The sequence below is a fragment of the Lampris incognitus genome, chromosome 1 (genome assembly GCF_029633865.1).
Source record: "Lampris incognitus isolate fLamInc1 chromosome 1, fLamInc1.hap2, whole genome shotgun sequence".
NCBI lineage: Eukaryota > Metazoa > Chordata > Actinopteri > Lampriformes > Lampridae > Lampris > Lampris incognitus.
In genome coordinates this window covers 111,376,590-111,498,485 of record NC_079211.1, presented here as the reverse complement: position 1 = coordinate 111,498,485, position 121,896 = coordinate 111,376,590, and the positions used below count along the sequence as shown (strand labels likewise).

Here is a 121,896-nt window from a genome sequence, read left to right as displayed (position 1 = left end):
TAGCCTTCATTTCTAAGAACAAGAATAGACTGTCGAGTTTCAGATGAAAGTTCTCTTTTTCTGGCCATTTTGAGCGTTTAATTGACCCCACAAATGTGATGCTCCAGAAACTCAATCTGCTCAAAGAAGTGCCCATCCAACCAATCCAACTTGTGGGAGCTGCTTCTGGAAGCGTGGGGTGCAATTTCTCCAGATTACCTCAACAAATTAACAGCTAGAATGCCAAAGGTCTGCAATGCTGTAATTGCTGCAAATGGAGGATTCTTTGACGAAAGCAAAGTTTGATGTAAAAAAAATCTTATTTCAAATACAAATCATTATTTCTAACCTTGTCAATGTCTTGACTCTATTTTCTATTCATTTCACAACATATGGTGGTGAATAAGTGTGACTTTTCATGGAAAACACGAAATTGTTTGGGTGATCCCAAACTTTTGAACGGTAGTGTACATCTTTAACCTTGTTTAATCCGATCGACCCCGTCCTTAGTGACCTCTTCCAGGCACCAGTGAGATAAGAGTCTAAAACACTAGGAGGGGTAAAAGGTGGAGCTTTCCGTGGTTCGCTATGGTGGATCTATGACCCCCTTCAGCAGCGTCTCATCATCACCTGCCCGTGTCCCCAGGGAGCTGTCAAGCAGCTGACCTTTACGATGGGGGATCCATACGCCGCCAGAGACCACTGTACCCTCTTTCTACCCACCTGTGACCAGCTGGCCCCCCAAGACTTCCAGAGAGCAAACTCCTATCAGGTAAAAAGACCAAAACTAAGGGTTGTTTTTGGAATTATCTTTGTTTTATTTGACAATGGATTTCTTGAATTGGTAACAGTTTATTCCTGTTTATTAGCCCTATGTGTTTTTAACCACTTATTAACATGATGACATGATATTTCAACACATTGCACTTGTGCATTGTGTTGCTGCACCCTTTTAAGTGGTAATATGTACTTGGAAGATATTATCAAAACATTTTTAAAAAAGCTGTTCTCTACTCACAGTACAATAATGTAGGTTACTGTACAGGTTCATGTGTGCTGGACCAAACCATTTAACACATGTATTTTAATGGTTACTATTATTAGAGTGTCTGGGGTTTGAATCGTTCAGTTTGTACCGTGAACAGTAGTGCTTCTTTTGTGTCTGGATTTAGTGGTTTGACTTGTCCTCGGGTACCACGGCGGATGACTTGCCAAGCAGTGCAAAGGGTTCCACAGATGAGCTTGACGCACATATGGTGAGTCGGCAAAGAGAAGAACAAAGCGTAGAGGTGAGAAGTGAAAAATAAAGTGAGTAGATTAATAACTGAAACTTTGTGGGGAGTAGCATATTTCAGCAGACTGATTTCACTTGTCATGCCCTGACTCTGAAAAATGCCTTTACAGGAAGATAGCCTATAGCTCATTCACGCTTACATTTTCAGTCCCTGTGGAGAATTTTTTTATCTTTAAGGATAGGTATCTTGAAGTATAAAGAGTACTGCTTGAAAAAAAATGAGCAACTTCATCTGTAAAAAGGTAAATAGTTTGTCATATGATCAATGCGGAATGGTGTTGCAGCGGTTAGCGCGGTCGCCTCACAGCAAGAAGGTCCTGGGTTCGAGCCCCAGGTTGGTCCAACCTTGAGGGTCATGCCGGGTCGTCCTCTGTGTGGAGTTTGCATGTTCTCGCCGTGTCTGCGTGGGTTTCCTCCGGGTGCTCCAGTTTCCTCCCACAGTCCAAAGACATGTAGGTCAGGTGAATCGGCTGTACTAAATTGTCCTTAGGTGTGAATGTGTGTGTGTGTGTGTGTGTGTGTGTGTGTGTGTGTGTGTGTGTGTGGGCCCTGTGATGGCCTGGTGACCTGTCCAGGGTGTCTCCCCGCCTGCCGCCCAATGACTGCTGGGATAGGCTCCAGCATCCCCGTGACCCTGAGAGCAGGATAAGTGGTTTGGATAATGGATGATCAATGCTGAAATGAATGGATTGCTAAGTTTCTTTCATGAAAACATAAATCATATCTCTCTGCTAAGCTGTGAATGACATGTGTACTATATAAATTAGCCTCCAGGACCATCATAGTAGACAATTATTAACTATATAGAGCCAAGGAACTACATTTGTCCACTCTTTGAACTCCTTAAAAACGGTTTTCCCCTAAGACTTTGTATTTTATGTATTTCATGTATTTTGCTGATTGTCCCAAGTGATAACTGCCTTATTTATGGGGGGAGCAAAGTCTTAACTGTTGTCTTGCATCATATGAATATGAATGGGCTCACTTATTTAAATTAATATAATGTCCAAAACTACCAAAGGACCCTTTACTAAGATTACCTTAAGAACGACCGGGATTTCCCTCCCACGTAAAATGACCATGGGTGGTCAAACTGGCGGCTGGTTTTAAACTCTATATTCTGTCAAGATAAATACCCAGTTGAGATATTAATGCATTACATATGTTAGTGTGTTTGTTATGAAACTAACTGACACCAAAATTAACATTTTAACAACTTTAATACTATTTTTCAAACAATTTAAAATGGCCGCTGTCCAACGCCTGTAAATACTGCAACGCCTCGGTGGTAGTCATGGTGCGTCTGTAATGGCATCTGTAACCAGAGATGTTGTACATAATTAGAAATCAAGTTTAGACTATTTCGCTGCACTTGAGGACGCTAGTGTGTTTCTCGGACAGAGCAATGAACTTTACGAAGGAAATGACACAACCAACACACATCATAAATAGTGACATGACGCACACGATCACGCACAAATTACGTGCAGTCATTTTGACTGCTCATGGTCGTTTTAGTTAGATCTTATCATAACTTTTTTGTGCAATTGTTCTAAAATTCATTTTAATGCAAATATTTGCAATTTTAGGAGCATTCAGGGAGCAACAGGTCTGTATCTTTTTCTTTCTTTTTTTTTTTTTTTACAAAGTTATTAAACTTTGAAAATCCAAAACGGTCATAATGACCGTCTTGGTCGTTCTAGTGTTTAATCCTGTGTACCAACCTGCTTTAAGGAACAGCAAGTCGTGGTTCTGACCCGGTGGATACCTGCAGCATGAAAGCTTTTTGATGCATAGTCACCATCTGGTGGTCTGGATTAGTGGATCACTGAGTAAAGAATGAATGTGTTTGGGGGGGGGGGGTCAGGTCATCAGTTGTTATCTATTAAGTGTTGAGACTCGCCCAAATGCCCCTGGGCTGCAGCCCACCTTCTGAGGGTTCAGACAAAGTGTGACAGATGTCTTCGTCAGGATCCAGCGGTCCGCTGTGACCGACAGAGACGCTGTCTTTACAGCCCTGCTCCAACACATATGCTCCACCCCTGAGCATCCGTACCAGTGGATAGGCAGTGTTTCTATGAAGGTTTTGATAAAGTGTCAAGAAAACGTAGGATTTTAAAAGTCAAAATCTTTGAGAACTGCTTGAAATGTCTTGAAAGCTGGAACCAAAAACCATTTCATTCCCCATCCATTAATGACATTACATATATGTAACTCACGTTCGACTCTCTTTCACTTTTCTCTTTAAAGATATTTGTTGTCCAGAATAGGTTTTGGTTATAAAATGATATAATTTATTTGACAACCATGTGCCAAGCCACTGTCAACCTACATCATGTTAAACCCTGACTAAATCCAGTCCAGAGCTTAAGGTCTGGGGGAAAGAATGATATTTACATGGAAAATGTGTCTGAAGTTAAAAAAAAGGAATTCAACCGGTGGCCCAAAAATTGATTTCAACACATGAGCATTACGCTGCAGTGGTGGTGAAATGCTGGCCATCATGATGCAGTATCACATGTAACAGACATGTGACCCCTATGAGGACATGGGTTGTGGGTTGTGGCAGGGCAGTAGGTATATGTTTGGTCAGGGTGGAGCTATAGCTGCAAGTCAAGGCAAATCTACATCAGCCATCAGCCCTCCAGATGTGACCTTTTACAACAGCGAGCTATTTCTCGTACCGATCAACTGTGAGTGTGTTTTATTAGCAAGTGTCTTGATTGTCTTGTTTGGCTGTGTTGATGCTGTGATTAGCCTTTTTGCATTCATCTCTACGTCTTGCACCGCTGTGAGCTATTTTGCTATGTCCTAGAAATGACAGGCCTAGAGGGCAGATGACCGACAGTTAAAAATCAAGACAAACTCATGCAAACCGCTGCATGTGGCTGAAGTAAAGTCTCTGAGCTGCTTATCGGTGCTTGGCAGAGTAAATACAGAGCGAAAAGTAATCTTAAATGAAGACTTTTTCTCTGTGTTTGTACATATCCTGATATCAGGCTTCCCAACTGCTGCCTGGCCTTACCTATAATCTCCCACCACAGCCCATTTCGACTTTAAAATCATGCTTTCTGACCAGGGATTCAACGTAAACACCTATAGCTGACTATTAGGAGGGACGCTGACACCATGTCAGATGTTTACCAGCCCACCGAGGCTGATGTGATAAACCTATGTCCTTTCTACTCCGGCAGTACAACATGATGTTTAGGCCCCTTGCTGCAACAGAAGCCACATGTCTTAAATATATGTTGTATACTGTAACCTTGGTGTAGGTCATTTGAATAGATAGTTATCCTACAGATGGTTGACTATTTTTGATAGAGACTGGGAGTTGTTTATTAGTAAAGGGCTTAGCTTCTCTAGCACAACATATATCCTAGTGATGAAAACCTTGAGTTTTTTTCCTACTAAAGAAACACTCTTAATGTGCTGGATTCTCTTCAGTTGATTTTTTCTTTTTGCCATGGTTTCTGCTTACCACCCCTGATGTCATGGTGACCACAGTTTAATGAAGCTGAAGTCCGCCGCTACTCCTCGTGCTTTGATGTAGTCTGCTGTAGGTCTCTTCTGTGATCACTCCCTTTAAATTATAAAACCCACGGTGAGGTCACGGGCACGTCATTCCTGTGGTTTTATTCTCAGAAGGATCATGTTTTATGAAGTGATACAGCTCCTTGTAAAGCAGTTAAAGCTGCATTAAGTGACATTTCCGGTATTACTGGTGAATCAAATGACTCCTTGTGATGTGAAAGGATTGCTTGTAATGCCGACCACATTGAGAATCAACACTGTGTGGTGCTACGGGTGAATTAATTCATTGATTTTCTCAGAGTTGACCTTTGACCCTCTTAATGCCAGGCAAGTGTGCCAACCACTAAACTGACTGCATTCAGCAATCATACACTGAATTAGAAATGCATGGCTGTTAATGTATAATGGTTGGTTTTCTTTGTTGTGGGAAGGTCAAAGTTAGAACATTGTTTGAGAATTTTTTTCTCTGACAGCAGCGGTATATTCCATCTATGTAAGAGTTAAGCATCCATCTGCCTCAGGGCCAGGTTGGCAGGGTGGGGTGTGGCAGAACTTTTTGGAGCAGTTGCTTTCATTGGAGCAGAGCCCTGGGTGTGTCCCTGTGCTTACTCTATGGTCAATGGAGAAGGAAAGAGGAAAAAAAATCTCTGCAGCCAAGGAGAGGACTAAGTAACTACAGTATATGGTGCTCAGGGCTCTTGTGGACAATCGGCAAGTGTAGACATCCTTTCGACATGTGGATTGTGTTAACCTGGGTGCTGGGCTATCTTTGGCTGCAGGACCCCCTCCATATGGGTCTGACTGTGGATGGCCAACGGACAGATCTTCACAGGGTATGCGCTGCTAAGGAGTAGTTCTTCTGAGGTTATTGTTACTCTGTGTTGATACGTAGGATGGTATCTAAGGGAGAATTACCAATTTGGAATTGTGACGAGATATTTAAAGGGGCAGTTCACCCCAAAATAAAAATACATGTTTTTCCTCTTACCTGTAGTGCTGTGTATCCATCCAGATCGTTTTGCTGTGAGTCGCTGAGTTTTGGAGATATCGGCCGTGGAGATGTCTACCTTCTCCCGATCACAGTGGAACTCAAGATCATCCACAGAACTTGTGAGCAGTTTCATGTAGGTGTAGTTGGGTCTGAGAAAATGGTTCCTACATGAAACTGCTCACAACGAGGTCTGTGGATTATCTTGAGTAACCAAGTCGTGATTTCTGGAAAGAGATGTCGCTGTTGAGTTTTTCAAATGTATTTTTTTGCCGCTTCGAGCAACACAAGCTGAGTGCCATCCGGTTCCATTGTATTCGAGAGAACATCTCGACATCGAATATCTCCAAAACTCGGCAACTCAGTAAAACGATCTAGATGGATAACTAGTACTACAGGTAAGAGGAAAAAACATGTATTTCTGATTTTGGGGTGAACTGTCCCTTTAAGGTGGTAGCTTTAACATATTATAGAGCAGTAAGATAAAATTAGTAAATTGGAGGATGATGAATGTACCGTATGGGTCCCTTTATTCACCGAGACCCCTTTAAACAGATCCATATGAGCTGCTCTCTGCCAGAACATATGGGTACTTGGAGGGCTTTTGTCTTTCGTCAGATGTGCTCCCATGATTTTGCTCAGTTTAGAAATACCTTGTCCAGTGCAAACAATGTTGGAGCAGTTGTTCATCTCTCAGTTGCTGCTGGTGGCTTTTGACTCCCGGTTGACCTTGTTTTATGCTGTTGCATATTCTCATGCAACCCCTTCCCTGTGCACGCCCACACTTGCATTTTCAGATGCATTGCACAACAGGAATAATTTCCTCACCTGATTTATTGCAGCCCGTACCCATGTCGCTCAGCTTTGATTTGTGCAGCTCGTCTGTGTTTACGGCCAGACCAGCCAGATGGACGCAGAGGATGTCCGCCAGGGGCCCAACTTATCAGAGAGCTTGGAGTTCAATCATTCTGACGCCTCCGGTGGACGTTTGAGTCCCAGCGTTTCTGTTCGCTACAGCTTTACCTCCAGAAAACGTTTCCTGAATAGAGGCTAAAATGGCCTCTGTTCATATATCATTAAATACCTCATGAAGTATAATCTACTTATAAAGTTTGCATCAGTTGATCAGTCATCTATTGTATAGTTGTCATACCCACACCACAGTTGTAAGTTTGTAAGACTAGAAATGCCAGCTATGTCTCACATAGGATGTTGTGTCTGTTGATTGATTTGTGATTATTTTTTTTCTCCAAGTTTGTGGAATATAAAGTCCTGGCATGTCTTCCTCGCCCTGAGTGAGCTGAATGTAAAAGGTGTGCGTCGGCCCCACTGTAGAAATCAAAGAGGCAGGTAGTCGATGCTTTACGTGATCCCAGATGTTCACCTCTGCAACACGCAGCCCTACAGACAGATTTACACTTTCTTTAATAGGATTCTGCAAACACGGGGCAGTCGTCTGGTTTTGACATCACTGCAACAGACAGGCCAACAGAGGGTTGACACCTGACTGGCTCCGATATATGGCAGCGGGATGGTTGTACCATCGATCGAAATCAAACACCCAATTAAAGTCATCACTAACACCTTGGTTTATTTAGCAGGGTTGGGATAAGGCACACGCTGTTATGGCTCCCTGTGGTCGTGTTATACGGCTTGTGAAGTCTAAACCCGTGCCGGAGGCAGTCGTGGTGCACAGTTAGAGCAGATTAGCCACACAAATAAGCTCAGGTGCAGAGCGATCGAATGTCCTCTTATTGCCGTGAGAATTGCGGCGTCAATGGTTGCTTGTCCGCAATTATGGAGTATTGTGTGCTGCTGAAAAGAGACAATGTGCGGCCGTTGTGTGTCCGTGCTCCGCCTCGTGTCTGCAGTGCTCACCTGTGCTCCGTTATCTCTCTCGTATTGCGTCAAGTGGTCTCTGAAGTTTATCGGCTCCAGATAGATAGTGTTGACCTACTTTTATTTGCTGCTGCTGCCAAAACCTTGAATTACAGCCGTGTGTGTGTGTGTGTGTGTGTGTGGGGCTCTCTGCCATGGGCATGATGCTGCCCATTTTCTAATGTGTGAACAAAACGCCGTTGCAGCCAGCATTATGTGTCTGTCTTTTTTCTCTCGACACGTTTTCAGGATCCAGTGCCTGAAAGCAGCCGTGGAGACTCCGGCCGCAAAGCTGCTCTCGCACACGTGAGCGGCGTCACACTTGTCGATGAGCCTCCTTTCCTGAGGCTCACCAGCCATGAAGAGAAGCGACACCACGAAATGAGCCCTTCTCCAGCTTTCCAAAGCTCTGATGAAAACATCACTGCTCAAAGAAGCCCCTCGGAGGCAGCCCACGTACTGAACGCAGCATCACGTGACACAGTTGACCCGGGCCGTCCTTCCTCCCATCCCCCAGTACAGTTATCTTACAAAAAAACAACATCTGACGAGGTTATTTTTCTGATGGAGCGGGATATGATGCGTTCGATGGAAGCCGTCTCAAGGGAACTTAGTGTGAAGTCGACCAGCGGTTCCCACCTCTTCACACCAGAAGACAGCCAGGATGTCTGGGACAGCCGTCCTCAGCACAGAGCCGGACTGTCTGCTGCAGGAGACGTGGTCCGGGGCTCTGACAGCAGGATGTACCGGCTCCTTCAAGGCCTTCCAGGGCCAGCCGGGCGGTGGGGGAAAAGAGTAAGCATGGCATCCTAAAATCACTTGTTCTGTCTGAGAACTCCCCAGAACAGATGCCCTTTTCACTGGTGGTAAACTACCAAGACATCAGCTGCGGCATAAAGCTGTCTCTTATTTTAATATAGACTCCTGCATAGCTTATGTAATCCCCAAAACTACTCCTCTTTAATTGAGCTATATTTTGATCTTAAGTGGAGGTTACGGTCGTGCTGCACAAACACTGTGGTCGCTGCAGCCCACATGGCTTTGAGCTGCGGTGACTTCACATCCATGCCTGCAAATTACAGGCTGCAAATGGTGCTTTCAAAATGGGTGGTATTAATACGGCCCTGAGAAGACCACGATGACAGTTTCTTCATCAGATTATCAAGGCTGGTCAGGCAGCACCTCTTTTAGGTTATAACAAAAGGCCTTTTATGTATATGTGTGTGTGTGTGTGTGTGTGTGTGTGTGTGTGTGTGTGTGTGTGTGTGTGTGTGTGTCTGTATGTATGTGTATGTATGTATATATATATATATATATATATATATATATATATATATATAATGATGCATAAACACTTGGTAGTAATTGCTCAATGGCTTATTGTCGTCACAGGGCTGTGCCGGGAGAGAGGGCTACGTTGGGTTTAAAGGCGACAAGGTAAGATTTGTCTTTGTCACATGACTTGTACAATGTATGATCATTGCTTGATTTGAATTCCTTTAGAAAAACGTGACTTGAATTCTTTTTAAAAAAGAATTGTGAGGTACATCCCCAGTATAAAATGTGATCATTTTGTCCTCTCAGGACCTGTAATTGCAATAATGTTAAACTGGTATCATTTTGTAATAGTAGGTGTGCTTCTTTCAAATAGTCTCATTACACGAATGAAGTCCATTAGTTGTGAAATCTGTGTTTGCCCTCAGGGCTCTCAAGGCCAGGAGGGCCGAGAAGGGAGGCGAGGGGGGCCGGGTCCCCCGGGGCCCGCAGGACTGCCCTCCCTCTACCTCTGGAGGAACACCGAGGAAGACTGGACCGCTTTTGAGGTAAGACTTGATTTAAATGCCCAACACGCTTAAATCAACTCTGAAAACTCTGCCCAAAGTTGTTCCAAAACCTCCTCGGGTTTGAAATATGTGCCACTTTGTCAAAGACGAGCCTTGAGTTCTAGTTCGCCGAGTCACAGCGTTACTGAATATCCCTTTGTATTCGCTGGTTTCCTTGAGCTCGTGGTGGACCGGTTCAGGCGTGGCCACTAGCCGCGACCCTGGACCAGCTTCCAGTCGAAGTGTCCTCAGCAGACGTACCGTCACACTGTCTGTTTCCTACCACGCGCTTCACCCTGCCGCAGCACCACATCTCTCAGCTGGCAGCGAGGATGCTACACATGAAAACAGCTGTACCACTAATGTAGCATTATCCCTGATTTATGAGCGACTCAGACAGTGATTACATTCAAACTGTCTTTCACTTCTGACTGTGTAGCGTTCAAGAGTTTATCCCAAATTCACAAACATAATATTTATGAACGATGTGGCCTGGCTGGCAGAGGGGCATTTAGATAGACCGTATCCCATGATGCAGGCTGCAGGTTGGGTCCCTGCTCCTGTCTCTCAGCAGTCTGCTGTCCTGTCAGCGGCTCCGTCAGCCTGAACGTCTGTCTGTGTGCTTATTCAGTAGAGGTCAGCCTGATGCCCAAAACACACACTGGCAGTTTTGTTTCTGCAGAAGAAGCCCCCCAGTTGCAAGCTGAGAAATGAGAAATTGCAAAGAATTAAAAGTTAGCTGCCTTTTTACGGGATAATGTGTTGCTGAAGTCTTTGGCTTAAGAGTTGAGAGTGCCTTTACAAGTTTATAGAGACACCAAAATGGTGTCTGTGAGTTTCAGAGTAAAACACTACGATGTGGGATGTGTGTGTGTGTTTGGATTTAGAGCACTGTGTAGCTTTTTGGAAAAGATTTTGATTAGAATTTGAAACATTGTTCATAATGCTACAACTTAAATATTTGTATCGGTTTTACCAGTTATTTAACAGAGGAAGCAGTTTAATTCGTCTATTTTTCAAGTAGTAAAATGAAACTCCATCCATCCATTATCCAAGCTGCTTATCCCAATTGGGGTCGCAGGATGCTGGAGCCTATCTCAGCAGGCAACTGGGCGGTAGGCAGGGAGACACCCTGGACAGGCTGCCAGTCCATCACAGTAAAATGAAGCTGTGACACTAAATAATTACAGAATTTGAAGGTGCACAGCTTCTACCGTAAATGCCTGTATGTCAAGCTGACGTCTTCCGTGTTTACATTTTACATTTGGAATTGTGTTTATCTTTGGTGTACACATGCTGTGTTGGGCTGTGTTGCACCAGACGTAGATTGAAGAAGTCGCACAAAAGTTACTATGTTAGATTATCCAAATGCTTGCCTGTGTTAATGCCCTGCAGGATTTTGCAGACTCGGTCTCTCTTTCATTCCATGCGGAAGACCCGGGGCTTCTCTCTCCGTCCAGACTGAGGAGTCCTCCCCCCGGGTGTGTTCAGGCGGATGCAGCTGAAAAGAGAGGCAGGCCGGCCTCGCACCTCACTGTCGTCTCATGTACGTTAACGAGAGATGATGCGTCTGCTAAGGCATTGGAACTAGACACCCATAGACTCCCGCCTGGATCCAGCCTCATGGACAGATCTGAACCCCTCCAGTGGCCAGCTAGGCCCTGTGAATAGGCCCCAGTGTTGCCTTGCGCTCAGCGTTAACTGAGACCTCCTGTCATCCCTTGCTCAGTGTCTAGTTTCTCCGACTCCACAGAGACACAGCTGGTTTTGGGAGGAGGTCTGCTGCTGCTCCTCTCGCGCCTGCCATTCACCTCCACCAGGGTGCAAGAGCCTCCCCTTAAACCATGGAGCAGAAGCAGGCAAGTCCCCAGGCCAACTTGAACACTGCCTGCAACAGCAGAGTTGGGTGGTCTGATGAAAGAGCGGTCCTCCTGTGTGTCTGTGTGGGTATGTGTGGGTGTGTGTGTGTCTGTGTGGGTATGCTTTGGTTGACTGGTGCTCAGTCACAGCGTGACCTATGACACGTCTCCTATCTGCCATCAAGGCCCTGTGCATGGGGTGCTCAACACTGTCCCAGGCTCATTTCTGCAGCCCTGCTACCAAACGTTAAAGCTGCGACAGGAAATGTTGCACCGTTATGTATTGGTCTCAGCAGAACTGTGTTGCCTCTGCAAGAGCAACATAATCACATGAGACCATCAGCGAGATTAGACATCGCTGCATAATGAGTCCAAATGCTTGTCTCCAAAATGTCAAGAAAAGATTTACAGCGGACAGACAGGATACATAGCCACAATTATGAATACATTACATAACCGCTGTACAGCTTGCCAGCACCATTTTTTCCAAAAATCCACTACATCTCAAATGCACAAGCTACCAGAGGCTGAATTTTTATGACAATAAAGTTTTTCTTATGTGAAATATTACTGCTTTTGACCACAGGCTAGTGAAATGTCAACAAAAGTACAAAACTCCTTGTTTCGTGCTTTAAAGGTACAATCCACAACTGACGCACATAGCCACTGTCCACTTCTGCTGCTGCTGTGGTAAGACTCCATACACGTTCACTTGTGAATTAGACAACCAGCCCATGTCGCGTCACTTTAACCTCCTTTTGAGGCTTTCCTTTGTCTCCGTTTCACGAACAGATTCACAGTGTTGACCCAATAGCATCCTGGGTTCGAACCCCAGGGTGGTCCAACCTTGGGGGTCGTCCCGGGTCATCCTCTGTGTGGAGTTTGCATGTTCTCCCCGTGTTCTCCCGCAGTCCAAAGACATGTAGGTCAGATGAATCGGCCATACTAAATTGCCCCTAGGTATGAATGTGGGTGGGTGTGTGTGTGTGTGTGTGTGTGTGTGTGTGTGATGGCCTGGCGGCCCGTAAAGGGTGTCTCCTCGCCTGCCACCCAATGACTGCTGGGATAGGCTCCAGCATCCCCGCGACCCTGAGAGCAGCATAAGCGGTTCGGATAATGGATGGATGGATGGCAAGATATGTCGTGTTTCTCGTTGTCAGTGGAGCGCTCGTGTTTTCACAGTGCTCCACATAACCATGGTCGTAACAGCCCTTATGGATTGTACCTTTAAGTACACAGGACACAGCAGACCAGTCTCCCTCAGCCAATCCAATGCTAGCTCTCCCAGTCAGACACCTTCGACACACCTCCCTGGACTCCACACGATGACACTAAAAAGACAGTTAAGGCTAGGCGAGGCTGCCGCCAGATCGCCCCTAGTGCCATCGGAACTGCCAGCCTGCATGGGCTAGCAGTTAGCTTAGCCTGCCCCCGTTTCCGCATCCTGTCAGACTGCCCTCGGTGTTACCTCTTCGGACACAGCTCCAGGCAGGGTCGCGGTCCCCGGGCCCACAGGACGCAGCAGACCAACCTCTCCCAGCCGATCCAGCGCCAGCTCTCCCAGCCATCAAACGAAGACAAACTTAGACGCAGACGTGGACAAAGACACTGCATGGACGGTACTGGCTGAGGCCGCTGCAAATGTGAATTTGCGCTGCCACCTTCCCACACCGGAAGTGGAAGTTATCCCTCATTCCTTAAATCACATGTACACCTAAGCCTGTATGATGTACCTGGGAGCTGGGGAAGCTCAACTGGTGGATGATACAGCACATGGTCCTGTATCGAACACAGGACTGAATCATATTCTATACATTTTGCCTTTCTTTTAATTTAGGATCAGTGCAAATGTCACTTGTTTCGTATTTGACCCATCCATGATAATGGTTGTGGCTTATTTTCCAGAAATCAACCTTCTATCATGTGCTGCGGGCAGGCTGGCCGGTGAGTAACACAACAGACGTTACTTGTAGATTGGTTCAGACATGCGGCTAAATGCATCAGTGACCAGCTTTCATTTTCAGACACAGCCGGGCCCTGCAGGACCAGCAGGGGAAATGGGAAAGCCTGGCCCTCCGGTGAGTCCATCTACTGCACACATGGTTTGGTTTGGTTTGGTTCAGCGTAGTTGATTTTCCGGCTCATATTTGACTGTCTCTTTTTTAATACTTTTTTTAGATTGAATTGTTATGTATTTGTAATGCTGTTGCTGAAGGGTGAGCCAGTAATAATAATGATGATAATGTCAAGATAAATGTATAGATAAGACAGATTTGCTCTCATCCAGGGCATTCCCGGTGAGCCTGGGAGCAGAGGACTGCCGGGACACAGAGGAGCTCTGGTAAATGAACAGACTAATTTGGTTCTTCTCTGCAAATTTTCAGTTTTAGTTGGGTAATCTCACAGACCCCACAACCTATGTAAACATGTATTTGTTTTGCAAGGGACACCCTGGACCGAGGGGCGTCCCTGGGAAGGCAGGAAATTGGGGCAAACACGGCCAGCATGGTATGGATGGGCATCATGGGCTCCCAGGCCCACCCGGGCCCCAGGTAAGGATAAACAGCACTTTAAAGTATCAGTCATGTGCAGGGCATTTTTACTGAATCTGTCAGTCACCACTCACTGGCTGTGTTCCTCTCCAGGGTCCTAAAGGTTTTAAGGGAGACTTGGCTCCGCTTGGGGAGAAAGGTGATCAGGTCAGAGCTTTTCCCTAAACTTTCTGTTGTGTTTCAATAATGTATCATACTTTTTACAATGTGGTTTGCTTGTCTCTGTCCACAATGAGGTCAGAGTGTAAGGTCTTGCTCTAGGGCACTCCAGCAGGGCAGATACTTGCTTACAAAGGGTCTTAAACAGGGCTTCCAATTTTTATGGTACCCCTTCATGTTGTGTTTATCTTTTTTCAAAAATAATATGTTTATATTCGTTACAGCATATACTAAGGACAAAACAAACACTATTTACAGTAACATTAGAGGATTTCACATTAATTCAGTCATGATTAAGTGTAACTGAAGAATAAAGTCAGTCCTCACGCTCTCGTACCGTCCTGCTGGCCACCGCACTCTGTACCTTTACAGACTAACAGCAGTGCTACAGCCGAAGAGGCAAGGATGGACCTGGAGTTCTGTGTCCCAACGTCAGCCTGGGAAAATCAGGGACACAGGAGTAACCCACAAACACTCTTCCCCTCAGCAACTGCTGCCCTGGCCTTTCAGCAAGGCACTTAACCTCTGTCTGTTTGGAGTGGAGCTGTTCAGTGGCCAACATCTGTAGACTACACTGGACAGATGTGAAGTAGAGCATTGTTTGTGACATGTGATGTCAAATTAAATGTGAAAACAAAATCAACTTGTTCCCTCTCTGTCTGTCTGTCTGTCTGTCTGTCTGTCTGTGTCTGTCTGTCTTTCTATCTCTCTCTCTGTGTCTCTCGGTGTGTGCTAAACTGCAGGGTTTAAGTGGTGAGCCTGGGCCATGCGGAGACAGAGGGAGGACTGGGAAGAAGGTCAGTACTTAACAGAGACATGTCCCTTTCTGAGTGAAACAGTGCTGCTCTGTCCCTCGGTGGGAGCCGCACAAGCTTGACTATGTTGCCCTCTAGTGGCCAATTGCTCTTAAAACCTATCTGATCTTGTTCCTTCCGTCCACTCTGGACCAGCTTAATTCCTAATTTCCTACAGCGTTTCACCATGATCCTCTTCCTTAACATTTGAGCCAGCATACAAAGTAAGAATCAATGAATCCAAATGGATTAGGGTGATTGGTAAATATTCTCAGACAGTCTCTTCATATTTGGATCATACATATATCCAAAATTCAGACAAAACCTCAGAATGACCAATATGGATTCCAGAAGGAAGTCCGTGTTTGGCTATAACAGAATTGCAAAGGCAAATGAACTGAATAATATTTATATGCAATTTGAAACTGGTACTTTTAAGGAATGCTGTGACGTTCTAGATGAAGTAACTTGTAATGTTTGTGGTGACAGAATGTTAATGGATTCTTGTTACCAAGGTTTTTAAAAATATACTCACTAACAAAGCAATGGAGCCGGATGGCATGTCTGCTTTTCTGTAAAGAACATTTGCCGAGGAGCTCACACCAGTCTGGCATCGACTCTTTAAGCTCTCTGCAGATACACACACTGTGCCAGAGCTCTGGAAAAAATCCATTATAATTCCAGCTCCCAAAATGTCTTATCCTCAGGAAAATAATGATTACAGGCCAGCGGCTTTAACTTCCTATGGTATGAAATCATTGGAGAGGCTCATAACAGAGGAACTAGGGCGGTGGATCCATCCCCTAGTTCGGTACCAATTTGCCTATATAAGAAACTGCAGCACAAATGACGCCATCTCCACAATGCTGCACCTTGTCTTGAAGCACTTAGAAAGTCCTGCTGCATATACCAGACTGCTTTTTATTGATATTAGTTCTGATTCTCACATGATTCATCCACACACCCTGCTTAAAATTCGGTCCAGTTGAAGGTTAATCCTTTTAGATTTAGTGGTATTACTCTTTTAATGAAATAGGACACAAGTGGAATTTAATTCAGCACTGATATAGTAATAAGCACCACAGGGGCCCCTCAAGGATACGTTAGTTCCCCATTCTAGTTTACTCTGTGTACAAATGATTGTATCCACTCCCAATCTAATCAGTTTGTAGTGACGTCCTCAGATGACACTGTTATCCTCAGTAAGTCCAACACTAGCAGCTATGAAACTGGAGTGGACAGCTTTGTGAACTGGTGTGATGAGCATCACTTGCACATTAATGCACGTAAAACTGAAAAAATTATGCTAGATCTCAGATCAGTTGGAGAACAGAGCTCTGTTGCCATACATGGCCATGACATCAGACAGGTCACTTCTTACAGATATTTAGGTGTCCACATTGATAGTGAGCTTCACTGGCACACACATATGGCAAGGGTCTGTGCGATAATCCATCAGCGCCGCCACTTCCTTCAGAGACTCGGATTTTCTGTGTCTGCAGGAATAGTATAGTTGTTTTTTTTTTACAGAGCTACTTTAGAGTCCATCTTACGTTATGGTATTACCAGCTGGTTTGGAAACCTAGAGTCAAGTCTGAAGCTCAAGTATTTAGTCTGGTTAGAACGGCAGAGAAGATTATGGGAACGCCCACACAGTCCACTATTCGGCAGGCCAATAGGGTTTTATCTGACCCTTCCCATGTGTGGAACTCTTGAGTATGGGCTAATGAACTCTGGAAGGAGGTCCAGGGTCACAACAGTTATAAACATTCATTTGTCCCTCCGTCAGTTAAACTTGTTAATGGGCAACTCCTGGAGGACAGACAGAAAGGCAGGGAGGCTGTCAGATAACTGCAGGTTCCACCAGTTACTCATGCGCTTGTATTCATGTAAAGTGAGATTTGTTGTTGTTTGTAATTTATGTACTAAGACCCGTAAGATGTTCGAAACTTTGTAGGTTTTAACAGTGTGAATGGTGACTGGTTTGCTCAGTTGTTTCATCTCAGGCTAATGTTTGCACATTTGTCCCTATTTAATGTATTTTTATTGTAATGTCCGGTTAATGCAGCAGTTCCCTTAATCCGAGACAATTTTCTTCCATTGGAGACAATAAAGTAACCGTGACCTTAAAGGTAGAACGAGTAGGATTTGTCGATTGCGATTTGTCAACACAGCGTTCAACGTTGGCCCCGCCCCCTGGCCTAACGTCACCAGAAGGACACGCCCCCTGACCACAATTACCAGAACACATCCCGGTGTACAGGCCAACTCCACATCGCTCTTCATCCCCATCCTCTCCTTCAGTGCTCTCCAGCGAGTGAAAGCAAACCCCAGATCCACTCTCGTTTTGGAATGAGCTTTGTCCGCTTGGCGTTTCACCTTGATATATTTGCGTCTTTTCGGTGCTGTGTCCATATTGCCATAGCTTCCTCTTGGATGTGTGCTTACGATCTCGATCTGGCGCCTGCTCGCTACGTTTTTAGAGTCCCACTGCCCAAAGGTTAACGCCCAGAAACGCCCCGTACACAAAATACAACGCAGACAGGACAGGACAGGGTCTCTGCAGATACAGACAACACCACACACGTCTAGTGGGTCATAAGTGATGATTGAGAGGGATTATTTTTGCATGAGTCTATACATTGATTTTTAGAAAATCCTACTCATTGTACCTTTAACCTTGACCCTCAGTGGGAGCCGCTTGACTAGGTTGCCCTTTAGTGACCGATTGCTCTTAAAACCTATCTCCATCCATTATCCAAACCGCTTATCCTGCTCTCAGGGTTGCGGGGATGCTGGAGCATATCCCAGGAGTCGTTGGGCGGCAAGCGAGGAGACACCCTGGACAGGCCGCCAGTCCATCACAGGGCTGACACACACACACACATTCACGTCTAGGGACAATTTTAGTACGGCCGATTCACCTGGCCTACATGTCTTTGGACTGTGGGAGGACCCATGCAGACATGAGGAGAACATGCAAACTCCACACAGAGAATGACCCAAGACAACCCCCAAGGTTGGACTACTGGCTCGAACCCAGGACCTTATTGATGTGAGGCGACTGCGCTAACCACTGCGCCACCGTGCTGCCCATCATTAAAACCTATCTGATCTTGTTAATTCCTTCAGTCCTCTCTCTGGACCAGTTGAAGGCCTCATTTCCTACAGCATTTCAGCATGGTCGTCTTCCTTGACGTGAGCTTGATTTGACCCAGCATACAAAGCACGAATGAATGAATTCAAATGGATTACGGTGACTGGTAAATATTCATCCATCTATTATCCAAACCGCTTATCCTGCTCTCAGGGTCACAGGGATGCTGGAGCCTATCCCAGCAGTCATTGGGCCTTGGCGATTCTCATCATGAGTGGAGACAAGAAACGTTCTATCAGCATCAGTTGTTAAAAGATCATCCAGAAAGACCCCCCCACACACACACACACACACACACACACACTTCTCACCCCAGGGTGTTTCCAAAATATGTTTTTGAATGTTTACTTATTGAGCTTCATTGCACATTCTTTGTTGTGTCCTTCAGGGTTTTAAAGGAGAAGAAGGAGACGCTGGACCTGCTGGCCTCCCTGTAAGAATGACATCTCATCATCACCACTTTCATATCACCACTTGTTCTAGTTGCACTGACCTGTGTTATGAAATTTTCAATGTACAGACTATGGGAAATATAATTTACAAGATATCATACAGAACTGTGAAGAAAGGATACATTCGCTACTTCACAGAATTCACAGTATTGAGTCCAGTCAGTTTGTTGGTAGGAATTCAGGAAATGAAGTGGGTGACATATTTACCAGCAGTGCTGACAAAACTCTCATGGTCCATTTGGGATTTCACTGCTGAATGATGTGCAGGTTATTCAGCTATCCATCCATCCACTGTCTATATCTGATAAATCCACTTCATGGTCTCAGGAGGGTGGCTGTTCATTTTGGGAAAAAAACTGTTTCATAATGGGGATTTTCTTCAGCATTTCAGAAATACAGCTGACTAAATCTGTCTAAAGTTATCCAATGTAGCGAATTTGGGGGGCAGCCGGGAACCGCCGTAGCCGTGACATGAGCCCGATTGCCCGCACCACGGGCGACTGCGCTAACCAGTCGACTAAAGGGTCTGACCCGTTAGCCAAGGGCTTGCGAGTCTATTCATCCGTGGTCATTACACTTCCCCCCCCTCCTTTGGGAAGCGCATCCCCATGCTTCAGCATATCAACTCCCTCACGCCTCTGGGCGCACACACTTCCGATGGCCCCACGGTCTCACCATCCCACTTCTGGCACCAATGTAGCGAATTCAGGGACCGCCGCAGCCGGGAACCGCCACAGCTGGGACGCGAACCCGAGTCTCCCGCACCACGGGTGACTATGTTAACCAATCGACTAAAAGGTCCAACACTTTAGTCAACTGGTTAATGTAGCATCGTATTTTTGAAAGAAAAACTCTCCTAGTCCATTTCAATCTGCATTACCAACAAGGCAGTTAGACACGTGAAGGTGATGAGCCCAGGCATACAAATGTATACACACACACACACACACACACACACACACACACACACACACACACACACACACACACACACACACACACACACACACACACTGCAGTTGTGGACCACATTCTGTGATGAGTCTGCGTGTTATAGTGCTCAGTTTTACCAAATATTTGATTTTATGTATCATACTTCATTTAATTGAATCATACGTCATTGTATTCTCTAAGGGTCCGTCTGGCAAAAAGGGCTTCCAGGGGCTTCCTGGACCACCAGGGCCACAGGTGAGATATTTCTGAAGCCATGGCTGTATTTCACTCTACATGTTTGACGTATGCTGTGTAACTATCTGTACGGATGTGTTTGTTCGTCAGGGAGCCCCTGGTTATGATGGACTGCAGGGTCCTCCAGGAATGATGGTGAGTGTGTGGTACCCTCCCCGGCACTTCTTTTACACTGTTCACATCACTGTACCCAGGGCTCGAAATTAACTTTTTTCCTCAGTGTCCCACAACTGTCCCGAATTCTACTTTGTATTGTCCCGGATATAACCAACAGTGTCCCAAATTTTAATTCTTGTCGTCGCCCCCTTAATTACGCAGAATACATATAATTTGATCCTTTTTTGTCACTTAATCATCACACCATTGACTCTGGTCCACCATATAAGTTTAAAATACTTATTCTTTTATTACACATATGAATATTAGTTTCGGGAGTTTCGGGAGTCGGCAGTATTGGGGCTTGCATCAGGGGGCTGTTTATTCAACCACCTCAGCATTTCTTTCTTCTTTTTTTTTTATAAATTTATTTCTGATTTTCCTCTTTTTCTCCCAATTTAGTGGCCAATCGATCCCTATTTTAATTCAAACACCCACCCTCGTACTGTATGCGTTCGCCAACTGCAACTCTCCGGCCGGCAGTCTCGAAGGATTCGCGACTCCAGGCCGAACCACTGCTTTTTCCGACACACAGAGACACAGTCATGTGGCGAACACAAGCTGACTCCGCCTCCCTCCCGAAGACAGTGTTGCCAATTATCACTGCTTCATCGAGTCCTATGGATCTGACGAGACCGAGGCGCCAACCCCGATCCCCAGTGGGCAACTGCATCGACACAAAGCCGATGCTTAGACCGCTACACCACCGCGGACCTCTTCTTCTTTTAACTGTCGTTGATGATGGTCTATCGCTCTGGCTCTATGAATGTTGCATTGGCGCGAGTCAAGCAGCAGCCACTGGCAGAGTGGATGACGTAGAATGCATTCCATGATTTGCACGAACAGGTGATTGACTGCCCTATCGTGAGGTGCCGCAAGAACGTAAGCCTTCTGTAGTTTCGCCGTTCACACGTTTTTATTAAATTATTCAAACGACAAAGTAACGTCTAGATACTAATAATTAATGACTTTGCAAATAACACCTATTTCAAAGTTTACTTTGACATTTTTTTTCACTGTCCCGGAATTGTCCCAGCAAAATATATTTGTGTCCCAGTAGGATTTTTTATGGTCCCCGGGACATCGGGACATCATTAATTTCGAGCCCTGACTGTATCTACGACTGACATGTCAGCGAGAGAGACCCGTCTATGTGACTGTCACTCATGATGAGCAGAGAAAACAAGCAGCAACAAGTGATGTCTGTGAGAAGCGTCTCATGTGAAAAAGGGCAAAACAAGTAAAAGACATGTGTGAATTTCACTTTCAATCCATAGGGTGCCCCAGGTGGAACTGGCATGATTGGACCACAGGGCATCAATGGCTCTGAGGTGAGTTCATATGTAATATTTCAGTGTTAAATGGGACTTCACATTTTTGTTTTTTGAGAAAACATGGTATGAAATAGAAATGTCTATAAATATTTTGTTTGTACATAATTTCCTTTCACAGAAAGTTGAACCACTTTATCTGGACACAACGTTTATTGAGAGGAACGTTTCATCAGAGGTCACTTAGAGGAGTGATGAAACGTTCTTCTCAATACACATTGTGTCCAGATGAACTGATTCGTCCATCCATCCATTATCCAAGCCGCTTATCTGAATTTGGGTCATGGGATGCTGGAGCCTATCCCAGCAGTCATTGGGTAGCAGACGGGGAGACACCCTGGACAGGTTGCCAGGCCATCACTTTCTGTGATTTTTTTTACCTGGATTATTGAGCATGCATAGAGACACTAGTTCCTTTCAAATCCTCAAAATGTGGCAACACCTGTGTTTTGCAAGTGAGTTTTAATACATGCACAGTCCTAATACAGTGACTTGTGGCTACTGATGTGATTAATATGGTCATGTGTTACATCGTTGCTGCTATAAGTGCTTTTGTTTTAAAACGGACACTTCCTTTGCAGAGGTTTCAACAGTTAGTAATGATGTCAGCTAGGCTTTGTGAAGGAGTTCCAGACCGGGGATGACGTGGGTAATGTAGGCTAAAGAAGGCCAAGCCTTCCCTAACCGCTGCTGTGCACCCTACATGGCCACATGTCCAGCTTTTGGACGGACAGTCCAGGTTTTCAGCTCTCTGTCTGGCGTAATGTTTGGACGGACGCCTGTTTGTCCTTTTGATGGTCCTGAATAAAAATAGAGCGTGCTTTGTTACACTGCGTCTTCTTGGCTACTGTGGAAGAAGTCTGCGTTTTGATTGGCTAATGGTGTGTGCAGGCCATTTATGCCGTATGGTGTGTTTTGATTGACTAATGGTGTGTGCTGGCCATTTAAGCCATATGATGCATGCGGGCACTCTGAAAATGCGTATTTACGATCGCGGCTATTTTCAACATCAATATTATTTTGCAGGTGTACATGTCAAATCAGTGATCTTGTATTTCATTTGTTTAATGTGAAAAACGCTCGCATTGTGTAAACGCTGTCAGTCAAAATGCTAAAACGAAAAACTGTACGTATACAACCCTGAGTGGTGTAAAGAACGTACGTTCATTATGAAATGTGCCGATGAAGTTCATGCATTTAGCAAGCTTTGCCGAGCCAACGTTGATGTGAGCAGCGAAGGAAAGGGAGCTGTGGAACAGCATGCCTCAGGTCGTTAAAACTACAGTGATATTTGGTGAAATATTAGCCTTCCCCACCCTCAGCCTCACCGGCGCCTATTGCTACGGGTCATATTGTTCTCCCAAGTGATAGAGAACCATCCCAAAGCCGGACTGCAGCTACATCAGACATTTCTGGAGGGGCAGTGTAATGCACGCTGCAGGGATTTTCACAAACCAAGTCACTTTCCTTAAAGAAAGTTCAGGCAGACCTAAAGCAACCACACCATCTGAAGACCGGTCTATCAAGCCAACATGTTTACGAGAACCCACAGGCAAAATGGGCAACTTGCAAAATGCGGCCTAAATTGATGAGTAGCAGTTTCCAAAACAATTCAACTTCATAAGAAGTCAAAATGGTTTGCTTGGACCAAAAGATATTGTCAAATACTTGATGAAAGGCTTGTTTACCGTTGAATCAAAATTGGAAGTTTCTGGTTGTAATCGTAGGGTTGACATGAACAGTTACAGGCCATAAAAGCTACAGTCAGACTTGGTGGTGGCACCACTCAGGTTTGGGCTGCTTCTCCTATTCTGGAGTCTCGGGTACGAAGAGACTTGTGAGTCTTTTGAATCCAGAGAGTTTTACCAGTCCACTCTACAAAGGTTAATGTCCCTTCTGGCTAAAGGTGCAAGGAAGAGGATCCATCTACCAGCAGGACAATGATAGAAAACACGTTGAAGCTTTGCAAGGACTATTTGAAGTCCAAGAGCAAGGGATGCTGACTTGTATGGCTTTCCCTCCACATTCACCAGCCTGTAAAGGGAAACGGTCAAATTTTAAACATTACCTCTCTCCAGGTTGTAGAGATAACAGTCCATTAGCAGCTATAATCAGAATAAGAAACACTTTATTTGTCATTTAATTTCATGCACTTGTGCACATGAAATGAATGAAACATCGTTTCCCCCAGCCCACAGCGGTGCAACACAAAGACAAAGACGCGTCAACTACAAGAACTACAACAACACACATATATCTAAACTAAAAAAAACTCACGGTCTAGGTCAGGGGTGTCAAACTCCAGGCCTTGAGGGCCGCAGTGTCTGCAGGTATTTATTGCAACTGTGCACTACACCACCTGATTTCACTAATTGGCTCACCTCCTGGATCAAGGAGGGAAAGGAACTAGTTTAATCAGGTGGTGTAGTGCATGGTTGCAACAAATACCTGCAGACACTGTGGCCCTTGAGGCTTGGAGTTTGACACCCCTGGTAGGTGAATGAACACCAGCAAGGATGACTGTCGGAACTGCCGGTCTGCATGGGCTAGCAGTTAGCTTAGCCTGCCCCGCTTCCTCATCCTGTCAGACCACCCTTGGTGTTTCCTCTTCAGGCGCAGCTCCGGTCAGGGCCATGCCCACAGGATGCAGCAGACCAAGCTCCCTCAGCTGATCCAACGCCAGCTCTCCCAGCCAGACATCTTCGACACACCTCCCCGCACTCCACACGACGACACTAAAAACACAGTCAAGGCTAGGCAAGGCTGCCGCCAGACCGCCCTCAGTGTTATCGGAACTGCTGGTCTGCATGGGCTAGCAGTTAGCTTAGCCTGCCCTGCTTCCGCGTCCTGTCAGACCGCCCTCAGTGTTACCTCTTCAGGCACAGCTCCAGGTAGGGCCGTGGTCCCTGGGCCCACAGGATGCAGCAGACCAGGCTCTCCCAGCCGATCCAGCACCAGCTCACCCAGCCATCAAATGAAAACACAAACTTAGACGTGGACAAAGACATAATACTGAGAAGTCTTCTGTGTATTTCTAAAATGCTGCCCAAATTGTGTCCACTGGTGACATCACTGATGGACAACCCATCAATAATTATTCTTCTGTTTTGTTATTTGTATTTTTCTTATATAATGCAGCCCATCAGCAAACCAGCGAGTAAGTTTTCACATTTGCAGATTGCCTGCCCATGGTGTCACTGGTGGGCACTTGTCTGCACAATTTCTGCAGCATTTCAGAGACACACACAAGACTTCTCAGTATTGTGGCTGCTAATGGACCGTTATCCCATTTTGAAAGAAGAAAAGGTGAAACGTGCTGTAACATCTCAGGACAACCTCTGGGGTGCTCTGAAAGGCTGCTGGAATAATTGGGAGTCATAAATTCTGCACAAACTTGTAGAATCAATGCCAGACAGAATACAAACTGGAATTAATGCAAATGGTGGATAGTCCAAATATGAAGACATTTTGAGTTTCTGCCAATATTAGCAAAATGTTTTGACATGTGTTGTGTTAGCTTTTGATAAATGATGAAAAACAGATAATAGTTGTGGAAACATTATATATATTGACGTTATCATCTGTCATGAGATTTGAAATACTATGACTGAGGTATCTTTTAGAAGATGCAGTTACCTGCATCTAGTCACTGAGCAATGTACATCTGGTAGCATTTTGTCCAAAATGTATTTTGAAATAGATGAATGTCCTTTTACCTAAAGTCAGCACTGTTGTAAACATAAGCTGCACTCGTATGGATTTTCATAAATGTGTTTCATGTGCGCTCTACAGGGAGGTCCAGGTCCCACTGGTCTACGAGGTCGCAAAGGCCCTCCGGTATGTCCTACCAGAAATCAGGAACACTTTATTTGTCATTTCATTTCATGCACACACGAAATGAAACAAAACGTAATTTCCCCCAGTCCACAGCAGCATAACACAGAGACAAAAACACACATCCAAAAACTACAAGAACACACCCAAACTGACACATATATCCAAGCTAAAAAAAAAAAAATCACTGTCCAAGAGAGCAACCCCAGCCAGGATGACTGTCGGAACTTCCGGTCTGCATGGGCTAGGAGTTAGCTTAGCCTGCCCCACTTCCGCATCCTGTCAGACCGCCCTCGGTGTTTCCTCTGCGGGCACAGCTCTGAGCTGGGCCGTGATCACCGGGCTCATAGAACGCAACAAACCAAGCTCCCTCAGCCGATCCAACACCAGTTCTCCCTGCCAGATACTGCACTCCACACGACGACACTAAAAACACAGTCAAGATTAGGCGAGGCCGTTGCCAGACCGCCCTCGGTGTTATCGGAACTGCTGGTCGGCATGGGCTAGCAGTTAGCTTAGCCTGCCCCGCTTCCGCATCCTGTCAGTGCGTCCTCTTGGGGTGCAACTCTGGGCAGGGCTGTGGTCCCTGGGCCCACAGGATGCAGCAGACCAAGTTCTCCCAGCCTATCCAGCACCAGCTCTCCCAGCCATCAAATGAAGACACAAACTTAGATGCAGACATGGACAAAGACACTGCATGGCCGGTACTGGGTGAGGCCGCTGCAAATGTGAATTCGGGCCACCATCTTCCCACACTGGTACTGGGTGAGGCCGCTGCAAACGTGAATTCGCACTGCCATCTTCCCACACCGGAAGCGGAAATATGATAGGCTATGATTGGCTCATTAGACTTATCAGTACCTATTACAAGATAGAGTCCACAAGGCAACTTAGATATGCATTGTTATGGTGTCTCCAACAGGGCCCCATAGGTTTAACAGGGGAGAGAGGCCTACCTGGATCTAGAGGAGCCCAGGTAAGATTCATCCAGAAACCACACCAACCACAGTCTCCTGTAATAGTTCACATTCAAAGTAATATAAATTCAACTAAAGCAATGAATTTAGGAAATCTGTCCTATTTGCTATGCAAAATAGGACATCAAAACAGTATTAGTGACAGCATAACAGCGACAGTATTAATACATATTTGCTGCCATATTGTCTAGTCTAGATTTAAGATCCACCATTTGCCCTGCACATCTACATCACAGCTATATTTGACATTAACAATAGTTGCCATGAAACGTACAGTTGAGATTTTGCTGTCCATATGAATTCTGTTCATGTGGCGATCCAGAATATTCTGTTTAATCAAAATGAAAGAGTACATTTATAGTCTCATTAATTAGATTTAAACACAAGTCTTTGTTTTGAATATTCATATTATCGCTTGGACTGAAAAAGTTGTAATGCAGTTACCCTAGCCTTTACCTCAATTACTCTAATGGTCGTGGCAAAGACAATGTTTTGACGATGGTACAGTCCTTATTTGTGTGAATTTACATGCCTAACAACAAAACTTGACTCTATTGTTCTCAGGGACATCCAGGGATCACCGGCCCCCTTGGTTCAAAAGGAGATACGGTAAGTTTAGATGCAATGGGCTTCAAAAAAATTATCTTTATTCAATGACCTTTCACGTATCCAAAATGTGATGTGACTGATGTTCTTGTTTTGCCTTATAGGGCGAAATAGGACCCATCGGAACAAGGGGAATGCTCGGCATTGAAGGGGCAATGGTAAATCTGTTATGGATATTTCATTTCCAATATGCAGCTCTGTAAAGAAAACAGAGTCATGGGCAATGCCATCTAGATATATAGAAGGAACTGAGGGCCTATATGTATATCACCTATGTTATATCTTTAGGTGATCCTTAAACGTTACCAGTTTTCCATTCAGGAGCTCTGTACATATCAAGATGATTTCCAGAATGAACTGAAAGGCTCCACTGACAGCAAGTTGACTTATGGCCTCCGTGGTGCAGTAAAGACCAGGCCTGTATATAGTCTTTGAATCTCCACATGGCTCCCATCTGAAAAGGCCATTCCCTCTTTTGGTGAACAAAGATCGTACGTCTCTGCTTTTTACCTATTTTCCTCACGTGTCCAAACCCCTCCATGCATTGACGTATCAAAACAACAGAAATTCAAGGAATCAAAAAACAAACAGTCAGTTTTATTGGGGTGTACAAGGTTTTTATGAGGTCATGCTCCTATTGAGTATAAACATGAAGGAAGGGTGCCCCCCCTTTACTAACTGAAAGAAAGCAAACAATGAGGACACTATCGTATCTTGTAAACAGTCTTCATAGGGGCAGGGTTACGACAGGGAACGGGTTCATGCTTTATTCTTTCTTCTCTCTGTTTTCCAGGGAATGACTGGAATTCCTGGTCTGACGGGGTTTCCAGGTGCCACAGTAAGATTCATCATCCTCTGTTTCCATTCACATGTGCAAATTTCAACTTAGTGTCCTCATAACCATCATTAATTTAGAGACTGACTATAACAAGTAAGATTTCTGGTACAGTCTTTGAAGAAAATCCAGCTGCCTCAAAAAAATGTAACCTAAATTGACGCTTATCCTATGAGTTTCACAGAGGAACCTTGTTCTCCCATAACTATCTGCTGTGGCTGTTGAATGTCTAGGGCTTTAGAGGACTGGATGGGCACAATGGAGTTTCTGGACCCAAAGGAGACAAGGTAAGAGCTGTGGTGATGAAATATTAAAATTAAACAATTCCTAGATATTTTGGGTGTACAGGACAAAATTCGGTGCAAATTTGGATGTGTTGAATTTTACACCTTCATTCTTTGACCAAATGATTTCTGTAATGAAAGTTTGACTCACTACTAAAGTTCATAAAGGTACCAAATGCCCTCATATTAAAATGCTGTTGGGTATCAGGAATCAGGAACAATTTATTGTCATTTCTATCATGTACTTGCATACACAAAAGAAACAAAATTTCGTTTCACCCAGCCCACAGCAGTGCAACACAAAAGATAAAAACACACATCCAAAATTTCCAAAAACAGCACCACCAAAAACATACAAAAAACCCCACCCAAAAACACAAACAGTTAACAACACAGTCCATTCAGTGCAACACAGTCCAAAAACTCCACTGTCCAGAGAACGAGCGCCAGCCAGGATGACTGTCGGAACTGCTGGTCTGCATGGGCTAGCAGACCGGCAGTTCCGACTGCCCCGCTTCCACGTCCTGTCAGACCACCCTTGGTGTTTCCTCTTCGGGTGCAGCTCCAGGCAGCGCCTTGGACCCACCAGACGCAGCAGACAAGGCTCCCTCAGCCGATCCAACGCCAGCTCTTCAAGCCAGACACCTTCGACACACCTCCCCCACATGCCACAACAACGCAGACGCAGACAAAAACACTGCACAGTCGACGCTAGGCGAGACCGCCACCAGACCGCTGTTTCCTCTCGGACGCAGCTCGGAGCAGGGCCATGGGCCCTGGGTCTACCGGACGCAGCAGACCAAGCTCTCTCAGCCATTAAACGAAAAAAAAAAAAAAAATCAAAGATCAAAATAAAAACTTCACACAATGAGACAAACTTAGATGCAGACGTAGACATGGACAAAGACACTGCATAGTTGGTACTGGGTGAAGCCGCGGCAAATGTGAGTTCGCGCCGCCATCTTCCCACACCAGACATCATTTAGAATCATAAAGATAGAAACTTCACCGATGGCTTCAGTATTGGGAAACCTAATGCTTTGTTGCATCTTCCAGCTGGGTTTCAACACAGTCTAATAGGGTCAACATTTATGCCTTCAAAAACCACAACATATATAAATATAATAAAGTATTCTGATTCTGATATCTCCTTTTTGAAAACAGTCACAAATATCTTCTGGCTGATTGAGAAATAGTTGCAAATTGTGCTTTCTATCAAGATAAAATGACTTTATCCTGCACTTCAGCAAATACATTTTCCTTACTGCATCTGCACTGGTGTCTGCAAACTCGTGGCTGTGCTGAAGGCTGCAGGACTTGCTGCTCTCACAAGTGTAGAAGTTCACAGATGGTTAAGATGTACTGCACCAACTGCAAAGAGTTGTTCCAACTGAAATCACAATTTGCTCTTATCCAGAATGTATTCTGAAAATATGTAAAATAAATGAAGATCAGTGTAAATTCATTGTGAGCTTCCTGTTTTTGAATAGGAGATATTTCATGGGTTTTGAAGGCTTAAACGATTGCCCCATTGGACAACATTGAAGCTCAGCAATAGAATTCAATAAAGTGACAGTTTCTCAGTTCTGAAGGGATTACTGAAGGTTTTCACTGTATAACTCTAAAAGATGCCTGACATTGTTTTAAGGAGGTATAGGTTAGAAAGAAAGTGAGCCTATCCTTTGAGATCACGACATTCAAAACAATAGCTCTGATAAGATATTATGGCTTATATTTTTTGAAATATTGAACAACAAATAGGTTAAAAAAATAGTGTCATGTTTAAGATTGAATTCTTCATGCATTCTTTCCTCAGGGACCCCCTGGCATGGAGGGGATTCAAGGCCAACAAGGAGAAAGGGGCAAGCGTGGCCTTCCCGGTCTCCCAGGGGTGAGAGGTCAACCTGGGCCGCAAGGACACATGGTACGGATCAAAATAGCATCTGAATATTCAGTGTATTAGCATCCTACCATTGCTTATTGCAGTTTTTATAGTTGACATGTGGATCTAAAGTTTAGACACACCTGTCAACTGTACCAATGCAATTTCTCCATCATGCAGCAAAATATATTTTAGACTCCTCCCTGTGCGATAGACTGCTTTGCTGAATTGTTAAACAGATTAACCACAGATTTTGATTAAATAGAGATATTGCAGATGCTAGATTTCCATTACAGTGCCTCAACAAATACCCAGAATGTGCTATTTCTTATTAATGCCTCTGTTATTTGTCATCTTTTAGGGTGAAGAGGGTGAGGGTGGCCTCCAAGGAATGATTGGAAATCAGGGGCGAAAGGTCAGTGAGTTCCATAATAATGATTAATGCCTCATGAACCTGTGTTACCCTGCCTAGCTACTGTTGTACATTCATTTTTTTATAAGATGGAGATGCCTTTAAGAATATATAGACCAATTACAATAGACTACTTCCACTAATACTACTACCATTGGTGCAATTCTTAGGCTATTGAATAAAAGGAACAAAACACATGTTAAACAAAGAAATAGTTGTCATACCAGCATCCCCTCTCAGAAAAGCCCCGAAGAAGGTCAGCCCAGTATTTTGGTTAATGGAGCGACTCTGAAGACCATTGAGTGCTTTACCTATCTGGGCAGTGCTGTGACAGATACAAACTCCTCTGACTTAGAAGTGGACAGAAGAATCCAAGTGGCCACAAAAGCCTTTGTTGCCCTCCACAAATGACTTTGGTCCCACCGTGACATCAGGCTGACAACAAAGACCAAGGTACAACACGGCTGTTCTCCCATCTCTACTATACTCCACTGAATGCGTGACCCTGTATCGCAAGCACATCGAGAAGCTCACCAGCATACACCTTCTTCATCTGCAAAAGCTGCTGCGAATCAGATGGGAAGACCAGGTGCCCGACGTGGAAGTATTGAGACGTGCTGGTGCTGTCAGTGTTGAAGCCCTAATAACAGCCTCCCAGCTCAGATGGGCCGGCTATGTGAGAAGAACGCCAGACAACCGCCTGCCAAAAGAGGTTTTCTATGGGAGCTCTGCCAGGGAAAAGGGAAGCAGGGAGGCCAGAAGTTACGCTTCAAAGATGTGCTCAAGTGCCACATGAAGATCTGCAGCATTGGTAACCCCAGCTGGGAGACAGTAGCCCTGGACAGACAGAAGTGGCGCTCCACAGTAAGGCAGTCGAGAACAGCTGTTGAACAAAAGAGACAAGAAGCCTATGATAAGGCCCACGTGCAAGACCAACTCAAATAACATTCGTCTGTGACAAATTTGGACGATATTGTCACGCTAATGCGGGCCCGATGGCCCACAGGCATGCTTGCCAAGCTTAAACTGCATCACAGTCATCATCGTTTCGATGGACTGCCGAAGAAGAAGAGAGTTTTCATACAGGAATGATATGCTGGTGAATCCAAAAAGGCCCCAAATTTGTTAAATCCCAGAATATATAAGGCACCTTGTAATCCCAACAAAGCAATGACAGAAATAGCTTCATGCTCCTCATGCAAATTATAAAGTTAGTGCTTAATTAAAGCTGCAATCCGCAACTTTTCTCACTTTTTGAAATGTGATGACGACATGATGATTCTTCTGGAGAGACAGTCAGTGTTACAATAGAACAATGTACAAACAATGTAGTTTAATGTAGGAGGCAGAGAGAAACTGACGTGTAGCAACTGATTTAGTTGGACCGCAAACAAGGTGTAGCAGCCACTGTCACTCATGTGTCACCAGTAAATAGTCTGCACCCTTGAAAACACGGCATCCTCAGACCAAAGCTAATGCAGGCAGTGTAACATGTTCCAAACTCCATCGATATATATCGTGGGACTGTTCTACAGTAACATTGATCTTCAGTCCAACAGAAGCATCACCACATCGGTATCACATTTCAGTCTTTTTTCTTGCTGGAGTTGTTTCCTACATGTACGTGTTTGGCGCTGGAACGGTTGGTGTGACCTGACCAAAACATTTCAGTAGCAGTATATGGAGACTGGAGAGTGTCTCCGTCCATGGTAAAGATGAGTTGCTATTATGGAACCTGACTCCATGGTCCAGATGGATAAAATTATGATTTATTAAGGGAGAAAAGTTGCGGTTTTCAGCTATAAGTTTTCATTTGTGTTTTGAATGAAGATATAAGGCTCTATTTTGGTGAAACTTGGTGCAAGCCCAGCACAGCACACTGGTCCAGGTGGATGTGTCCAATCAATTTTTGGCAATTTGATGACCAGAGATGGAAGTGCAGCCCTGGTGCAGTGTGGTGCAGTTGATAACGAGGTTGGATAAGAATGAATACATCATAAGCAGGTGGAGTTGGGGTTGTTTTCGACTTGGCCAATCAAATCAGCTCCTCTCGTACCCTTTAACATGCACCAAGGTGCAACGTATTGTCATTTTCCTGATGGATGAAGAGGGAAGTCTATTAAAACTGCTCTGCATTGATTAACTTGGATTTATGAATCCCAGCGGTGGTGAATTCTATTCCTGTCCCGCCACTTTCTTCTAATCATATACTCAATTCTGTGACAGTACCTTCCATTATCAGAATCAGAATCAGAAACAATCAAAACAGAAGAACTACAAGAACGCAGATATCCAAACTAAAACATATATCTAAACTTTAAAAAAAAAATTTTTTAAATCACTGTCCAGGACGACGAACGCCAGCTAGGATGACTGTCAGAACTGCTGGTCTACATGGGCTAGCAGTTAGCTTAACCTGCTGCGCTTCCACATCCTGTCAGACTATCCTCGGTCTTTCCTCTTCAGGCGCTGCTCTGGTCAGCGTCATAGTCCTCGGGCCCACAGGATGCAGCAGACCAAGCTCCCTCATCCGATCCAACACTAGCTCTCCCAGCCAGACACATTCGACACACCTCCCGCATTCCACACGACGACACTAGAAACACAGTGAAGGCTAGGCGAGGCTGCTGCCAGACCGCCCTCGGTGTTATCGGAACTGCCAGTCTGCATGAGCTTAGCTTAGCCTGCCCCACCTCCGCGTCCTGTCAGACCGGTCTCGGTGTTACCTCTTCTGGCACAGCTCCAGGCAGGGCCGTGGTCCCTGGGCCCACAGGATGCAGCAGACCAAGCTCTCCTACCTGATCCAGTGCCTGCTCTCCCAGCCATCAAATGAAGACAAAAACAAACTTAGATTCAGACGTGGACAAAGACACTGCATGGACATTACTGGGTGAGGCCGCTGCAAACGTAAATTCACACCGCCATCTTCCCACACCGGAAGCAGAATGGAATTATGTTCATAGATTGTGACAAAAGAAAATACAGACTGGCTGACATAACTCACAATTTAACTTCGGTGGTGTCACATCATGAACAAGCCTACAGAGACTGACATTGGACACAAAAGTTTAGTTTAGAGTCTGACAAGAGAGTGGATGTTCACATCTCAGTCCCATGACTGGAGACCTCCCGTCTCATTCCACTCACTGTACTGACAGTAGAATTGACTCCCGCAGGATCCAGGGGTCCGTTTCTACTATAAACCGTTTGTTCTCATGGGTACATCTGTCTGGACCAGACAGACCTTCACTTTGTCAAGTCAGGTTGAATGATCCATGCGTCATGATGAGCGGAACTGTCTTTGATTCAAATCACATTCAACAACCACGTGTCAACATTCTGGTTAACTTACTCACAACACTGCAGTCAGTTAGTTGTTGCTGTTGGTTTAATGATTGATTCATTTCAGTGGGCTGAAGTGCATCAATAGGCTAACATCCATTAACACACATATGGATAGATGTTATAATTACTAATAATAATAACTTTATTTATGTAGCACTTTTAACTCTTGCTCTCCCTGAGGTTTCTTCCTATTTTTTTCTCCCTGTTAAAGGTTTTTTTTAGGGAGTTGTTCCTTATCCGATGTGAGGGTCTAAGGACAGGATGTTGCGTTGCTGTAAAGCCCTCTGAGGCAAATTTATAATTTGTGATATTGGGCTATACAAATAAAATTGACTTGACTTGACTTTTCTCAACAATGTTACAAAATGCTTTACAAAAGAAATAAAATGGGTGCCCGGGTGGCGTGGCGGTCTATTCCGTTGCCTGCCAACACCGGGATCTCCGGTTCAAATCCCCGTGTTACCTCCGGCTTGGTTGGGCATCCCTACAGACACAATTGGCCGTGTCTGCGGGTGGGAAGCCGGATGTGGGTATGTATCCTGGTCGCTGCACTAGCGCCTCCCCTGGTTGGTCAGGGCGCCTGTTCGGGGGGAAGGGGAACTAGGGAGAATAGCATGATCCTCCCACGCACTACATCCCCCTGGTGAAACTCCTCACTGCCAGGTGAAAAGAAGTGGCTGGCAACTCCACATGTATCGGAGGAGGCATGTGGTAGTCTGCAGCCCTCCCCGGATTGGCAGAGGGGGTTGAGCAGCGACCGGGATGGCTTGGAAGAGTGGGGTAATTGGCCGGATACAATTTGGGAATTAGGGAGAAAAAGGGGGAAAATGGAGGGAAAAAAACAGACAAGGCAAAAATTAGAATAAGACCAAAGGACGTGAGCACAGAGGAGGTAAAGACAATAAATGAATAAGACCAAACAAGTAGGAATAACAATAAAAACAGTATAAATAAATAAAAACAAATATCAAACATTTGCAAAACCTTTCCCAGAGAGAAAAGTTTTATGAGTTTGAATGAGAGTACAAGGTCTAAGATGTGGCCTTTGGGATGTGTGTAGCCCTGTGACAGATTGAATGAGGTTAAAAGAGTCTATAAGGGAATGGGAAGGACAACACATGAATATTAAAACCACCAAGAATAAGTGTCTGTGAATGTTCTCATTCACCAAGAATAAGCGTCCTGTCATATTTAGACATGGCAGCAGATAGAAGGTCAGAAAACTCAGAGATAAAACTAACTGAATTAGGGGGCTATAAATTAAGATGCAGAGTAAAGGGGGGGGCAGTCATTAAAAAACACAGCTAGGCCACCCCCTCTACCAGAAGGCCTGGGAATATGAAAATATGCAAAATCAGGGGGGCCTAATCTCAATCAGGGGAACTGTGTCCCCTGGGGACCGCCGTGTATCAGTAATCATAAAAAAGTCCAGATTATTAGGAACATTAAAATCATTAATGATGAAGGACTTATTACCAAGAGATCTCACATTCAAGAGGCCATAATAGTTTTTCTTATTTTCAACTATCATACGTCGTGTGGGTGAGTGGCCCGGTGCCTAATGATAGTCTGTATGGGGGAAAACTCCCAGTGAGAGGGTCAGTGACAGATGCAGCCAGCAGAGGGAGCTAGTGGGGGGAACAGTACTGTGGGGTGCCACCATAGGCAGAAGTGGAGGTTCTGGGAGTGAAGAGTGGGATGTAAACGGTAAACAGATGTTCACTTGCATCCTCGCCAGGGCTGCATGAAAATAGCTCAATGCAGCTGCGTCTGTGCTTGGACCTTGTCTGGGCTGGCAGAGACATCAAGCGCAATTTCAAGCCAAACTGGGCAGTAAAATTGTACTACGCATTATTGTCAGGTGTATTAACACACCCTCAGCCACACTACCACATTCATCTCGGTGTAGCCAGGTGCTTTCCGAGCCACCAAATTACCAAACGGGTGTAGACAGTAAAAATTCACCTTGCACTCATGGAAATTGACAATCCGCCATTATTTTCGTCTCCGCCTGCGCTACGCCAGCACCAAAATAGAGGTCATAGAGTTCATACTTGTGTGTCTTGTATGGTCATAAAGCTGAACGTACTAATGTTGTATGTTTTTGTCATATGAACAACACTGTTGTTTACACTATAACCTCTAAACTCTCTCTAATAACTTTCCATACTGAAGGGCAATAGGGCAGCGCCAGGACAAAACGGGAAGTTGGGGCCCAAAGGATCAAGGGTAATTGCCACAATATATGAAGGAAAAACCTGAGACTTAAAAAAACTTGTGGCGTGAAGAAAATAATTGTGTCCCCTCTGTTGTGTCTTCACTACTTGCCCTATCAGGGTCGTGCAGGGCTCCAAGGCCTGTTTGGTCTACCTGGAAAACCGGTAAGAACGAATGCAGAAGCAAAGAAAATCAGCATAACACGGGCAGGACTTACACATAGCGGTCATGCTCAGTAGTCACCAGTGTTGTGTATGCACAGCAGACTGTTTGTGTATGTGTTTGTGTGTACCGTTTGCAGGGTTATAGAGGCCATGAGGGGGTTGAGGGAGCAGAAGGAAAGCCTGGTACACAGGTTCCCATTTTATAACTTTTCATCTTTTTTGATTTTTAATTTCTGATACCCTAATCTTAACTGTCTCCTTAAAATTTTCCAGCCATTTCTACTCTCTAATTTCATTTTTTTGTCATCTTGATATATTTCTAATGTTATTTATGTGTCTGACCTGCAGGGTCCTCCTGGCTTAGTTGGCATCCCCGGGCTGAAAGGACCTAGGGTGAGTTTTAGTGTTTGCATGAATATCTCTGGCTCGCCTAATAGATCATATCATAGGAAGACTAGGGCGTCCGGGTGGTGTAGCAGTCTATTCCATTGCCTACCAACAAGGGGATCGGCGGTTCGAATCCCAAGGTTACTTCCGGCTTGGTCGGGCATCCCTGCAGACACAATTGGCCGTGTCTGCGGGTGGGAAGCCGGATGTGGGTATGTGTCCTGGTTGCTGCACTAGCACCTCCTCTGGTTGGTTAGGGCGCCAGTTCAGGGGGGAGGGTAAACTGGGGGGAATAGCATAATCCTCCCACGCGCTACGTCCCCCTGGTGAAACGCCTCACTGTCAGGTGAAAAGAAGCGACTGGCAACTCCACATGTATCAGAGGAGGCATGTGGTAGTCTGCAGCCCTCCCCGGATCAGCAGAGGGCGTGGAGCAGCGACCGGGACAGCTCGGAAGAGTTGGGTAATTGGCCGGATACAATTGGGGAGAAAAACATAGGAAGACCAACGCTAACACATACAATCTCAGCACCTCTACCAACATATGGCTCATCTTCTGAGTACAGATGAGACACATCCTAATGTATTATGTGCAGCTAGTGTCCAATAGGGGGCAGAGAACATTATAGTGTTAGGAAAAAATAGAATTAACCATTCATCCTGTATCAACTCCCACACTCGTCACAAATAAGAATTATATAAACGTTACATCACATGATGTGCAGATTTTATCTCAGAGCCTCGATCTTGGTTGGAAATTGTCTGTGTTGATTGACACAGTCACTCTGGGGAGATACAATGGTGTCGATGGATGGAGACCTGCAGGTGCACCAGCTTGGAGGGATATTGATAAGTCTGGTGGTGCATTTCAGGTTGTCGTCTATTAGTGAGAAATTATACTATGCCGGGGAAAATGTGTTAGAAACGTTTGGCCAGGGTGGCACGGTGGCACAGTGGTTAGCACGGTTGCCTCATAGCAAGAAGGTCCTGGGTTCAAGCCCCAGGGTAGTCCAACCTTGGGGGTCGTCCAGGGCATACTCCGTGTGGAGTTTGCACGTTCTCCCCGTGTCTGTGTGGGTGTGTGTGTGTGTGTGTGTGTGTGTGTGTGTGTGTGTGTGTGTGTGTGTGTGTGTGTGTGTGTGTGTGTGTGTGTGTGTGTGTGTGTGTGGGCCGTGTGATGGTCTGGCGGCCTGTCCAGGGTGTCTCACCGCCTGCCACCCAATGACTGCTGGGATAGGCTCCAGCATCCCCATGACCCTGAGAGCAGGATAAGCGGTTTGGCTGATGGATGGATGGACTCATTTGTTAAGACTAATCTTTTTGTGCCCTCCGTTGCCCTGACTGGGAGCTGCTCAGCAACGCCACCTAGAGTGTTGAACAAGGGCATAAAGTGAACTGGTTGTATCCAGCATCCAGATACAAAGAATCTCTTCAATAAATCCCCTACCAAAGTTACCTAGCTAGTATTGGGATTTGAACCAACAACCTTCCAGTTACTGGCTCACGTCTCTTAACTAAACTACCTAAGAACAAACAGACCTAAGAATTCTCTCAGTTCAGTTGTTTTCAGGGATTGCTGTGATATGCTCATTCATGTACTGGAGAGTAAGACTGGCTGAACTGGTGTGACAGTTTCATGTCTATCCTCCAATAGAATCAAGCTGGAAGCTGCGTTATACACTCATTTCCTGTCACATTTACAATATAGGCTGGCTCTTCCTGAATCCATTTGGAAAAAAAAATCCCGACAAGATTTCTCTGTTTGTCTTCATTGTTTTGCCCCCTCTATATCACGCATCCTCTTGTTTTTGATGATGAGAATTTTTCAAACATACGTGTGTCTATGAACGTTTTAAACATACCAAATACTACCAGACTATATTACTGGCAAATATGTTTAATCTTACTTTAGAATATATCTGCTCAGATTTGCCTCTTGGACTGCACCTGGAGAAAGAGATGGTCCACCTTTGCCCATGTGTCACTACATAGACACTACATAGACAGGTGCATGCAGCAGCAGCTCCCTATCCATACATGCATCTGAGTGAATTATCATGATGGAGCTTAAAGCGTGGTCTAACGGAATTGGAAAACACATGAGCGTGGGTGTCTGGAGGGCAAGTTTGAGCATCTCCAAGGTTGTAAAGTTGCAACCTAAAATTAATGGACCAAACATAAGACATCTCATCACACCGCTGGCTGTGTGGGAGGCGGCCCGTGTTACATGAACATGGGAGACATATGTATGCAAATACTGTATATATACGTATATACGTGTGTATGTATATATATATGTATGTATATATATGTATGTATATATATATGTGTGTATATATATATATATATATATATATATATATATATATATATATATATATACGTGTGTGTGTGTGTGTATATATATACACTACCGTTCAAAAGTTTGGGATCACCCAAACAATTTTGTGTTTTCCATGAAAAGTCACACTTATTCACCACCATATGTTGTGAAATGAATAGAAAATAGAGTCAAGACATTGACAAGGTTAGAAATAATGATTTGTATTTGAAATAAGATTTTTTTTACATCAAACTTTGCTTTCGTCAAAGAATCCTCCATTTGCAGCAATTACAGCATTGCAGACCTTTGGCATTCTAGCTGTTAATTTGTTGAGGTAATCTGGAGAAATTGCACCCCACGCTTCCAGAAGCAGCTCCCACAAGTTGGATTGGTTGGATGGGCACTTCTTTGAGCAGATTGAGTTTCTGGAGCATCACATTTGTGGGGTCAATTAAACGCTCAAAATGGCCAGAAAAAGAGAACTTTCATCTGAAACTCGACAGTCTATTCTTGTTCTTAGAAATGAAGGCTATTCCATGCGAGAAATTGCTAAGAAATTGAAGATTTCCTACACCGGTGTGTACTACTCCCTTCAGAGGACAGCACAAACAGGCTCTAACCAGAGTAGAAAAAGAAGTGGGAGGCCGCGTTGCACAACTGAGCAAGAAGATAAGTACATTAGAGTCTCTAGTTTGAGAAACAGACGCCTCACAGGTCCCCAACTGGCATCTTCATTAAATAGTACCTGTTAGAGCCTGTTTGTGCTGTCCTCTGAAAGGAGTAGTACACACCGGTGTAGGAAATCTTCAATTTCTTAGCAATTTCTCGCATGGAATAGCCTTCATTTCTAAGAACAAGAATAGACTGTCGAGTTTCAGATGAAAGTTCTCTTTTTCTGGCCATTTTGAGCGTTTAATTGACCCCACAAATGTGATGCTCCAGAAACTCAATCTGCTCAAAGAAGTGCCCATCCAACCAATCCAACTTGTGGGAGCTGCTTCTGGAAGCGTGGGGTGCAATTTCTCCAGATTACCTCAACAAATTAACAGCTAGAATGCCAAAGGTCTGCAATGCTGTAATTGCTGCAAATGGAGGATTCTTTGACGAAAGCAAAGTTTGATGTAAAAAAAATCTTATTTCAAATACAAATCATTATTTCTAACCTTGTCAATGTCTTGACTCTATTTTCTATTCATTTCACAACATATGGTGGTGAATAAGTGTGACTTTTCATGGAAAACACAAAATTGTTTGGGTGATCCCAAACTTTTGAACGGTAGTGTATATATATATATATACACACACACATACATACACACACACACATACATACATACACATACTATATATATATACATACTTTAATATATATATACACACACACACACACACACACACACACACACACACACACACACACACACACACACACACACACACACACACATCTGCCACTCCACAGTACTTGTGGAGAGGGACATCTGGAGTGCCCTACTTAGCTTGCTGCCACCACAGCCTGACCCTGGAGAAGTGGCTGATGATGAGATGAGATATATATATATACTATATATATACTATATAGTCTTGTACTTATGTCAGACACAGGTGTACATGGGTTTACATGGCCTTTATTTTTGTGTGCGGCTCAGAAGCATAGTAACTGGTAAGGAGACTAGCTGCCATATGCTTTGCCTATACAAGCCTGTAAATGTCAAATGTAATAGGCCCACTAAAAGTGTTTACAGGTCCATGAACAACTGCTGGGCTTCGAGGCACTAGTGCCCATTTAAGGACAATTGGTGCAAGTCTGTCTGAAGCTGCTGGTAAAACCTGTTGTTTATGAAAAACCTGTGAAGGTTGTTTGTTTTTAACACGTGTGTGTGTGTGTGTGTGTGTGTGTGTGTGTGTGTGTGTGTGTGTGTGTGTGTGTGTGTGTGTGTGTGTGTGTGTGTGTATAAAGGGGTTTCCAGGTCCTGAGGGAGTTTCAGGGCAGAGAGGTTCTCCAGGAGTACTGGTATGTCCATTGGCCCATAAACAGCCTGTTACCAGAGTACTAATGTGTGCCGTATCCTTTTCCAAGACTTGACATGATATGTGTGACTTTCACAGGGTCCACCAGGAAAGCCAGGCCAAGATGGCGTCCCTGGACCAGTGGGTGAGCGGGTGAGTGGATCCTACATGGACATGGGTGGCATTTAAGCAGTTACAGTTTTATTTATTCATCCATCCATTATCAAAGCTGCTTATCCCAAACGGGGTCGTGGGGATGCAGGTGAGGAGACACCCTGGACAGGCCGCCAGGCCATCACAGGGCCCACACTTTCACACCTAGGGACAATTTAGTATGGCCAGTTCACCTGACCTACATGTCTTTGGATGTTTTGGGTTTTTTTGTATTGTATTTTTATTTTTATTGTATTATTATTATTTTATTATTTTGTATTGTATTTGTATTGTTTATTTATTATTCATGTATTCATTTATTAAAAAACACTGGAAACTCTAGCGAAATAATAAATCATTTTATTTTGCAGCTGTTGAGGAGTTTACAACCAGTTACAGTTTACTTTATAATAAGCTTGACTTGTGAATGTGTAAGCGTTATGTGTCCGTGTCCGTGTGGGTGTCATTTTGTGTCATGTTTCCTGTGCTGTGAGGCTGTATGCTTTACAGCAGATGGGACAGTGAATAACCAGCAGTGTAATTACTCAGCTTTAATGACTGGTTTAACACCCAGCATGTCTTCTTCTATATACTGATGATGATGGGTTTCTTTTCCTTTGAAGGGCTTTACGGGGAAACCAGGGGTCCTGGGGCCTCAAGGGCCAGTCGGCATGTATGTAAGTGATATTTTTTTACATAACAGTATTTTGTTTACTTCCAACTTTTATGGATATTTTTTTTTCTTGTATTTTTCTTACACATTGCTGTATTTTATTTTATTTTTTGCCGGCTGGGAGAGATTTGATATTCATGTTATCACCTGGTGTAAAGCAGTTTATCCAAAACCTGGCCCCCATTCAGTCCACATGCCCTTTACCGGGGCAGGCTTGCATTGGGCTTCATATAACGCCTCAGACCTTTTCACTGTCAGCAGTTCGGGGGCCTCTCTCTTTCCCTGCTCAAACACATAAATATTTTAGCAGAGGTTAATTTTAAACACACGTGGCCTACTGCCCAAACAGAGCCAATCCTGACTCCCTATGCCTACCATCGAATGCACAAACCACACCCTGGCCATCACGCGTGTGTGATTAGTCATGCGTGATTACTTTTTCTAGATTGTCGGCACTGATGCAGTCCATATTTTGACAATTAACAAACAGGCCTGTTCTGAAACCGTTTCAAGTTGTTTTTGTACAGCTCACTGAAGTGCCACAAGATGAGGGGGAAACAAGTCGATTAGTACCAGAAAATTTACTGTAGCTAACTGAAAGGATGTATCTGAAAATCAACATGGCATTTCTTGGGGGGCGTCTGGGTGGCGTGGCGGTCTATTCTGTTGCCTACTAACACGGGGATCACTGGTTCGAATCTCCGTGTTACGTCCCGCTTGGTCGGACGTCCCTACAGACACAATTGGCCGTGTCTGCGGGTGGGAAGCCGGATGTGGTGTATGTGTCCTGGTCACTGCACTAGCGCCTCCTCTGGTCGGTCGGGGCACCTGGTCGGGGGAGAGGGGGAACTGGGGGGAATAGCGTGGTCTTCCCTCCCCTGGTGAAACTCCTCACTGTCAGGTGAAAAGAAGCAGCTGGTGACTCCACATGTATCGGAGAAGGCATGTGGTAGTCTGCAGCCCTCCCCGGATCAGCAGATCATGGCAATCATTCGACAATCTGCACATTTTCATGATGAGCTTGGACTCCCACCTCCCTGGTGTTCTGAGCAGGACTGAAGAAATGTTTCCAATCTGTTGGCGATACTGTTTGACTGCTGCCTTGCAGCTTAGAATAAGTTTAAAATCCTCCCCCCAGGGTTACCCAGGAGCACCTGGTTTGACTGGGAGACCCGGTCACATGGGGCAGAGGGTAAGACGTGGTTCCTTTTCTGGTTTAAAAGAGAAATAAGTCCTTCTTACATATTACAGATTACAGTTGTTAGCAGAATCACTTTAATTTCCAAGTGTGAGAGCGTACTGTTCGATATCTACCATCATATCTAAGGTAGATTTTGACATACATGTTAAAGGAACAACAGGACCTCACATTGTGTCACTCTTCAAATATACACCGATCAGCCAAAACATTAAAGCCACCTGCCCAATATTGTGTAGGTCCCCCTCATGCCACCAAGACATATCTGATCCATCGAGGGATGAACATCACAAGACCTCTGAAGGTGTCCTCTGGTATCTGGCACCAACAGGTTGGCAGCAGATCCTTTAGGTCCTGTAAGTTGAGAGGTGGGACTTCCATTGATCAGAGTTTTCTCCAGCACATCCCACAAATGCTCAATCAGATTGAGATCTGGGGAATTTGGAGGCCAAGACAACACCTTGAACTCTTTGTCATGTTCCTCAAACCATTCCTGAACAGTTTTTGCAGTGTGGCAAGATACATTATCCTGCTGAAAGAGGCCACTACCATCAGGGAATACCGTTGGCATGAAGGGGTGTACTTGGTCTGCAACAATGTTTAGGTAGGTTGTATGTGTCAGAGTAACAGCCATGTGAATGCCAGGAACCCAAGGTTTCCCAGCAGAACATTGTCCAGAGCACCACACTGCCTCCACCAGCTTGTCATCTTCCCATAGTGCATCCTGGTGCCGTCTCTTCTCCAGATAAACAAAACAGATGCACTCGGCTGTCCACTTGATGTAAAAGAAAACGTGATTCATCAGACCAGGCCACCTTCTTCCATTGCTCTATGGTCCAGTTCTGATGCTCACAAGCCCATTGTAGGTGCTTCCGGCAGTGGACAGTGGTCATCATAGGCACTCTGACTGGTCTGTGGCTACACAGCAAGCTGTGTGTCCTGAAACCTGTCTATCATAGCCAGCATTAACTTTTTTCAGCAATGTGAGCTACAGTAGCTCTTCTGTGGGATTGGGCCAGACAGGCTAGCCTTCGCTCCCCATGCACATCAGTGAGCATTGGACATCCATGACCCTTTCACCGGTTCACCGGTTGTCCTACCACTTTTGGTAGGTACTGACCACTGCATACCAGGAACACCTCATAAGATCTGCTGTTTTGGAGAAGCTCTAACCCGGTTGTCTAGCCATCACAATTTGGCCCTTGTCAAGTAGCTCAGATCCTTACACTTGCCCATTTTTCCTGCTTCCAACACATCAACTTCAAGAACTGACTGTTCACCTGCTGCCTAATATATCCCACCTGTTGACAGCTGCCACTGTAACGAGATAATCAATGTTATTCACTTACCTGTCAGTGGTTTTAATGTTTTGGCCGATTGGTGTATAACCAGGATTCTACCATTGTTTGCATTCAGTCCACATAGTGGTCAGTATGGTTGTAAATGTGAACTTAAAAATGGTGGATTTCCAGCAGTGCAGACCATTTCTGTATTCTTTTGAAGGGGGATGCTGGTGTCAGAGGTCCTCATGGTGTCCGAGGAAAGACCGGGCCCCCAGTGAGTAGGTTTAATATAAAATAGCTGAAAAGCAATATATATATATATATACACTACCGTTCAAAAGTTTGGGATCACATTGAAATGTCCATATTTTTTAAGGAAAAGCACTGTACTGTTCAATGAAGATAACTTTAAACTAGTCTTAACTTTAAAGAAATACACTCTATACATTGCTAATGTGGTAAATGACTATTCTAGCTGCAAATGTCTGGTTTTTGGTGCAATATCTACATAGGTGTATAGAGGCCCATTTCAAGCAACTATCACTCCAGTGTTCTAATGGTACAATGTGTTTGCTCATTGGCTCAGAAGGCTAATTGATGATTAGAAAACCCTTGTGCAATCATGTTCACACATCTGAAAACAGTTTAGCTCGTTACAGAAGCTACAAAACTGACCTTCCTTTGAGCAGATTGAGTTTCTGGAGCATCACATTTGTGGGGTCAATTAAACGCTCAAAATGGCCAGAAAAAGAGAACTTTCATCTGAAACTCGACAGTCTATTCTTGTTCTTAGAAATGAAGGCTATTCCATGCGAGAAATTGCTAAGAAATTGAAGATTTCCTACACCGGTGTGTACTACTCCCTTCAGAGGACAGCACAAACAGGCGCTAACCAGAGTAGAAAAAGAAGTGGGAGGCCGCGTTGCACAACTGAGCAAGAAGATAAGTACATTAGAGTCTCTAGTTTGAGAAACAGACGCCTCACAGGTCCCCAACTGGCATCTTCATTAAATAGTACCCGCAAAACACCAGTGTCAACATCTACAGTGAAGAGGCGGCTGCGGGATTCTGGGCTTCAGGGCAGAGTGGCAAAGAAAAAGCCATATCTGAGACTGACCAATAAAAGAAAAAGATTAAGATGGGCAAAAGAACACAGACATTGGACAGAGGAAGACTGGAAAAAAGTGTTGTGGACGGATGAATCCAAGTTTGAGGTGTTTGGATCACAAAGAAGAACGTTTGTGAGACGCAGAACAAATGAAAAGATGCTGGAAGAATGCCTGACGCCATCTGTTAAGCATGGTGGAGGTAATGTGATGGTCTGGGGTTGCTTTGGTGCTGGTAAGGTGGGAGATTTGTACAGGGTAAAAGGGATTCTGAATAAGGAAGGCTATCACTCCATTTTGCAACGCCATGCCATACCCAGTGGACAGCGCTTGATTGGAGCCAATTTCATCCTACAACAGGACAATGACCCTAAACACACCTCCAAATTGTGCAAGAACTATTTAGAGCAGAAGCAGGCAGCTGGTATTCTATCGGTAATGGAGTGGCCAGCGCAGTCACCAGATCTGAACCCCATTGAGCTGTTGTGGGAGCAGCTTGACCGTATGGTACGCAAGAAGTGCCCATCCAACCAATCCAACTTGTGGGAGCTGCTTCTGGAAGCGTGGGGTGCAATTTCTCCAGATTACCTCAACAAATTAACAGCTAGAATGCCAAAGGTCTGCAATGCTGTAATTGCTGCAAATGGAGGATTCTTTGACGAAAGCAAAGTTTGATGTAAAAAAAATCTTATTTCAAATACAAATCATTATTTCTAACCTTGTCAATGTCTTGACTCTATTTTCTATTCATTTCACAACATATGGTGGTGAATAAGTGTGACTTTTCATGGAAAACACAAAATTGTTTGGGTGATCCCAAACTTTTGAACGGTAGTGTATATATATATATATATATAGGAAAGTTATTTTGCAAAAAAAAGACGGTGGTTGATATGGTTCCTATTTGAGCTGTACTGAGTCATTGTTTTCACAGGGTTTACGGGGCCCTGCTGGTGACAGAGGGTCTCCTGGACCTCAGGTGAGAAAATGATCTCTCGAGATTTTAGAAACGGTTTATTACACTCCCACACCACACAGGAGATGGAGGACAGAGTTAAAGTTTTTTTTTCTTATTTCTCTTACTTAAGGGACATCAAGGCGAGATTGGGGCAAAAGGCATCCAGGGTCTACCTGTGAGTATCTGCTGAACTGGCAAAATGGAAATATTTGTTGTTCAAGTTTATTGTATGCATTACTACAGATCTGTGACCATACACATCTACTTAGAGATGCTCTGTCATCCCCCATGTTGTATCTCCTTTTGTGAAGAATAAACCTTATCAATAGAGAATTGTTGCATTGTTAAGATACTATGTGGGGGGCAATTTTACTATAACAATATGGAAAACTGATCAAAAGCATTGCAAATCCAACGTTAGAAAAAGTTATTAGGAAAAATATGGAATGTTGAAATGGAAATTTGTACAAATGGCTGGCTTTGTCCATTTTTGGTGCGTTTTAGGCAACATGTGTAGGTCATATCTTTTCCATATTCCTACAGTCCCTATTACAAATCATTGCAGGGTCCTCCAGGCCAGTCAGGAGTAGGGGGCAGCATGGGGAGCCCTGGGCCCCCAGGTAGTCAGGGACCTCCTGGGCCACAAGGGCCAGCTAGACCCAGAGGGTTTCCAGTGAGTGGGTACTTTTCACCTTTTTCTGTTAATACTAAAGCATGAATCAAGCATACAGTGCTCTGGAAGCATGTGTAGTGATTATGGCATAATGTGTATTTGGTTTGTGATGAATGCTGTTTCTAATCAGGGCAATCCTGGGACAGGTGGATTCATGGGTGAAGCTGGAGAAAAGGGAGAGCAGGTAACAGATGTACGCTGTTTACCGCTGTTGGTTGAAACAGCTGCTTGATATCATGTCGTATGTAAATGGGTTGGTAATGCATTGTTATTCCTCTGTTCTAGGGATCACCTGGGCCAGGCGGTGGAGTTGGTCTACCTGGGTTAGCAGGGCAGCAGGTTAGTCAGAGTTATCACACTACGAAACTGGTGTATAAAGCACTAAGACAGACAAGAGATGTCACCTTTTCATTCTCATGTCTAATAAATGGAGTACGAGAGTGGATATCCTTTAAAAAATGCACACTAAGTATAAAACAGGCTCAATTTGCATTAAATGTCTGCACAAAATATAAAATGTGTGCTTCATTTCGATGCAAATCGACTCTGAATTGAAATAAATTCTCTAATCGGCATATTGACACTGGTATTGCCCATTAGCTTTTCATATTCTCCCACTTCTCACATTGACGGTGTTATGAGAGTCTTGGTAAATCATCCCTAAACTAAAGTAAAACCTGTTTAAAGAGTGTCTGTGCACCATAACCATGATATACAAAGTAAATTAAATATATCTCAATTCAGTTGAATCCTAATCTTGATTAGTGCTAGTACTCAAAACGAGTGTCTGGCAAATCCAACCCAACATAGAAGAATGAGTTGGCTAACTTGCATAGTGCTGACTCAGAGTCCACAACGTTTGCCCAGATTGAGTGCACGTTTTACATTTCATGCACAGTTAATATTTTTGTGCGCATTTTGGATGCTCTGGCATGTCTACTCCACTCCCCCCTCCAACATCTGGAATCACCTGGCAACTTCACTTCAGTTCTCTTCATCGACTTCAGCTCTGCTTTCAATACAATTCAATGCCACCAGATGATCAAGAAACTCCGGCACTTCAGCATCCCTCCACTCCTCATCCACTGGGTCCACAACTTGTTTAGCAACAGACCACTGGCTGTAAGAATAGGCAAAGGAACATCATCAACATTATCACTGGGTGGCACGGTGGCCCAGTGGTTAGTGCTGTCGCCTCATAGCAAGAAGGTCATGAGTTCGAACCCTGGGGTTGTCCAACCTTGGGGGTCGTCCTCTGTGTGGAGTTTGTGTGCTCTCCCTGTCTGCAGTGGGTTTTCTCCAGGTGCTCCGGTTTCCTCCACTATCAAAAAGACATGCATGTTAGAGTTAATACTCCTGTCTGTGCCCCTGACCGAGGCATGGCAAGAAGAACTGGAGTTGGTCCCTGGGCGCTGTACGGCAGCTGCCCACTGCTCCTAGCTACACAGCTAGGATGGGTTAAATTCAGAGTGTAATTTCCCCGTGGGGATTAATAAAATATATTTTTTAAAAAAAAATCAAAGTCAATCATAATCACCAACACCGGAGCCCCTCAGGGCTATGTCCTCAGTCCCTTTTTCTACACAAACGACTGCATCAGCCCTTCACCCATCATCACTTATTACAAATACTCTGATGATACTGCCATACCGGGACTACCTAATGACAATAACTCCGTCACAGTTTATCAACCCTCCATTTCTCATTTTACACAATGGTGCACAGACAACTACCTCCAACTGAATGTGGACAAGAGAAAAGAACACACCCCTCACTGGACTGAACCCTACCTCCATCCACGGCAAGACAGTAGAACCGGTTAACAACTTCAAATACCTTGGACTCACTTTAGACAATAAAACTCAACTTTGAGCAGCACATCACTGATATCCATGAACAATCCCAGCAGAGACTCTACATCATTCGCAAGCTCAGCACCCTTTCTGTTGCCCCCACCTCCTGAGACTTCACAAAAGCGTAATCCAACCCATCCCACTGTACTGTTCCTCCTGTTTCTATACCATGCTGACCATCTCCAACAAAAATACACTTACCAAGATCACACATGGTGCCTCCAAGATCATCCACTCCCCTACAGCCAACCTCTCAGACGTGAACAACGGAGCCATCACACGCCTTGCCCTCACAATAGTAAATGATATCCATCACCCCCTCAGTCCATACTTCACACTACTGCCTTCAGGCTGCGGATGCAGGACTTTGAAATGGAGACGAGCTCGCTTTGGCAGAAGTTTTGTCCCTTCTGCCATATCAGCACTAAACAAACTGCCTCGCTGACCTCGCAGACAGCCAGATTTATCTGTGGGTGTGAATGAATGCTGTGCTTCATGTGACCAGGTATTATTATTCATGATGTGTATGATCCTGTGTGTCGTAACCAGGGCAGCCCAGGCCCAGTTGGTGAGGAGGGAACTCCTGGAACAAAAGGCTACCAGGTCTGTAGAGTTAAGATTTCTGCCAACAAGAACCTCTTTATACAATGTGCTGTATTCCACTTTAACTTAAATGACCTTCATATACAATGCAGCTTTATTCATCAGCAGTGTTGCCAGACTGTAGCCAATGTTGACGTGACACCCACAATAGTAAAGACAATAACATTGATGCCATGCAGAACAAGTAATACACAAAGATCCTAGCTAAAAAGAAAAATAAGGTGAAGCACGTCTTGTAAAAGTTAAGCGCTGAAATAACTTCAACAAAATTAGTAAATCGGCGTATGATGTAGCTCAAAGGCAGAGAAACGGAGCAGCCGATGCCAAACAGCTGTCTAACACTTCACCCTCTTGGTAAGACAGGGAGCTCCAGGCCCCCTGGGACGAGCGGGCCCCAAGGGACCAAAAGGAGACTCGGGGCCCTTGGGCTCCCAAGGACTGCAGGGTGAGCCTGGGCGGAAGGGCAAAGAGGTCAGCACCATTGTTTGTTCGGCACAGCGTGTTAGTTCAGCCAATATTTGTTGAGTAGATTGGCGTCATTGTGTTTCCCCTCCGTCTTTACAGGGAGATGTCGGAGAGATGGGCAGTACAGGGAATCCAGGAGCCAAAGGACAAAAGGTTTGTCATGCTTTATCATGTTACTATCTATTTGTGAATATCATCAGCTCATGATTGTGTTAATGTGAAGCATGGATGTGTGCTTTGTGCTGGCCAAAGTGGGTTTTCCCAGGGAGTCAGGCATCACACTGACCATCGGAAGCACAGGGAGTTTTTCCAGTGGGCCAGCCGATCCATTTGATTTTTTAAAAAAAAAATTTTTATTAATAGGTTGGTCGTTTTAAACTGATGAGCCATCGTTGCCCAAGTTTTTACAGCTGTACAGCCTGTGTTGATAATTACTTTACCTGTCATCATAAATAATATTCACTATGGTCACTCCAGGTAGGATAGAATTTATGCTTATAAATAATATAGGACAGGATTTGGCATTTACTTGAGTTAAGTCCAATGACTGTGCCTTGATTCTCTATCTCTCTCTCGCTCTTGCTCTCTCTAGTTCTCTGTCACGCTCTCTCGCTCAGTTTTCAGTTTGTGCACTAACTTATTTATGAGTCTTCTGCCAAATTCTTACCTAAATTGAAGAATATAAGAATTCTGAACAGTTTCTATGGATTTGGTTTACATTATAAAATTTCCAGTGCTCCACTCTTTGGCGCTATCTTCTCTGTAATAATGTTTATACATTGAATGGCTCTTACTGCTACTGGTTGGTCTACAAATTTTCACACGTTATTGTTGCCTATTTTGCCATTTGTTGGTTGGTCATCTGTGTAGAGGCCGTTGTGTCAGTAGAACCGCTGTTCTGATGCAAACATGTTGCATTTCACTATTTCCTATTCATATAGTGTGGATGGCAGCACGGTGGTGCAGCAGTTAGCGTGGTCGCCTCACAGCAAGAAGGTCCTGGGTTCGAGCGCCGGGGTAGTCCAACCTTGGGGGTCATCCCAGATCGTTCTCTGTGTGGCGTTTGCATGTTCTCCCCGTGTCTGTGTGGGTTTCCTCCGGGTGCTCCGGTTTCCTCCCACAGTCCAAAGACATATAGGTCAGGTGAATCGGACATACTAAATGGTCCCTAGGTGTGAATGTGTGTGTTGGCCCTGTGATGAACTGGTGGCCTGTCCAGGGTGTCTCCCCGCCTGCCACTTAATGACTGCTGGGATAGGCTCCAGCATCCTGTGATCCCGGTTGGGATAAGTGGCTTGGATAATGGATGGATGGATAGTGCGGGATTTAATATGGGTGTTTACCACTATAAGGTAATATTGCTTATTTACTAACAAATAGTGTTTATGGTCGCTGATATTTGTGTATGTCATGGTAATATATGGTCAAAAGAAATTGCACCTCTGCAAATGCATTTCTCAAGTTTCTTTGCAGTGCTGTGTGTGAGCATACACTTGTGGTGGCTAATCTTCCAGTATGTATTACAGTCCCAGTCATCCCTGCTGGTGATGATTCATGTTATATTATAACTTCATTCATTAAGATTTACAAACTGCAGAAGATGCTCCATTCACTAATAATTATCGGTGATTAATTCAAAATTCAAGAACTTTATTGTCATTGTGCAAACACGACACTGCAGCTGTTCCACCCTTAAATGGTGCATACAAAGAACAAACAAGACATAAAACAGAGATAAATATAAAATATCAGCATTAAAAAGTGCAGAGTCTAAAGAATGTAAGTACAAAATGTAAGCAGCATAAAATCCATCCATCCATTATCCAAACCGCTTATCCCGCTGTCAAGGTCGCGGGGATGCTGGAGCCTATCCCAGCCGTCATTGGGCGGCAGGTAGGGAGACACCCTGGACAGGCCGCTAGGCCATTACAGGGCCCACACACACACACGCACACACATTCACACCTAGGGACAATTTAGTACAGCCCATTCATTTGACCTACATGTCTTTGGACTGTGGGAGGAAACCGGAGCACCCGGAGGAAACCCACGCACACACGGGGAGAACGTGCAAACTCCACACAGAGGACGACCCGGGACGACCCCCAAGGTTGGACTACCCCAGGGCTCGAACCCAGGACCTTCTTGCTGTGAGGCGACTGCGCTAACCACTGCGCCACTGTGCTGCCCACAGCATAAAATATAAAATACAGTAGTTAATGATAAAATACAACTTACAAGGGGCAAAAAACATTATCAGCAAAAATGCAGTAAAGGTGCAGTGGACAGATATGAAGTGGCTTACAGTGACATGTGAGTTAATATATGCAAATATTGCACGTGCCCAATGGTGGCAGCACATCAGTCTTGTCAGACTGAGGAGATGTCTGAGTTCATTAGTGCCACAGCTTTTGGAAAAAAGCTGTTTTTCAGTCTCTTTGTGCATGTGTGGGTTGGTCTGAAGCACCTCCTAACTGATGGGAGGGGCTGAACCAGATGGTGTCCAGGGTGTGTAATGTCTTTAAGATGTTCTTAGTCCTCCTCACACAGCGAGTGCTGTGAATATGTTCTAGTGAAGGCAGCTCAGTGCCACAAATGTCCTGTGCTGTTTCCACAGCACGCTGGAGGGCTTTTTTTGTAATGCTGCTTGTATGAACCTGGCTGTTAACACGCAGTCATGGCGAGGCTTAGGTTATTAGATTTGTGGAGTTTGGTTTTTATTTAATCATGCACGTTGTTCAGATGAAATTCTTTTTAATTGCAGGGGGGTGTAGGACATTTTGGAGTGTCTGGTTCAGATGGGCCCCCGGGGAGCCAAGGCAACCGAGGACCAAGAGGGTTAAAAGGAGAGAAAGGCTATGCAGGACTGATGGTGATTCTGTTTGGATTATGTGATTGCCTGCCTGTCTGTGTCCATCTGTTTATTTGTGTTTATTTGCTGATTTACTTATGGTGCATGCAATCCCATGAAACTGGCTGGCTTCATACTGCTGTTAAATGTGACTTTTCCTCAGGGCCAAGTGGGCTCGATGGGAAAAACTGGAATATCGGGCTTGTTGGGACTACAGGTAAGCCTCACCATAAGGATATCTTAGCTGTAATGGACCCTATGACAGACACACAAGCGATCTGTAGTTTCATCTTGAAGAAAAATACAGCAAATAAATAAACTGAATATTCTTTGAATTTCACCACTCTTTTTTTTTTTTTGGCTGGACCGGCCAGCGGGCCAGCCCTACAAATGCAAATGTCCCTGACTGACTGACTGACTGACTGACTGACTGACTGACAAACTGGGTGATCAGTTTGACATGATTGGGCCACCGGATCAGGTGACCAACAACGTCATTGTTCGGCCGACCAACCGAGCGCCGAGAGGCGTGAGGGAGAGCGCACAGCACCCCAAATAACAATCGCTCAGACAAAACACTCACTGGCAAATTCACAAAAAGGACTGCACGGCTTTTGCGCCTGCTAAACCTGCAACAATAAGACAAAGAAACCATGTAATTCTCAAAGCACCCGCAAAGGGGGAAGTGCACCCCTAACTGTGCTGCCAAGCAAATAGCGTCTTGGTGCTCCAGTGCTATTTACAGGTATTTAAATGAATTAATATGCATACATGGCTCAAAATTGGCCACTTCCTATGCAAATGAGCCTCATTGCAAAAACAAAAAAGTCCAATTCACAAACACCGGCGCTAATAGCCACATGAAGTTTGAGTGATTATTATTAGCATCTTCATAGAGTTGGTGGTAACTGACACCCAGCCTTTCCAGTGATCATGGCAGCAGTGATCGTAGCCAGGTGAAGGCCTTGTCATGCCAGGTGTGGTCATGAGCAGATATTTTGCAGGAGAATATCACTTTCTGAATTGACTTGAGACCGAAATCATTCACAGATACATTCTACTAGGTCAAACAATTCTTGCTATACTTGATGACATCAAGGAGGATGTTGAACCTGCCTACTTTGTTCTTAGCACAAATCCACCATCTCAACCTGCTGGAGAACTGGCAGGGCGTTGGCAAAGACGGTCAACTACTGGGGGTCAGGCAAGATGTCGGCAAGTGCAGCCAATGGCTCAGGACCAGGCTGGGCATCAACAAGTGCAGCAGATGGCTTGGGACCAGGCTGGGCGTCTGGCAAGGGCGGCCGACGGCTCGGGGGCCGATAACTTGGGACCAAGCTAGGCATCTGCAAAGGCAGCCAGCAGCTCGAGAACAGGCCAGGGATCGGTCGGTGGGGTCAGCCGATGGCTCTGAAACGGAAACAGGATGGGCGTCGGCAGGGATAGCCGACCACTCAGGAAAAGGAACAGGCTGGGTCAGCAGGGACAGCCAATGCTCAGTAACAGCAACAGGTTGGGCATTGACAGAGATGCCCAACGACTCAGGTGCAGGAACAGGCTGGACCTCAGTAATGGCAGCAGTGAAGACTGCTGGTGACCACGTTTTCCCTGGGGACAGGTTGGACCTCAGTAGTAGTGCTGGGCAGCAGAAACTCTAGTGCTGGGTAGGGGAGACTCTGTCATGCTGAGCAGCAAAGACTCTGTGGCGCAGGGCTGTCAGCACACTGAGGGGCGGGGCTGCGGTGGTTCTGGAGGCTGGCAGGTACAGACAGGAGGGGCTCTGGAACAGACTGGTCTGGTTTCAGCACGGCCTGCTGAACCACTGGTTTTCCTGCCACAAAAGCTGGGAGTCTGGCTGATGCTACGAGGACCTCCCAGGGTCAGGTGGTTCCCCAGAATGGGTTTGGAGCTGGAACTGGCTCGGGACCGGTAGACTGCAGTGCTTCCACTATGGAGGCTAATTGCTGGTAATCGCGTGAAAGGGCTCTGGCATGCACCACCAGCCTTTTCAGATAAGAATCCAAGTCGGCTGGATTCATGTTTGGCCAGATTGTGCTGTAACGCTTCCTGGGAAAACTGGCAGATGAGAACACAAACACACGAGTCACAGAGAGGGAGGTTACAATAACAGTTTAATGGTCAAGGGCAGGCAGGGGTCAGTACACAGGAAATCAGTCCGACAGGCAACCAGATAGACAAGGGGCAGGCAGACAGGCAAAACAGGCTCAAAACCCAAGTTCTAGTTACCAGGGTTTTCAGTCCAAACGGGCGAACAGATCTGATGAGGGGCAGGCAAGAGAACCAAGGTCCAGGAAACAGGCAGAAGACTTCAGACATGGGTAGACTGGTAGAACGAGAGTAAATGAACACTGGATAGCTTGGCTGTACATACAGGACAATCTGACAAAGGAACGGGGAATCCAGGGAAGGATATGTGCTGGAGCCAATCAGGGAATGGGGAACAGGTGTGGCATACATGGGGTTGAATGATCACAAAACAAGGGGCAAGAACTGACATGACAACACAGGTGAGTACTTCCAAAAAAAATTAGCAAAAACAACAGACAATGATTGAGGTTATGACTGAATTGGGAGAATGACTGAGACTGTGGGAGACAATGACTGCCAAAAATAACTGACTGAACTAACCCAGGAGACATAGTAAAATTACTGACTGGACTGAACAGTGAGACATCATAACAATGAAAATAGATGACTGACCTAAATTGGGAGACATCATAACAAGGAAAATGACTGACTGAACTGAACTGAGAGACACGTGACAAATGCCATCAGCGGCCGCAATCCATTGTTTGTGAATTTGCCTGTCAGAGCGAGTCTTAGAAAAACGAGAGACCTCCACAGGTAGAACCAGATGAAAGAGGAGGGGGAGTTAACATAATTAGAATACATATATTTCCAATTAAATCAAGTTCTCTTTCAAATCAAACATCCCAAGATATGAATGGAAAGTCTTGATCTTGCAACTGCATTTATAGCCTCTTTTGTACTCAAACGTAGTTTACCATGTCATGTGCTATGCTACGTCAGTACACTTTAACAACAAATATTACTGGGACCACTGCAGAACAATGCAAATGAACATTTCATATCCAGGAATTCACATCATACACACGACCACTGGCTGTCCCTGCAACAAATTGGCCACAATTTCGAACACTGACCATACACAGTCCAGACTTATACTAGATTTTGGCCTAGTCTTGTTTCTAAATGTAGAGAAGCCAGTCAATAAAATGTTTACCATTTTGTGGAATAAAGTTGCCCATTTTGTGGAGTAACATGCCACCCATTAGTTTTTAATGATAGGGTTCAAAATGTGTCCATTTAGTTTCTTCAATTGCCCTAACAACAGTTTGCATTGAGCTTGTATCGGTATTTCTAGGGCTTTCCTGGTCTGTCTGGAATGCCCGGGCCTGATGGAGCACTGGGACAAAAGGTACTGTAGCTCAAGATATTTCCTGTGTAGCTCCGCTGTTATAAAGAAATAACCTACTCAAACTTAAAATCCTTTGTTGTGCTTCATGCTTTTACTATGCAAAGTTTGTGTGAGGAGCAAGTTTCATCACTGTAGTGGCCATAAAAATATTAATATACCCATGATGCAATTTTAAAAGAGGAAAAGAGGGGGGCGTCCGGGTAGCGTAGCGTAGCAGTGTATTCTGTTGCCTATCAACATGGTGATCGGCGGTTCGAATCCCTGTGTTACCTCCAGCTTGGTCAGGCGTCCCAGACAATTGGCCGTGTCTGCGGGTGGGAAGCTGGCTAAGAGTATGTGTCTTGGTCGCTGCACTAGCGCCTCCTCTGGAATAGCGTGACCCTCCCACGCGCTACATCCCCCTGGCGAAACGCCTCACTCTCAGGTGAAAAGAAGCGGCTGGCGACTCCACGTGTATCGGAGGAGGCGTGTGGTAGTCTGCAGCCCTCCCCGGATCAGCAGAGGGGGTGGAGCAGCGACTGGGACGGCTCGGAAGAGTGGGGTAATTGACCAAGTACAATTGGGAGAAAGGGGGGGGGAAAAATGGTTGTGAATCTGAAAGTTTCTTTATTTATATTCTTTAAATTTGATTTATTTTATATTTTTTAAGAAACAGGAATTTTCAACAGCAGGGATATCGTATAAGCCACTTCTGTAATAAGCTGTCCTCTTTGCAGGGTGAAACTGGTCCTGCTGGTTTGACTGGGATCTCTGGGACTTCAGGTCCAAAGGTAGAACACTGCTATTTACAACAGTCATGAACCACAAGTGGTGTCCTTGTAGCAGCCATGCTTACTCAATCCTCTCCTTGCTGTGTTCTGCCTGGTGAAAGGGGCTGACCGGGACAAGAGGTCCTAAAGGTGACGTGGGAAAACTGGGGCATAAGGTGAGCAGATGCAAACCAATACCATTTATTGTATGAGGGGAAAGTGAGCTTGCCCACAAGTTGCTAACAGACAGACAGAAAAAAATGATGCCCCCTGGCCCTGGGACAGGGTAATAAAAAACACAAACAACAGTGAACATGCGCAAAACAAGTCAGTAACGTTGATACAGCAGTAAAATCTTCCCTCTAGCAAGTCAAACAATGCCAACCCAAAACAAAGAAGCACAACATGATATGGTGCACATCATATACAACAGCTGGCTTGATGATAACAGCATTGACACGTTTATTTATTTATAACTATGTAATACCAGATAGGAAAAACTACAGTGTTTCTCAGTAGACATACAGAACAACAAGCGGTGCAAAAGCCATCGATGGAACTATCATAACCTAACACAAAGCAATGTATCCCTGATAGGGATATTAAGGAGCAATATTTGCATGGATATTTAGAAGACTTACAATTACAACTGTGTAAGACGGTGCTAGCGTAGCGGTCTGTTCCACTGCCTATCAACACGAGGATCGCCAGTTCGAATCCCTGTGTTACCTCCAGCTTGGTAGGGCAACCCTACAGACACAATTAGACGTGTCTGCGGGTGGGAAGCCAGATGTGGGTATGTGTCCTTATCGCTGCATTAGCGCCTCCTCTGGTCGGTCATGGCATCTGTTCAGTGGGAAGGGGGAACTGGGGGGGAATAGCGTGATCCTCCCACGCGCTACGTCCCACTGACGAAACTCCTCACTGTCAGGTGAAAAGAAGCAGCTGGAGACTCCACATGTATGGGAGGAGGCATGTGGTAGTCTGCAGCCCTCCCCGGATCGGCAGAGGGGTTGGAGCAGCAACCGGGACGGCTCAGAAGAGTGGGGTTATTGGCCGGAGGGTGAAAATCCCCCCCCCCCCGCCCAAAAAAAAGGACTAAAACAGTGGCAACCGAGTGGGAAGCGTGTTTCCCATGTAGATTATCGAACAATTTATATTTTATATTTGAAATATACTTTTATTTCCCAGGGATCAGCAGGAACCATGGGAAGACTCGGTGATGTCGGTCTGAAGGGTTTTGCTGGACCAGTAGGGTCTGGAGGAGATCCTGGAGAGAAAGGGGAGTCAGGAATGACGGTGAGAGGAGCCCATCAGTTTCAAAAAGACATCTTTACGAGTACATGGTATTGTAGCGCATCTGTACAGACATGTTTGTCTCGTGCTGGTTAAGGGACGAGTTGTTTTGTTACAGCATCTCTCAACACGCTACCGCACACTGAAAGTCTTCAGACCAGCTGAATTACATGATAAATGCCTGTTCATTCTGAAGCTCCCTGTCCTTCATCCAGGGTCCTGAGGGTCTGTCAGGTGACAGAGGACCGACAGGGTTGCCGGGATCAGAAGTAAGACTCATACTTTCTTACTCCAAAAGCAGACAAAACCGCATGAAAAATAGGGCTGTACAACGCGTTACACAGATTTAAGAATAGTTGCAATGCTGTGATTGTGATCCCAAATCCTCTGTAAATAGTACACATGGTTATTGTAACTCTAGTTAATGGTCACGGTAATTTGCATATGAAACCGATCGTTGGTTTTGGTCGTTATGTCACTGTATTGTCTATAAGGGTGGGATACCTGCAGTCAGTTGAGACTGAAGGGCCCAGACACAGCAAACCGACTAGCGGCGACGAAGGCCAACTGTTGCGTCGCCTCACGTCGCCTGCCATCTGCGCCAAAAAGTAGCACTTGAACACTGCAGAGACTGTAGCTGAAGGCCCTGATTCGCTAGCTTAGCACTGATTCACTAAGCTGAACAGTCAATCAGAGTGATCTCTCTCACCGACGAACTGCGCCGATTCAGCATGCAGGATTGACTGAAAAGCTGCCGACAGGGGTCCAACTAGTGCCGATGGTGCGGGATACACCGCAAAAACTAGGGTGACAGACGCTCACCCATGGCCTGACATTGGCCGACGGTTGGTCGGCCTGGTGTGTCAGGGCCTGAAGAGGTCACTTAGATGAGTGAGGAAACGTTTCTCTAAAGGTTGTGTCCAGATGAACTGAGATTTAAGAGTGATGATCTTGATTCCCTAGGCCTCAAACGGGAAATTTGAAATGAGACAAATCTTAATCTTTTTTAAAAAAAATTTAAATCAAACAAATTCTACCAGCTTAAAACAAAACCGATATTAATCACATGCAGCTGAACTGGCTATTTATTCCTCGCCATATCAGAATTTAACTCCTTGTAAGTGTAACTCCACATAATGGCAGGCAATTCCGGTTATTATTCAGTTATTATTTCATCTGTCAGGGGACTGCAGGTGAGATGGGACCCCAAGGGATTGCTGGCCCTCCAGGACTACTGGTCAGTGATGCCTGCTATTGTATCAGGACGTACACTAGCACACAAACTTTTACTTACAAATTATGTGTGTTTGTCCTTTCTAAACGTCTTGACATGAAGTGCCCTTGTATTCTCTAGGGGCCAAAAGGTGGACCTGGGCCCGAGGGAAGAAAAGGACAAAAAGGTCAAAAGGTCAGATTATTCTTCTGTTCATCTATTTGTCTAACTATCCCTCATAAATATTTTCTGATTACCAACATGGGAATCGCAAGTTCGAATCCCCGTGTTACCCTCGGTTTGGTCGGGCGCCCCTAAAGACACAATTGGCCGTGTCTGCGGGCAGGAAGCCGGATGTGGGTATGTGTCCTGGTCGCTGCACTAGCGCCTCCTCTGGTCCGTCGGGGCGCCTGTTCGGGGGGGAGGGGGAACTGGGGGGAATAGCGTGATTCTTCCATGCGCTATGTCCCCCTGGCAAAACTCCTCACTGTCAGGTGAAAAGAAGCGGCTGGCGACTCCACATGTATGGGAGGAGGCATGTGGTAGTCTGCAGCCCTCCCCAGATCGGCAGAGGGGGTGGGGCAAGCGACCGGCACGGCTCGGAAGAGTGGGGTAATTGGCCAAGTTTCTGACCCAACTGAAAACCTCATCTCCAAAAATTAACTCTATTTCACTTCAGGGAGTTTAAGAATGTGCAGTTAAAGCCCAGATAATGGATTTTGTGTAGTTTTCATACCACAAATTAATGCTCAGCACATAAATTGTAACCCTAAATTCAAGTAGAAAAGACCCCAGCTGAAATTTGGATTGAGTCTTTCACGACACCAGAAACACACCTCTCATTCTGATGAGAAATAAGTCGGATCGGTCTGTACCTCACGTTTCAGGGCGAGGCCGGTCAAAGTGGAGGTCTGGGCAGAGAGGGAGGAACTGGACAGAAGGTAGGAACACAACATGCACTTCTCAGCTGAATAGGAGCTTGATGTGATGCTAACATCTGATTTTGTCCCCATGTAAAGGGGAAGAGAGGAAAAGCTGGAAATGGAGGCTTCAGAGGACATCGAGGGGAAAAGGTCAGTTTGGGCTGATGATGTCATAAGGTGGCGTGGTTCTGAACAGCCATTACATGCCACGATGCTAATGTCTCTCAGCTCTTACAATCCTTTTTATATGAGAAGGATATCACAGCAGCCCTTATGTGATTTTTGTTTCCTGACCTGCAGGGGGGAAAGGGACCGATTGGTCCATTTGGTCCTCCAGGAAGACAAGGTGCTTATGTAAGTTATGTTTAGCCATTCATATCATCGCAGTTTTAGAAATATCGTGTTCTGTGTGTCCGGGCAGCGTAGCGGTCTATTCTGTTGCCTACCAACACGGAGATTGCCGGTTTGAATCCCCGTGTTACCTTGGTTGGGTGTCCCTGCAGACACAATTGGCCGTGTCTGCGGGTGGGAAGCCGGATATGGGTATGTATCCTGGTCGCCGCACTAGCGCCTCCTCTGGTCAGTCGGGGCGCCTGCTCGGGGGGGAGGGGGGACTGGGGGGAATAGCATGATTCTTCCACGCGCTGCATCCCCCTGGTGAAACTCCTCACTGTCAGGTGAAAAGAAGTGGCTGGTGACTCCACATGTATCGGAGGAGGCATGTGGTAGTCTGCAGCCCTCCCCGGATCGGCAGAGGGGGTGGAGCAGAGACCGGGACGACTCGGAAGAGTTGGGTAATTGGCCAAGTACAACTGGGGAGAAAAGGGGGGGGGGTCCAAAAAAAAGAAAAGAAATGTATTCTCTTGTCTGTCAGGAGAAGAAGAGATAAAACTCATCATGTCTTCTCCATTACAATCTCTCTTGAAAGGGTGCTGCCGGCCTACGTGGCGAAAAAGGTGAAATGGGCGGAGCGGGCTCGCAGGTACGTTTTGAGACCGATTCCACTCCAGCTTGATTTCACAGACAAGAAGACATTTCACAGAGTAACCTTCCTCTGTGCCACTTTGCAGGGGGACGCTGGAACGCTTGGACCACCGGGGCCTCGTGGTGGACAGGGCTTTAAGGTAACACACTCGCATCTGATTTGCAGCACAGCTCAGACCCACGTGTCTCCGGGTTTATTGAGTTTATCCTCAGGTCAACTCTGCATTCGCCGGTGGACACAGTGGCGTGACACTCTGACAGATGCTGAATCGGTCTAACCTCTCACTCTTTCAGGGGGAACAAGGCCCGACTGGGGGTACGGAAAGAACTGGACCAAAGGGAGAGCAGGTGAACTAACAGCTTGCAAGAGAGCGTCCATTTTATCTGTCCTCTATAGTGCTGTTCAGTCTGTTCCTCCAAGTTGTTATTCAAAATAAGATTTAAAGGGGTTCACGGTGGTGTAGCGGTCTAAGCATCGGCTTTGTGTCGATGCAGTTGCCCACTGGGGACCGGGGTTCGCGCCTCGGTCTCGTCAGATCCGACTATGGCCGGACTCGATGAAGCAGCAATAATTGGCAACACTGTCTTCGGGAGGGGGGCGGAGTCGGCTTGTGTTCGTCACATGAATGCGTCTCTGTGTGTGTCGGAAAAAGCAGTGGTTCGGCCTGGAGTCGCCTTGTCACGAAAGTGGCGAGGCGTCTCCTTCGAGACTGCCGGCTGGAGAGATGCAGTTGGCGAACGCATGCAGTACGAGGGTGGGTGTTTGAATTAAAATAGGGATCGATTGGCCACTAAATTGGGAGAAATTAGAAATAAATTTAAAAAAAACTTGTTTCACATATGAAAATTATTTGGTTAATAGTAGTTATATGAATCATGGCATTCGTTTGCTGTATCCCCTTTAGGGTGATATTGGTCCAACTGGGAGACGAGGTACTCCAGGCCTACCCGGGCTTCCTGTAAGTCGTCTGTGCAGAATATCATCATCCATTTTATTACTTCACTACAGCTGTCGCTGACATCAGCATCACTCTAACGTCATGTTTTTTCTCTTTATTGCCAGGGTTTGTTTGGGCAGAAGGTAAGCTTGTAAAGCCTGAGTGTGTGTGCATGATGTGGCGCTTGTTTGACTGGAAGCACCGTTTCCTCATTTGCAAATCAAATGCTGTTGGTGATAACCAGGGCCTAAAAGGATTTCCTGGACCGCCAGGCCATGTTGGAGAGAAGGGCTTACCTGTGAGTGCACATGTCCACTTATTGAACTCTAGACTTGACAATGCAAGTTTTTACTACAAATATACATTTGAATTACATTAACCACACTCACCTTAAAATCATTTCCTTGTGTATTCAGTTCAGTATTTTCAGTTTAGTGTTTAGTTAAAAGACAATGGTGGGACGTCCAGGTGGTGCGGCGGTCTATTCCGTTGCCTGCCAACATGGGGATCGGCGGTTTGAATCCCCGTGTTACCTCCGCCTTGGTCAGGTGTCCCTACAGACACAATTGGCTGTGTCTGCGGGTGGGAAACCGGATGTCCCTGCACTTGCGCGGTCGGTCAGGGCACCTCTCCGGGGGGGAGGGGGAACTGGGGGGAATAGCGTGATCCTCCCACGCGCTACGTCCCCCTGGTGAAACTCCTCACTGTCGGGTGAAAAGAAGCGGCTGGTGACTCCACATGTATGGGAGGAGACATGTGGTAGTCTGCAGCCCTCCCCAGATCGGCAGAGTGGGTGGAGCAGTGACTGGGATGGCTCAGAAGAGTGGGGTAATTGGCTGGATACGATGGGGGAGAAAAAAAGGGGGGGAAATCCAACAAAACAAAAAAACAATGGCGAAAAAAATTGCCACAGGTTTAACATAGTTTCGCTCGTAGTTGGTGTCAAGAATGTCTTGGAAACAAGTAAAGTCTTTAGATAAGGCAGATAGATACTTTGTTTCAACATAATGTGGCTTAAATTAATGTGATACTGAAAATACCTTTGGAACAAGGGAAATGAGGGAAATTGTAGCAAGTTGTGGCTATTTAGATACAACAAGGTATGAAATGAATAAACTGTCTTACCAAGATAAAACATTTTTGGCAGGGTCCTCCTGGACAACCTGGGCCACCAGGACCATCGCTGAACCTTACACTGTCTCAGCTGAAGGTAAGTATTTCAAGGTGTGTTCATGAGACCACCCCGCCAGGGTGACAACAGCCCTAAAATGAGATAAGTGAGCTTGTGACTGAAAGTCTCGTCTGTTCACAACCAAGCAGGGACAAAGTGGCTAGATGAAAATGAATGAGTAGCCACCTCCCTCTCTTGACAACTGCTATATAAGGTTGCCTTTGAGCCAGGCAGTGCTGCTTACTACTTCGTGACCAGCAGTGAAAGACTCAGGTTGTCTGTGTAGCTCCCAATTACAAATATGTGCAACTGTGTGAATGTGAAGTAGAGTGTTATTGTAAAAGAGCTTGCATGAATTGTTGATGCTTTCTGGATAAATAAAAGGTTAAAAAATCTTTTACTATGTTAAGGGTGTCCATCATCAGCCATATGCCCTGTCTTTTTGTACTTAACCAAGACACTGGAGCTGATCCCTCTCTCTCACTTCAAATATGTTACTTGCCTTGAATGTGAACATTATGGGTGGTAGAGGATGGCCCAGTGGTAGAGAGCCAGCCCCAAACGCCCCTGGTTCGAATCTCAGCTGATAGAAACAGAATGCCTAATGGGAAAAAAAAGTAGGCAGCGTCCACAATTCTGAGGTGTGTCCATTTTGGGAACCTCAGCATTGCATCTCTGCTCTTCGCAGATGATGAGCTTCTGTTGGCTTCAAATGAACACAACCTCCAGCGCACACTGGGATGGTTTGCAGCTGAGTGTGAAATGGCCAGGATGAGAGTCGGCACCTTCAAGTCTGAGGCCATGGTTCTCTACCGCAAAATGGTGGATTCCTCCCTCCGGGTTGGGGATGAGTTGTTGCTTCAAGTGAAGGAGTTCGAGTATCTTGAGGTCTTGTTCACGAGTGAGGGTAGGATGGAGCGGGAGATTGACAGGCAGATTGGTGCAGTATCAGCAGTAATGCAGACATTGTACTGGACCGTTGTGGTGAAGAGGGAGCTGAGCCGGAAGGCAAAGCTCTCAATTTACCAGTCAATCTTCGTTCCAACCCTCACCTATGGTGATGAGCTTTGGGTAGTGACTGAAAGGGTGAGATCACAGATACAAGCGGCTGAAATGAGTTTCCTCCGTAGGGTGTCTGGGCTCAGCCTTAGAGATAGGGTGAGGAGCTCGGACATGCGGAGGGAGCTCGGAGTAGAGCCGCTGCTCCTTTGCGTCGAAAGGAGCCAGTTGAGGTAGTTCGGGCATCTGATCAGGATGCCTCCTGGGCACCTTCCTTTGGAGGTTTTCTGGGCACGTCCAACTGGGAGGAGACCCCGGGGTAGACCCAGAACTCGCTGGAGGGACTACATGTCCAGTCTGGCCTGGGAACACCTTCGGATCCCCCAGGAGGAGCTGGAGGGCATTGCTGGGGAGAGGGATGTCTGGAGTGCCCTACTTAGCTAACTGCCACCGTGACCCGACCCCAGAAAAGCGGCTGATGATGAGATGAAATGCATCCACAAGGACAGTGGATGCTGTAGATGGGGTACAGCCTAGGCTTGGATGGTATCTATTTTTTAATACCTTCATACCTTCCTGACATATCACTTGGCTCTATGGTATATGACGGTATTTGCGTTAAAAAAAAAAGTAAAATCTGAGCTGCTGGTGGTAGAAGTCATTGTAGCATGTGTGACATTGTCTAGCCTACAATGCTGTGTTTGTAATATACAATTAGTCTACTTAGACCGGTCTTGCTTGGTTTAAATACTTATGGCCCATAGAATAATGAATAAATAGGAAATAAGAGCTTTTCTTATAGATTCGGCATTCCTTGCTGGAGGACCCTATGACACTTGTTGCAGCATGGTGGACACCAACACATCAGTGTGCTGAATGGAGATGATGTGCAGGGGGTGGCAGCAGCAGAGTGGCAGTTGAATAAAATCATATGGCTAATAAACTGATTTCATAGTTGGAAGAAGTCATCTTAAAATGAAGTTATATGTGGTGATATTTTTAGGGTTCCACATCTAGTCATATTTAATTGATTAGCTAGGAGACCTATAGAGCAGAAATGACCAGCCAGTTGTTTCTTTTCTACCTACAAATAATTCTTCAGTTGGCTAAGTTCCCTGTTAAAATAAATTAATTTCATTTTATATCGTTATTTTCCATGGCGGCACAGTGGCGCAGTGGTTAGCGCAGTCGCCTCACAGCAAGAAGGTTCTGGATTCCAGCCCCAGGGTAGTCCAACCTTGGGGGTCGTCCTCTGTGTGGAGTTTGCATGTTCTCCCTGTGTCTGTGTGGGTTTCCGCCGGGTGCTCCGGTTTCCTCCCACAGTCCAAAGACATGTAGGTCAGGTGAATCGGCCATACTAAATTGTCCCTAGGTATGAGTGTGTGTGTGTATGTGTGTGTGTGTGTGTGTGTGTGTGTGTGTGTGTGTGTGTGTGTGTGTGTGTGTGTGTGTGTGTGTGTGTGTGTGTGTGTGTGTGTGTGTGTGTGTGTGTGTGTGTGGGCCCTGTGATGGACTGGCAGCCTGTCCAGGGTGTCTCCCCGCCTGCCGCTCAATGACTGCTGGGATAGGCTCCAGCGTCCCGTGACTCCAATTGGGATAAGCGGCTTGGATGATGGATGGATAGATTTTTATTTTCCAGCAATAAAAAACAGTTGCAAATTCTATGTTTCAGATGACTTTATTCACATACACAATGTTGTTCACACATGTTCTCCAAGGAGAATGAAAATTAAACGACCAGAATGGACACCGTTATGGACAAGCCTGTAGCATGTTCAGCTGGTCTTAAACTAAATAAGTAGACCTGATAGGCCTACTGGCAGTTTGCATATAGCTCCATTAAGGTACAAATGGCAAATCGAATGAATATATAATTTAGGCTAAGCCCAGGCCTACTAAACACACGTGTGACTATTTTGGCTGAACAAAAAAAAAGATGGAAAAATAGGCCCCGCCCATACAAATTAAAAGCTGAATAAGTTAATCAAAATTTTAATCCTTAGTGTACAAGTAGGGCTACGGCTGGTTTGTATCCTAATATGAGAAAGCAAATCAACGGCACATCATGTGGTTTGGCACATCTAACACGGTAGGGTCTTTGCCAAGAAGACGAGCATATTTACTTTGTCTGGCTGCAGTTGGGAGCGTTGTGGGGTCACCGTGGGGCTGCAGTTGGGAGCGTTGTGGAGTCACTGTGGGGCTGCAGTTGGGAGCGTTGTAGGGTCACCGTGGGGCTGCAGTTGGAAGTGTTGTGGGGTCACTGTGGGGCTGCAGTTGGGCACATTGTGGGGTCACCGTGGGGCTGCAGTTTGGGGCGTTGTGGGGCCACCATGGGGCTGCAGTTGGGAGCGTTGTGGTGTCACTGTGGGGCTGCAGGTTGGGGCATTGTGGAGCCACCGTGGGGCTGCAGTTGGGAGTGTTGTGGGGTCACCGTGGGGCTGCAGTTGGAAGCGTTGTGGGGTCACCATGGGGCTGCAGTTGGGAGCGTTGTGGGGTCATTGTGTCCCCTGCTGTGCTGAATATTTGCTCAGATGCTGCACTTCAGCACATATGCAGAGGTATTTGCGGGCCACCCTGGACAACAACGGTAAATGTGTTCATTTAATTTCCATCACTGAAGCGGGTTTTCCTCCTCTATCTATGGTGTCCTCCTGCATATACACAACCACTGTGTGTGCTCGCGCCACTGTGGTGATGGAGGGTCTTGTCAAAGCTGCTCCCCCTATCAGTTTAATAGAAGAAGAGCATCTGTATTTTTGATGGTATTAAAAGTCATACCTTCGGGATTTCTGAATACCCTGTTATACCGTTATACTTTGATACCACCCAAGCCTGGCACAGCCATACCTACATTTACACGAGATGCCGTTGTACAAGGCATTGAGATTCAAAAGGTTATTTCAGGGGCACCACGGTGCTAGAAAAACTGCACTATGAATTAATCGCATTTATTCATCCTTCATTCATGCATACAGTTCTCCTTTGAAAGCTTCACTTTGTTCTCTGTCTAATATTGAAGGATGTCATGTACCTATCAGACAAGCCCAATTTTGTCTTGGTCCGGACCCTTTTGGACTTCCTCCGCAGAGACCTCCGATGGTTCCTCGATCCACCGGATGGCACCAAGGAGCACCCGGCCAGCACATGCCTGGAGCTGTGGCTAGCACATCCCGACTACTCCAATGGTGAGAGCCTGCTTTGGATTGTTGACTATTACTTGCACATGGAATTAGACCCCTGATTCTCGGTCAGTTTTAACCTCAATAGAAATGATAGATACGACCATTAGTGTCTCTTCTGTATCAAACTTTGACGTAGACCAGTTTCTCATGAAAACAAATTATTTTCCAGGAAATTATTATATTGACCCTAACCAGGGTAGCCCTGCCGATGCAATTCTGGCTTACTGTGACTTCACAGCAGAGCCCAAAACCTGTTTGACTCCACTCCAACCTCAGGTAAAGGACCGAGAATATTACTGATATCTGTTGATAACAAAAAAAATTCATAACTTAATAGCACACGAATAATATCAAACTGCAGGTTGCTGTAAAGCCTTGGCTGAGAGATTCCAGCACCAACATTTCATTCCATTGGTTGAGTACATTTGACGAGGGCTTCCAGGTGAGTTTCTGATCCAAACTGGGCTCTCCCTCTTAGATTAAATTCACAGATAAAATGATTTCTTTCTCTGACTCTACTTACCCTCCGACCCTCACGCCCAACCCCTAGTTTGAGTATCCTGGAGCGAACGTGGTACAGATGAGGTTCCTGAGATTGAACAGCAGGTTCTCCACCCAGAACGTCACATACTCCTGCCACTCGGGGAGCAGGCAGGGCCTCAGAGAGAGGGAAGTCAAGTTCCTGGCTGATAGCAGGAGGCAAAGTTACCTGGGAGCTTTACGAGACTGCGTGGTGAGTCACGGTGATGGAGCTGATGAACGCGGTTATCATAGTGATGATGCTTTCTTAGATGGCACCCGGTTCCTAACAAGAAGGGCTATGCATGTGATGCAGAAATGATACACTTTATGTCGAGCATGATGGGCCTCATTCCACAGCAGATCCTTTTCTAAAGTGGGCATTAAAACATCTTGTGGCATTCACCAGTTTTCTTTTAGATCTGATTCGTTTAGCATTGTAATCTAAATTTAAGTGCGGCGTAGACCCGTCGTATGCAAATACACACAACAGTTCCACCGAAAACAGAGAAGTCCATGAATCATTTAACTTTTAACTGACAGAAAAACTAGTTTTTATATTGCAGAACACTAGAAAATATATGTAGGCCTAAAATTTTTTTTAAAATCTAGCCTATTAACACTGCATAGATAAATAAATATGTGAAATATAGCCTATAGAATGAATTGAAACCAGGGCTACACGTCGGTTTAGCACTGTCGTCTCACAGCACGAGGGTTCTGGGTTTGAGTCCAGTCCATCCGTGTGGCATTTACATGTTCTCCCCGTGTTTGCTTGGCTTTCCTTCCACAGTCCAAAGATGTGTGTTAGGTGAATTGGAGTCTCTACATTGTCCATAGGTGTGAATGGTGTATGAGTGTGTGTCTGTCCTGTGATGGACTGGTGACCTGTCCAGGGTGTCTCCCTGACATCTGTCCCCTGCTGAGATAGACCCCCAGTCCCCCAGAACTCTAAATTGGATTAAGCTGGTATGGGTGGATGGATGGATGGATGGATGGATGGATGGATGGATGGATTGAAACCAATAAGACCTCACTCTGGATAATAATTATTTTCCTATTTGTCACTTCTCAAAAACTACTTTGTACAACTATCAGAGTATTTGCTAGTGCAGATGAAAATAGGAAGAATAAAGGTAAAACAAATGTGTCTAATACTGACAAAACTCCTGCACACTATGCTCTTGCATAACTGGAGCTGGTGAGACTATTAATATTCCTGTATGAAAGCCTTCTGTTGAAGGTTTTTAATCCCTTTATGTCAGTTCTAAGAGCAGCACTTCCATTTCTGAACGTGTGACATTCTTCTTTTCACACCTATTTACAGCAGCATGACATACTGTAAAAAGGCAGCACATGATCTGCATCCACTAATAGATTTTTGGGGGGGGGGGGTTTATTTAGTTTTTTGCACAGCACACTCTGTAGCTGCTGTCCTCATATAGTCTTTTTGAGGTTTTACCTTGCTAATTGATGGTTCACCGGCACGCATATGTAACTTAAGAATAAATGGCATTCAGCATTCAACACAGGTGTGAACAAATGTGGATAGCTAGAGGGGCTATATGTAAGAATTGGCCAACTGTCGAATTCATACTCCAAACAAATAGGGGGCAGCATATTGCCAGAAAGTTGGGGTGAAATGCACAGTCCCTACCAAAGGGACATCGGCCAAGAGGTTTCCTATGGGAATTTAGAGTGCGAAGAACAGAACTACGCTTTTGCCACAAGGATTTCTAACTCACTGTGGCTTGCACAACTTTGCATGCATATACACAAAACTACTACTACTACTACTACTACTACTACTACTTTCGGCTGCTCCCATTAGGGGTCACCACAGTGGCTCATCCGTTTCCATCTCTTCCTGTCCTCTGCATCTTCCTCTGTCACACCAGCCACCTGCATGTCCTTCCTCACCACATCCATAAACCTCCTCTTTGGCCTTCCTCTTTTCCTCTTCCCTGGCAGCTCCATATTCAGCATCCTTCTCCCAATATACCCAGCATCTCTCCTCCACACAATCTTGCCTCTCTTGCTTTGTCTCCAAACCGTCCAACCTGAGCTGTCCCTCTAATATACTCATTCCTAACCCTGTCCTGCTTCATCACTCCCAATGAAAATCTTAGCATCTTCAACTCTGCCACCTCCAGCTCCACCTCCTGTCTTTTCATCAGTGCCACTGTCTCCAAACCATACCACATAGCTGGTCTCGCAACCATCTTGTAAACCTTCCCTTTATAACGCTTGCTGGTACCCTTCTGTCACAAATCACTCCTAACACTCTTCTCCACCCACTCCACCCTGCCTGCACTCTCTTCTTCACCTCTCTTCTGCACTCCCCATTACTTTGGACAGTTGACCCCAAGTACTTAAACTCCTACGCCTTCATCACCTCTACTGCTTGCATCTTCGCCATTCCACTGTCCTCCCTCTCACTCATGTATAGGTATTCCGTCTTGCTCCTACTGACTTTCATTCCTCTTCTCTCCAGTGCATACCTCCACCTCTCCAGGCTCTCCTCAACCTGCACCCTACTCTCACTACAGATCACAATGTCATCCGCGAACATCATAGTCCACGGAGACTCCTGCCTGATCTCGTCCGTCAACCTGTCCATCACCTTTGCAAACAAGAAAGGGCTTAAAGCTGATCCTTGATGTAATCCCACCTCCACCTTGAACCCATCTGTCATTCCTACCGCCCACTTCACCATTGTCACCCTGATCTCATACATATCCTGCGCCACTCCTACATACAATACCACACCTCCTCTTTCGGCACCCTGTCATATACTTTCTCAAAATCCACAAAGACACAATGTAACTCCTTCTGGCCTTCTCTGTACTTCTCCATCAACATTCTCAAAGCAAACATCACATCTGTGGTGCTCTTTTGTGGCATGAAACCATACTGCTGCTCGCTAATCATCACCTTTCCTCTTAACCTAGCTTCTATTACTCTTTCCCATATCTTCATACTGTGGCTGATCAACTTTATACCTCTGTAGTTGCTACAGTTCTGCACATCACCCTTATTCTTGAAAATCGGTACCAGTATGCTTCTTCTCCACTCCTCAGGCATCCTCTCACTTTCCAAGATTATGTTAAACAATCTAGTTAAAAACTCCACTGCCATCTCTCCTAAACATCTCCATGCCTCCACAGGTATGTCATCTGGACCAACTGCCCTTCCAGCCCTCATCCTCTTCATAGCTGCCCTCACTTCTTCTAATTCACCACACTTCCAGATTCACTATCCCCACATCATCCTGCCTTCTCTTTCTCTCTCTCTCTCTCTCTCTCTCTCTCTCTCTCTCTCTCTCTCTCTCTCTCTCGCTCTCTCTCTCGCTCTCTCTCTCTCTCTCTCTCTCTCTCTCTCTCTCTCTCTCTCTCTCTCTCTCTCTCTCTCTCTCTCTCTCTCTCTCTCATTTTCTTCATTCATCAGCCCCTCAAAATACTCCTTCCACCTTCTCAACACACTATCCTTGCTTGTGAGCACATTTCCATCTCTATCCTTGATCGTCCTAACCTGCTGCACATCCTTCCCAGCTCGGTCCCTCTGTCTAGCCAGTCAGTGCAAGCCTTTTCTTTTGCCTTCGTCACCTTTCTCCTCACTTTACACCACATCTCCTTGTACTCCTGTCTACTTTCTTCATCTCTGATTATCCCACTTCTTCATTGCCAACTTCTTCCTCTGTATAGTTTGCTGTACTTACTCATTCCACCAAGTCTCCTTGTCTTCCTTCCTCTGCCCAGATGACACACCAAGTACCTTCCTAGCTGTCTCCCTCACTATTTCTGCAGTGGTTTCCCAACCACGTGGCAGTTCGTCACTACCACCCAGTGCCTGTCTTAACTCCTCCCTGAACTCCACACAACAGTCCTCTTTCTTCAACTTCCACCGTTTGATCCTTGGTTTCTGCCTTCACTCTCTTCCTCTTCTTGGTCTCCAAAGTCATCCTACAGACCACCATCCGATGCTGCCTAGCTACGTTCTCCCCTTTTACCACCTTGCAGTCTCCAATCCCTTTCAGATTGCACGTCCTGCATAAGATATTGTCTACCTGTGTGCACCTTCCTCCACTCTTATATGTCATATTGTGTTCCTCCCTCGTCTTGAAACATGTATTCATCACAGCCATTCCCATCCTTTTCGCAAAATCCACCACCATCTGTTCTTACACATTCCTCTCCTTGACCCCATACCTGCCCTTCACCCCTGTTCCCTTCCCCAACATGCCCATTGAAGTCCACTCCAATCACCACTCTCTCCTCCTTGGGTACACTCTCCACCACTTCATCCAACTCACTCCAGAATTCTTCTTTCTCTTCCATCTCACACCCAACTTGTGGGGCATATGCACTAATAACATTCATCAACACACGTTCGATTTCCAGCTTCATACTCTTCACTCTGTCTGACACTCTCTTCACCTCCATCACACTTTTGACATACTCTTCTTTCAGAATTACCCCTATCCCATTTCTCCTCCTATCTGCACCATGGTGGAAGAGTTTGAACCCTCTTCCGATGCTCCTGGCCTTATTCCCCTTCCACCTGGTCTCTTGCACACACAGTATATCTACCTTCCTTCTCTCCGCCATGTCAATCAGCTCTCTCCCTTTACCAGTCATAGTGCCAACATTCAAAGTTCCGACTGTTGCCTCCACACTCCTACCCTTCCTCCTCTCTCGCTGCCTCTGGACATGCCTTCCCCCTCTCCTCCTCCTTCACCCAACAGTAGCATAGTTTCCACGGGCACCCTGCTGGCCAACAGTACCAGTGGCAGTCATTGTTAACCCAGGCCTCGACTGATCCAGTATGGAAATCTGATTTACGGTCTGCATGTTTGATTTGGCAAAGGTTTTAAAAAATGCCCTTCCTGACGCAGCCCTCCCCATTTATCCAGGCTTGGACCTGCACTAAGAATGCACGGGCTTGTTCATCCTCAGTGGCTGGACTACACAAAAAATACATAAAAACTTGGGAAAACTTGTCGAGCCATTCACAAAGAATATATATCAGATCTAAAGTTTAGAGTTTCTGAGATACAAGTATTTGTTCGGAAGGTACATACCAGTACCCTCTGAGCAGCACTACTTCCTCATCCTCTCACGTTGGACTGAGGGCAGACTAGACGCTACAGTGACTCATTATCACCTTCTGAGGTGCAAAGTGGTATAACAAGACAGGACGGGCCAGGGCTATGCTAACTTCAGTAGATATCTCTGCAACAAAATACATAGATATCTTCGACATAACATCAAAACTGTTATTCCCTTTTATTGATAATTTTAGTTGACTAAAATTTTTACAAATCGCCCCTTTGAGAGTGTTTACATGAATCTGGTGTTGAATTCTCTTAAGAACACATTCAAGACAAATGTCAGAGAAAGTTACAAATTGGTTCTTGCATGAGGTCCATTGACTGAAAAACATTCACATTATTAGGTATCATACCATCCAGGACAGGTGAGCACAGAAATGATGAGAGTAACATCCTGGTGGGAACTGGTTGACATGCCAGTACTGAATTCAAACCAGTTCTTCCTCCTGCAATTTCAAACGTCTCCTTTCCCACAGCGCTCTGAGCAGCTGGACTCGGGACCCGTGGAATCCGTGTTCCAGTTCGAGAGTGAAGACCTCCAGCTGCTTCCACTTAGGGACATCGCAGTGCTGGGCAACAACGAGCTAACCCAGGAGTTTGGCTTCACCGTAGGGCCTGTGTGCTTCAGTTAGATGAGGGAGATCTGGTGTCTCTCGGGACACCCCTCCGTTCACCGACAGAAGAGAAGAGATGGTAGAGACTCAAGTATTTGAGGAGAAAGTCTGTCTTTCCTCTCACCTCAAAGGTTCTGCGTCAGAGATGGACTGTTACGGTGCCCACATTTTAGTCCAGGGATATTCTGAAAATGAAGTACATTTTGTACATTGTACATTTTGGTGATTTGTATTGTTTCATTTGGTTCTTTTAATGTGATTACTTGTCATTTGCTCAGGCATTTTACTTTTGATTCAGGTATTGTTCTTGACCCGGAACAGGCTGGCTATACTCAGTCTGTGAGCGTACACAACAGAGATAGTGTCTACTGTGTTGACTCTACTGTGTTGCCCTCAGCAGTGCTGTTAAGAATCCTGGTCCCCCCCTTCCACACGTCATCTACCGCAGTGTGGCGTTGTCTCATCTCTTTAAATGGGTAACTCCAGCCTGGGTACTTCTAAAAGCATTCCTCTTTTTCTCGCTTCTTGCACTACTGCTGACTGCCTTTGCCTACCTCTCAGTGCAATATACATCCTCACCATGAAGAATACTTTCCCAACAGATGACAAACACGTACTCTTACACATGATACCCTGCATTACCCTGTGCCTGGGACTGTTGGAGACCAGTAAATTCAATTTCATGGGCTGTTAAATGTCACCAAATGTCATTTCAAATCACAAGGTGACTGCTTGATTTGGCAGCACATGGACTTCAACAGTGCTTCAGTAATGGGAGGGAAGTTATTCCATCACCACCTCAGTTGTTGCCGTTTGCTACCCTTTTATTTTTGTGACTCATTTGTTTTTAGAGTTATTAAGTTATGTTGTCTTGAAAGTTTTCAAGTTGTTTTTTCTCCATGACTCATGGGTGCTGCCAGGAGGGTCATTTGGGTAATTCGACCTACCTCAAAAAACAAAAGGTCCAAAAGTCCGCAGTGACAAGTCATCAGCCAACAATAAAACATCACGATGCCTCAGGAAATGTAGCAGCTACTCACAATAACATTTTAAGTCAAGGAAAAGGATTTGAGAAATACAAAATGATATTTGTTTGCTGTGGTAAACAGTGTATTATTAGTCGGTGCTCTTTATAAAAAGGCACATTTTTGAGGAATAAAGACCCACATACCCCTGCTGGTCTGGCCACAGCCCTGTGACTTGATAAATAATTCTTGGTTACTCATTGTTTTGTGTTTGCCTGCTGATGCTCTACAAATTATAATCACTAACTGGGGAAACCTTACTGTTTAGATGTTGTATGGTTCTGTGTAGCTTCAGATGGTATTCTGCTGGGGGCTAGTTCCTATTCCCTTTGGAGCTACCGATGCTTGAGGTTGATGCTCTCAGTCATGTGCATTAGAGTTTTGTCATGTTTCCTGCCAGTCCTCCATGACTTCAAACTGTTCGATAGTGATGAGACCCTCATCTGCAGTAGTACAGGACAAGCCGAGAGCTGTCTGTTACCATTAAAACACACATCCTTTACCTGCGGAGTCACCTGTCTTTTATTCTTTGCATATCGTCCTGTGATGAATGACAGTAGTTCTGTGTAGTATGTGTGAAGGGGAAATTGTCTTTTATGGCAAACTGAATGAGGATTTATGCCATATTGTCTATATCCAATTTGCAGTTTCCCCACTAGTTGTTTTCCACAACATGGTGGACATTTTGTCTTACTAACTGCACAAAGCCCTTTTGAGATCAAATGTTTTCACTTGAGTAATCATTCATTTTTTAGCCACTGGTTCCACTTTTATTATACTTGGTACTTCAGAAACCTAACTTCAGTCAGAACCAGTCGCCTTTAAACCCACTAAGTAACGTACACACACACACACACATATATATATATTGGCAGCTGATGAGTGCGCGACGCACGAAACAAACTTATACTGCTTTGTATTAATATTTTTCCCCTACATCTATATTGATATTCCGCTCCTCATTTCTTGAGCACTTTTATCAACACCATTGACAGTCGGTATATATACACTCACTTTATTAGGCACACCTGTCCAACTGCTCGTTAACGCAAATTTTTAATCAACCAATCACATGGCAGCAACTCAATGCATTTAGGCATGTAGACACCGTCAAGACGATCTGCTGCAGTTCAAACCGAGCATCAGAATGGGGAAGAAAGGTGATTTAAGTGACTTTGAACGTGGCATGGTTGTTGGTGCCAGACGGGCTCGTCTGAGTATTTCAGAAACTGCTGATCTACTGGGATTTTCACGCACAACCATCTCTAGGGTTTACAGAGAATGGTCCGGAAAAAGAGAAAATATCCAGTGAGCGGCAGTTTGGGCGAAAATGCCTTGTTGATGCCAGAGGTCAGAGGAGAATGGCCAGACTGGTTCGAGCTGATAGAAAGGCAACAGTAAATCAAATAACCACTCATTACAACCGAGGTATGCAGAAGAGCATCTCTGAACGCACAACACGTCGAACCTTGAGGCAGATGGGCTACAGGAGCAGAAGACCACACCGGGTGCCACTCCTGTCAGCTAAGAACAGGAAACTGAGGCTACAATTCGCACAGGCTCACCAAAATTGGACAATAGAAGATTGGAAAAACGTTGCCTGGTCTGATGAGTCTCGATTTCTGCTGGGACATTCGGATGGTAGGGTCAGAATTTGGCGTCAACAACATGAAAGCATGGATCCATCCTGCCTTGTATCAACTGTTTAGGCTGGTGGTGTAATGGTGTGGGGGATATTTTCTTGGCACACTTTGGGCCCCTTAGTACCAATTGAGCATCGTGTCAACGCCACAGCCTACCTGAGTATTGTTGCTGACCATGTCCATCCCTTTATGACCACAGTGTTCCCATCTTCTGATGGCTACTTCCAGCAGGATGACGTGCCATGTCATAAAGCTCGAATCATCTCAGACTGGTTTCTTGAACATGACAATGAGTTCACTGTACTCAAATGGCCTCCACAGTCACCAGATCTCAATCCAATAGAGCACCTTTGGGATGTGGTGGACCGGGAGATTCGCATCATGGATGTGCAGCCGACAAATCTGCAGCAACTGCGTGATGCTATCATGCCAATATGGACCAAACTCTCTGAGGAATGTTTCCAGTACCTTGTTGAATCTATGCCACGAAGGATTAAGGCAGTTCTGAAGGCAAAAGGGGGTCCAACCCGGTACTAGCAAGGTGTACCTAATAAAGTGGCCAGTGAGTGTGTGTGTGTGTGTGTGTGTGTGTGTGTATATATATATATATATATATATATATATATATATATATATATATATACGTATATAACACTTTGTTTAAAAGGGCTTTAAAGAAACACTCAAGGGTAGGGAAAGTGCTCAACAGATAGATATTATGGCATGAAACAGACTTGTACTGTCTCATAAAAAACTTACTTGACTCACTGGAATATTTAAATATAATATTCACACACACACACACACACACATAAAACGTACAGGTTATTGGGGCGGTACAAACGTAGTGAGGGTTGTGATCTGATTGGACGGTGTAGAACATTTGTTGTTATTGGTTGGAATGTTGCGCTCCCACCTGCTCGGACTTGGTGACGCAGTCACAGAGAGGGGGCTGTTTTAGTAAAGTCAAAATGATTAGATTTTGACGTAACATAAGTAGAAAGCGTTTTTGGTGCTATTATTTTGCATAGGTTTTTGAGTATGTGCATTGTATGGCAGGGGAATGAGCAAACAAGATCGGCAAAAAGTCAGATTTAATTTCAAGTTGTCTTTAGGCCTAACTAGTTCACTTTAGAGCAGCAACAACGTCACGTATTAATTAGTCAAGTCAGCATGGCAAACCCGCCTGAGCGCCCGCAACCCTGTTGCTGGTGTTTTCTAGTCGCACGCTGTCTCCGCGGTGGGCGGGGCTTACGTGCCCAGCGCGCCAGTGGCGAACGCAACGGTCGGAAGAGGAGACGCGTGCATGAGCGGCAACAGCCTCGCGCCCGGAGCCACAAGTGGACGCTGTTAACGACAGATGGGGTCATTATAGTGTACCGTGTCTACTGCGCTCGAACAGTCGGAATAAATAACACGGGTCATGTAGTCTTCGGCAGTGCTGAGGGCGGTTAGCGTGGTGGAGCGCGGTCCGCTGGCGATATTTATTCTCTCTCTCGCTGTCTCTCCCCGTCTCTCTCTCTCTCTCTTGATATTTCCTGGACGGTACGAGCGAGACTTATTCAGCAAGGTAATTTCACCTTTCTCCTGAAGACGCTTTACTGCTGGAAATGAGCGCGAATATAATAAGTTTTAATTTTTTTATCGTGTTTAAAGAGCTTGACTTCGACTCACAGCGCTGGTTGTTTTTAGGCCTCATGTGACGCCTCGGTGTGTAGTCGGGCTTGGTGTCCGTTAAAGGTCGCTCGTACAGCGGCGGAGTGTGGGAAGCTCCATGGCGGTGGCAGCACAAGCCACTTCACTGAGCTGTTCTGTTCAACACGTGGGAGAGTGTGTTTTTTAACGCTAGTTGTTAGTTTGGTTCATCGGTCTGCGCCTCTTAAGCTACGGATAAAACAATCCTGTTGACTAACGAGACTGGCTGCTATGGAAATCTTAGGCTGGTTATCGATGTCAGCTTGATGTGAGTTGGTACTTATTGCATGACCGGTGTGTTTGGCCGGTCTTTTTTCTTTTTTACTTTCCAATCTAAACTGTTAATATCCCACAAACATCTTCTTAGCTTACTCCAAGAAGGACATTTGAGCATGTTTGGTCCCAGGAGACGCTAAACTGTCTCGCAACAACAGTCGGCCACTGCTAGGTTTGTGACACCCAACTCTCTGCATCTCCTTTTTATTTGCTTTATTTATTTACTTGTTTTCATTTGTGATCCAGTGTTGTATTTATGACTCCTCGGTGGGCTGGGTTGGAGACATGCACCCTCCATCCAGAAAGGACTACGTCTCTGTAACCTTCACTGAACCGGCCCGCGGCACTTACAACAACAGCAAGCAGTTGCGTAGGCAGTCGTGCTGGAGGGTACGTGAGATATTACAACACACACACACACACACACACACACACGATTTTGTGTCATAACTTTCCCAAGTCGGCGTTTACTCAGTTCACTCACTTCCGGTGTTGACATATACTGATATACACCTACTCCAAGCAGGTTATCGCAGGGATGCGCTATATCATATTCCTCTGCATGACCTCCTTCAAGTAAGCTGCATACTTCAAAAGATCCACTGAATGAAGGAATTAATATATTAACTGCATAATGTTACGGCGTTTTATTATGACACGCTTGCTCCGGAAAGCTGTCCAGTGTGGTGACCCACATCTATATAACTAGAGACATTCACCTAAGAGAGAATGCACTTCCGCTTCCGGTCCAGAGAGTTCAGTGTCGTTGTCGAATATATGACATGTAAAGTTGGAGCTAGTAAACTACCTCGACTACGTCTACTCTCACGTCTCCTGTCTCGTTGTTTTCTAACTCCACATTGGTGACCCCGACGTGATCGAACAACTAATACGAGTATGTCTGACAACGACGACGCCGGTGCTAACAACATGGCTATTGCTAACGCTAGCATTTACACCGCTACTGTGAAGCTACCCGACTTTTGGCAGCATAATCCACGGCCGTGGTTTCAACATGTGGAAGCCCAGTTCCAGCTGAGAGGGATAACGCAGGATGCAACGCAGTACTTCCACGTAGTGGCGGCGTTAGACGCATCGACAACGGCGCGAGCAATGACACTGTTGGAAGCTCCGCCAGCTGCTGGCAAGTACGATGCTATAAAGACATTCCTCCTGAAACTATTTGAACTGTCGGAGCTGGAGAAGGCAGACCGTTTACTGTCCCCGAATGGCCTCGGCGACGGCAAACCGTCTGATTTAATGGAAAAAATGCTGTCTGTGCTGGGATCGGCTGATCCGGCCTTTCTTTTCACACACATTTTTCTGAGGCAGCTCCCCGCACCTGTACGCACAGCACTGGCCAGTTCTCCTCTCGCCGCCTCCAAGGACTACAGTTCTCTGGCTGCTGAAGCAGACAAGGTTTTCCTGGCCAACCGTTAACAGTTTGTGCATGCCCTGCTACCCCACCAGACCGCCCCACCACCACCTGTGTACGACTATATGGACACCGCGGCTGCGGTGACAGCCCGCCGCCAACCTGACGACGGGCTCTGTTATTACCATGCCAGGTTTGGGGCAAAAGCAAAACGGTGTCGCAAACCCTGCAGTTACAGGGTTCAGGGAAACGCCAAGGCCGGCGCTCGTTAACGGCTATGGGCGCCGGCCGTGACTGCAAGCTGTTGTTCATCTGAGACTCCTTGTCGGGCCGGCGGCTGCTGGTTGACTCTGGCGCTCAACGCAGCATACTACCAGCACAAGCTGTGGACACGATGACCGACAGTCACGGCCCCCAGATGGACGCCGCCAACGGCACGTCCATTCGGACGTACGGTATCAGACATGTGGACGTGTGTTTTGGCGGCCGACGTTTCGGCTGGGACTTTGTGATGGCTGCTGTATCCACCCCGCTCCTAGGTGCGGATTTCCTCTGTGCTTTCAACCTGCTGGTGGATGTTAAAAACTGTCGCGTGATTGATGCCGTCTCTTTTGCGTCATACCCCTGCACGCTTGGGGGCGCTGGAGCGCTGTGCCTCGCTAACACACTCTCCACCGGGGATCCATACCAACGCCTGCTCGCCAATTTCCCCGAGCTCACCACACCCACCTTCTCCTCGGCGGTGGCCAAGCACGGCGTGGAACATCATATCACCACAGTGGGGCCCCCAGTTTACGCCCGGGCCCGACGCCTCGACTCGGCCAAGCTCGCAATAGCCAGGGAGGAGTTTTCGACTATGGAGCGCCTCGGCATTGTCCGCCGTTCTGACAGCCCGTGGGCTTCCCCTCTTCACATGGTTACTAAGGCCAACGGGGGTTGGCGCCCGTGCGGGGACTACCGTCGCCTAAACAATGCCACGACCCCCGACCGGTACCCCATACCGCACATACAAGATTTCTCTACCCACCTGGCGGACGCTGCCATCTATTCCAAAATCGACTTAGTGCGGGGGTATCACCAAGTGCCGGTCCACCCACTGGATGTCCCAAAAACGGCTGTCATCACACCCTTTGGGCTCTTTGAGTTTTTACGTATGCCTTTCGGCCTTAAAGGGGCGGCGCAGACGTTTCAGCGCCTTATGGATTCTGTGCTCCGTGACATGCCATTTTTGTTTGTGTACTTAGACGACATCCTCGTGGCCAGCGCGTCGGTGGAGGAACACATGACGCACCTCAGACAGCTGTTTGACAGGCTCAGCGAACACGGCCTCATCATCAACCCAGCTAAGTGTCAGTTCGGGGAGTCGTCCATCACCTTCCTCGGGCACCACATCACTCCACAGGGGGCCGTTCCCCTCCCTGCCAGGGTTGAGGCTGTCACCATGTTCCCCCGCCCCCGCACTGTACAGTCGCTGCAGGAATTCCTGGGCATGGTGAACTTTTATAACCGTTTCCTGCCCCGTGCCGCCCACATCATGCGTCCCCTGTATGAGGCCCTGCGGGGTAAGAAGTCTAAGGACGAGCTGGACTGGTCTTCGGGGATGGACGAGGCTTTTGTGGCCGCCAAGACCGCGCTGGCCAACGCTGCGCTGCTAGCTCACCCGTCGCCTGCCGCCCCCATAGCCCTTACAACGGATGCCTCCGACTACGCCGTGGGGGCCGTGTGTGAGCAGTGGGTGGGGGGGGCTGGCAGCCGTTGGCGTTCTTCAGTAAACAACTCCGTGAGAGCGAGCGCAAATACAGCACCTTTGATAGGGAACTACTGGGTCTCTTCCTCGCAACCAGACACTTTAGGTTCCTATTGGAGGGCCGACAGTTCACCGCTTTCGTGGACCACAAACCGCTGACGTTCTGTATGGCCAAAACCTCAGAACCGTGGTCTGGGCGTCAGCAGCGTCATCTCGCGGCGGTTTCCGAGTTTACCACGGACATACAACACGTGTCGGGCAAGGATAACTCCGTCGCCGACTGCCTTTCACGGGCGGTTGTTAACGCCGTTCACTTGGGACTCGACTACGCCGCTATGGCAGCGGACCAAGCCAAGGACGCGACCGTTCAAGACTACCGGTCGACCCCTACGGCGCTACGGCTGGAGGACGTGACGTTCGACGCGGCCAACACCACCCTCCTCTGTGACATCTCCACCGGTCAACCGCGCCCCCTGGTGCCTACTTCCTGGCGGCGCCGAGTTTTCGACACCGTCCACGGCCTTTCCCACCCGGGAGTGAAGGCCTCGACCAAATTGGTGAGCGTCAAGTTTGTTTGGCCTGGGCTCCGTAAGGATGTTAGAGCCTGGGCCGGCTCTTGTGTGGCGTGCCAACGCGCCAAGGTGCACCGCCATACCAAGGCCCCTTTGGCGCCGTTTGTGGTTCCAGAGAGGCGGTTTGACCACGTCAATGTTGACCTGGTGGGTCCCCTGCCCCCCTCCCGTGGTTATACGTTCCTCCTCACTATTGTGGACAGGGCCACCAGGTGGCCAGAGGCTATTCCCTTGTCCTCCACGACGGCAGCAGAGGTAGCACGGGCGTTCATCGGCTGCTGGGTGGCCCGTTTCGGCACACCGGGTGACATCACGAGCGACCGGGGCTCCCAGTTTACCTCGGAGCTCTGGCCGGCGGTCGCTGAGCACCTGGGGATGAAGATCCACCGCACTACGGCGTACAACCCGCAGAGCAACGGACTTTGTGAGCGGTTCCATCGGGACATGAAAGCCGCTCTGCGGGCAAGCCTCACTGGCTGCGACTGGATGGACCGGCTCCCATGGGTCATGCTCGGCCTGCGTTCGGCCCCGAAGGAAGACCTCCAGACCTCCTCCGCTGAGCTGGTGTATGGCCAGCCCCTGCGAGTTCCGGGGGAGTTTCTTCCGGATGCTACGGCTCCCTGGTCGGCCGCCTCTCACCTCAGTGCGTCCCGGAGCGCTGCCGGTGCCTTCGCTCCCGTTCCGATGTCTCAACACTGCCTCCCCCGGTCCTACGTCCCCAAGGATCTGCCATCGGCGAGGTACGTCTTCATTAGGCACGACAGCCATCGGTCCCCGCTGCAGCCCCCATACGACGGGCCCTTCCGCGTCCTGGAGGCGGGGGATAAGAACTTTGTGGTGGACATGGGGGGCAGGCCGGAGCGGGTCGCTATAGACCGTCTCAAGCCTGCTCACTTGGACATTGGGGAGCCAATGCAATTGGCCCTACCCCCGCGGCGGGGACGCCCTCCTAGGTCGGCCCCGGCACCTGCCTCTGTTCCTGCTTCGGCCCCGCCTATGGCCCGGGTTTCGGCCCCATCTGTTTCCCCTCCTGTGAAGCGCAGCCGTTATGGCCGCAGGGTCCACCCCCCGACTCGTCACTTGTTTTCCCCGTGACTTTGCACTATGTCATTGGCTGTTCTGTTGTAGAGTCTATTTTTATGTTCATGAGTTGCGCTTTTGCTGTTTTGCATTGTTTTGTGTAGGTGAATTCTGGGGGGGCCTGTGTGGTGACCCACATCTATATAACTAGAGACATTCACCTAAGAGAGAATGCACTTCCGCTTCCGGAGCAGAGAGTTCAGTGTCGTTGTCGAATATATGACATGTAAAGTTGGAGCTAGTAAACTACCTCGACTACGTCTACTCTCACGTCTCCTGTCTCGTTGTTTTCTAACTCCACACCAGTCTCTTTATCAGGGGCAGGAAATCAGCATATTTATCCACCAGCCACACATTATCCAGGAAGTCCCCACATTTATCATCCAACTAGATTTTTGGAAGAGGATAGATCCTCCCATTTAGCTCTCCGACAACTGTTGGCGGAGTAGACAAACTTGCCAACCAGAGCAAATATTGCCTAATATTTGGAAGGTTGCTGGTGTTAATATTATACCATACATAGCAACATGCCCAGCCTATTGCTCTTACTCAGTATGAAGAAGGGGTGCAAAAAAAAAAAAGTCCAAAAAATGTTTTCTCAGTGTTTGAAAAGTGCAGGATTGGCTTAGGTTTAGGGGAAATGAAAGATCTGACTTACAATTGAGCCAGGGATTCTCCACAGCATCAGAATGTCTTGTTTAGGAAGATGGCTCAAATTTGCAGTGTGTCATTTGGAAATTGCAGGGGTGAGGTTTTGAGAATTCAACGTTTGTTTTATGAATTGTGCAGACATAGTTTAGGGCGCTGTGACAGAGGGAGGACATAAATTCTCTTTCAGTGGAGGGATGGAACGGTAATCTCTTGTTTGGGTGAAGGACAAGATGTAGTTCATGTTGTCAGAATAATGTAACTACTAGATCCTACTGTGAAACTGCACAGCATTGTGTGCAGCTATCAGTTGTTGTTTTTCTGGTTTCCCCAAAAGCTGTCAAATGGCTACAGCTCTTTCCAAAACACTGCCTCTAGAATTCGGACAGGGACTAAGAAGCCCAAACATATAACTCCAGTTCTCAGATCTTCTCAGTGGCGTCCAGTGAACCGCAGACTTTATTTTAAAATACTGCTTGTTTATTAATCTCTCAGTGGTTCAGGGCCGACATACATCACTGACCTGCTTTAAGAATATGAACCGTCCAGACCTCTCAGGTCATCTGAGGCTGCTCTGCCGGTAGTTCCCAGGGACAAAAACAATTATTAGTCATTATGCAGCTCATAATCGGAACAAACTACCTGAAGAGATCAGGTTTTCCCCAAGCATGAGTTCGTTTAAATCCATGTTAGGAACTTTGATGTTTGCTACTGCATTTCAGCAAATACTCACTTTACGCTGTTTGATTATTGTATTTCTGTCATTCTTTATTATTTAATTATTTATATTTTTCTTGTAATCATTTTATTGGGGGCATCTGGGTAGCATAGCAGTCTATTCCATTGCCTACCAACACATGGATCGCCGGTTCGAATCCCCATGTTACCACCGGCTTGGTCGGGCATCCCTACAGACACAATTGGCTGTGTCTGCGGGTGGAAAGTCGGATGTGGGTATGTGTCCTGGTTGCTGCACTAGCGCCTCCTCTGATCGGTCGAGGCGCCTGTTCAGGGGGTGTGGGGGGGGGGACTGGGGGGAATAGCGTGATCCTCCCACGCGCTACGTTCCCCTGGCGAAACTCCTCACTGTCAGTTGAAAAGAGGCGGCTGGCGACCCCGCATGTCTCGGAGGAGGTAGGTGGTAGTCTGCAGCCCTCCCCAGATCGGCAGAGGGGGTGGAGCAGTGACCGGGACAGCTGGAAAAATAGGGTAATTGGCCAAGTACAATTGGGGAGAAAAAGGGGGGGAAATCCACAAAAAAAAGTATGTGTTTTTACGTCTTTATAGCTTTATGTAAGGTGCTTTGATTTGCCTTTGTTTGAACTGTGCTGTATAGATAAACTCACCTTGCCTTGCCTCAGTGGAAGGTCTTTTGTCAGTAAGTTTAAAACAGAACAGATGTTAGCTGATTTCAGCCCCATCTACTTCAATCTGAACCCATGAGCCTGTGAAGGTCTGCAAGGTTTGATAACACGTGGAACTGGAATGTGATTTTCAAGTCTTGATAAGTTTGGCAGCAGCTGGAAGTAGACTTGACTTGTGGGAAAATATTGAGTTCTGATATTCACACGACTACATTTGATGTATCTGTAGGCCCACTGTAATGTTAAATATTTAGTTATCTGCTGTTGCAAATAACACTTGAGCTTCAGAGTAATAAAGCCCATTTATAGCAATGGAAATGCATGCTACCATCATCATAGCCAAACGTTAGGAAAAGCTATCAGATTTGGTCTGGAGAAGACGTGGAAACTGGAGATTTCCAGGAACCTTGATGTCTCTGATATATTTCCCACTTTGCTTCCTTCTCTGTGCCTTTAGAAATGGAAACAGCTGTCCAGGTTGCAGCGGAGCCTCATCCTCTTCACCTTGGCTCTGTTGCTGATTTGTGGAATTGTTTCTTATCCAGCTGTTACCGAACACCTCCGAGGTAAGACACTTAATCCGTTCAGTGTTATGTCTTCTGGGACTGCTGTTGTTATGAGGATGAATTGATGCATGGATGGAGAAAACCCTCATCCTTTCCCTCCACATGTGCGTACTAGACAACAATCACTCCTCCAACACACAGTTAACTGAAATAAAGAAGTGTAGTTTCCTTCACTGAGTCCAAAGACATGTAGATCAGGTGAATCGGCCGTACTAAATTGTCATAGGTGTGAATGTGTTGGCCCTGTGATGGCCTGGCGGCCTGTCCAGGGTGTCTCCCCGCCTGCCGCCCAATGACTGCTGGGATAGGCTCCAGCATCCCACGACCCCGATTGGGATAAGCGGCTTGGATAATGGATGGATGGATGGATAGTTTCCTTCACTGAGTGTGTGTGTGTGTGTATGTATATATATATATATATATATATATATATATATATATATATATATATATATAAATAGAGTATAGCCTACAAAAGGCACAAATTTGGTCATTATGAAAGAGACGATAGCAATACTAGCAAAGTACCTGCGAAAGCATTCTGTCTGGCATTTTGAAGTGCCAAATCACCCTCTTTACCAGAGACTAACAAAGTAGATCTGGGTCAGATTAGTCAAGGTTTTGTTAGAGCTTTAAGTTGGAGCCGAGATGTTTGTAGTATCTAACCCAATAATGCGTGGTTAAAAAAATGCAATTTTCATGTACTGTCACTTACATTATTTGAATAAATGAGGCTCTTTATTGCATGCTTTTCCGCCTTCACGTTTATCTGCTGTCTAATAATTTAAGATTATGCATACCACCATGCTGTACCACATGCATTTACCTCGCAGCAAGAGGATTTTGGGTTGTAAATCCCTGTTCCTGTGTGTGTAGTTTTTCTTAACACCGAAACCTTTTTTAAGAAATAATGAAATGCAGATAAAGCATCCGGAGCTGCTTACTGTTCGCAGGTACAGGTACCGTCTCTTACATAAGGAGACTTTGATAGGAGACATGAGCTGTTATATGGCAGCAGGGCTATCATGGGTATCAAATTTGTGACCTTTGGTCTCAAGACATTCTCTCTCCAACCAATAGACCATACTTGTTACTCCATACTAGTATTACTGTACTACAACATTTTTTCTGCGTCTGTCCAGGCCTCGCCGTTGCAGAGCAGGAGAAGGAGAGAGGAGGTGACCTTAGGCCTGTCGTTCCCCATGTGTTACCTGAGCCTGTGAAAGAAGGCAGAGCCCTCCGGCCAGAAATCTCCTCCCAGGTTGCAATGTTACATCTCGTCTTGCATTTCTGCAAGGTTTTCGCAGCGTTTGCTGTGAAACTTTTGTCACTGCACATTTGATGTAGATGTGACCTATATCAATTGATAATTTCACATGTTTTTGTATTGTTGTGAAGTTTCCCATTTTCAGTAATCATTGACCAATGGGTGGTTGACAGGATAATATATTTGTTGATGTGAATTTTAATCACCAAGCAGTTTGGTGTTTAAAGTGGTACAATGTCCAGATAGTGAGTTGTAATGTAAAAAAGAGAGAAAACAAACATAAGAGGTGCATGGTACCACTTTAATCACCAAGCAGTTTGGTGTTTAAAGTGGTACAATGTCCAGATAGTGAGTTGTAATGTAAAAAAGAGAGAAAACAAACATAAGAGGTGCATGCCAAAACATTGTTTATCTCTTTCGGTGAATGTTTATCCGTAAGCACCTCTACAGCGAAACCAACTGCAGTGCAATACCAAAAGCGCATCTTAGCTATGTGTTTGTCTTTTAAATAAGACAAGGCAGTGCTTCAAAAGATACCATCGAATCTGCAGAAATAGGTGTGTAAACATAGTAGTGTGAACCTGAAGTACAGATGAAGCTGATTTTCTTCCTCTTAAAACTCACTTGCATGGTAATGAAAAGATTTGGGGGCAGTTAAAAAAGGAATCTTTGTGTATGTCACCGTTTCCCACAGACGCAGAAGAGATTACCCTACAAACGGGGACCACCCGCCCTGCAGAACCGCTTGCAGAAAAAAGAAAATGCCTCCAATACGCTGGTGGAGGGAGACAAGGAGCCAGGTGGCAAGAAAGAGGTGGAAGATGGGGGAGTCATCAGGTGAGACCCCAAGGGGTTAGTTTGGCTCAGTTGAACATCTGGGATGCTGATGGGGTAGGCTCTATTTTTAAAAAGTTTTCTAACATTTTGTTTTTCTAAAACAGATGACGTTAAAGATATACCACATTAAATCCCTGCAGATATTTTTCATTTTCAAATGCTTCACTTTAAAGGTCGGTTAAGAATGACCACAATTTGGGGAGAAAAAAAAAACAGTGAATAACTGCTAGTGATTTACTGTTAGCTTTTTTGTAAATGTACGCTGTACAAATATTAAAAATCTCCCATTGTAGACCGCTCTGATGGCCGAGCGGAATAAACCGCCGATCTTGCAATCCGCTCGTCATGTGGCTGGGAGGTTCGTATCCCAGACTCGCCGTAACCGGCCACGGCCAGAGCGTTCACGGGGTAAGGCGTTCATTAGGCCACCCTTACCCGAGGGATAGTGGGTGTAGATCGGTGTAGTGTTCGGGGACTCGTCGTTCTCCAGCGACCCCTCTGGCCCATCCGGGCGCCTGCAGCCAAGCAACCGAAAGCATTCTCCCTACGTCTCCTTCTCGGTCCTGAAGGGAATGCAATCCATGCGAGGTTTCAGCATGTAAAATGGCGAGAGCAGCCGACACGAGTTTGAAGGAAGCTGGTGTTACGACTATCTCATTCCAGTGGAAACTTGAGCCAGGGGAGCTATTCGACAAGAGTTCCGGCCATATGCCATTGAGTTAATCGGGTGGGGTAAGGGGAAAAACTAGAATTTTTTTTTTTTTTAAATCTCCATTGTAGTCAAAGAAAGCTGAATCGGTTCATCTGGACACAACATTTGACAGATGCGTTTCATCACTCATCTTGTGACCTCTTCAGTAAACTGACTGTAGGTACCCCCACCCTTATGAACAGTACAGTGGCATAATGACCGAAACCAACGATTAGCATTGAAATCTGTTGAAATCTGCTGTGATTGCAAGCATTCCCAAATCCTTTGTGAATAGTACACATGACCATTGAAACTCTAGTTAATGCTCATGGTTATGTGCATATGAAACTGATCGTTGTTTTCGGCCGTTATGCCACTGTGTTGTTTATAAGGGTGGGGATACCTGCAGGCAGTTGAGACTGAAGGGGTCACTTAAGGCCGTGACACACCAGGCTGAGGGTCGGCCAGTGTCGGGCCGTCGGTGAGCGTCTGTGGCCCTAGTTTTTGCGGTGTGTCCCGCACCGTTGGCTCTAGTCGTACCCCTGTCGACAGCTTTTCGGCCAATTACGCCGGCGGCGGGGCCCGTTGTTGAGGGAGAGCACTCTGACTGTTCAGCTTAGCGAATCGGTGCACGAGAAGAGAAACGGAAGTTGCGAAAGCAAGCAAACGGTGAAGTCAAGAGGCCACACACAGAAGGCTCCTCTCATTTTTCGTCTTCGTCTCACCTGGACATTTCAAGAAGCTGATACTTTCCCAGCGACATGGCAATCTGTTCGGGGAAGCCCCTTGAGCCTTTCACTGTGGTATCCACGATTTCACCCATTTAGTGCGATTTCTCCTTATTTTTCGCCTCTGCCTCTCCCTTTCTTCTTCCACAACCAAAGGACCAGGGGCTCACAACGCCAGCGCCATCTGCAACTTTTTATCAGATGTATTCTCGATTAGAAGCAGCTTTATTACGACACCGTCTGTAGTGAGCGAGAGTTGAGTGAAATGGTAAGCAAACGTTGCTTTGGGTGGGTCACTGGGTCTTCCGGTTTCAAATTTTGAATGATGAATACAGACTACTGCCACCTGCTGGTATGGAGAGTTATTTCCTCACGCAGGCGCAGAACGTACATGCTAGTTGGCCGGTGGCTGTAGTCCTTGCAGTGTGTTCAAGTGCTACTTTTATGGCTAAGACACAGGCGACGTGAGGCGGCGCAACAGTCAGCCTTCGTCGCCGCTAGTTCTCTGATGTAGGTTTGGTGTGTCTGGGTTCTTAGATGAGTGATGAAACGTATCTGTCAGTAAACGTTGTGTCCAGATGAACTGATTCAACCTGCTTTGATTTTATGACCTGCGTTATTGAGCATGCATCAAGACATTTTGACCGTTGTAGGTTTGTAAGTTCACAAGTTTAAAGTCATTACCCAGTTAAAAAAATCCTAGAAAAGAATGTATGTGTCAACAATCTGATGAATCACAACTACTTCTGGCAAACAGTGTCCTACCTGTATGAAATGTTATAGCATCGTGGGTCCTTCCATAATATTGTGTATTCGAAATGCCTTATTATAAAAAGATGTTTACTTTGTTGTTGAGGGTGTTGATTTTGGTATGGTTTGTCTATTTCTTTATTACACCTGTAGGGTTATTGTTTGTTTGTCACTATAAATTTAGAGAAAAATGGCTACAGCAAATTACATAAAATTTTCTGAAAGGTGAGCAGTGCTCCCTAGATGACCTGATTACATTTTGGAGGTAATAAGCTCAGATCACAAAAAAAGAGCAGATGTTTTAGGATAAAACAGTGTTCACTTTACTTGAAATGCACAGCAAAGTGTTTGACTTTATATTTTAAAGATATATTCCTTTCATTGGTACCGCGAGAAAAGTGTCGCTCTGAAGATTGGTCATAGTTAAAGTTCAGGGGGTCGAAGGGCAAGGTTCTGGCACCACTTCTTTTATTTATTTATTTACTTACTTACTTACTTTTATGGTATATTCTGGTCTTCCCACTTTCAGCTGGCATGGGGCTGTGATTGAAACTGACCAAGAAACCAAGGACTCGAAGGCAGTGGGAAATAAGGAGAATTTACCTGCCAGCCAACCAGAAAAATCTCCTGGGGAGTCAGGTGTCTGCTCTTTTCTTCTTTTAAACTCTTCTTGTTTGGCATAATCAGTGTTTCTATACAATTATATAATGAGACTGTATTTTAATAATTATATGAAATGATTGAATTACTGTTGGATTATAGTATTCATTGTACACTGTAAGCCGTTGTTAGATGAAATACTTGCTAGTGCTGAAATACATCATGATTGGAAGAAATTGGGATATTTAATGGGTGTGTTGATCTTGTCAGAATATGGTAGGTTGGAAGCAGTGCAGGAAGCTTTCAGACATGCGTGGAAAGGCTACAAGGACTTTGCCTGGGGCCATGATGAGCTCAGGCCGATTTCCAAGTCTTACGGAGAGTGGTTTGGCCTCGGCCTGACACTTATTGATGCCCTGGATACCATGTGGATCCTGGGGCTGAAAGATGGTACGCTGAGATTATGCGTTACGCTTGAAATGTTTGAGTAAATATGATCATCTGGTTTTGAAAATTTTTGGAATCACAGAAATTATAGAAAAAAGGACTTTTTCCTCCAGTTGCTTCTAACTGCACGTTTAATGTAATAGTAGGCCCACGTTTTTCTCATAGATTATAGTTGTGGAAAAAAATGAATGAAGTGGCCTTATTTACATTCTGCAGAGAATTGGCATTACCAATTTTCAACATCAATCCTAAATCCTGACATTTGGTCGGGAAAAAAAGTATGGATTTGAAATCCATACTTTTTTTCCCCCCCTCAACTCTGAAATGCTGCTTCGAGGCTAGCGGTCTAGGGGGAAATCTCTGTTATCGTATGAATGTAAAGCAGGTCCTTAATAAAAAACAGGAGCATACTTGCTCAGCAAACCATTCCTAAATAAATAGCATATGTAGCATCCACTATTTTGTGGAAACTGATATCCACAACACTTTGCATTAAAATCATTTTTGCATAGGTGGCCCCACTGATAGACAAATGCTTTATAGTTTGAGTGCTATCACCTTGAGCCACTGGCATTGCTATGGTAGTACTTTACCCCTTGAAAGGAGCACATAGACCCTATTTTGTAGATGTTAACTTTATTTCCAAGAGAGAAGTTCCTGAAGATGTTTTTGTCATTTTTTATGTCAGAGTTTGATGAAGCCAAGAAATGGGTGGCCACAGAGCTCTCATTCAACAAGAATGTAGACGTCAACTTGTTTGAAAGCACCATCCGCATTCTGGGAGGCCTCCTCAGCACTTACCATCTGACCGGAGACCCACTGTTCCTGGATAAGGCTGTGAGTCAGCATTTACACTGTCTGGCAAATACACTAAACAGCTTGTCCTTGAAAGACCTCTAGCATTTCTTCACCTTCTTCCTTCCTCTGAAATCCTCTTTCACTTTCTGCATGCTATTGTCATGTATTTCCTGTCCTTTACGCCAGTCTTGTTTCTAGAAATGTAGGATTTATTCATAAAAAATGGACATAAATTAGACCGGGTCACTGCTTTAAGTGATGCTTTGGTTTGTTTAAACCAGCATTTTTGAGGAACTATTCCTCCTCCTCCTCCTCCTCCTCGACAGAAAGACATTGGCTCCAGGTTGATGCCAGCTTTCAACACCCCATCTAAAATCCCCTACTCTGATGTCAATATCGGAAAGGGTACGGCACACCCTCCCAGATGGACCTCAGACAGCACGGTGGCCGAGGTCACCAGCATCCAACTGGAGTTCAGAGAGCTCAGCCGCCTCACTCAAGACCCTCAGTATCAGGTGACAAGTGCAAGTGCCCTCGCAAGACCCTTATCAGTTGTTTTCTTTTCGATCAAAGACCACTGCAGAGTCACAGCAGTAGTTTCTTACAGCTGTAGCAAGGGCATGGTGAACCTTTAGAACTTTTTCTTTTCTGATGTTGATAATCTAGAGAGTTTTATTAAGCCAAGTCAGTCTGGATAAGAATAACTGCCAAATGTGTAACAGCTGTAGATGTTTATCACAGAAATCAACAAGCTTGCCTTCCCGGTTTCCTGCTCTTTGTCCTCCAGGCTGCGGTGGGAGAGGTGATGGGGCAGGTTCACAAGCTGGACGGTAAGCTGGACGGCCTTGTGCCCATGTTTATCAACACCAATAGTGGACAGTTCACCCACCAGGGGATCTACACCCTGGGTGCCAGGGCTGACAGCTATTATGAATACCTGCTGAAGCAGTGGATTCAAGGAGGCAAGAAGGAGGACCAGTAAGTTGCACTTCCTTTCTCGGTGGCTGCTTATTTACATAGTTAACTCTCTTCACTTAAAGGGGAAGTAAACTTTTTTCTCTCACTTTTTTTTCTATATAGCTAAAATGCTATATAAAAAAACAAGACACATCACATGGCTACTTTGGGGAGGAAATCTATATTTTTTGTTCTTCCTGGGGATTAATTTTCACTTGTAATTTGCAGAATTGAGTAGCCTTTTGTTTTTGAGCAGCGTTTTGTTAGTCATCTGTCCTAATCAAGATGCTGAAAAGCTAATTTGGATAATCTTGGCATCTCAAGGTAATGAAAATCTGATGGGGAGTGTAGACCTTTTTTTTTTTTTTGGTCATGCGTGTGTGTCTCTCTCTTAGGTTCCTGGAGGACTACCTACAGGCAATGGAGGGCATCCAGAAAAACCTGTTACAGCACTCTTCACCCAACAGGCTCACCTTTGCTGGAGAGTTGTCCCATGGACAGTTCAGCCCTAAAATGGTCAGCAGCACATTTCACCACCCTCAAAGTGAATCCTCAGAAAAATCATTTTAAGGAAAATATTGGTCCACAGCCCTGTTCCACGTTTGATACACATGTTTTATGGCATTATTGTCATTTCACCTACTCTTTATTAAAAAGAACATCTGCAGATGAGGAGATGGGCTACCTAGTTGACATTCACATTTCTTAACCTCTTTCGTCCATCATCTTGGACATGTCTATAAACTTTTAAACCCAGTCAGAAATAAAGTTCTGGAAAGTACCCTGGTATTCTGTAGGGGAAAATCTCCAGGAACCCTCCAGGGTTCGTTTCCCTCCCTTTTCTGTGACTGTAGAAACAAACTACTGTCCAGATTGTTGTGATGCCTCGTACTCTTTGCCTTTGCTGTCTTAGTGAATTAAAAAAATTAGGGTCTGCTTTTTTGTGTATCTAGGCTAACATGTGACTAAACTATCCAATCAGGTTTTGTTTGTTGCAACTGTGTATTAAAAAAATAATCTTAACATAATTTTTCTTGGACTCCATGTTCTTTTGTATATGTTGTTTTACTAGGACCACCTAGTGTGCTTCTTACCTGGGACACTGGCTCTGGGGGCACATAATGGCCTCCCTGCCGAGCACATGGAGCTTGCCAAACAGCTGATGGAGACTTGCTACCAGATGTATGCCCAGATGGAGACAGGCCTCAGCCCAGAGATCGTCCACTTCAACATGCACCAGGGCAGCACAAATGACCTGGACGTAAAGGTGGGTGGAGGCAGCAGAGGCCCTAGAGAGGGACGTGGGTATACCGTAGCATGTAGTTCAAAGATGTCACTTAGCTGAGTGATGAATCGTGTCTGTCAGTAAACGTGTCAAGATGAACTGATTCAACCTTCTTTGACTTTCTTACCTGGATTATTGAGCATGCGTCAAGACATAGCATGTAGTGCTTACATATGTGTGTTCCTTAAAAGCTGGATCTTGTGAAAGTATTCTTGAGCAAGAACCCTCCATCCACCCACACCCACCCGCACACCTGTTAAGCCATTGTGTATTGGTCTGGATAAGAGCATCAGCCAAATGCCTAAAATATAAATGTGGCCTTGATGTCTGTGTTTATATCTGTTAGCTTGCTGACAGACACAACCTCCTGCGACCAGAGACTGTGGAGAGCCTGTTTTACCTGTACAGGTTCACCAAGGACAGGAAGTACAGGGACTGGGGCTGGGAAATTCTGCAGAATTTCAACAAGTACACAAAGGTGAAAATACTTCCTCTGCTTATGCATTGGTCTGGCTGAAGCTTTGGAAAACACAATAGCTGTAGCTAAAACTTTTCTTTTTGGTGCATTTTATCCCTTTCAGAAGAAACACAATCTACTACTACTACTTTTGGCTGCTCCCGTTAGGGGTCACCACAGTGGATTATCTGTTTCCATCTCTTTCTGTCCTCTGCATCTTCCTCTGTCACATCAGCCACCTGTATGTCCTCCCTCACCACATCCATAAACCTCCTCTTTGGCCTTCCTCTTCTCCTCTTCCCTGGCAGCTCCATATTCAGCATCCTTCTCCCAATATACCCAGCATCTCTCCTCCACAGATGTCCAAACCATCTCAATCTTGCCTCTCTTACTTTGTCTGCAAACCGTCCAACCTGAACTATCCCTCTAATATACTCGTTCCTAATCCTGTCCTTCATCGTCACTCCCAATGAAAATCTTAGCATCTTCATCTCTGTCACCTCCAGCTCCACCTCCTGTCTTTTCGTCAGTGCCACTGTCTGCAAACCATACAACATAGCTGGTCTCACAACCATCTTGTAAACCTTCTCTTTAAGTCTTGCTGGTACCCTTCTGTCACAAGTCAATTCTGACACTCTTCTCCACCCACTCCACCCTGCCTGCACTCTCTTCTTCACCTCTCTTCTGAACTCACAAGAAACACAGACAATATGTAGTATTAACATTTTTTCAGATAGGACCTCCAAAGTGGCCCGGGTCTTGGGTTGACATCTCTGATCAATCTTAACTGAGAGGGCCACGATGATCAAACTGCTACTTTCTTACATCATAAAATGACATTTCCATTGGCTAAAACAGAAACTCCTTGCTTTCGCAAACTTAATTGGTCCCTTTATCTGTTTGAATGGAACTCTCTGTACACACTTGCTGCCATGCAGGGAAATATTTAATGTTGTATTGACCATAAAGGATGTTTTGTATTTATTATAAAAGATATTTTCTCTTACGTTTATCAAGATGGTGGTAGGTAGTGTGGATAGAAATCATAGGGAGATGCCTATCAGACTGTCACTCATCACTTCCTGTTGTGTGTCTGTGTGTGTGTGTGTTGTGTGTGTGTCCCACCCCCTTCAGGTCTCTTCTGGCGGTTACACCTCTATAAACAATGTGCGCGACCCAGAGTACCCCAGTCCCAGGGACAAGATGGAGAGCTTCTTCCTGGGCGAGACTCTTAAATACTTGTTTCTACTCTTCTCCGACGACCCCAACCTCATCAGCCTGGACCAGTATATCTTCAACACGGAGGCCCATCCCCTGCCCATATGGCCTGCCATTGAATGAAATCCGTGCACGCTCTGTAACTCGGATAACCAATATCAGCTCACACGTATGATCACACACTCAAACACATCTCAGGGGTTGGCTAACACAAAGATACATCTCTAAAATTACTTCTCTGATCTCTGACTGAAATGTTGGATGCAACACGAAGCTAGTTCACAACTTGAAAAAAAAAATCCTGTGTATTAATGACATTTTGTTTGGCTGAAAATATTTATGCTAAAAGCCATGGACAAAAAGCAAAGCCGGGCTCAGATTTCGGTATGGCCTTGTTATTTCCTCGTGTTGTCTGTCCTCGTCATATGGACTTCTGAGTGTTGTGTCCGTGCTGGAGTGAGAACGGGGAAAGCCTGTCCATCTTTTCTAACCAGTCAGGCAGCCTCCGTAACCCCGGCATGTGCTGCGCTATCAGGGTGGAACAGCAGCCTGGCTGTTACTTGTACTTCAGCTGTGTCTTAATTGTGTGATGATGGCGGGGGGAGCGGGGTGTCTGAAGTGCCCTTGAGCACTTCAGGTGAAGGTGTGTCCCAACCACCTCCACCTGCCCCCCTCCTCTGGTGTAATGTGTTTTACAGGAATATGCTGGGAAGTGACTGCCTGGCAGTGACTGCCATCGACATGCCTACGCTTTTCTAAGACAGAGAAAATAAGGGGAACCTTTTTTTAGTTGGGACGCCCAATGACCCCGAAATTATTTCAGTCATCACAAGCCCCAGGATTTTGTACTGTGAAACTTTTCTTTTGCGGGAAGAGTGTGAGCACTTAGCATTTGTTATTTTCCTTGATGCAGCTGCTATTCCTTTATTGAATGTTCCTTTCTGTTCTCATAAGTTATTTTGAGCTGGCTTGAGTATATATGTGTTCCCTATAGTGAGAAAACTGTACATGGTGAGTTTATATGATTCTAGCTTAATTTAACTGAATAATAGTATATATGATTCTTATAGTGGTTTTGGTGGATTTCGCGGTAGACTGAATTACCATTGTGGGTTTCTGCCTCATGATTTGGAGTAGTCTTAGCTGCAGATCAGATTTCCATCATTTCTGTAAGATACCACTGGGTAACAGTGAAGCTGTATTTGTATTGGCTTTAAAGAATTTGTGAGACCAAATTCCCCCATCCTGTGTTTTTTCCAGAATGTCTGTCTCGGTGTAGTCTCACGTGTGCCTTCAGTGTTGCTTCAGATAACCTTCTGCAGACAGCTGTTCACTGTCCATGTCGAGATTTGTTCAAGTGATCAGTGCAGAAATGAATATTTTTACATATTCACAGGATCGTTAGTCAGCATTCCCTCAGAGCAGTCACTCAGTTTATCTGTGTTTTTAAATCCGAATGTGCAAGTAATCCCTCCATCTTCATCCATATCCTCTCTTCCATGTACATACTTACATCACCCTCGTCGTCGTTCAGGATCACTGGAACCGTTTGGCACTATTCCCGAGCCAAAGATTTACTGAAAAAATCCATCGTTGATGATTGGTTCTCCTTACAATACCGAATATAACAGCTATTTTTCAAAAGCCATTTCTTTCCAAAACATAAAAATATATTTTGATACCACATTCGGAAGAAATTTTTTCTGACTTTGTCAACACAGTGGCCAAATACGCTTTTTCAGATGTAGGCTTAGGATACTCTTGGCTAAGAGGTTGTCGATACTAATGGCAAAGAATGATGGGAAATAATTTTTATGGCGGTATTTTTCAGAAATCCCTTGAAAGGTCATTTGGTGTTGGAAGAAATAACAGCCCAGGGCTTTTACTCTGGGGCAGTTTGTGTAGTCAGGGGAAACACCAGTGACCCGCTTAAATGGTTCCTACTCATGTGTAGGGCAAATAAGTTCATCAGGTTTAAAAAGTGTGGAAACTGCAAAAATGTGTAAAACTGAGGAGGGAGGGAGTGATGATCAATCCTTAAATATGTAACTACACATTCAACACTTGTTTTATTCTTGTGAACAAAACGTTGCTATATAATAGCTCAGCTGATGGCTGTTTTAGCCAGTAAACATCAGTATATGTAGCTCATGCCAATCATATCTTAAAGTCCAGTTGAACAAGGATCTTTGTGCAAGTCAGAAAATATTGGAAACAGAAAATTAATATGAGCCATCCTTTCAATAAGAGTAATTTAACAGGCGTACAAATATACAGCAGGGTCCAAAAGTCTGAGTCCATACCAAGTCCACACCATTTGCCACATCTCAAGCAAGATATGTAATGCTTTAAAAAGTCAAAATTTGTGAACATTTGGTATGTCCACCATTTGCCTTAATTCCAGTTTGTATTGTCTGGCATTGATTCTGCAAGTTTGTGTAGGATTTGAGCATCTTCATTATTCCAGCAGTCTTTTAAAGCATCCCAGAAGTTGTCCTGAGATGTTATAGCGGTGTGTTTCACCTTTTCAAAAGTTCCCATAGATGTACAGTAGTGGGGTTCATGGCCGGTGAATGTGGAGGGAAAAACCACACAAGCCAACATTCCTCCTTCTTCTTCTTGGACTACACATAGTCCTGGCAAAGCCTTGATGTGGTGCGTTTTGGACCGTTGCCCCGCTGGTATGTGAATCCTCTTGTGAGATGTCTTTAAGCCAGAAAGGACATTAGCCTCTCTAGAATAAACTGGTAGATCTCTGGACAGCGTGTGATCATGGTCATGGTCCAACCTGAATACTGCCACCCCCATGTTTGACCATAGTGTTTATGCACGGTTGTATTACCCATGCATGTGGCCATCTCCTCACATAATTAGAACCGAAAACTTGAAATTCTGATTCTATCTCCTGACCCAAGCTACCGCTTTCAGCTCGTTTTGAGGTTTAAGAACTGGTTTGGAAACTGCTACTCTTCCATTCATCTTGTGCCTGTGGTTTTACTGTAGTTTGTTCTTCGTTCAACAGGCCTTGAATGTAGCGGTAGATGCCGTTCTGTCTCAAACATGTTGGCTTGGTCCTCAGATGGTGTGGTGGCTTTAGGTCTTCTTTAACAAAAGTGACTTGGTTTGTGAAAATCCCTGCAGTGTGTATTACACTGCCCCTCCAGCACCGTGTGACATAGCTGCAGTTTGGCGTTGGGACGGTTCTCCATCATGTGGGAAAACTGTATGACCTGTAACCCCTAAACAAAGCCCAGCTGACATTACAAACTGCTAAAGCCTTTGCAAAGCAAGCCTTTTTTTGTTAAACCCCTCCCCCCCCAACTGTACTTGGCCGATTACCCCACTCTTCCAAGCCGTCCTGGTTGCTGCTTCACCCCCTCTGTTGGTCTGGGGAGGGCTGCAGACTACCACGCCTCCTCCGATGTACATGGAGTTGCCAGCTGTTTCTTTTCACCTGACGGTGAGGAGTTTCACCAAGGAGACATAACGTGTGGGAGGATCACGCTATTTCCCCCCCCCCCCAACAGGTGCCCCGACCAACCAGAGGAGGCACTAGTGCAGCGACCAGGAGACATACCCACAGCTGGCTTCCCACCTGCAGACACAGCCAATTGGGTCTGTAGGGACGCCCAACCAAGCCGGAGGTAACACAGGGATTCGAACCAGCGATCCCCGTGTTGGGAAAGCATTCTTTGTAAAATGAAAGCAACCATAAGACACAGGACCATGTCAATCACGTCAGTATCTCCTAAGAACTGTTACGGGACCAGAACAGCTCTCTGTATTACTAATGTACATGTATTAAAACTTCATGAAAAAGAAAAGTTGTCACACCATTAAGGACATGGTATGCATAACACACTTTCTATAACAAAAATAGATTTATGACATTTGTGGAAAAATAAATGTACCCGAGAAGGAAAACAAACTGGACTCAGACTTTCAGACCCCGCTGTCTTGAGATTTGGGTTAAATAGTGTAGATGGGCCAGGGTCACATGACAGACTCCAGTGGTGCCAATTACATTGTCAATTAGGTTTTTCAATTTTTGAAAAATGTGGTTGTGTTTTAATGTAGCAGCAGAGCTCATTTTATATGTTGTATTTTTCCCTCTGATAAGGATGGTCAGCTATCAAACTTGAAATTTTACTTTTTTTTTAACCAGCAAAAATTTGTTAGCAAAATAGTTTAGCATTAAAAAGTAGTTTTCACAAACAGTAATTGGCACGGGTCTCAAAACTACTCAAACAATCTTTGTCCTAATAAATTATGGATCTTGTTGAATTTGGTGGCAAACACAATTCAAGGGCTTTGTTCTGATGGCGCCACCTTTTCCTTTTGTATTTATTTATTTCAGTGTTAATGATCTAAATTCAAGATGTATTGAACTGTCAACTGGTTTACAATAAATGTTCGATCTGTTTTAATTTTGAAAAGTGATTAAAGAGATTTATGGGGAAAAAACAAAACACCCACGAGTTCACTGAAACAGTTTGTGTATTATGGTGACTGTCACGATCTCAGTTTCGCCATCTTCACCCACTGTGCTATCAGGTCAGATTCAGTCCTTCTGGCGTTTATAACTGACAATGGATCGGCATCGTTGGACTCTCTGAAGAAAAACAAGTAAAAAGGTCGAATTAATGAAGCACCAAAATCACTATCCATTTTGAAAAGTGCAAATAATTCAAAAGGGCGAAACGGAGCTGGCTTTACCTCAGGTCGAGATGGTGGGCTCCTCCAGATATGTTGATGGCAACCAATGATGAGCTAAGGGACTTCCGCACCTAAACAGCAGAGAGCCAGTTAGCTCACGGACCAGATGGTTATCAGATGACATCATCCAAGCATGCCAGACCTGTTGCAACACCTACCCCTCCGTTTGCCCATGGGTCCAAGTCTCCATTGGAGAAGATAATGTTACTGGCCGTGGAGAGGGCTGAGCAGAAAAAGTGAAAACTTGATGAGACGTTTCTTCTTTTACAAAAGCCCAATGATGGAGAAAAGTAGGGCTGAGCAAGATATCTTCTCAGAATCAACATTGCAATATGCACATGTGCAACTATCTCACTGCAGCAGATGCAATGTAAGACAAATTGGGCCCATTAGTAATGCTGGGCTAAAACTCACTGCTTCAAATGTAGCAAGGTCCACTTTCACTACTCTTTAAAAAAAAAAACTAATGCATCTCACCAATAAATTACATCTGACCAGTATTTTTCTGGTTTACTGACTTCTTAGACAACCGCTTTATTTCCTCCTAAAATCCTGAATCATTGCAAGAGTGATAACATTTTGAAAGGTAAAATCTGCACATATCTGGTGAAATTATGGAGCCGCTTTTGTTCTTTAATATAACGAGACGTATCACAAGATAATATTGAAATGATTTTTTTTTCCTATATTGTTCAACCCTAGAGAAAAGCTGTAGGAATATTTAATATCTCCACATTTGAAGAGTGCATACCCAAATGTAATAAATTGTAAAAAAAAAGTATCAATAATAAACTATAATTAAATTAATTTAAATCAAATAAATTAAAATAATTTTTCTAAAATTATAATAAAAATAATTGTAATTTCCATCCATCCATTATCTTTACCGCTTATCCTGCTTTCAGGGTGGCGGGGATGCTGGAACCTATTCTAGCAGTCATTTGGCGGCAGGTGGGGAGACACCTTGGACAGGCTGCCAGGCCATCACAGGGCCGACACATACATAATTGTAATTCCTAATTTGTAAAAAAGGTCAAATTCATTTGTGGGACAGTTAAAGCATTTCTACCCAACAGATGTCTATTTTGTAGGGGAAAATAATGTTATGTTTTTGATGGAAATGGGCTCATTGATCACAACAAGATTAACCTGTGACTTTAAAAACCAATAGAATAGTGTTTTATAAAAGCCCTCATATGTAGCGTGAATACTTGCCATCACCCCAGAACTGGGTTTTAAGCCAGCTGGGCCGTGGAATCACTCCCCAGTGTTTGGAGCAGTAGACCTCCCTGTCGTGCTCCGTGAAGGGCATGGGGGGGAACATGTCGGTCATATTGTTGCTCTCAAAGCACAGATCAATCTCTGTGCACGCCTACAACAAGAAAAGGGGAGCAGGAACGGACACAACAGCTTGTGAACCACTGGGATATGACATGATATCAGGGTATATCATGCAGCAAAATGTTCACTACTGGCATCAGTGGTTCTCAGAGGTTTCTGTGCAACAGACCTTTAAGTCGGCAGGGTTTAAATAACGACAAAGACTTATACCAGTGCCTTCCGATTAGTCTATACTATAGTACAAAAAAAAAAGTCAGAATACTGAGAAATTCAGCTGTGGCAGAAAAGGAGATGTATCCATGTATCGATTTTGGATTCTAAATGAAATCCACCCATCCATTATCCAAACCGCATATCCTAATTAGGGTCGCGGGATGCTGGAGCCTATCTCAGCAGCCATTGGGTGGCAGGTGGGAAGATACCCTGGACAGGCCACCAGTCCATCACAGGGCCTCAGGGCAATTTAGTACGGCCGATTCATCTGACCTACATGTCTTTGGACTGTGGGAAGAAACCGGAGCACCCAGAGGAAACTCATGCAGACATTCATTCTAAATGAAATGAAATGATCGAATGATACACTGATAGCAGCATTTCCTCCATTTACAAACTGATGTGTTTTGGGGAATAGCAACCAAATATCTGAGCCCATCACAATGGAGAAAAGATCTAGGAGCCAGCCTTTGCACAGCAAAAGAGAATGCTTAGGAGGAACGCATTCACAGCATCCAACTGTGTTTGATACAAGAAGATCCTACATTACACTGAGCAGAATGAAAAGATAAACAGTAGCTCACAACTGTGCAGGAATGGCTGCAGAGAACATGGCAATCTCCTGCATATGCTTTGGCATTGCCCTTCACCCAAAAAATTAGTGTGGGAGACAGCTAGGAAAGTACTTGGTGTGTCATCTGAACAGAGGAAGGAACACAAGGAGACTTGGTGGTGGAATGAGGAGTTAAAGGAAAGTAAACACAGAAAGAGGTTGGTGAAGAAGAAGTGGGATAGTCAGAGAGATGAAGAAAGTAGACAGGAGTACAAGGAGATACAGCGTAAAGCGAAGAGAGAGGTGACAAAAGGCAAAAGAAAAAGCTTATAGTGAGTTGTATGAGAGGTTGGCCACTAAGGAAGGAGAAAAGGACATGTACCGATTGGCTAGACAGAGAGACCAAGCTGGGAAGGATGTGCAGCAGGTTAGGGCGATGAAGGATAACGATGGAAATGTGCTGACAAGTGAGGAAAGTGTGTTGAGAAGGTGGAAGGAGTACTTTGAGGGGCTGATGAATCAAGAAAATGAGAGCGAGAGAAGGTCGGATGATGTGGGGATAGTGAATCGGGAAGTGCAGTGGATTAGCAAGGAGGAAGTGGGGGCAGCTATGAAGAGGCTAAAGAGTGGAAAGGCTGTTGGTCCAGATGACATACCTGTGGAGGCATGAAGGTGTTTAGGAGAGATGGCAGTGGAGTTTTTAACTAGATTGTTTAACACAATCTTGGAAAGTGAGAGGATGCCTGAGGAGTGGAGAAAAAGCATACTGGTACCGATTTTCAAGAATAAGGGTGATGTGCAGAACTGTAGCAACTACAGAGGTATAAAGTTGATCAGCCACAGCATGAAGATATGGGAAAGAGTAATAGAAGCTAGGTTAAGAGGAAAGGTGATGATCAGCAAGCAGCAGTATGGTTTCATACCATGATTGAGAATGTTGATGGAGAAATATAGACCAGATCAGAAGAAGTTACATTGTGTCTTTGTGGCTTTACAGAAAGCATATGACAGGGTGCTGAGAGAGGAGGTGTGGTATTGTATGAGGAAGTCGGGAGTTGTAGAGAAGTATGTAGGAGTGGTGCAGGATATGTATGAGGGCAGTGTGACAGTGGTGAGGTGTGTGGTTGGAATGACAGATGGGTTCAAGGTGGGATTACATCAAGGATCGGCTCTGAGCCCTTTCTTGTTTGCAACGGTGATGGACAGGTTGACAGACGAGATCAGGCAGGAGTCTCTGTGGACTATGATGTTCATGGATGACATTGTGATCTGTAGCGAGAGTAGGGTACAGGTTGAGGAGAGCCGGGAGAGGTGGAGGTATGCACTCGAGAGAAGAGGAATGAAAGTCAATAGGAGCAAGACAATACATATGCGTGAATGAGAGGGAGGAAAGTGGCATGTTGAGGATGCAAGGAGTAGAGGTGACAAAGGCGTAGGAGTTAAAATACTTGGGGTCAACTGTTCAAAGTAACAAGGAGTGAGGAAGAGAGGTGAAGAAAGTGCAGGCAGGGTGGAGAAGAGTATAAGGAGGGATTTGTGACAGAAAGGTACCAGCAAGAGTTAAAGGGAAGGTTTACGAGATGGTTGTGAGACCAGCTATGTGGTATGGTTTGGAGACAGTGGCACTGATGAAAAGACAGGAGGTGGAGCTGGAGGTGGCAGAGTTGAAGATGGTTAGATTTTCATTGGGAGTGATGGAGGACAGGATTAGGAACGAGTATATTAGAGGGACAGCTCAGGTTGGACAGTTTGGAGACAAAGTAAGAGAGACAAGACTGAGATGGGTTAGACGTGTGGCGGAGAGATGCTGGGTATATTGGGAGAAGGATGCTGAATATGGAACTGCCAGGGAAGAGGAGAAGAAGAAGGCCAAAGATGAGGTTTATGGATGTGGTGACGGAGGACATGCAGGTGGCTGATGGGACAGAGGAAGATGCAGAGGACAGGAAGAGATGGAAACGGATGATCCGCTGTGGTGACCCTTAACGGGAGCAGCTGGAAGTAGTAGTATCTATCTGTCTATAAGTTTCTGGCAGGATTACCTGGTAGTCCCATGCGAGGCTATCGAGACCCAGTCCACAGCCGGTGGGGTCAGCACACTCCACATACAGGTTGAACATGTCAAAGCAGCTCAATTCCCCGGATGAGTTATACACAATTCCTAGAAGGGCATGAAACATCAAAATGGAGTTGAAAACCTTGCAGCTGCATGTAGAGTTTTCGTGTTATTTAAGCCATCTGCCACAGCGGGTAAATTCTATAATGTTGTAAATCCAATCTGTGTAAAAGAAAAAGAAATGCAAAAGTATGTGTGTAAAAGAATATTTATGTAAAAGAAGGGTTTAAAAAAGGAAATTGGTTGTATTAAAGCAGGGTTTAGCGATTCTGGGTGGAAGTTAGCAAGTGCTAGCTACATTTTGTTTTTTGGATTCCCCCCCCCTTTTTCTCCCCAATTGTACTTTGGCCAATTACCCCACTCTTCTGAGCCATCCCAGTCACTGCTCCACCCCCTCTGCCGATCCAGGGAGGGCTGCAGACTACCACATGCCTCCTCCGACATATGTGGAGTCGCCAGCCACTTCTTTTCACCTGACAGTGAGGCGTTTCACCAGGGGGACGTGGCGCGTGGGAGGATCACGCTATTCCCCCCAGTTCCCCCTCCCCCCTGAACAGGCACCCTGACCAACTAGAGGAGGTGCTAGTGCAGCGACCAGGACACATACCCACACCCAGCTTCCCACCCGCAGACACGGCCAATTGTGTTTGTAGGGACGCCCTACCAAGCTGGAGGTAACACGGGGATTCAAACCGGCGATCTCCGTGTTGGTAGGCAACAGAATAGACCGCTATGCTACCCAGATGCCCCCAGAGCTAGCTACATTTTGAACACATACTCAAAAGCAATCCGCCACCTCACTTCCGCCTAAGAGCCTCATGGATACACAAACTGACAGCAAGTGTGGACCAGTTGACATGCCGGCTTTCAAAGAGCTCTCCTGAATGGCTGATAGGAGCGGGTACAGAGACCAGATTCATTTCTAAGTGCATCTACTTAACTTGATCGCTGTCAGGACGTAGAGAGTTTGACGTATATTATAAAAAGGGTTCTGAATTAAAACTGCTCATAGGCACTTGATGTGGTTCTTCCACATCAGCATCAAACACATGATCCTGCAGCTAACTGCAGGTTTGATAGTGAAAAACCACTTTAAAGTAAACAGTCTATGTAGTGTGTTTGCCTTAATGCCATTTACTTCTACCTACTTCATTTTAGAGCTGTACACGATATAAACATTACATGGAGGGAATGGACCCCTACAACCGTTACAGCCACTACATAACTGACTTCTACAAACCACAGCTTGTGTTGGAAAGCTGTGAAGTAGTGCTGATATGTAAATTGTGTAAACACAACATCCACTGCATGTTGTCCTTCTTGTGAGAGAGATCCCTCTGTTGCTCTCCCTGAGGTTTCTCCCCGTGTTCTCTACCTGTTAAAGGTGTTTTTAGGGAGTTGTTCCTTATCCCATGTGAGGGTCTGAGGGCAGGATGTTGTGTTGCTGTAAAGCCCCCTGAGGCAAACTTGTAATTTGTGATAATGGGCTGGGAAACCCACGCAGAGAGAACATGCGAACTCCATACAGAGGAACACCCAGGATGATCCCCAAGGTTGGACTACCCCGGGCTCGAACCCAGGACCTTCTTACGTCAATCTCAGTGAGAGTAAAATATTTTCAATAATCAGCAAAAGCTCGTTGAGAAGTTATTTTAAGCCGTTTTCTTTACCTGCCGTGTTTCTGAGGTTAACCAGCAGGTCAGGTCCACTGAGCATTGTGTCACATGCCACCTGCAAATACACACATCAATACAACACGACTGGTACCAATCAGAGCTAAACAAAAAGGAGTAGAATAAGACATGTCTTTTAGAACACAGGATTGTTTTAGTCTCATGTGTATAACTCCTTACTATTTTTGGAGATACAACCCCCCCCCTTTTTCTCCCCAATTGTACCCAGCCAATTACTCCGCTCTTCTGAGCCATCCCAGTTACTGCTCCACCCCCTCGGCTGATCCGGGGAGGGCTGCAGACTACCACATGCCTCCTCCGATACATGTGGAGTCACCAGCCGCTTCTTTTCACCTGACAGTGAGGAGTTTCACCAGGGGGACATAGCACGTGGGAGGATCACGCTATTCCCCCCAGTTCCCCCTCCCCCTGGAACAGGCACCTCGACCAACCAGAGGAGGCGCTAGTGCAGCGACCAGGACACATACCCACATCCGGCGTCCCACCCACAGACAGGGCCAATTGTGTCTGTAGGGACGCCCGACCAAGCCGGAGGTAACACAGGGATTCAAACCAGCGATCCCCGTGTTGGTAGGCAACGGAATAGACCGCTCGCCTTACAGACACCCTTTTGGAGATACATTTTGCTGCAAAATAAGGTCAACTGTTTTGCTAAGTACTATATGCTAATGAGTTTATAATTTCTATAATCGTTCATTTGGGTTACAGCTGCTTTCACGTTTCCTGCACCTTGACAGGGTTGGCAGGCAAGTTTCCCATGAAGTGCGTGCTGTAGGGGTAATCCAGCATGGCCATCAGGGTGAAGGCGTTCCTCAGCATTCCTTTCAGCTGGTGCAGATCTGCAGCAGACGATGGAGTCTTGCACAGGGCAAACTCGGACCGGATGCGGCTGAAATCTGCATCCAGGAACATTAAAATTCTGTTTTCACTGCAGGTAGTCATCATTATAGAATGTTCTTCACTACACTGCTGGAAAAAGGCTAAAAATATCAAAGGTGAAGCTGGAAAGCCACTTCAGTGCAGGAATATAGTTTGATTGCTTAAACAGCACAGACATGTAAAGTGCATGTAGGCCATGAACACCAAGAACATGGGCTCGGATGCACAACACAAGCGAGACATTTCAAGTTAAAGCTCTTCTTCAGGCAGCATGCACACACTCATCATTATAAATTATTATCAGGGCATCTGGGTAGTGTGGTGGTCTATTCAAGAGCCTACCAACACGGGGATTGCCAGTTCGAATCCCCGTATTACCTCCAGCTTGGTCGGGGCATCCCTACGGACACAATTGGCTGTGTCCGCGGGTGGGAAGCCGGATGTGGGTATGTGTCCTGGTCACTGCACTAGCGCCTCCTCTGGACGGTCAGGGCACTTGTTCGGGGGCGGGGGGGGGATAGCGTGATCCTCCCACACACTACATCCCCCAGGTGAATCTCCTCACTGTCAGGTGAAAAGAAGCGGCTGGTGACTCCACATGTATCAGAGGAGGCATGTGGTGGTCTGTAGCCCTCCCCGGATCAGCAGAGGGGCTGGAGCAGCGACTGGGACGGCTCAGAAGAGTGTGGTAATTGGCCAAGTACAATTGGGGAGAAAAAACAGAATCTGTGGGATGACCTGAAGAGGGCTGTGCACAGGAGATGCCCTCGCAGTTTGACAGGTCTAGAACATTTTTGCAAGGAACGGTGGGAAAATATTACCAAGTCGAGATGTGCAAAGCTGATACCCTTACTCAAATATCGAGCGCTGTAATGAAATGAAAAGGTGCTTCAACAAAAGTATTTTTTTAGGAGTGTGCACGCTGATGTAACCAGGTTATATTAAGTTTCTTATTTTCTTCCCTAAAAGGATTGTTTTTCACTTTCTTTATAGGTTTGCAATTTCACATTAAAGTTAGAAAAAGTTCTGACATGATTTATCTTGGTTTCTTTTACATCACAAATACCTGTTATTTTACCAGGGGTGTGTAGTTTTTTTTGTGTAGACTTCCCAGAGCTGCGACCACTGGTTTACAAAGACAAACAGAAACAGACATGAACTGTCTGCGAGGACTCGGTTTGGTTCAGGATTTACCTTGGTGATCAGCCAGGTGCTGCAACTGCTGGAAGGACTCTGTCACAGCTTGTCGGCATTCTGGGAGATAACTCTCGAAATCCTGTGCAAGAAAATTCAGCAGCAACTGTCAACATCATCCTGATGTAATGAGAAAAGTACAACAGTAACACCGTTCACAATGCACAACTGTCCGATTTCACAAAAAGTAAAGCATCTGCCATTTACAGTGAAGAGTCCCTCCATCCTTCCATCCATTACCCAAACCACTTACCCTGCTCTCAGGGTCGCGGGGATGCTGGAGCCTATCCCAGCAGTCACTGGGCAGCAGGTGGGGAGACACCCTGGACAGGCCGCCAGGCCATCACACAGGGCCGACATACACATTCATACCTAGGGACAATTTAGTATGGCTGAGTCACCTGACCTACATATCTTCAGACTATGGGAGGAAACCGGAACACCCGGAGGAAACCCACCCAGACACGGGGAGAACATTCAAACTCCACACAGAGGACAACCTGGGACAACCCCCAAAGTTGGACTACCCCAGGGCTCAAACCCAGGACCTTCTTGCTTGTGAGGCGACTGTGCTAACCACTGTGCCACCGTGCCGCCCATAATAAAGAGTCGTCTAAACTTAATATGGAACATGGAGCTGCCAGGGAAGAGGAAAAGAGAAAGGTCAAAGAGGAGGTTTATGGATGTGGTGAGGGAGGACATGCAGGTGGCTGGTGTGACAGAGGACAGGAAGAGATGGAAACGGATGATCCGCTGTGGCGCCCCCTAACGGGAGCAGCCAAAAGTAGAGTAGTAGTAGTCCTCTACATTTAAAATGAACATGTTAGGGAACTGTTCAGAAGAAGAAAAGAAAGCCACTTTATTTTTGTCATTGTGCAGTTGTTTTTTGTTACAATGAATGTGTTCTCTGCATTTAACCCATCCTGTTGTATAGGAGCAGTGGGCAGCTGCAGCGCCCGGGGACCAGGCCACTTTTTCTTTTTGGACTTTTTCGCCCTTCTTTTTCTCCCGAATTGTATCTGGCCGATTACCCCACTCTTCTGTGCCGTCCGAGTTGCTCCACCCACTCTGCTGATCTGGGGAGGGCTGCAGACTACCACGTCTCCTCCGATACATGTGGAGTCTCCAGCCAGCCTCTTTTCACCTGACAGTGAGGAGTTTCACCAGGGGGACATAGTGTGTGGGAGGATCACGCTATTCCCCCCAGTTCCCCCTCCCCCCTGAACAGGCACCCCAACTGACCAGAGGAGGCGCTAGTGCAGTGACCAGGACACATACCCAAATCCAGCTTCCCACCTGCAGATTCAGCCAATTGTGTCTGTAGGGATGCCCGACCAAGCCGGAGGTAAGACGGGGATTCGAACTGGTGATCCCTGTGTTGGTAGGCAACGGAATAAACCGCTACGCTACCCGGATGCCCCAGGCCACCTTTTAATACAAAGAGGATAAGTCATGTGACTGATTACAGCATGACAGCATCCCCTAGCAATGCAGACGGATGACTTGCAGGGTGTTATATTTTTTGCCAAATTGGATCAATACAATTTTGGAGATGAACTTTTCAGACAGTGTTGAAAACCTAACATGCACTGCCACTCACAGGAGCCGCTGAGCAACTATATAAGCAGTGTATTTTTAATCAATCACATAACTTCATAAACAAAGGAGTTATCATTGACTGTTTTATTGGACTGTGGTAAGAGGGACTTATAACTTACTGACGTAACGTCACGGAAAAACTGCCTGGAGTCTCCCATCCCTGCAGTAGATAAAATGGGGGCGCTGGCAGCCAGGGCGCCGGCCACGACGTTTGGATATTTCAGCCTCATATAGACTGACAGCATGCCTCCATAACTGCAGGGAGGAAAGGACGAAATCTCAAAAAAAGGACATTCAGTCTTTCACTATGCTTGAGAATAGCTACTTTATTTAATACTCAGAGAAATTTAATTTCAGATACTTTTTCTATTTCTACATCATTTATCATGAGTTTCTTGTCTTAGTTGGTATATCGTTTCCCAAAGATGATACATTTTGTTTTGCTTAAATTCAGTGTTAGTTTATTTGCATCAAACCAACTCTTCATCCTGGTCGATTCCGTTTCCACTGTATCCAAGAGTTGTTCTATGTTGTCTCCACAGAAGAGTAAGCTTGTATCATCCATGAACAGAATGGTTTTCAGGGCTTTTGACACTTTACATATATTGTTTATGTACAATATGAACAACAATGATCCCAACACCGAGCCCTGGGGCACTCCACACCTAACCTTCAGTAATTGTAATTTGAAGTTTTGTATTTGTATTATTTGTAAAGCACTTCGAGTGGCTGTTGCACTATATAAAATGCAACTTGATTGATTGATTTATGGTTCATATCCTCAATGTTGGTAAAAATGTTATCTCTAAGCAAAAGCAAAGTTATTTTGTAAATACACCTAGGCTCAGGTATGATCCAGTGTCATATTTTATTTGTGCGAGTTCTTACCTGCCACCAAACACAATAACGGGGCAGCCTGCGGCCCCCAGCTGCTGTTTGAGCTCCGTGATCATGACAGCGTAGTCGGCGAGGGCCTGCTCCACCGTCAGCAAGCCAACCTGAGGGATGTTGAAGGACTGCTGACCAAACGGGAGGGATTTGCCGTAGTATCTCTATCAGAGGAGAAGATGGAGCCTTGGTCAGGCAATGAAAACGAGTGAGTACAACCACTGGCTTCCTCAATGACAGACACGGCTGGCTGCCATGGAGGAAGTTCTCCAAAAGCAGCACCGGTCATGAGGTTGATATGATTCAGTCAGAACTGAAACTTTGTTAAATGGCCACAGAGCAATTCACAACAAAAATTAAAAGCTATTTCAACATTTTACCAGTAGGCTAGTGGAACTGTGATTTTTTTTCAGTTCTTCAGTGGACTGACAAACTTGCTGGTCGCAGTCAAAACTTACCAACATCAGACCGAAAGTAAGTCAGAAACCATCTGGTTGTCGGAACAGACAATAAAATCAAAACTTCAAATCATCGATTTGTCTTTTCCACCATTCTTTGACCAACACTGACATAATTGTACATCAAGACATCCCTGCTTTTAGTTTTGGTCAGCGTTTTCCACCACTGTCACATGTTCTGTTACAGTCATTCAAGAAAAGCTGAACTGACGCTGCTTCCTCACAGTCCAACACAGCTCGGCTCCACATGATGTTTCTACCGGTATGTGCATGAACCTCACCTCAGACTATACGACAAGACATCCCAAAACGAGTTTAAAACTTTCACTGCAATTCTCATAATACTGACTAGAGGTCACCTGCACCCTGCTACCACCCCCCTGTCCCGAGCCACCGTGTTTTAACGGAGGACTGGTGTTGGTTGATTATTCTTACGTGTTCTGCGAATATGACCAGGGCGCCCTGCTGCGCGGCCAGCTCCATGATGAAGCCGGAGTTCAGGGCGAAGGCCCAGATGTCTCCCTCATTGCCCGTGTAGAAGAAAACAGGACCGTCGCCTTTCTTCCAGTGTTCATCTAAGGAAAACAAAAAAGGAGGATCATTAAGATCTATTCACGTGTCCATGCACGCTGTCGCGCACCCCAGCGGGTTTTTAAAGTGGTTTTACCCGTAATGAGGTACCGCTGGCTGAAGGTCCCGTTCCCCATGCTGTTGAAGTTGAAGTGGTCCAGCTGCTGAATGAAGTACTTCTCGGTGAACGGAGGATCGCGGTCTGTCCCGGCCCCATGGCGCAGCTTTGACTGGGGAAGGTCAAATGTACATTACAAACTCACAGGGAGTCTTTCCTGCTACTGCAAGCCCGCACACACGGGCCCCTAAACGGCGGAGAGAATCTGCCTCAAATAAGATGCCCGAGTGTGTTCACCTGATGGAGAAACGAGACGCTTACCTGGAGATACCTGCCGGCCGCAGCCTGCAGCAGCCCCGACAACGCCAGCGGCAGCACGAGAGCTGCCCTGGCACGAGACATGGTCACACAAGGCAGCGGACGCATGACACGTAGTTCCAATCAGAGTAAAACAAACTCCATCTAGCCCGCGGCCCCTGCTGCGGAGCCGTCACATGACGGTCACGGGACTTCCGCTGCACGGCGGAGCCAATGAGCGTCTCCGTAGACTTTTATTTTTTTATTGAACGCATTTCAAGATAACACAGAGAAATACGTCAGTCAGTTTAACGCGTAGAGCGCCGGTCAACTTTAACCCCCTCTGTTTATACATTAGACATCGAGATCAAAAATTTTTTTTTAAATTTACTAAAAAAACAATACTGTCAACATCAGAATGTACGAGGGACATACAAGCCTGTATATATATATATATATATATATATATATATATATATATATATATATATATATATATATATATATATATATATGTGTGTGTGTGTGTGTGTGTGTGTATGTATGTATTTTCATTACCAAGTATTTTCCCTACTATTTGGGAGGTCTTAATAGCGTTCTTGTTCGTTGTTGCCCTAGAAACACAGTCAAGGAGATGTTGTAGTTCAACACAAAACAGCTGGATGGATATTAGGTGGGATGTGAAGCACTTCAGCCTCATGTAGGTGATATTTGCCGACAAGACAGATCAACTTGAGAGCACTGTCAGTGGACCGTGAGTCTGCATTACAGTTCAGAAACAAGACCATGTCTTCTAAAACTGGCGTCAACCTGTTAAAGCTTAGAAAAATCACCAGAGCAGCTTCAACCCAGAACTCTGGAGAGTAAGTACATTCACAGAATAAATGGGAAATAGATTCAATTACTGTTTAGCAGAAAGAGCATAGTGGAGAAATATCTTCTTTAAATCTGTGCAATAATTTGTTGCAAGGGTAGTGTAATACCTTCATGTGAACTTTTATTTTATTTGGAATGAGGAATTTATTACGGTGTGACCAAACTTTCTCTGCTGAGATTTCTGGAAAACTTAGTTCCCATAAAGGAGTCGATTTGGGAAAATAACCGATCTTAGGTCAGTATCTCAATAGACATTCTGTCAGAAAACTGGGGTGAATAATAGAAAGATACTGGATGTTGAACAGGTAGTCTCCCTCAGCCGGCAGGGGGAGCTGTCAAGCCGGTGTCACTGCCAGACTAATACCGGGTTATTCCGAGCGGTTAGCGGGCTCCAGGGTGTCTCACAGACGGGTAGAGGGGGAGAAAGATGGTGGGATGGACTGGCGATGCGATTTGTGGGGAGTCATCCTCTTTGTGGGGAGCCATCATCTTCCTGGTGCTGTTCAGAAGTTATTTGAAAACGATTACCTTAATTATACCACACTGTTGAACGTGTAAGTTGTTGAGGGTCCCTAACGTGCATCGCCGGCCCATCCGGAGCGGAGACAGACGTTTCTGTCCTCTGTCCGTCTGTGAAACACCGAGGAGCGGCTTTTCTTTTCACCCGGTCACGACGCCTCGTCTGTCGGCTAACCGCCTGGGACAACCCGGTGTTTGTCTGTCGGCGACATCGGCCGACAGCTCCCCCTGCCGGCAATTTCTTTCTATCTTCGCCTCAGTCTCGGAAGCCATGTGATTAGACGAAGATACCCGAACCACTTGTAGAGCTCGGGGTCAATAGAGTGCAATGGATGAAGACCAGACGAAAATCTCCATCCCGCAGCTGTAGTTTTACTGAGGACAGACGTCGCTGTGATACAGGTCGTGGTTTCAGCACCGAAAAGGGGATTATTACAAGACTTGGTGACAACGGTTCACACGAATGTCTACCCATTACCAGAGCTAAAACATAGGCCGTGTTATCGGTTTATAACCCCCTTGAAAGATCTCATTAATTACCACAGTAAAACCGGAACTCCCCAGCAACGGAAGTATTACGTCAGCAAAATGGACGCCTAGGCAACGATGGCAGCCTCACTGACGACTACCGAAAATAAACCCCAAACTAAACTAATACCCTTAACCCTAAACCACTATGTCTGTATTTGCTGTCACTACCAAGCGGAAACGGACTTCTGCGTATGTGTTGCAAGAAAATTTCTATTCGTGTTGTTATTTATGCTGTGAGTGTGAATCGGCGATCCTCGCCAATCACGTGGCTTCCGGGAGAATGTCGTCTAACTTTTCCCACTGGCCAAAAAACCCGCTAACATCCACCTTTTTACACCGACCAGAGGCGGACATCAGCGGGGGTTTTGCGGGGGTTTTGGCCAGTGGGATCTCCCAACAGACAGTGGCCAAACAGTCTGCAAGAGCCAATCCTGGTGGCGAAGGCCAAGCTAAGTTTAGTTTAGTTTAGTTTAGTTTAGCTTAGTTTAGTTTAGTGCTGCCCCTGCTGTACGGGAGGTGATAAGGTCTACCATAGCCTTTACATCCAGCCATCCATCCATTATCCAAACTGCTTATCCTGCTCTCAGGGTCACCGGGATGCTGGGGCCTATCCCAGTATATATATATATATATGAGGGGAGAAACATCATCACCACGATGTTTTTTCCTACATCTCTCCCTCCCTCTCTCCTCCCTTTCTCTTTCTAGCTATATATATCGATATTCCGCTCCTCATTTGTTGAGCACTTTTATCAACACCATTGACGGTTTCGGAAAAAAAACGCTATCTATATGTGTGTATGTGTGTGTGTGTATATATATATATATGTGTGTGTGTGTGTGTGTATATATTTCATGCCATAAGCAATCAAACAGGCTTGTACTGTCTCATAAAGAATTTACTTGACACACTGGATTATTTTGCTCCTTATTTGTTGAGCACTTTCCCTACCGTTGAGTGTTTCTTGTAACTTTCAACAAAGTTATACACACACACACACACACACACACACACACACACACACACACACACACACACACACACACACACACACACACACACACACACACACACACACATACACACTACTATATTCAAATGAAAACGCCCTCCCATTACTACATGCTCCGTCCTTTATTTACTGACGTATTAGTTGTGACAAAAAGTTGACTCGATTGCAGCTATCCAAACTGTGTTTATTTGTGCACATTTGTAGACAACAATAAAATGTGACGTTTTGAAACTAATACCACCATCAAGGAAAGGTGAACCAGTTCATTTGGACACAACGTTTATTGACAGAAACGTGTCATCATAAGTGACCTCTTCAGCCTCACCTGACTGCAGGTGTCCCCACCCTTATAAACAACACAGTGGCCTAACGACCGAAAACAAGGACCACTTTCATATGCAAATATGGGTGTGATAGTTAACTAGAGTTACAATGGCCATGTGTTCTAGTCACACAGGATTTGGGAAGAGCTGCAATCACAGCACTTAAGATGTAGATTTGTACTACCACTTACCTCAGTTTTAATTCCTCGTCTTGCTGCCTTGTGAGCTGTGCTGCTCACACGACTTCAGCAAACAATCAGAGGTGTGTGCATGTATGATGGGTGCAGACCACCCCGCTGATCTCTACTGAAGCCACAGTCTTCAGTGTTGGCAACACAGTCGAGATTCACGTGACAACTCCCCATTTAACGTCGAACATGCACCGCTGCATCCCGGATTTATCACCTAAATTAAAAGTTGATACGTGACCCCCCTCAGGAGGTTCAATTGATAAGCAGATTGGTATTTTCCTAGCAAGAATACAATGAAAACTGGCGCCTTTAAATTACATACTAGTAACTAATGACTAAACATTACTATTACATTATTATGACTGTACTGTTACATTATAATTACATTATTATGACTGTACTGTTACATTATTATGACTGTACTGTTACATTACTATTACATTATTATGACTGTACTGTTACATGATTATTACATTATTATGAGTGCTGGGATAGGCTCCAGCACCCCATGATGATTGGGATAAGTGGCTTGGATAATGGATGGATGGACGGACTAGTGACTAAGATAAAATAACTACTGTTTATTGAATTGTTAATGGGAGGAGAAAAGTGACTAATCATAATCATATTAGTAACAATTTTAGCATCTAATGACGTCACAGTTGTGCTTAGTGCTGCTCAGAATAGTGACTAGCGTTTAGATATTATGTAATAGTGTTTAATTCTAGTGACTGGTGCCTTACATTAACAAAATGGTAAAACGGCCTTCCATATCTATATGCCCTACGGCAGTGGTTCTCAATCAGGTCCTCATACACCACCACAGAGCCTACTGCTCGTGTTTTCTACTCTAGCACCAGTGGTTCCACTTATCCCAGCCTCCTGAGCGGCACGCTGGATTAATATGGCGACCGAAGAGAAAAGTGGAAAAGTGCCCCCCCCCCTTTATTTTTTTGTTAAAATCAAATGTGATTGCCCCCTAGCGGCTGTTTTCTATTTTCTTACTTCACCCGAGAATCGTTGATCCCCCTCGGGTGCAACTCCCAGCAGGGCGCTCGTGTCCTCCGCTCATGCATGGGATTGGGATGACGCCGCGTCATGCGTTGTAGGAGATGCACACGGAGCGCAGCAGCATCCCTGCAGAGCCCCTTCCCCACACATGGCAACACACCGGCTATAAATAGCTGCCGAGCCCCCCCATCCGCTGTAGGATGCTCGCAGGCGAGGATGTGGGTTTCCCGCTTGAATCTGCTTCACTGTTCTCTGACTCTGCCGAATGTTTTCTCTATCCAAACCCTCCTCCCCGTAGCCTTCTCTCCTTCCTCTACTCCTCCTTATCTTCCTCTCCCTTTTGCTCTCTCTCTCTCTCTCCCTCTGTCTCTATCTATCTCTGTCTGTCTGTCTGTCGGTCTGTCTGTCTCACTGTCTCTCTGTCTCTGTCCTTCTCACCCCCTCTCCCCCTTTTGCTCTCTCTGTCTCTCTGTGTCTCTGTCTCTGTCTCTCTGTGTCTCTGTGTCTCTGTGTCTCTCTCTCTTTGTGTCTCTGTCTCTCTCTCTGTCAGTTTCAGCCTCGGCTTGCACGGGCGACCCTGCTGCCACGGGCAGTGCTGATGGGTTTTATCAGGCGGTGTATTGAGGCTGGTTCAACAGGAAGCCCAGCAGGAGGGAAGAGTCTTTGGCCGACCCAGACTGCCACCTATCTGCCCTATTCTCCTCTGAGCACCCACACACACACACACACACCCACACACACACTGTCTCTCTCTCTCTCTCTCTCTCTCTCTCTCTCTCTCTCTCTCTCTCTCTCTCTCTCTCTCTCTCTCTCTCTCTCTCTCTCTCTCTCTCTCTCTCTCTCTCTCTCTCTCTCTCTCTCTCTCTCTCTCTCTCTCTCTCTCTAAACACACACTCTCTTGAACACACAATACGAACATGTAAGAATACACCAGACATGTTACATAGTAGCTGTATGATTATATCTATCTATCTATCTATCTATCTATCTATCTATCTATCTATCTATCTATCTATCTATCTATCTATCTATCTATCTATCTATCTATCTATCTATCTATCTATCTATCTATCTATCTATCTATCTATCTATCTATCTATCTATCTATCTATCTATCTGTCTCTGTCTGTCTGTCTGTCTGTCTGTCTGTCTGTCTGTCTGTCTGTCTGTCTGTCTGTCTGTCTGTCTGTCTGTCTGTCTGTCTGTCTATAATGTTATTGTAATAAATCTGTTTTATTATTGATGACAAAATGTCTTTGGTTCATCTTGCATTTCCACTTGATGCGACTAAAGGGGACTGGGGGGTGACTGGGGGTGACTGGGGGGTGACTGGGGGTGACTGGGGGAACTGGGGGTAACTGGGGGTGGGTAGACTTTCTGAATTTCCCAGGATAACAACATAAAGTAGAGAAATACCCGCGCTGCTTCTGCTCGGCCTTTAACTGAAACCGGTTTTCCTCTCAGAAAGGTTCAGACACCTCGGGGTTGTGGTGCTACATGCAGACGCTGGAGCGCTATCCGAGCCAACATGTAACGCTTAACATGTAATGCTTAACATGTTACGGTTAAAAAGTAATACTTAACATGTAACGCTTAACACGTAACGCTTAACACGTAACGCTTAACATGTAGCGCTTAACATGTAGGGTTTAACATGTAACGCTTAACATGTAGCGCTTAACATGTAGCAGTTAACATGTAACACTTAACATGTAGCAGTTGACATGTAACGCTTAACATGTAACTCTTAACATGTAGCGCTTAACATGTAATGTTTAACATGTAATGCTTAACATGTAGCACTTAACATGTAACTCTTAACGTGTAATGCTTAACATGCAGCGGTTAACAGGTAATGCTTAACATGCAGCGGTTAACAGCCATTTTATGCTAAAGTGTGAAATAAGCACGAATTAAAAGTTCCATGTCACTGCAACGGGCCTGTCCTCCCCATCACAGAGAACTGCTGACAACTGGCATTAGGACATAGTGATGGGCAGCACGTCTTAACGTGTGTGTGTGTGTGTGTGTGTGTGTGTGTGTGTGTGTGTGTGTGTTTTCTGTTTGTTTTGCACAGTTTCTATTTCGATGTCATAATCTATGTGACTGAATGAAGCAGCTATGGTGTCATGAAAGCCCTCGCGCCGGTCAGGGTCTCCCGTAAACCCAGCCCCTTCCCGTCCCCGTCCAGCTCGCCATGCCTGCCACGGCTGATGGACAGCCCAGCTTAGCATGGCTCATATCTCTGCAGCAGGCCAGCGGGACGCCGGGGCCATGTGAAATAATCCCTACTTCCAATGGCACAGTGCCCAGTGTGGTATTACGTGCCCTTGAGCTGTCCCCTCTCCCTCTCGCTCTCTCGCTCGCTCGCTCTCCCCCCCTTTTTCTCTCTCGCTCCCCCTTCTTTTGCTCTCCCCCTCTCTCCCCTCTCGCTCTCTCTCTCTCGCTCTCCCCCCGCCTCTCTCTGTCTCTGTCGCTGTCTGTCTCTCGCTCTGTCTCTCTCTATCGCTCTGTCTGTCTTTCTGTCTGTCTGTCTGTCTGTCTGTCCCCCCCCCCCTCTCTCTCTCACACACACACACACACACACACATCATTCATGCCCTATTCATTGCTCAATGCATGGCGAGGTCACAGAGGCTGTGTGTAACTCAGGGAGGGGGAACTCAGGTTGTGTGTGTGTGTGTGTGTGTGTGTGTGTGTGTGTGTGTGTGTGTGTGTGTGTGTGTGTGTGTGTGTGTGTGTGTGAGAGAGTGAACATGTGCATGTGTATGCACATATGGAAAACGGAGAGCGTGCATGTGCGTGCTCTGTAGGGCTAAAGGCAAGAGGTGGAATCAGCAGCAGTGGATTTGGCATCGTCGTCATATGGCATTATGGGTAACAAAACGCTCTGACGAAACGGGTGAAACGTCATGGAGGACAAGTCTTCTAAGTAGACCGGACAGTTTCTCAGGGAGGTAGAGATGGTGTCACTCGTGTGGCCTTCGTCCATTGCCTTAGAGCGTGATCATGCACTTCTGTTGCATAGACGGCACTCTGTTATGTGCAGAGTAAACCTTTCACAAAGCCCCCATTGATAAAACTGTGACTGTCTCCCATCAGCGTAATTTGTCTCACCATATTGGAAGAGGGCTCACTGAGATATTTTTTGATGCCAGAAAAGCTCAACAAACCATTTCCGGACAGCTTATCATCATCATCGTCGTCGTCGTCATCAGCAGAAGCAGCAGCAGCAGCAGCAGCCAGTTCAACCCACATCCGCCATGTTTCTTTTTGTGAGGCTGACTTGCCCAAAGCATGGATCCTGATGACACAGCAGTTATGACATTTTGGGAATGCATTTAAGTCGACTTCCCTCCAAAAATATGATCCCTGCACACAGGGACCTCATTAGTTTGGACTTTGCATGACCGCATGTAACTTAATCTTGTCATCGGGTCCCCTCGCATGAGCACGGCCATGATACCAAGTAACCCAGCTGGCTAGCTGGGCGGCTCTGATCTGGCATCACTAAAACTATGTTTTTCACCACGTCCGGAGTCCAGCGGAGTCTCACCGTGAGATCTCTCACAACAAAGACATTAAAGTGTGAACCTTGCTTGTCTTCTCATTTTGTGAAGCCCCCTGGACGAGTGTGTGTGGCAGCATGGCAGCATGGCAGCATGGCCTCTAGTGGTTATTAGAATTATTCCCTCAACCAGCGGGCCAGATTTGGATCCCTTGTGTGGCCATACCTATATTAAAGTCCGCCTCAGCAGAGTACTTACAGCTCCCCGGCTCAGTGGATACCGCCCGGTCCTGCTCAACAACCAGAGCAGTTTTCTTCTTGCAGGATATGAACCGCAAATAAACACAAGGTATTTCTCTCTTTGAGATGAAAACTGCTCTGAGGTGGGAGCCCCTATTACCGTCTTACTATCGCTTGAAAATGCTTCTGGGAAAAAACAAAAACAAAAACAAACTATGAAATACGTGAGATCTTAATCATTCATGCCAGGAGAGAGAAAAAAAAGGCCATGTACTGTGGTCTCTCAGATTTTGTTTAGCCGGGCTAATTCAACCGTTCCCCGTCTGTGGTTTGACAGACTGCAGACAGCTGAGCGACTTCCTGCACTTCCACAGCGAAGGCCCACACTGCAGCATGCCGAGTCTGCCCTCTGACACGCTGCCTTATTGACCTCCAACATGTGGGCCTACCGGGTCGGGTATTTTTAGGTACATGCGCACATCAACATATACATCAACCTTACACTGGCACCGCTTTCCTGGAATATCCCCTTGGCAGCGCTGGGGTCCTGCATGGCGTGCACAGATCGGGGTGCCGTGACACTTCTGGCCAGCATAAAGCCATTCTAAACAGGTTGGTAAGTCAGTCTAACCTAAATTTACCCTTGACAGCCCCCCCCCAGGCTGCAGAGCCCCTCTCATTTGCAGCCTTTTGCAGTCAGTTTGACTAATAATGATGCAACACATCAACGACACCCGTCTGTACGCCGCTCATTTCAAATGAGCTGTCGAGAACCACGTGCAGAAATGTCTTCATCGCACACTCGATGCTCCGCCAGTAAGCGTGGTACCCAGACGAAGCGACTCACCTTCCTCTGATAAGGCTGAGGTACTCTTTAGCTGCACCATATGGAGCGGCCTGTCCGCCAGAGCGGAATTGTGCAGCAGCTGTGCCAGCAGGCCGCGGCAGGAAGCGCCTTCACCGCCTTAACCGTTTCACTGCCCACCGCTGGCTCGCACCCGCCACCCCGTCCCTAACATGGAAAACCTCCTCATCCCCTCCACCGCAATGTGGAACGTCTGAGCGAAAGACAAGTTTCCCCACCAGGCAGTAAAAACAGCACACCTCTCCTGAGCAAAAAACTTTTTTTTTTTTATTTCTCGTTGAACGGAACTTGGTAGAATATTACAGCAGAACACACATGACTGAAACAGCTGCCATTTCACGTAACACAGTACAGGAAGAAGGATGTAGTTCAATCTCATGTGTATATTATATATATAGTATATTTATATCAATAGAAAAGAAAAAAAACTATTGCTCCCAGATTTTTTTTTTTAGAATGGCAAATCATCTGCTGTTTTGAAAGGGGGGGAATGGGGGTGGGGGGTAAAGTAAAATTCAACGAGAGGTTTACACACTAAAGGAAGTGGGACAATGAAGTGACATTCCCCAAAGCATGGGAATGCTGTGGCTTATTTTTTTCTTTTTATTATTAGGCTGAGAAGTAAACTTTGAACTTTTCTCCATCGCAATACAGAAAGAAAACTTGAAATCGAGCGCAAAAATGGATAAATACCATCGTACAGCAATCAGAATATGCAAAAGAAAAGAACACAAGGCGGCTCCGCGTAAGAGCAGGCATGCAAATATGGTCATATTCAAAAAGGAGCACTAAAGACAATGTTTGTGATTGTAGATGTTTTATG

The 121,896-nt window shown here is 45.6% G+C and overlaps 3 protein-coding genes across 4 annotated transcripts; 2 read left to right on the top strand and 1 right to left on the bottom strand.

The window, feature by feature from the left end:
* The first annotated feature begins 652 nt into the window (after window positions 1-652).
* si:dkey-61l1.4 (collagen alpha-1(II) chain) lies at window positions 653-73,412 on the top strand. The gene is made up of 52 exons (XM_056278936.1): window positions 653-751; window positions 1,152-1,235; window positions 7,923-8,129; window positions 8,326-8,468; window positions 9,377-9,496; window positions 13,380-13,433; window positions 13,643-13,696; window positions 13,800-13,907; window positions 18,406-18,450; window positions 19,604-19,657; window positions 19,748-19,757; window positions 21,091-21,144; window positions 24,937-24,981; window positions 25,901-25,954; window positions 26,520-26,564; window positions 26,666-26,719; window positions 26,850-26,966; window positions 27,355-27,399; window positions 27,630-27,683; window positions 29,497-29,604; window positions 29,924-29,977; window positions 35,656-35,700; window positions 35,838-35,891; window positions 36,049-36,093; window positions 40,520-40,573; window positions 41,197-41,250; window positions 46,357-46,464; window positions 46,595-46,648; window positions 48,523-48,615; window positions 48,867-48,920; window positions 49,284-49,391; window positions 49,485-49,538; window positions 55,643-55,696; window positions 56,413-56,466; window positions 56,568-56,621; window positions 57,637-57,791; window positions 57,957-58,010; window positions 59,096-59,149; window positions 59,974-60,027; window positions 60,178-60,231; window positions 60,806-60,859; window positions 60,948-61,001; window positions 61,156-61,177; window positions 61,767-61,820; window positions 61,925-61,942; window positions 62,044-62,097; window positions 62,947-63,009; window positions 66,989-67,154; window positions 67,321-67,427; window positions 67,513-67,593; window positions 67,702-67,884; window positions 73,257-73,412. Exons 1-52 carry the CDS (start codon window positions 653-655, stop codon window positions 73,410-73,412), a joined length of 3,876 nt encoding a protein of 1,291 aa, XP_056134911.1.
* Window positions 73,413-77,367: 3,955 nt separating this feature from the next.
* On the top strand, window positions 77,368-97,310 carry man1b1b (mannosidase, alpha, class 1B, member 1b). The gene is made up of 14 exons (XM_056285786.1): window positions 77,368-77,632; window positions 78,280-78,423; window positions 85,277-85,385; window positions 86,528-86,646; window positions 87,347-87,489; window positions 90,188-90,297; window positions 90,529-90,708; window positions 91,394-91,542; window positions 91,830-92,018; window positions 92,291-92,481; window positions 92,856-92,976; window positions 93,533-93,727; window positions 94,092-94,223; window positions 95,337-97,310. Exons 2-14 carry the CDS (start codon window positions 78,319-78,321, stop codon window positions 95,541-95,543), a joined length of 1,950 nt encoding a protein of 649 aa, XP_056141761.1. The 5' UTR covers window positions 77,368-77,632; window positions 78,280-78,318; the 3' UTR covers window positions 95,544-97,310.
* Window positions 97,311-98,817: 1,507 nt separating this feature from the next.
* Window positions 98,818-112,185, bottom strand: dpp7 (dipeptidyl-peptidase 7). 2 transcript variants are annotated; one of them, XR_008810706.1, is made up of 14 exons: window positions 112,021-112,185; window positions 111,739-111,871; window positions 111,507-111,646; window positions 110,614-110,777; window positions 109,845-109,980; window positions 108,127-108,208; window positions 106,783-106,949; window positions 106,030-106,090; window positions 104,286-104,404; window positions 101,352-101,508; window positions 100,295-100,359; window positions 100,137-100,207; window positions 99,016-100,032; window positions 98,818-98,860 (listed from the first exon to the last, which is right to left on the bottom strand). XR_008810706.1 is itself a non-coding variant. In XM_056285796.1 (13 exons), the coding sequence occupies exons 1-13, from the start codon at window positions 112,123-112,125 to the stop codon at window positions 99,933-99,935; spliced, it is 1,500 nt and encodes a 499-aa protein (XP_056141771.1). In that variant the 5' UTR covers window positions 112,126-112,185; the 3' UTR covers window positions 98,979-99,932. The 2 variants fall into 2 exon arrangements, 1 of the variants encoding a protein (XP_056141771.1); XM_056285796.1 differs by lacking the exon at window positions 98,818-98,860 and having other exon boundaries at window positions 98,979-100,032.
* Between the last annotated feature and the right edge of the window lie 9,711 nt (window positions 112,186-121,896).

What these genes read in the sequence shown, in the direction of transcription:
- man1b1b (XM_056285786.1), top strand. Translation starts at nt 78,319, where the DNA reads ATGCACCCTCCATCCAGAAAGGACTACGTCTCTGTAACCTTCACTGAA. An exon ending in GTAGGCAGTCGTGCTGGAGG is followed by an intron (nt 78,424 to 85,276) that starts GTACGTGAGATA and finishes CTGTGCCTTTAG; the next exon opens with AAATGGAAACAGCTGTCCAG. An exon ending in ATTTCAACAAGTACACAAAG is followed by an intron (nt 94,224 to 95,336) that starts GTGAAAATACTT and finishes CACCCCCTTCAG; the next exon opens with GTCTCTTCTGGCGGTTACAC.
- si:dkey-61l1.4 (XM_056278936.1), top strand. Translation starts at nt 653, where the DNA reads ATGGGGGATCCATACGCCGCCAGAGACCACTGTACCCTCTTTCTACCC. An exon ending in CTAGACCCAGAGGGTTTCCA is followed by an intron (nt 46,465 to 46,594) that starts GTGAGTGGGTAC and finishes GTTTCTAATCAG; the next exon opens with GGCAATCCTGGGACAGGTGG. An exon ending in CAGGAAGACAAGGTGCTTAT is followed by an intron (nt 60,232 to 60,805) that starts GTAAGTTATGTT and finishes CTCTCTTGAAAG; the next exon opens with GGTGCTGCCGGCCTACGTGG.
- dpp7 (XM_056285796.1), bottom strand. Translation starts at nt 112,125, where the DNA reads ATGCGTCCGCTGCCTTGTGTGACCATGTCTCGTGCCAGGGCAGCTCTC. An exon ending in TGGTCATATTCGCAGAACAC is followed by an intron (nt 110,778 to 111,506) that starts GTAAGAATAATC and finishes CTCCTCTGATAG; the next exon opens with AGATACTACGGCAAATCCCT. An exon ending in GCCCACCATCTCGACCTGAG is followed by an intron (nt 100,033 to 100,136) that starts GTAAAGCCAGCT and finishes GTTTTTCTTCAG; the next exon opens with AGAGTCCAACGATGCCGATC.